The sequence below is a fragment of the Pieris brassicae genome, chromosome 2 (genome assembly GCF_905147105.1).
Source record: "Pieris brassicae chromosome 2, ilPieBrab1.1, whole genome shotgun sequence".
Taxonomy (NCBI): Eukaryota; Metazoa; Arthropoda; class Insecta; order Lepidoptera; family Pieridae; genus Pieris; species Pieris brassicae.
The window spans coordinates 1,342,076-1,461,418 of NC_059666.1; the positions used below are offsets into that span (position 1 = coordinate 1,342,076).

General features: G+C 33.3%; 1 protein-coding gene across 3 annotated transcripts; it reads left to right on the top strand.

The window, feature by feature from the left end:
* Nucleotides 1-607: 607 nt before the first annotated feature.
* LOC123719927 (sodium/calcium exchanger 3) lies at nucleotides 608-83,380 on the top strand. 3 transcript variants are annotated; one of them, XR_006756019.1, is made up of 9 exons: nucleotides 608-2,349; nucleotides 64,910-65,001; nucleotides 76,156-76,304; nucleotides 77,000-77,099; nucleotides 77,736-77,828; nucleotides 78,743-78,901; nucleotides 80,605-80,776; nucleotides 81,187-81,795; nucleotides 81,911-83,380. XR_006756019.1 is itself a non-coding variant. In XM_045676244.1 (8 exons), exons 1-8 carry the CDS (start codon nucleotides 695-697, stop codon nucleotides 81,389-81,391), a joined length of 2,625 nt encoding a protein of 874 aa, XP_045532200.1. In that variant the 5' UTR covers nucleotides 608-694; the 3' UTR covers nucleotides 81,392-83,380. The 3 variants fall into 3 exon arrangements, 2 of the variants coding, with proteins under 2 accessions (XP_045532200.1, XP_045532201.1); XM_045676244.1 differs by having other exon boundaries at nucleotides 81,187-83,380; XM_045676245.1 differs by having other exon boundaries at nucleotides 76,189-76,304; nucleotides 81,187-83,380.
* Nucleotides 83,381-119,343: the final 35,963 nt, after the last annotated feature.

The window sequence follows — 119,343 nt, forward strand, 5'->3', positions numbered from 1 at the left end:
ATATCGCGATATTAATTTCATTTTTTATAAGAGAAGTCCAGGTTTTTAATATAAAGAAAAGTTGGAAGAGAGCAACGAGAAATGGTTTATTATCGTTGACGTTGAAACGCTAACAAGTCATCGCTGCGAGCGTTATTTAGCTTCCTGTTTTACGTCTTAATAGGTAACTTTATTCACGGCCAGAAGTATATTAATTAAAAGGGAAGGTTTTGAAGCATTTTTGTGAGGTTTATAATAGAATTGCTATATTAAAAAGTATCGATTTTGAGTTTTAAAAGCGAGTAAAACAATTCGTTATAAGCCCAACTTACGGTTTACCGTATTTACGGCTCTAGAATTATACGAAGGGTTACAAAATTTCGTATCTGCTAAGCTAGTACAATGTCCTTGAACAGAAAAACTTATTATTTCCACAAACTTCACGCACGTAGTTACCGCTACAAACACCGAGCGCTCATAACGTTCGCATTAACCTAACTAGAAACTAACTTATAATAAGTCGGCGAGATATCTTCATCGCTAATAAGTTTTTTCCTCCCCACAGCGGTAATAAAACTTCATCAGTGCTACGTGAGGACGAACTCACAGTGGCTTTCGAAGCCTTCAGTGAGAGGGAGCGAATTGGCGCGAGCCTCAGTCAGGCGCCGGCCTCAGGCAGCGCCGGTCGTGTCATGGATTGTGTAAGGTAAAGGGCATGCGGGCCGCGCTCGCCGCGCTGGCGGCTTGCTGCGTGGTAGCGAGCGCCGAGGTACCCTCCGCGCGCCTCGCCCCGCGCAACACCACTGCCCATCACGTCCTTCAGTGCAGTGATGGGCTTGTCCTTCCCGTCTGGCAACCTCTTGAAGATGTCCCGACCCTCGAAATTGCTATCCGCGGGTCCGTCTACTTCCTGTCACTACTCTATCTATTTATCGGAGTATCTATCGTCTCCGACCGATTTATGGCCGCTATTGAAGTGATTACCTCCAGAGAGAAAGAGGTGCGCGTACGGCGAAATGGAAGTGATCAAATTATTGTCGTGCGTGTGTGGAATGAAACTGTAGCCAATTTAACTTTAATGGCTCTCGGTTCGAGTGCGCCGGAAATCTTATTGTCAGTCATCGAAATAGCTGGGAAAAATTTCGAAGCTGGTGATTTAGGCCCTGGCACAATTGTGGGATCAGCGGCCTATAATTTATTTGTTATCATCGCCATTTGCGTTTTTGTGATTCCGGACGGCGAAGTGAGAAAAATAAAACATCTGAGAGTGTTCTTGGTCACAGCGTCATGGTCCGTTTTTGCATATGTTTGGTTGTATTTAATTTTAGCGGTGATTTCACCAAGTGAAGTGGAAGTATGGGAAGGCTTAGTCACATTCCTTTTTTTCCCAGCCACAGTCTTAACAGCCTATATAGCTGACCGAAGGCTATTAGTTTACAAGTATTTGAAAAAGGGTTACCGTGTTAATGAACGTGGCGTGATCGTAGAAGTGGAAGGTGATGGCTCAGTGGAAATGGCCCTAAAACCATGTGATTTTGGTGACGATGAGGAAGGCCGGGAACTTGAAAAATCCAGAAAAGAATACGTACAAGTGCTGCGTGATTTAAGAAAACAACACCCTGAAGAGGATTTGGAAACGGTTGAGCGTATGGCACTAGAAACATTAATGGCAAAAGGGCCAAAATCTCGTGCATTTTACAGAGTAGCAGCTACGCGTAAAATGACTGGCGGGGGTGACTTTTCCAGAAAAATATCAGAAAGAGCGCAGAGTGATTTGAGCGAAGTAAAAGCTGAGCTGCAACGTCGTGAGTCAAGTTCAGTGACTGCGGAGCCCAGAGGACCACATGTTCGCTTTGACCCCGACCACTATACGGTTCTGGAAAATTGTGGTTCGTTTGAAGTACGTGTGGTTCGCGGCGGCGATTTAAGCGGCGAAGTCACCGTTCAGTATACCACAGAGGATGGGACGGCGGAGGCTGGTTCAGATTATGTAACAGCACAAGGATCACTCACATTCGGACATGGAGAAACTGAAAAGAAATTTTCTGTCCAAGTTATAGATGACGAAGTCTTTGAGGAAGATGAGCATTTCTTCGTTCGACTCAGCACTCCGAAGGGAGCTTGCTTAGCTTCGCCATCGATGGCGACTGTGGTGATCCTGGACGATGATCATTCGGGTGTGTTTTCGTTTTCGCAAAGAGACTATGAATTGACAGAGTCGGTTGGGACGTATGAGTTAAAAGTGGTAAGGACCGCTGGCGCCAGAGGTCGTGTGCGGGTCCCATATAACACAGAAGATGGTACCGCGAAGGGTGGTGCACAGTTCGAGGCATCAGAAGGACACCTTGTCTTTGAGAACAATGAAACTGAGTAAGTACACATTAAGTATCTTATGATATGCATCATTTAATTAGTAATGTAAGTGGAGTGCGTGATAACTACTCCGAGCAATGCTGTGGGACATTGCTTTTGACATAATTGTAAAATGTATTCAACTAATTTCATTGTTAAACCACGTCTGTAGCCTAATTGACATAAATTTTAGCCTGACAAGCTTTTAGAAAATAATTATATATGCAGTAGTGAAAAGTATGTTTTAGTTTCCACTTTAACATGTGCCTAGTAGTTTTAAAAGCGCTTATTAGTTAAGCCTGACATTTTTTTTATTATATTTTCTTAATCAATATTACAAATTTAGTACTTTTCGTTCTTTGTACTATCTCCAGTAAAAAATCGTATAAAACCTAAACTTATTAATCAAATCGAGAATTGTTTCACTCATAATGTCAATATGTATGAAAATTATTTACGATAAATAAAATAGGTATTTTTTTACGTGATTCCTGAGTCGTCAGCACTTCTTACTTATAAAACTTAATAATTATTGAATGTTACTATTAGTATGTTACTAAATATACCAGTAAAATGCATTCATAATTCCCGAACGATTCAGTCACGAGCTTCGAGACTACGTTTAACTTAAAATTACGACTTTCTGAGAAAGAATTTAAGTCATATTTCATATCTCGGCAATCAGCGCTAAAGCCGTGGTATTCGGGAAAATTCGTTGAGTCATACTTCCTTGGAAGTTAATTAAAGTACTCCAGTGTAAGTCTCATCTATCACTGCCCAAGTTACGGCGGTCTTCATTCGAAACTGATATTCTCTATGATTTCCACATATATTAGTTTCACATATGTATATGAAATCAGAAGGGTAAGCGTAAGTTACTCTGGATATTTTTATGTAGATAAATCTAATGTTTGTCTAATAAATAACAAAAAGCTTCTTGATGTCGTTGAATGCCGTAAGCTAAAAAAATGCTTCTAAATTTAAATTTACTGCTAGTTCTCAAATCAAGGGCGTAGAGCTTAGAGAAGAATGGCAATAAAATATCCGCCATTTTTGATTTACATACATTTTTACACTACATGACATTTGGAAGTAATTAATTATAGTATAAAATGTTGACGTAACTCCTAAATAGGACAGACATATTCCTAAATTTGTGTGAGATTTTCAAGTTCAAGTTTTGAGACTTTCTACTGCTGTGAAGTCATGGATTGATTACTGATTTATGAAAGCCATTTAATCACATAATCGCTTAACCCACGACTAAGGACATTATGATCCCATTTAGAACATTCTAATTACGTATGAATGGGCAATACTACGGTTTACTGTCTAGATTCAGTTTGATTTATTATTTTTAATATTTCTCTAAATACTAGTATAAATAAACTAGAAGTTCATGAACACCAAGGTAAGAAAATATACTTATTTGTGTATATGTAACAATACATATGTTCACATCATTGATAAATTACTTATCAAGTTAATTAACCTAAGTATATAACCAATAAATTTTCTTCGACTGTCTCCTTATTTGTTACATTAGATTTCCTTACTAAAACGTCCAAAGTTGAAAGAAACAAATGTATATATGATTAAAATCAAAATGTTTGAAATGAAAACCAAGATAAGAAAATTTACTTATTTGTGTATATGTAACATATGTATTGACATCATTGATAAATTACTTATCAAGTTAATTAAGCTAAGTATATAACCAATAAATTTTCTTCGACTGTCTCCTTATTTGTTACATTAGATTTCCTTACTAAAACGTCCATAGTTGAAAGAAACAAATGTATATATGATTAAAATCAAAATGTTTGAAATCTTTGGAATAATACTTTCGAAAGACAAAAATTTCGTTTAATACAATTATGATTTGTGGTGACTAAAGTCCTCTCACGGAGGAAATGTATGGGAAGCATGATTGATACACGAATACAATGTAATTAAATTATACCTAATATGAAATGATACAGTTGCGTTATTGGCTAATAATAATAATCCATGAGATTGTGTACGTTTTTATGTTATAGACAAGTAGGCAGGCCTTCTGTCGGACATGTCGATTTTTGGATATGGTACAAGCCGGTTTCCTCACGATGTTTTACTTCACCGAACGAGCGAGTGTTAACGTAGTTCATTAGTGTAAGTCTGGGGATCGAACCTTCGACTTTAGAGAGTCGCACGCCAACACACTGATTATATAACATAATCTTTTAATAGGTTTTTGAAAGATTATGTAAATTGATCACTTAGTCCAAAGTGTCGATAATTTGATCTTCGTCAAAATATGGATAATCCGCTGATATGTTACGTTCGGCCTCGGTATGGCTTCCAAGAAACCGTACCTATTTTTGGCATCTATTATAAGTGTAATTATAGTTCAGGCGACACATCGACGCTATTGTGCGAAGGTTAGAAAAGTGACAGTTTCTAATTAAGCTTTTCGACGTAAATTGGCAAGCCTTTTACAGTGTACTATGTACTTTTAAAGGTATTAACCCAGTATTGTAATATTACAATTTTAAATTTCAAATATCATCAAATTCAACACAATCAAAAATTCTTCACATAGACTACAAAATATGTCAAAAAATCTTTCTATATATGTCTATCTACATACACAGTTAGGTAAAATTTTAAATAACCGAACAAAATCCGGCAACACACTCCGCCCGCCCCGGCCCTCTTCATGGGTGGCGATTAGCATATAACTAATTCTAAGAGTGATCCGTAATAACATTAGTAAGACAAAGAAGAACTATTTGTTCATTTTTCCTTATCCCATAAAACATTTGAACACAAAATAATACAGTACACGTTAAATATAAGTCGTCTGCTAACCGAATCGAATGCAATAATACCAAATTTATCACAATTACTCTCACAGTTAGCGCAAATCGGGTTCATTACAATACTGGCCTCTTGTACAAACTAATGGAATACTTCCATTTGAATTTAAAGGTATTGAATGGCTATTCATGAAGTCCTAGATTCTACGGAAATAAAGTGGAGAGTTTTTCAAATACACTTTTGAAGCGAGTATATTTATGGCTGTGCTGATCCGCGAAGATTCTACTGATTTGTGTTAAGTGTTAAGCAAAGCGTAGACATTTTAATCTAGTTAAATAAGACCCACTTGGTTTTAAGCTTGCTTTTGACAAAAATAGGTCGCACATAACCCGTCAAAACTCTTTTGTCAATGTCCATGTAAATTGACTCATAAAAAATTCTCACAATGGCGATATATATTAGCTTAGTTATTATGTTGAAATTAGTTTGCTTCATTAGACATCTAAATTATTTAAGCAAATCAATTAATGTCTTAAAATGAACGGTGAGCTAGGACTTTACAGATATTTAGAGAGAAAAAAAAACGCTTCAGCATCTTACAATAACCTACAGTGTCGATACTACTCGTTTCATTGATGTTCCATTAATATACGGTAGTTGGTGATCAGCCATTTGTGACCGATCACTTATCGTCGATTTATAGATTTAATGATATATGAAAACATATATTGGACATAGTTTTTCTGCCCTGAACTCGAAAAAATCACAAATTATTTACTAAGACGAATAATGTCTGTGCAATGACGCTGGTACCAGCTACCATTGTCATTGTCCGGTCCTCGTAAATTAACAACCTTAAAGTTAAATCAGTTTATAGTATATACTCGTGTTTTTTTCGATTTGCAGATGTTACTAGATCTGTATCTGTAGTTATTATTACTAATGTCGGAGCAATGACGTTAGTATCAGCTGCCATTGTCATTACAATTTATAACATCAAAGTCAAATAAGTTCAAAACCATTAATACTACTGGTTAATTTGGTATGTCAATGTTACTATAAATTGACGACTATTCAATGGTCGATAATAATAGTGAATGCATGGTCATTATTATTATTATAGACTAGCGGACCCGACAGACGTTGTCCTGTATATATATGAATAAAATAACTATGAATATTAATTGCGAATTGTGTATAATAAACTAATAAAATATTTCAAACTTACCAAAACTCCGTATTAAGTTTAACTTTTAATTTTAGGCCTGATAGCGCTGATTAATGGTGATGTACACTAAGAAATTCAAATTTTGTTAGAAATCATAAATTAATTATTTCATATGTATTTTATCAATATAATTATTTTATATGTGTTTTAACAACATAATAACTCCGATCGAAGCATTTGTTTTAAACGATATTCAGTTTTCTTTCTCTTCTTTGACGATATTTGCAGCACGCATTTTGTCAATGTTATGTCAAACGCCATGAGCTTACATCAAAAAAGTTTGAATGGAATGAAAAAAGAAATTGCTATCGTAACAAAAGTCAGCATAACTTAATATGGTGATTAAGTATTCTCAAATTTGCTATTTTTCCGCGAAATTTTCTTAAGTTTTTCTTTCACCAAAAAACCTTCTCCTGATAGTAACAAACACAACTAAAAAATAATTCGCGAAATTGGTCCAGCCGTTCACGCGTGATGCCGTGACCAAGGTAAATAGGGATTTCATTTTTATATGTATAGATAACACTAATTTCTCAGAATTTAAAACCTTTGAAACTTAAATACAATCAATATTAAAGTAATCTTTAACCCTCTTGTCTATTGGCTGCCGTTTTAATCGATCGCGGAAAGAGTACACAAAATATCGCGATACTTGTTTATAACAAATTCAGGTTGTTATTAATACAGGCTTAGTGTGACCCTCAGCGGTCCAAGCAGAAAAGTTTAAAAAGTAGACACTAATATCGTTATTAAACGGCTGATGCAACAAACATATTTGAAGTGAAACTTCTTTATCGTCGTTGTAAAAATATACCGTCACATTATTCCGTTGCGTGTCACATTATTCCGTTACGCGTCACATTGTTCCGTTACGCGCCATGTTTTTATTGTCCCTACTACGGTTGTTTCGAAGAGATTCGAAGCCATTAATAACAAAAATATATAATAACAATTGTAATAATTCTATTACAATTAATGAAATTCTGTAATAATCTTAATAAGTAATAAGGTAAAATGAAACAGCTGTATTATTTGTATTCATGTCTATGATAATAAAAGTCATTTGTTAAACTTTATCTTATTTAACTTTATTTAACCAATTTCTGTAAAGTTGCATAAAGAAAATGAACGATTTTTCGTTCATTTCACACACACACGCTCTTTTTTTTAACGTCAGCAATGCTGGCATTATTTTCCGCAATGATTTATCTGCAGGTCCTGTTTTTGTTAAAATCCAGATTGAGCTTTCCAGTAATGTTTCAGGTTCACAAAGTAACAAAACTTTGTAAACTTTAATTTGACCTTCGTACTGTTAGACGACAATGTACCTAAAATTCATTATCAGCTCTGCCTACATTTCCCTAATTGTAATCCTCGATCTTCCTAAACCATTATGTTAGTGATGCCCATGTTTTTTTTAATACAGGTTACAAAAATACAGGTTGTTTAAATGTCTTAAATAATGATTATGGGGGTTAAACCAGGGTTGATATTCGTTCGCTTAACCACTGACTAACTCTGTAACCTTAGGATGCACTTAAATTTTAAAGTTCGTGTATTACGGGAGCTATTTTAAATATCCTCGGTAAATACCTATTTTACATATTATAGTTAGCGACATCCAAGCGAGTTTGTGGATAAACTTTCTCATATTTTGTCATACTTTAGTTTTTACTTGCATTTTATGCAAATTCACTTACGAAACATTTTGGTAGACGAAAATATTTTCGTGTTTCAGCTTATTAAGTACTTCATTTAATGTCGAGAACCTTGCAGTCGTTTGCATTTGTTTTTTATATTTGTATATCCATTTTGTTCTTACAAAAAGAAACCCTATACTTACTGTACTTATTAAAAAAAGCCATTGATACCTTCACGCACATACCCTTACACAACACAGCCAAATTAGGTATTAACAGCCAGTAGGATTTCAAAATAAATAAATTACTAAAACATTATAGAAGTGAAACTTCTTTAGGCGCATGAGAATAAAATGTTTACGGATGAAACGACAAAAGACAAGGGATTGAGACCGTTTGAGAGAGAGTGAGAAAGGGAGATCGAGAAAAAATACACACTATTGGTTGATGTATTCGTTTAGTAGTTATACTGACTTTAGATCACCATTCTGTCGCATAACGTCTTGTGCAGTAAACACAGATTTTTTTATTTATTTATAGTAACATTAGCACGTATGCAGTGTGTAAGCAGTGTGAATATACATATACATGAACGAATCATATAATGGTTTATGATCATCTATTGAGGCTTTCACTTTAGTAATAATTAATTTACAAAGAAGTTTCACTTCTGACATGTGTCCTTTGTACGCACGCCCTTTTTGTAATTACTTAGAAGGTACTCCTTTTTTGTACGTCAAGACATTGTAGGAGGTAAGCGGACAGGAAGCTATCCTGATGTTAAGTGATACCGCTCATATACACTCACAATCTATCTTACCAATGTCGTCTATTTAGTACTTGTATCTTCAGTTTACAATTTATTAGTTCTTATGAAGTAAATACAGCTGTGTAACTATTAATCGAATTTCAAATTAACAACCCCACCTTTAAACAGCCAAGAACTTTTCGAGGAACGCGTAGCGAATAACTTAACCGACCTACTTCGTTTAGAATTGGTGCTAGTCCTCTTTAGACTCTATAAAATGAGAGAAACGTCGGAAAATGTGAAAACAGGAATGTCTTAGGGTAAGATTATAAGTTGAAACTTAGTGTTAAGTATACTCGGACACCTTTTTCACAATGGGAGGAAAACTAACTTGCTTAAGCTTTCGACTTAAAGTCTTTTCACATAAATGAACCTTTTTCAGATCATGTACAATTCAATCAATCAAGGACAATTGGAGATTGTCGGAACTTGATATTTTAAAAGTGAATATGTCGATTAAGTCGATTTTCGTTTAGATTTCGTAATTTTAATTGTTTTGTTATATGTAATAATAAAAATTACTTTATTTGACTCAAAAACATTATATTTTGTACTTACATTCTCAAGGTTGTAAACATATATACGCGATACAGTATTAATTTTGGTTTACCTTATACATTATATACTTCTGTGAGCATTAGCGTCTAAACAAGGCCTAGCCTGTATCTTGAACGTTTTGTTTAATATTTGTATTATCTCTTCGTGTATGTCTTGTTTGCAGATAAGTGACACAAACTTATATGTGTATTTTGTGCTTCTTTAACCAATATATCAGTGTGCCGAGCGTTGGCAAGCTTTAATAAATAGAAAAAAAGTAATTAAAAATATTGAATTAACACGTGATTTGATTTTATTTAAATTGAGTTTGAATCTATGTTTTATTATAAGGTCGGCAACACACTCGCTATCCCCCCTGGTAGGTACCATGGACAGTAGTTACCAGCTTATTCAAACGTGGGCGTGGTCGTTTGCCTGTCAAAATGTGAATTACTGTTAGATTTATCACTATATTGTAAGCGCAAGATATTTGTATGAATTCTAACATTACTTGTCAAGAAAGTGACTTTAACGTGATTTTATAGCAAAGCTGCTCAACTAATCATTTATTTATTTATAAGTTCTAAATCAACATGTATGCATAAAATTATACAAGAAAATATGAAATCACAAATTTTACACACCTACACATCAATTATATTAGAACATAAGAAAACTAGCTAAAAAGGGAAAAATTAAACAAGCAACCACAAAATAAAAAAATGTGTGCATTTACTCGTGTACACACGTAAGAAGTGAAACATCTTTTTGACCCTATTTTTCGAAAATGACTTAAAATAAGCAACTTTACAGAGATTGGTTAAATAAAGTTAGATTAGATAAGGTTAAACAAAAGGCTTTTATTATCATAAACATGAATACAAATAATACAATTATTTAATTTTACCTTATTACTACTAAGATTATTATAGAATTTCATTAATTGTAATAGAATTATTACTATCATTGTTATCGTTTTGATATATTTTTGTTATTGGTATCTCTTCGAATGAACCTTGGTACACAACCGGACAAGAAAAAGATGGCGGGTAACGTTTTTCCAACGCCAATAAAGAAGTTTCACTTCAAAAAATAACAATGACGCTGGTCTGGAATAAGTATGGGTTCAATAGAACTATCTTTTTGTGTATATGCCACGTTCAAATACTTTAGCAAAAGTGTTTAGAATACAAATTAGCCTAAAGTTGCACACGTTTTGATTTAATTTGTTATTACAGTAAAATTATGTCATAACAGAGATTGATACTGAAATAGAAATTGAATTAATCTAGACAGAAGAAACAACTGATTTGCATGCCTCCATTAGTTAGTTAACTTTTATGTCTACAAAAAATCATAGACTCAATCGAGAATTAAATAAAGACTCTTAACCTACATTATTAGTAATCTTACAGCTAACATACATATTATAAAACAAAACACTTAGACAATATACAAAGCTAAAACAGATTATATAGATAAACAATATACATGTAACAGATAACATAAGTACGTACATTAATAAATAAAAATAAAAAAATACCGAAAACAGAAATTTAACATTAAACAAACGACAATTAAAATTTAATATTTAAAGAAAAAATAATTGTTACCATTAAACAAACTCAAAGTCTCTTCAATTATTTCCTCGCAGGATGCGATGAGGTGGTAAGTATCAATATTCTCATAATAAGTGTCATAGTTAGATTTAACCCGAAGCATTGGCGAATTATGCAGGTAATTTGTGTTCGTACGACGCACAACGACTGTGTCGCATACGGTGCACGGATTCTTTGATAAATTTACGATAGCAAATCGATGTCCATTAAGAATATTGTGCAAAAATATATATAATATCCGCCAACGATCCAATTATTGTTATTTAAAAAAATAAATGAATCTGCATAACTATCGAAACATACTGTTTAGAACAAAGTAACTAACTTTTTTTTGTATACTTTCGACAGCTTTTATATATTTTCTATAGTATGGAGACCAGATACTTGCATACTTTATTTAGCAGTGGTAACAATTTCTAATTTATTTAATGTTTTATTTCAGTTTTTTTGTTTTTATCCATTAATGTACTTAATTATTATGTTTTCTGTTTCCTCTACTTTTTAACAATTTTGGCTTTATATGTTATTAATCTAAGTGTTTTCTTCTATAATTTATAAATGTAAGATATCTTTAAAATAAATAATTCTAATTAATCGTACAAGATATAATAGTTAATCTAATCTTAATATATTATTTGTAAAATTAAACCACAGAGACGAAAGCCAGAATCTCTAATACTATCCTACTCTAAAACAGTTAAGGCTCGCTTAAGAATATAGTTTAGATGATGACGATCTATACAATTGTTTACAAAATCAGGCGGTAAAAATATACCACAGTTGAAAGGGAATTTGGCAGAAAGAGACAAATACAAGCTAATTATTTATCTTCATTGTATTCTTAGAAAACATGGTCTAATGGAAACCTAGGACCTAGTATGTAATATTTTTAAATGTAAAACTGAATTCTCGCACCGCCAATTTTCCTATCTATCAACTTAATGGGATCCTTAATATTCACTCTTAGTTATTAAAACACAGTCTTAACTATGGAGAAACTGAATTTGTAGTCCAAGAATGATCGAACCATTTTTAATTTTCACAATGGACTAACACTCTTTTACTCTACCGCCCATCCTGTTCATCCCTTCCCAAAGATTATCATATTATTATTCAACGAAGAGCGATTGGAATCGTCGACGACCAATTTATTTCCGTGCGGCTTCAGTACAGAAGAAAAGCCTACCGTATGTTGGGTTTCATAACGCGTGTCACCAAACCTTTCAAAGACAAAACCACATATATTTACCTCTATAAGACGCTTGTGCAGTCTCAGTTGGAATACGCTAGTCCAATCTGGAATCCCTACTACGCTATATATGTCACACAATTGGAGGCTGTACAAAAGAAATTTTTACGTATTTTAAATTGTCGCATGAACGGTGGTAGGGCTAAATACAACGAACTTTAAAAAAAATATAATTTACTTTCTTTGAGTACTAGGCGTAGTTTGATAGATTGTGTCATTATAAGAAAAATATGCGTACATGAATTAACTTGTTCAAATCTTCTCGAACTCATAAGATTCAATATTCCTGCCAGATCTCTACGCTCGTACAGAACCTTTAACCTTCCGACTCCCAGAACCAACATTGGGTTCCGTGAGCCTCTTCACAGGATGTGTTCTACTCTTGATTCTACTACTAATAACGATCTTTTTTCGCACTCCTCTACTGCTTCATTTAAGAATAGGTTAAAACAACTATTCGAGTAAACCTTGTATCTTTCTTCTTATTTTGGCTACTAGTATGTGTTTTGTTGTCGTTCTACCGATCTATAAACTTTATATTGTCTACTTAAATATTTTGTTCTGCTGTCATGTCACGTTTTGTTTTACTTTATATCCTTTTTTTTTTATCAGTGAAACTTTTTGTGGATATATCCAATGCTTTAATTCTTATGTTTATATTTCTTTTCTGACTTCTACTTTTAGAGATGTATCTGTTTGTTTCCCAAATGAATAAATAAATAAATAAGAGTTGTTCGATCTAATACCAGCAGCTAAATTTCATTATCGGACGTCAAGGCAAAATACAAAATACGACGTCCGTAGTTCCAACTGAGCGTTTTTTAAGGCAGTTTTTGCCGCGCACCACCACTATGTGGAACCAGCTGCCCACTGAAGTATTTCCGAACCAATTCGACTTAGGGTCCTTCAAGAAAAGAGCGTACCAATTCTTGAAAGGCCGGCAACGCACTTGTGAGCCCCTTGCCCGTTTGCCTGCTATTAAATAAAAGGAAAAACATACATTCTCTTCTAGTGTGTACAAACGTTCCAAGCTGTAATTATATTAGTAATAAGTCTCAGTCTATCTTTTATATAGTATTTTGGCAACGATTATGTTACAATTTTATTCAAACGTTGGAAAAGCGGAGTACGCGATGTAAAGGGAGGCGTAACTTGTAATAGTTAATAAGTTAATATTTTTTTAATTTTTTGAAGATTCTATGTAAATGGACGTACGTACTTTGTATTTGTGTACAAACTAAAGTACGCCTTTATTGGACATAGGGCATAAATTAATAAAATAAACCACAGTAATTGTATCCAGAATGCAGCAACCAACTCATAAGTTGCCGAAGACGTAACCGAGACGCGAATTCTTAACGAGTTTGACCTACTTCCGCTAACGTATTAGGGACAAACGAATCCTTATATTATGTAACTAGATAGTTGGCAAAAAAATCTAGGTGAATTATTGGCTGTTTAGATTTGTGTCATGTATTTATAATAAACTTTAGATCAACGGCTGTAATGTATGTAATTGCGTTTAAAATGTTTCCTATTATTTTATTTATTTATAAAATTGGGGACGCTGATTTCATTGAATTTGCCTACATTGGCACAAGATGTCACAAGCAGTATATGCAAACAAAACAAACATGAAGTAAGGGGAGCAACTTTGGATATTCATATCTAATAATGTTGATGTCTCAGACCAATATATCGTATTGTTAGTATAGGATATTTGTATAAATGATAAAAAATTACTTAATAGAATTTGTTAATAAACATCGATCAGTATAATTGCGCCGTCTTTTCATCACTATGTAAACATAATTTGTTAGAAAGTGACATTAATTAAAGAGTTACATAGTCAAAAGTTTGCAATGAAACTGTTACAGTTGTATCTGTTCACGTATCTCCGAATGAATATAAAAGCGTAATCTTATTTTTACTAAATTAAGTCTAACTTTAAAACACATAGAAACGAAAATGCAATTCATGGCGTTAATATAATATAAATTCTTTATATTACTCGAGATTAAGCGTAAATCAAAGAAGATATTTAGTAAAAATCCATATAATTAAACGATTCAATGATTTATCCGAATGAAATACGAATTGCTTTAGTTGAAATAATGTAAAAATAGTGGTTTAGTTATATTAATCCCTATGTCTCCCTTTGGTGGAGAGCTGCAACGCAGCCATTGTCGTAATATTTAAAAAATATTATGAAAAGCCGAAAAGGCGATTTTCATTAACGTTGTTTTATAATTATAACGGCTTAGCATTAAAATGTTTAGTAAAATTGGTAACCCACGAAATTAAAAAAAAAATGAACACTATTTCAGTACGATTCCTCAATATTCCTTGCAGTATTCAAATCTTAAAGCACAAAGTTTCTTATTATGTGAATAATAATAATAAAAACTTTATTCATGACATTTGTCAGGTTATGTCAAAATTCATACATCGCTAGTCCCCGCATCAGTCCCTGTGTTGTGCGTAACTAGATAACAATTAGTGGTGGATGTTTAACACACTTTTTTGTTTCACAATGTATGGTTAAACTACCAAATAGCTATGCATAGGAAATTGTTTGAAGACAAAAGTTCCGAATAAGAATCTTCGCGTTTCATCGGACTCATAGCTTATGACCGACTTTATGGCTATCTGACACTCGTCAAACGCAACAATACTGTTTATCTTACTACTATGTAATCAATAGCTTATTAGGAATTTATGTAGAACTTATCCATACATTGTGAAACAGACCCTTAGTGTTACAACTAATCAAACGCAAGTATTATAAGATATTAAGTATATGTGAATGTGTTAGTGCGTGAATGAGTGTGCGCATCTATTTGAGTGTGTAGTTAAGAGTTGTTATATAAACGATCAACGTCTATGTTAGTTTTTGGCACCGCGGAGTCATGCCAATATACGTATGTTGTAAGGCCTCCGTAGATTCTAAATCCAATTCAGTTAGCGTAATTTTTAAGCGATTTGTGAGTTTCTATCTCGATAGTTTGACTATCTCAGAATACGAATTGGGAAATTTTATTATAAAGGGACGGGCTAAATGCATAGAAGCGTTGGCCAAACACAGTCCTTAATAATTAGATAAGTTTGTGTCGAGATAGGAATATTTTCGAGACTTGTAACATAACATGAAGGTAAACTTTTATTTAATTCGAGAGTTATCTCTTTGTTTTTAGTTTAGGGATGGAGAAACTTTTTCCACTGCTCACAAAATTGCCAACTATTTTATATAAGCCGTGAAGTATTTATATGTCATATCAGCGTGAGTAAATGACATATAACATCAGATTACTTTTGCTTAAGTAAACGATATGAACAAGCCAATATCACATCTAGACGTTTCTCTGAATAACAAAATATATTTCATTTTCTCCGAATTTCTCTTGATATCCGTTGAAGCTCGCAAAATTTGAGCAAATTCTACATTCATAACCTTTGAGCCGTTTCATTACGCATCCGAAACATGTCTTATTTCGGAAATTCGCTATATCAATCCAATCTACAGTGACAATGGACCTTTTTGGTATAAAATACGAGGACACCTTATACAATGGTTTCGAAAGATATTGGAAGTCAATAGTTTTTATCGGATTCCAAAGGTTTATGAGTATGACATTGGTGATTTGCAAAATAATGATAACATTTCACGTGCTTAACAAAGCTATCTATTTAGGAAATAAATTGTCTAAGGATGGTTTGAAAGATCTTTTTGCAATTTTCAGTATATCGGTAAATTCAAAATTTAGTCGCGTCTCAAATTGTAATCAATACAATAAAACCCAAGAATTTCACATTCATAATCACACAGAAATTAATCCGTCAAAATATTAATAGTAAAAAATACTGAGATAATAGTGTCGAACAAATTAGAACAATATTTTAACAATCCCAACGGTGGTTTAACTGAGAGTACAACTGAGCTATGAATTGAATGAAATGCCCGATTAACGAATGTAAGAAAACGTATGACAGGAATGGGATTTGATAATTTTCTTTACGGGTTGGGAATCAGATTGCATCTGCTTTTTAGTATCTTTTCATTGAATACTTCTTATCAACTTTCTGTGCCTGGTAAACGTTCGTTTAGTTTAAATTTTAGAAGCGCGCCAATAGGCAAGGATGCTAATTAATGCAATCACAAAGATATCGTTTGCTGCAGCATTTAAAATATTCCGATAGAAAAATCCACTCCTGTCCAAAACCACTACACAAACGACACATCCATCAACTTTTCGGGTTTAAGGCTCCCTTGTTTCCTGACGATGTTTTCCTGTCATCCATAGAAGACAGAAAGTTCATTGGGCTGCCGTTCGTACCTACGATCTTAGTAATGAGAGTTGAACGCAGAAACCACTAGGCCAGTTTGCTTTGAATACATGTAACCGGATGGAAAATATTGACAAGTAATAATGTCAATGCCAAAGCAGCCTCACAAATGAGGTTCTATTAAAGCGACGAAGTTAATCCGTTTAGAAGATTGTCGTTGATCCAGTTACAGGGTCGTCTTGATCGTGTTAGTCATAACCTGATTATTGTAATATGCTATATAATGTGTGGTCTATAAAGAAATACTCTGTAAACGCCTACGTTCATGCAGCTGGGTTAAGTACTTTTTTTGTTTTGGAATATTTTTCGGGGAAAATGTGTAATTAATCACGTTGCTTATATTTTTATTATATGCTTTGATGTGTCCACCCAACATTTTTAATTTATCAAAACTAAAATAGTCTTTTCATAGATTACAAAATACTAATTTTATAAACAGTTTCCGCACTCAGGCGCCCATTTGGCGCGTTGTGCGTAAAGTCCTGAAAGTCCTGGCTAATTTAGCTAGCCCAGTTACTTCCACAAGCTCAGAAGTGTCCTGGGCTATTACGCTTGACGTAGGCTTCATCTGACTGCTCCGAGGGTGTATGTTTGTTCTCTAGTAACTTATATATCTTCTAGTAACTTTACCACAACATTTTTGTATGGAAATCGTGTTGTTTCTCTTAATCGTAGCCCGGATATCACATTGGGATTGAAGTACAAATGCTAGAGTCCCTACAGCGCCTTACCGTGCTGTAAAGCGTCCATCGCGTTTATAAGAGATCAATGTATACTCTTAAGGAATAAAATATTTTTGAAGTGAAACTTCTGTATCGGCGTTGGAAAAAAAAATACCATCACATTTTTCCGTTACGCGCCATCTTCTTTTTGCCACGGTTGATTCAAAGATATTCGAAGCCATTAATAATAAACATTATAATAGCGATAACAATGATATTAATAATTCTATTACAATTAATGAAATGCTGTAAAAATCTTAGTATTAATAAGGTAAAATGAAATAATGGTATTATTTGTATTCATGTCTATGACAATAAAAGCCTTTTGTTAAACTTTATCTATTTAAACTTATTTAACCAATATATGTAAAGCTGCATATAGTAGATCATTTTTCGAAAAATAAGGTCATAAAGAAGTTTTACTTATGTATGTACCAGTACACGCACACATATTTTTTATAGAACGGGGCAAAAATGGGCAGAAGGCTCACCTGAAGACATACCGCCGCCCATGGATACTCTCAATGCCTGATGGCTCGCGAGTGCATTGCCTACTGAATGTTCGACCGTAAGTCCTACGACCCTAACCTATGGTCCCCATTGGTTCGCGGCAGAAACTGCCTTTAAACTCTCTGTTTTAAAATGTAGGGTGTCGAGAGGACAATTGACTTTGAATATACTTAAGAGTGTCGCCACACAGACGATTCAAGTACAACCTGCAGAAAATTCTAATTGAAAGGATAAGTGTAATCAAACCGCAAAGGAAAACGTACCCTTTAAACTTCCTTAAAGAGATATATTTCTCAAGTTATAATGAAGAGACTGTCTAAGGAGCACAACTTCTAACTTAATCAAGGATCAAAGTTTCATAGTATCCTGAATTCGGTCGCTTAAGGGTAATTATACGGTTTGGATGTTATAGGTATGGATAATATGATCACAATATGTTATATTAGAAAATCGCTGTCGTTTGTGTAAATGTAACCAGCAGGTTTAGGAATGCGACAAATGCATATAAAAGTAGTGTTTAAACTTACTTTATGTTGGTTAACGTTTCGATGTCTAATAACTGACTGGGAAGTCCATTTATTAGCCGCGGCAGCAAATACCTCAACGTTCTCTCACCATATATGTTGTTAGCTTTCGATATACAGTCGAACTTGCGTTACCGTTCGGGGCTGTAAACCGGGTCTGTAACTGTACGGTTCCTGAGTCAACGGGATGCTTTAAATAATAGAGGTTTATTGGTTTCTATATTAACCACTCGCGCGTTACAATAGAATATGAGTGAAATAATGACGTGCTAATTGCTATGTACCGAATGAATACAATTTTAACAGTAAGAGAGTGCCTACGTCTGGCTATGCTCTCGAGGTGTAACTCCTATGATTTAGTTAATTGCTATGAAACGATTAGCTGTAATGTAGAAGAGAGTGTCTGCGTCGAGCTATACTCTCGGGACGTATCTCCGACGATTTGGGAAATTGTCACGCTTATAAGTGATCGATATGTACATCCATGGCACTTACATGGGAAATCGTCATGCTTATAAATGAGCAGAATGTGTGCGACTTGGCACGTACATAGGGATCATCACGCTTATAAAACTAAGAAAGCCTGAGTGAGCAAAATGTACAGCCTTGGCTCGTACATACTCCCCCAGGCAAAAAGTGCAAGATGAATATGTAGTGCTTTACAAGATGAATCCGTATGTCGGTAAAACATTAATAATAGTAATAATTAAATATCTTATTAAATTACGATTGTGTTACCCTCTTTCTATATATTTATAGGAGCTAATTTGTTTGTTTTTAACTTTTTGCCTGTTTTTTTAGTGATATATAAAATATCTAAATTCTACGAGCTTTCTTTAAAACAGTAACACACGGCACACACAAAAATAAAAACCTCTAGTATTGCTTCTGCTTGAACTACGACTGGTTAAGTATAGAACCCCGGTATTAAGGGCTACATAAATTTGTTGATCACAAAGAGCACACATCACAGTGCTTTTGATTTTGTGTTGTCCACTAACAAATACTGACTTAATTGGGCTTAATTGTTGCTAGCTCTTATCAGAATTTGTATTGTGATCTAAAATAAATATTATTATTAACTTGCTTTCAACTACATTATAGCCAAATGTGAAATTCACCTGTCAAATCTTGTTCATACCAAAAAAAGTTATGGAAAATAAAAATGATCTTATCCTTGATGTGTCTGAGATTCGTATAATAAACTAATGTTTGCGATATTAATGTTGGCTAAATAATTATGGTTGTATTAATAGTGTAGGTCGAATCAACACATCTCCGAGTCACAATGTTTGCTTTGGCAATATTACAGTTCATGCGTGAGACTATTCATATAAATATATAGTTGTATGAAGTGCCTCATTACTCTGTGTCTTTCAAATCATTTGTTTTTATAATATATAAAAAGAGACTGTGCGACTATTAAATTATCACAACAGGGAATCTTAACAGTGTAATGCAGATACGAAATTTAATGCATAATTATAACGTTTTATTTTCCGATTGTAACTATGGTCAACATATTTTAATATTTACTTTAGTAACTATTAACTAACAAAGACTTAAAGGTTAGAGCCAAAGTGTTGAACATTTAGCACTACTAAACTGTTATGTTTTAGAGTGGAGAAACTCAGACTGATTTTAACAAATAATAGAAGACATTCTACAGTTGTAAAAGCTTTCATAAATATAAAATTAAGCTAATAATAATTCATTAGGGAGATACGCTCAGGTATAATAACTCCAATCTATGGTATTTTTATTTATTTATACTTCATTATTATAATATACATAATTATATTAATAAAAAAATAAAAAGTAAGTAGGCTAAATAAGTTATATGGCAACAGGCGGCCTTATCGCTAACTAGCGATTTCTTCCAGGCAACCCTAATATGGAACAATAAATAAAAGAAACACCTACAGAGGATAAAGAACAAGAAGTGAATAATTAATTAACAAAAAAAAACTCAAAATAACTAAAATTAATAAAAAAATATAAATAATAATATATATAAACAGACATGTAAAATCTCTGCCAAAGGTTAATTGGCTCACAATTTATATTTATAAGTAGTAGCTAATTACGAGGCCGAAGAAAAATTATCAAAAAGAAGAATTTTAATTAAATTAAAGACTGAGCTCATCTGATATAAATTGGTAAGGAATTCTATAGTAGGATACTAAAGGAAGTTAGAATAAAAAGAATATATGTAACAAATCTAATGTCATATGTTATGTACACGACATTTGTAATGACTGGAAATAAACGGGGTTATTATTAACTTTGACAATAAAGATCTTGTCTTGTGATTTTCAAATTTGTGCAAATTTTTCCTCTGTGCGAAAATCGCCGACGCTTGTAAGGCAGACAAGGTTCTTCTCATATGTGCGTATATAATTATGTCATAATTAATAAAACTATACCTTTAAACATAAATATACGAGCCCAAGTTTTGTACTTGTTCCTATTAATCATTTCGATTTGATAGATTATTAATCAAAGAAAACAACTTGGCATGTTCAGATGATTAATAGTCTTACGTCAAATGTATTTTTTAGCTATCAAAGATAAGACTTTTGTAATAATAACTTTGATAAGAATATTTTTTACGAATGGTTGATGTCTAAAAACATTGGTGGTAAATATTTACAGTAGTGCATAGCGAGGAATCGAATGAACATACTCAAATGCCGGCAGCGCACTCGCGAGCCGTCTGGCATTGAGCGTGGAAGGCGGTATCACTCATCATCAGGTGAGCCTCCTGCTCGTTTGCCCCTTGTTCTTTAACAAAGAAAGGCTAAGGATTGCATGTCATACATATATTTTTCTTGTATTTATTAAAGTTACCAAAGTAGTGGAAGCCTGGTCTTCACTATGGTATTGTGCGTTCAAATCCCGGCTAAGCACGATTCACTATGTGCATAATTAATACCTGGCATTAAAGGCTGAAAACAAAAAAATACAAATCAACTTGTCTATAAAGAAAAAAACAATCAAGGAGCTATCGACACGACAATTTTAACTCTGTGAGTATTTTTCTATTATATTATTTAATTCATTCAAATTGGAACATATAAGTTTAGGCTGTGTTAGTACAGTCCCATAGTTTGCTAATCACATCCAAGCAATATTTATTAAATCAATGTATATATATTGGATAGTTTTCACAACACCTGGAGAGAATGACAAACTGAATTCATATAGGAGGTTAGCAGAGTTACCTGTGTATGTTAAATTATATTTGAGTATGATTAAGTTTTTTAGGCTCGTGTCCTAAATTTTGTTTGTATTCCATATATATCGGGAAATGAGTCATATGAAGATGATGTTTTACGTGATTTATATTACTCCCGAATTGCTTCAGTAGTATGTGAGGTATCCATATGTTTAGGTGTATAGGTCAATAATGGTGCTTAAAATCGTTTAATAAAATAATATCATTTAATTCAAATGATTTGATTTGAAAAGACATTTGTCTCGGAACATAGTTAAAAACTAAAGATGCTCTTATTAAAAGTTCTACACTTGTTAGCGAACCGCAATTCTAGTACAACGATGCTATTTTACAACATGAGCTACGAGGCTCTACGAAAGTGCTACAATTAAGTTCAATAAAGCTGTATGTTCGTAGCATGTGTTTATATTCACTTGCGCAAAACTACTAGAGTAAAAAGTTTTTGTGTACTGCAATATATAAGATCGTCTAATTAATTAATTGTTTAAAGTAAAGAATGTAGTTGCCGCTTTTATAGCTCAGTACCGCCTGGGTTGAACAATACATGAACAACACCCACTTATAGGGTATTAAGTCATAAACTCACTTGATCGATATAAAGATTTGAAAGGAAACACATTTCAGCGGTTTCAAATGCGTTTATTTACTCTACAATGCATCTGATTTATAATCCTGCTTTAAAAGAAATCCCGTTTCTTAAGAAAACGATCGTATTTCAGTAAAAAGTTTCTATCGAGAATCCGTACTATAAAAGAAATAAAGGCAATGGAGGTTTCCATTTGTTTAACAATGGCATTAGAGAATTTTCTAGAGCTTTTGTTAGTCTATTGTAAGTCGGTTCAATTAAAGATCTAAGTCAACCTATTAACCTAAAAAATACTGATTTTGAACTAACTGTCTGTCGAAAGACAAATAAAACATCATTTTTAATTATTATTATTACGATGTAGGTGCAGTTAGTAAAGAGTATATATTTGTGTGTTGGTTGTAATTTACTAAAGTTAATAGAAAAAAAAATGTTGAAAACCTGAGATGACAACCTAAAGTCACAAAAATTTACCTAAGTAGACCGAAAGATTGGCGATCACCATGACTCATTTGATTCCTGGATGTCGAAAGCTCTCCTTCGACCTGTCACTTTACTAGGAGCTTATACATTTTGACGTAAAGCGTCTTGCGAATATTAGTGTTCGAAATATTAATGCTTGCTTCTTCTTTGTTATTCTACTTTCCGTCCAGAACAGCTGTATTTCAAATAAGAGTGAATTCATTCTTTAAGCGTTAGCCACACATTTGCGAGCTTACCAGTGGATTCTGACATGTATATCAGACGAGCTTCATTATCCCTTGACATTTATATATACGTCAATATTAAAAAAAGAAGGAAAATATGACGCCAAGTTTTTGTATTTTGTACTACTGACACTATGTTTAATATTTTATAACCAACCTTACTATCACAGCCTTAATAGTACTGTATTATTGAACGGGTAATCAGGCGTTAAGGAACGCCATTGAAACCACAGTTTATTGATAATGAATAAAGCAAAATTTTATGATGAAAGCATCCGGCTATTTTGTAAGCCGCAACTCTAAAATAATTTACGGTAATTTGATTTTTATTACTTTGGTTTAAACAGTGTTTTTCTTTGTAACTTTATAGTTTTATGGATTATTAGGTCTCGGGTTTTATGAAAATATTAGTTTACCAACCACTATACATGCTACTTTCTATATACGTCTTTGAATTCTCAAAATCGATACCTGACTCTTCAAGAAAAAAATGTGGCGCCACTTGAAAGTAGAGCTCAGTTACATTGATGTATTTTCTTCAGATGCCGTCATCACAATATATATACTCAATAATCCAATCTTGGTATTCTTACGCTACACCTTGTCAGATGTTCCGGGAATGGACAGATGACTGTAAGGTTTGATTAATAAATATGATAAATAAATATCTTCCAAAAGAATACTAGATTAAAATTTCTCTAATGAGTAGTTACATCATAGTTAATTTCGTTAATAACACAGATATTGCATATAATTTCTCCCAAGATCATTATCCCGCGAACATTACGTGCAAGATCGCAATTTGATAGCAACCCCAACACTAATGTACATCGCAAAACCACTAATAAACAACACGCGATGTCAATTATTACGACAGCTGAAAATTTTCTTTAAGATAAAGAATTTATTAACAACTTATTACCTTTATATTTATGGAAGTGCATGTGCGAATCCCCTGCCCATAAAAGTTGCTTATGGCTCTCAACCCGCACCGATCTCTCCTATTCAGAGACTGGGTGAGGTATACCAAATAAACCACCTCGAGTAGTTCTTACAAAGCCGCTTTATTGAGGCTCCAGGGTCGCTCTTTCATTGGATCGGGACTTCTAGTTACGATCCAAAACCTCCTTATCAGGACACACTACATAAGCGTCAGGAGATGGGCATTACGTGCCCATAGAAGTATATCAGTGCAGTCGTCCCTGCCAACATTTTTTTAGGTATTTGTAACTCCCAACGATACGAGTTCATAATGAAGCTAAACCAAAAAGGATTGTACTATCAATTCGATTACCTTCTACATTCCAATCCGATGGAAAAATTTATAATCGAAACAGATCGTTCATTGATTCCAAGAATTTTTTTGTGCTGCATATTACTTGAATATCATAATTTGTCTACAGAAATTGGAATATTGTAGATTTGATTTAATTATTATATTTATGAACGAATTATTTATAAACGGAATTCGATTGATTCAGAATAAAAACTGTCGTTATTACTCTCCACATAAAGCCTTTTCTTCCCCAGATTTGAGGTCCACGTCATGTCATCATGTAGCAAAAATATGAACGAGTTAATAACAATTTTTTAGAGTGAATCTCAATCTACGGCAGTTAAAAAATTTGTAGTTTAGTCGTTATTTTCGATATTGAAATTCTGTCATTTTTTATACATGTTTTCGATACGAACGGGGCATGAACCAGACTCATTTTTAGAGCTGGAAAGTGATCTCAATGAAGTTACCTTTGGCAATATATCTAAGAATATTTGATACTAAAATTCAGTCAGTTTTTTACATTAACGTTTTAATATGAATGGGGCATGAAACAGACACATTTTCAGAGAAAGATAGTTAGGGCAATAAACCTTTCACACTTTTTGTCTTGCTGGAGAGCCCAAATCCCGCGGAGGGTACAAAAACCTTAAGAAGAGAGCCAGAAATTATCTATATAACTGTTATACTAAATTTTGAATTTATATATGTCCTTCGTAGCATTAAAAGTTCATTTCAATTTGGACAGTAATGCGGGCGTCAATATAGAGTGGTCACAAAAAATGTTTGTATTCTCAGAATCATGAAAGTATATCAGCCTCTGTATACTCCTGTGGGAAACGATCTTTGATTTTCCGGGGTCGGTACGTGACCATCGCCCACCGGAGAAATAACCTCGAGGTTCACAAGTTCAATCACTCAGTCCCTTTCATAGTGAAGGTGCCATGCTCTTGCTTTCGGGTTTCAGCCAAATGGGCAGGCACTGGGTACACCTATAACTCATAGCTGACGTCAAATAATAGTTCATCTTATTGTACTCCCGTACGCGGCGTAAGTCAATCCGTAAAGATTAAAACTAATTTTTATTATACCGTCAAAGGAATCCTTTTATTAATAATAATATTACACTTATGCTACAAGTCCTTACATTAAGATTGCTTAGCCTATCATAAAGCATATCTGTGGGCGTTTTTAATTCAAGAAGTGTATTCACAGCATATAAACGTTTAATGTAATCTCATACAAGTTGTAATAAACTCACGGGCACAGAATTCAGGTCAGTCGTAAAAAAATTAATATCTTCTATGTTGTTTTGAGATAAAAATCAACGACAAAATTTAGGTGACTTTAGTGCTAGTGATAAAAACTTTTAATATTTTAACTTTGAATATAAATATACACTTTGAATATAATTGATTTTAATTGAAATTATGCTTCTATTGGTTTAATCATGAGTGATATTTTAGTCAAAATTTTTAAATTTTCGTGATAGAACAGTTGTGAGCTTAATACTATAATATTATAAGACACGTACAGTTACTCTTGTTTATGAATACTTACAAAATTCTAAATATTGTAAATATTTTTTATATTCACACTTTGTTACCTTATACAAAAACATACATATAAAAAACAGGTTACATAAGTAATTTAGGCAACGGGCGGCCTTATCACTAACAAGCGATTTCTTCCAGGCAACCAATTAACAAATAGTTTATTTATTATCACATAATAGGTTAAGATCCTTAAATATCTTTATCTCTATCTATATGACGTCTTAGTGCTAAAGGGTAGGCCTCCTGATATAATTGTTATTCCACCACATAGGCCTAAATGACTTAGCGAATACTAAATGTCTTCAATTGATTTTAAGATCAGATGCTTTCAAGAAAGTAAGCTTGACACTAACATTCAATCATACGCTTAACCACTAAGCCAATAGTGAAATAAATAAAACAGCGAGAACATAAGCCGTAAGTATATAATAAATTTTACAGTTTCAACAATATTCTGCCCGTTTCACAGTTATTGTACGCGAGTGTATTTTAATAGTAAGGATTGTGCAAACAGAACGAATGACTCGTATTTCGCCCGCGCAAACAATGAGGCAATCCGTTTTATGTATTTTCTGCTTGCCAAATTTAATGTGTATTAAAATATACCTTGTGTGTATACATGTTGTTTAAATTAGCGTAGAAGGGAGTCGTGACCCTGAAGCTTCTCTTTCCTTGCCTGTATCTCAATTGCTGGTACAGCGAAAAACATAGTGCTTGTAACTTTCGTCCTATCTACATATAAACATATTTTTTTACGGTTTATATAGCAACGGCTTTATGGTACTTATCTATCCTTTAATGGTCACAACGAACTTTGTGTTATGGATGGCTGGATACACTAGAAAGCAGACGGGAGTTACAGCTTGCCACGTTATTACAGTTTTTCGGGGATTTATTTGTAAGCCGTTTGGCAAGAACTCAAGAAACGAAGGGTTTGCAGTTCCTAGAGCCAGAAGAAATTTGTGGCACCAGGCCCTCTTAACAAAGGCGTTGACAGTGCTTAATATAATATCAGTGAATTGCGAATTCACAAAAACGTCGTTAAATACATTACGGTAATAAGTTACACAACTATCTCATTGGATATTAGTTACTGTAGTTGAAAAAATATATATTCATTAAATTATTATAGTTATATATAGACCTCGACTCACTAAGCACACTCTGCTGAGATATATAGGGAGCTACATATTGCATTTAGCGGGTTTATACGCTGCAAGTATTGTCCATATTTGCGAGGGGCCTAAAATGGGACTAAAACAGTCCTGTGGTAACAGGTCACCAGCCGTCCATCACGGACAGAAAATAAACAAAAACATACTTGAAAAAAAGATATATTCATTAGATTATTGTAGATATATATAGACCCTAACTCACTAAAGACACTCTGCTGAGATATATAGGGAGCTTCATATTGCATTTAGCGGGTTTATACGCTGCAAGTATTGTCCATATTTTCGAGGGGCCTAAAATGGGACTAAAACAGTCCTGTGGTAACAGGTCACCAGCCGTCCATCACGGACAAAAAATAAACAAAAACATACTATAACAGTCTCTAACTACTAAACTAAACATACTATAACTATAATAGTCTCGGATAGTTAAAACAGACTATTATAAGAAAATAAAACCAAGACTAGCTAGTTTATACCGTGTATATATTTCACATTTAACTACAAATGTTTGTATTACAATAATCAGAACAATCTCGCTTTCGTACATTCGCTTAGATGAGCGCATTCTAATTTATTATGTTCGCTTGAAGATAAAGTGTATTGTTTCCGTTTTACTTAGTGAATAGTGAAAATAATAGATTTTCAGACAATGGGCAATAGTGTATATAATACTGTATGTTTACTCTGTGTACTACGTTAAAATATTTTCGTATATATGTATCGAGAATTTTTGAACATTTGCGTTTGATAAATGTGGACTCTGAAATAATTTTTAGCGTTATTAACTAGACTTTTTTCCCCTAGATAAAAATGTTTTGCAAAGGTGGACACGATTTCAGTTAATTTTCTGACGTAGTCTGTATACTTATAATCGTGTAAATTATTACGCGTGAAGTGAATTCTGGCTAATAATTCATTCTCTTCCACGTCGCCCATATAATGAAATCTTCCTCTAGAGCAGGCAATGCAGTTTTCTGCAAGTTACCAAGCCGTTGACCATCTAATGCAGTTCAACATTTGATGTGGTGTGTGACAGACAAATGTTTCTGTCAGTTTAACTAATATTTTTAATGCAGATTAGAAGTAGGTAAGATCCCTAACAATAATTAATTCACGAAGGTGTTATTATTGTGAAATAGCCTTGCACGGAGCGATAAATCATAATATTTCCAAGAGATTAATTATGATAATCTAGTGGCGCTATATTGGTCTTCGCCTCAGACTGCATTGGTTTATTTGACCTTAGTATTGTCTTTTGTTAAAATAGCTTTTACACATTAAAAAAATCAAATCTATGTATTATTATTAAAAACCTATAATTATTTACATAATTCTAAATTTTAATTTTTTCTTCTTTTTTTCCGACGTTTCGCGTGCTTTAGACGCTGTAAAGCTATGTAATAATACATAGCTTTAATCCGTTCAAAAGGTGTTTTTCTTATTTGATCTTTTTTATTTGTTAGACAAGTTAGTAGTCTGTCTGATACGTCATCGATTTTGGAAGTTCTACTTCTTTTTTCGCGTTAGGCAAAAATGATGAGAGTATATTTTTACCGTCACAAAAACCGACATTCTGAAGTTAGCATAATCAACATTTTAAAATTTAAAATAAATAAATATCCATTTGTTTAATTATGTAGAAATATTTTTTTGTGATATTTAAATACACTTTATTTAACTAGATAATAAAACTTTCAATGGATTAAATACCTTTTTCTATTGTTAGTGTCGTGTTTTCTACAAACGTAGAATAAGCCGAAAGATAAAAAAATTAAAAAGATTATTATCTTGTTAGAAAAAGTATAACTTTTTTGGCGTAACTTTTTTTTACACAGATATTTTTGTGTCCGTAAGTTATACTTTTTTTTATACAGTTATTTTTGTGTCCGTAAGTTATACTTTTTTTTATACAGATATTTTTGTGTCCGTAAGTTATACTTTTTTTTATACAGATATTTTTGTGTCCACGATGTTTTCTTCACCTACCACGAAGGGGTGCGAGTCGCACGCTGAAGCCCAGACCAACTTTACTTATTTATTATTATACAATATCACGTAAAGTGATATTTATGAAAACCTAAAGGAGCAAGTCGGCAATAACACTTGGAGTAATTCACTCAGAATTTGATGAAAATTGAAATTTGATGTTTAGGCACGACTGACACGGCAAGAGCCCTTCAATTTCTTCCGTTTTAATTGAGATTGTATTATAAGTGATTGCTTTTTCCTTACGAATTTCACCCTCGACCTTGAATCCGTTAAATTTCTCATTAAAGATCTCTGAGAGAGATGAGAGTTTCTCAAATATAAATCGATTATGAGAAGATACTATTTTACCTGTGAATTGTACTTTGATAGCTTATAGTTAATACACTAGTATAAAGTAGAGTTACAAGTGTAGAGTACACTTATTACTAGTACTAATAAAATATCCATCATTTGCTTTACAATCTTGCAATCTTTGGTGTAGGACCACCAATCTATAAGCCTGGAAGCACTCAGTAATTTTTCCTCGATGTTCATCTATGGGTTGTCTACAAGGGTGGATACTAGGGCCAAGAGGTTATGATCTCGTTGTATAAGATATTTTTATTGAACGAAATGCTTAGTGGAAAAGTTTAGTTCCAGTCAGGTTATTATTTCTACGTAATTTATCAAACAGTTACTTAAGGTTTAGACAAAATAATGAAGCGTTTAGTAGCTGCAATTAATCGTCTAATAATAGGTGATCTCAATATGCGAGTGCGCAAGACTGATCTACAAATAGACAATTTCCTACTTACCGCAAATAGCCACCTACAAAGTATTTAACAGGCGACAAATTATTTAACGCTGACTCACAGTTTATTCCTACTTGTATACAATAATACCTAAATATTAAAAAAAATCTAGGCTCGTATCACCAAGAAGTATTCTATTTTCTATGCTATTTGGGATGTGTTTCAATATTTAATTTTTAGCGCCAATATTTAATGTTTGCTCTTTAACATTACACATGTACAATATATATCAGATGTAACGGATACTTATAAAAATATCTTATAGAAATGATATAGTTATGTAAAAATAACAGAAATTAAGAATTCGCGACGATAGTCAGACGCTATGCAATTTCCTTACAATTTGGAAGCCCGCAATATCACAGCATACAACTCACGAGTGGACTCTTATTAGATTTTTTTATAGAGCAAACGGGCAGGTTTGATTTTAAGTGATACGGCCAGCCATGGACTCTCTCATTGACAGAGGGCTCGCGAGTACGTTGCCGGCCTTTTAAGTATTGGTACGCTTTCTTCCTGAAGGACTATTAATTAAATTGGTTCGAAAATACTTCAATGGTCAGCTGGTTCCACATAGAAGTCTTTAAAACTAGGTGACACTCATCTTTAGGTAGGATTTTAATAACAATAAATAGTTTCATAAATACAAAGTGTATTAACACTTTGTTCAAATTAACTTTGTCCCGTTTCAAGTTGTTTAGAAAAGAGCATTTTAGCAAATTAAGCAAAACAATAGTTTAAAACAAACAGCCAATTTGATAAACAAACAGCGGATGTTAACTTTCCAATCGGAAAATTGTTTACGCTTTTAATTACTTTGCAAAGTTCTTGCGTTTTAAGTAAATTGTGCTTAATGTAAGAAAGGAACGAAGAAAAAAAACTGTGTGTATACTTATTAACACGCGTCAGAAGTCTACGCGTTAGATTTTTTTTGTCTTTCGCCTTTTTCTACGTTTGTAGAAAAAACAACACTAACAACAGAAAAAAGGTATTTAATACATTGACAGTTTTATTAAAGCGCATTATCTAGTTAAATAAAGTTTATTTAAATATCACAAAATTAAATGTTCACTATAGCTTACTTCAGAGTGTCGGTTTTTTGTGACGGTGTGGGCGCATCTCAAAAATTTACTCTCATTATTCTTCAATAACGCGCCAAAACATGTATAATTTTAAAAAATACTTATAGTTAAAAGATACACTAGCCCCTACTCTAGGATTCCGTGTCGCTTCAACTTGACATATTAATTAGATATTTGATGTAACAAATTCTACATAACACAATATTATAAACTACTATTGAACAAGAAGAATAATTCATGGAGAATGTTTGTATAGAATAACTTTATATATTAACTTTAAAATTCAATAAAATTCTTAATAAATGTATGTTCCTCATACTCTACATAATAAGATGATTGACAGCGCTAATTGTGACATTTGACCACTAATGTTTTTCTACTAACTTGTGTGCAAGTCAAGCTAGTCAAGGAAAAAATGCCGTTCGAGTCACATTTAAAATCTAACATAAAAAGATTAGGGATAAAGCAATCAAGAAAATAGTTGTCTATCAAGACCAAATATACTGTACGACACAGATGTCTAACCGATATCGGATCTGTTTGGTTAATATAAAATTTTCATAACAAGTTTTATCCTCCTTAAAATATTTGTTTGTAAATTTATGATTATATTAGTCATTTACAGGAGACTCACGTGGAGGCTTCGTAACGAAAGTGGAACCCCGTAACTTCCAATAGCGAATCATGTAGTAATTTTTTGAAAACCTAACATTCAAGTTGGAATCGCAATCGCTATAGCAATTAGGTGAATATAAATATAAATTTTATCAGCGTTACCTCGATGGCTGGAACTCATCCACATTTCTGCTTCACAAGACATTTTGTGAACTAGAAAACTGTGGTATCGACTACCGGCAAGGGTCTGGGGAGAGATTTGACCTCCAATTGTTTAAAAAAATAGTATACTTCTCCCTCCAAGGCCGGCAACGCACCCAGTGGGGTGTCCATGGGTGACTGCCGTTTTGGGCGTCCCATAGGCCCCTCTAATCCATAAAAAATAGAGTATTGGCGCTTTTTAATATTATAAAACAACGCAAACAATTATTTGGCTGTGTTCCCTAAATGTTTATGCGTCCTTAAGAATATCCTCTCAATATTTTTCCCTGTGATATTTTCCCTTGTATAAAGCACTATCTTACAAAAAGCATGAAAACTATCTCGCCTTATATTATTCGGTAGTAATGTAGACATTTTCCTAGATCGTTTACTTTCCTTTAAAAAGATGAAAGCGTTCTTTGATATAAGCGTCGAGGCTTAAGGATATTCTGGGTCGTCTTGCCGCAAGCCAGTACTTTTCAGCTTTGATGCAGCACTTTGTGTTAAATATTTTTAAACGACTCGAAAAAAAGAGATTTGTTAATTGAATAATAGTGTGATGATAATCCATTTAGTCTTCCAGGCATGCGCTAATTTTTGTACGTATGTTTCTGTCTTTAAAATTTTCGATACGTAAACAGGTAATAAATGTTAACAGTGATTTGAAGTTATTTAATTTATAATAAAATAATGTATCTAATACTAGCGGACCCGACAGACGTTGTCCTGTCTTAACTATGAATATTGATTTCGAATTGGTATAATTAACTAAAAATGCTTTATGATATATAACATTCTTTGTTAGTTTTTCTAGCGCGTATATAAATAGTTTTGTTGGTATTCCGAAATAACTGGCCATGTGAAAAACATGAATCCATGTTTTTCACATTATCCAAGATTAACGCCACAAATAATTAGCGACTGTAATTATTTTATATGTTTATTATCAATATAATAACACTGATCGAAGCATTGATTTTAAACGATATTCATTTTTCTTACATCCACTTTTACGATATTTGCAGCACGCATTCTGTCATTGTTATGTCAAACGCCATAAGATTAAATCAAAAAAGTTTTAATGAAATGAAAACTATTTTTTTCCCATCGTAACAAAAGTATTCTTAAACTTTTTAATTTTCCGCGCTTTATTTTTTTCTTTCATAAGAACCTTCTCCTGACAATTACAGCGTTAAACTTTGTTTATACGGAATTTGAAAATCCATTGTTTAGTTTGTAAAGTTGTTTTATATATTTGTAATTTCAAGCCATTGCAGGTATACAATACTATAAACTGTTTTATTTGAACAATAGGCACGTATATTAACAGTAACTTGAAATTAATTATGTTTGAAGAACCTTACCCTAATAAAGAATTGAGCATTATTTTCGAATAGTCTTCAGTCCCAATCCAAATAATCATTATTTAGGAAAATGAAAGTAATTTAATTATGACGTTGAACATTTTGTAACCGTGCTAATATTAAGAACGATTGGTAAGAATTAAACATACCGCAATTTTGTTTAACATGTTCTTATTGAGTTTCTAGTTAATTTTAGTATTTCTTTCTATATTGTGGTTGCTTGTTTCATTTGTTCCCTTGCTAGATCTAATTTTATTGATGTTTACGTGTTTTTGATAAAATTTGTGATATCATATTCTTGTATAATGTTGTTGTTTTAGAACTTATAAATATATTGACGAAGATGAGTTTACCGCAAATAACATTTTTAAATTTAGATCCCCTTAGACTTGGGCATTTAGAATAAAATATTTAGCCATCACACATAACTAACTTCAACGAAATTTGTATTTACACATATAGCATGTTTCGTCTTTTGTGAAACCCAGCAAAACATTCTGCGCTCCTTTGAAAGTGACATGAAAGCGTGCAATCGATCAACGTACACAACAGTGCATCCATTAGGACATGTACTATAAAGTGCCTGTTACAAATATACCAAAACCTTATTTTATTTCTGTATTTTTAACAGATCAGCGTGTAACGTAGTATTGGCCTAGTGGCTTAACTGAAACCCTGAGGTGTTGTGTTTGAATCACGGCTGTACAAATATATTGTGTGATGCACACGTTTTTCCTTTTGCGGACGTGAAGGCAGAATTCGAAATTTCACCCGTATCACCTTGACGTCTATCATTTCAGAATTGAGTGTTTTTTACGGCAGTATTTGCTGGGCACCACCACTATTTTTTCACAGAATTTCCAAACCAATTCGATTTAGGGTCCTTCAAGAAAAGAGCGTACTAATTCTTAAAAGGTCGGCAACGTACATGCGAGCCCTCTGGGATTGAGAGTGGCCATGGGCTGCGGTATCACTTAACATCAGGTGACCCTCCTGCCCATTTGCCTCCCGTTCTGTAAAAAAAGGAAAAAAAAATATAGGAAGTAACTTATAATTATATTTTTACAATTAATCTTACAGGTGTATTCTAATAAAACTATAACTTACCAATTACATAGTATATATATAATGGCTAACAGAGCCAAAAAAGTACAGAACATTTCGACGTTTATAGACGATTTCAATTTTATTAACCTATGGACGTTAAACGTGTTTTTGCTTAATGAATATAATCCTGAATAATAATTGTTATAACTCGCTTTTTTATTATACCCCTCGATTTGTGTCTTTATTCGACCAAACACTGTTAGCAAATTAAATGTTATTATTATTTGGACGAACCTTGTTCGACGTTCGTTCGCACTCTTCTGATTAGTTTTTTGGATATGTCTCAATGTTTTGTAATACATCTCGATCAAATTTTTGAGTTTATTTATTTATATAAAATTCTCGTGTCACAATGTTCGTTCTCATACTCATCCGAAACCGATGCATATGAAGTTTTTTTTATGTACATTCAGTAAATCTGAGAATCAGCTATTCTCGTGTCACAATGTTCGTTCTCATACTCATCCGAAACCGATGCTTATGAAGTTTTTTTATGTACATTCAGTAAATCTGAGAATCAGCTATTCTCGTGTCACAATGTTCGTTCTCATACTCATCCGAAACCGATGCTTATGAAGTTTTTTTATGTACATTCAGTAAATCTGAGAATCAGCTATTCTCGTGTCACAATATTCGTTCTCATACTCATCCGAAACCGATGCTTATGAAGTTTTTTTATGTACATTCAGTAAATCTGAGAATCAGCTATTCTCGTGTCACAATATTCGTTCTCATACTCATCCGAAACCGATGCTTATGAAGTTTTTTTTATGTACATTCAGTAAATCTGAGAATCAGCTATTCTCGTGTCACAATGTTCGTTCTCATACTCATCCGAAACCGATGCTTATGAAGTTTTTTTATGTACATTCAGTAAATCTGAGAATCAGCTATTCTCGTGTCACAATGTTCGTTCTCATACTCATCCGAAACCGATGCTTATGAAGTTTTTTTATGTACATTCAGTAAATCTGAGAATCAGCTATTCTCGTGTCACAATGTTCGTTCTCATACTCATCCGAAACCGATGCTTATGAAGTTTTTTTTATGTACATTCAGTAAATCTGAGAATCAGCTATTCTCGTGTCACAATGTTCGTTCTCATACTCATCCGAAACCGATGCTTATGAAGTTTTTTTATGTACATTCAGTAAATCTGAGAATCAGCTATTCTCGTGTCACAATGTTCGTTCTCATACTCATCCGAAACCGATGCTTATGAAGTTTTTTTATGTACATTCAGTAAATCTGAGAATCAGCTATTCTCGTGTCACAATGTTCGTTCTCATACTCATCCGAAACCGATGCTTATGAAGTTTTTTTTATGTACATTCAGTAAATCTGAGAATCAGCTATTCTCGTGTCACAATGTTCGTTCTCATACTCATCCGAAACCGATGCTTATGAAGTTTTTTTATGTACATTCAGTAAATCTGAGAATCAGCTATTCTCGTGTCACAATGTTCGTTCTCATACTCATCCGAAACCGATGCTTATGAAGTTTTTTTATGTACATTCAGTAAATCTGAGAATCAGCTATTCTCGTGTCACAATGTTCGTTCTCATACTCATCCGAAACCGATGCTTATGAAGTTTTTTTATGTACATTCAGTAAATCTGAGAATCAGCTATTCTCGTGTCACAATGTTCGTTCTCATACTCATCCGAAACCGATGCTTATGAAGTTTTTTTATGTACATTCAGTAAATCTGAGAATCAGCTATTCTCGTGTCACAATGTTCGTTCTCATACTCATCCGAAACCGATGCTTATGAAGTTTTTTTATGTACATTCAGTAAATCTGAGAATCAGCTATTCTCGTGTCACAATGTTCGTTCTCATACTCATCCGAAACCGATGCTTATGAAGTTTTTTTATGTACATTCAGTAAATCTGAGAATCAGCTATTCTCGTGTCACAATGTTCGTTCTCATACTCATCCGAAACCGATGCTTATGAAGTTTTTTTATGTACATTCAGTAAATCTGAGAATCAGCTATTCTCGTGTCACAATGTTCGTTCTCATACTCATCCGAAACCGATGCTTATGAAGTTTTTTTATGTACATTCAGTAAATCTGAGAATCAGCTATTCTCGTGTCACAATGTTCGTTCTCATACTCATCCGAAACCGATGCTTATGAAGTTTTTTTATGTACATTCAGTAAATCTGAGAATCAGCTATTCTCGTGTCACAATGTTCGTTCTCATACTCATCCGAAACCGATGCTTATGAAGTTTTTTTATGTACATTCAGTAAATCTGAGAATCAGCTATTCTCGTGTCACAATGTTCGTTCTCATACTCATCCGAAACCGATGCTTATGAAGTTTTTTTATGTACATTCAGTAAATCTGAGAATCAGCTATTCTCGTGTCACAATGTTCGTTCTCATACTCATCCGAAACCGATGCTTATGAAGTTTTTTTATGTACATTCAGTAAATCTGAGAATCAGCTTTTCTCGTGTCACAATGTTCGTTCTCATACTCATCCGAAACCGATGCTTATGAAGTTTTTTTATGTACATTCAGTAAATCTGAGAATCAGCTATTCTCGTGTCACAATATTCGTTCTCATACTCATCCGAAACCGATGCTTATGAAGTTTTTTTATGTACATTCAGTAAATCTGAGAATCAGCTATTCTCGTGTCACAATGTTCGTTCTCATACTCATCCGAAACCGATGCTTATGAAGTTTTTTTATGTACATTCAGTAAATCTGAGAATCAGCTATTCTCGTGTCACAATGTTCGTTCTCATACTCATCCGAAACCGATGCTTATGAAGTTTTTTTATGTACATTCAGTAAATCTGAGAATCAGCTATTCTCGTGTCACAATATTCGTTCTCATACTCATCCGAAACCGATGCTTATGAAGTTTTTTTATGTACATTCAGTAAATCTGAGAATCAGCTATTCTCGTGTCACAATGTTCGTTCTCATACTCATCCGAAACCGATGCTTATGAAGTTTTTTTATGTACATTCAGTAAATCTGAGAATCAGCTATTCTCGTGTCACAATATTCGTTCTCATACTCATCCGAAACCGATGCTTATGAAGTTTTTTTTATGTACATTCAGTAAATCTGAGAATCAGCTATTCTCGTGTCACAATGTTCGTTCTCATACTCATCCGAAACCGATGCTTATGAAGTTTTTTTATGTACATTCAGTAAATCTGAGAATCAGCTATTCTCGTGTCACAATATTCGTTCTCATACTCATCCGAAACCGATGCTTATGAAGTTTTTTTATGTACATTCAGTAAATCTGAGAATCAGCTATTCTCGTGTCACAATGTTCGTTCTCATACTCATCCGAAACCGATGCTTATGAAGTTTTTTTATGTACATTCAGTAAATCTGAGAATCAGCTATTCTCGTGTCACAATATTCGTTCTCATACTCATCCGAAACCGATGCTTATGAAGTTTTTTTATGTACATTCAGTAAATCTGAGAATCAGCTATTCTCGTGTCACAATGTTCGTTCTCATACTCATCCGAAACCGATGCTTATGAAGTTTTTTTATGTACATTCAGTAAATCTGAGAATCAGCTATTCTCGTGTCACAATATTCGTTCTCATACTCATCCGAAACCGATGCTTATGAAGTTTTTTTATGTACATTCAGTAAATCTGAGAATCAGCTATTCTCGTGTCACAATGTTCGTTCTCATACTCATCCGAAACCGATGCTTATGAAGTTTTTTTATGTACATTCAGTAAATCTGAGAATCAGCTATTCTCGTGTCACAATGTTCGTTCTCATACTCATCCGAAACCGATGCTTATGAAGTTTTTTTATGTACATTCAGTAAATCTGAGAATCAGCTATTCTCGTGTCACAATATTCGTTCTCATACTCATCCGAAACCGATGCTTATGAAGTTTTTTTATGTACATTCAGTAAATCTGAGAATCAGCTATTCTCGTGTCACAATGTTCGTTCTCATACTCATCCGAAACCGATGCTTATGAAGTTTTTTTTATGTACATTCAGTAAATCTGAGAATCAGCTATTCTCGTGTCACAATGTTCGTTCTCATACTCATCCGAAACCGATGCTTATGAAGTTTTTTTATGTACATTCAGTAAATCTGAGAATCAGCTATTCTCGTGTCACAATATTCGTTTTCATACTCATCCGAAACCGATGCTTATGAAGTTTTTTTATGTACATTCAGTAAATCTGAGAATCAGCTATTCTCGTGTCACAATATTCGTTCTCATACTCATCCGAAACCGATGCTTATGAAGTTTTTTTATGTACATTCAGTAAATCTGAGAATCAGCTATTCTCGTGTCACAATATTCGTTCTCATACTCATCCGAAACCGATGCTTATGAAGTTTTTTTATGTACATTCAGTAAATCTGAGAATCAGCTATTCTCGTGTCACAATGTTCGTTCTCATACTCATCCGAAACCGATGCTTATGAAGTTTTTTTATGTACATTCAGTAAATCTGAGAATCAGCTATTCTCGTGTCACAATGTTCGTTCTCATACTCATCCGAAACCGATGCTTATGAAGTTTTTTTATGTACATTCAGTAAATCTGAGAATCAGCTATTCTCGTGTCACAATGTTCGTTCTCATACTCATCCGAAACCGATGCTTATGAAGTTTTTTTATGTACATTCAGTAAATCTGAGAATCAGCTATTCTCGTGTCACAATGTTCGTTCTCATACTCATCCGAAACCGATGCTTATGAAGTTTTTTTTATGTACATTCAGTAAATCTGAGAATCAGCTATTCTCGTGTCACAATGTTCGTTCTCATACTCATCCGAAACCGATGCTTATGAAGTTTTTTTATGTACATTCAGTAAATCTGAGAATCAGCTATTCTCGTGTCACAATATTCGTTCTCATACTCATCCGAAACCGATGCTTATGAAGTTTTTTTATGTACATTCAGTAAATCTGAGAATCAGCTATTCTCGTGTCACAATGTTCGTTCTCATACTCATCCGAAACCGATGCTTATGAAGTTTTTTTATGTACATTCAGTAAATCTGAGAATCAGCTATTCTCGTGTCACAATATTCGTTCTCATACTCATCCGAAACCGATGCTTATGAAGTTTTTTTATGTACATTCAGTAAATCTGAGAATCAGCTATTCTCGTGTCACAATGTTCGTTCTCATACTCATCCGAAACCGATGCTTATGAAGTTTTTTTATGTACATTCAGTAAATCTGAGAATCAGCTATTCTCGTGTCACAATATTCGTTCTCATACTCATCCGAAACCGATGCTTATGAAGTTTTTTTATGTACATTCAGTAAATCTGAGAATCAGCTATTCTCGTGTCACAATGTTCGTTCTCATACTCATCCGAAACCGATGCTTATGAAGTTTTTTTATGTACATTCAGTAAATCTGAGAATCAGCTATTCTCGTGTCACAATGTTCGTTCTCATACTCATCCGAAACCGATGCTTATGAAGTTTTTTTATGTACATTCAGTAAATCTGAGAATCAGCTATTCTCGTGTCACAATATTCGTTCTCATACTCATCCGAAACCGATGCTTATGAAGTTTTTTTATGTACATTCAGTAAATCTGAGAATCAGCTATTCTCGTGTCACAATATTCGTTCTCATACTCATCCGAAACCGATGCTTATGAAGTTTTTTTTATGTACATTCAGTAAATCTGAGAATCAGCTATTCTCGTGTCACAATGTTCGTTCTCATACTCATCCGAAACCGATGCTTATGAAGTTTTTTTATGTACATTCAGTAAATCTGAGAATCAGCTATTCTCGTGTCACAATATTCGTTTTCATACTCATCCGAAACCGATGCTTATGAAGTTTTTTTATGTACATTCAGTAAATCTGAGAATCAGCTATTCTCGTGTCACAATATTCGTTCTCATACTCATCCGAAACCGATGCTTATGAAGTTTTTTTATGTACATTCAGTAAATCTGAGAATCAGCTATTCTCGTGTCACAATATTCGTTCTCATACTCATCCGAAACCGATGCTTATGAAGTTTTTTTATGTACATTCAGTAAATCTGAGAATCAGCTATTCTCGTGTCACAATGTTCGTTCTCATACTCATCCGAAACCGATGCTTATGAAGTTTTTTTATGTACATTCAGTAAATCTGAGAATCAGCTATTCTCGTGTCACAATGTTCGTTCTCATACTCATCCGAAACCGATGCTTATGAAGTTTTTTTATGTACATTCAGTAAATCTGAGAATCAGCTATTCTCGTGTCACAATGTTCGTTCTCATACTCATCCGAAACCGATGCTTATGAAGTTTTTTTTATGTACATTCAGTAAATCTGAGAATCAGCTATTCTCGTGTCACAATGTTCGTTCTCATACTCATCCGAAACCGATGCTTATGAAGTTTTTTTATGTACATTCAGTAAATCTGAGAATCAGCTATTCTCGTGTCACAATATTCGTTCTCATACTCATCCGAAACCGATGCTTATGAAGTTTTTTTATGTACATTCAGTAAATCTGAGAATCAGCTATTCTCGTGTCACAATGTTCGTTCTCATACTCATCCGAAACCGATGCTTATGAAGTTTTTTTATGTACATTCAGTAAATCTGAGAATCAGCTATTCTCGTGTCACAATGTTCGTTCTCATACTCATCCGAAACCGATGCTTATGAAGTTTTTTTATGTACATTCAGTAAATCTGAGAATCAGCTATTCTCGTGTCACAATATTCGTTCTCATACTCATCTGAAACCGATGCTTATGAAGTTTTTTTATGTACATTCAGTAAATCTGAGAATCAGCTATTCTCGTGTCACAATGTTCGTTCTCATACTCATCCGAAACCGATGCTTATGAAGTTTTTTTATGTACATTCATTAAATCTGAGAATCAGCTATTCTCGTGTCACAATGTTCGTTCTCATACTCATCCGAAACCGATGCTTATGAAGTTTTTTTATGTACATTCAGTAAATCTGAGAATCAGCTATTCTCGTGTCACAATGTTCGTTCTCATACTCATCCGAAACCGATGCTTATGAAGTTTTTTTATGTACATTCAGTAAATCTGAGAATCAGCTATTCTCGTGTCACAATATTCGTTCTCATACTCATCCGAAACCGATGCTTATGAAGTTTTTTTATGTACATTCAGTAAATCTGAGAATCAGCTATTCTCGTGTCACAATATTCGTTCTCATACTCATCCGAAACCGATGCTTATGAAGTTTTTTTTATGTACATTCAGTAAATCTGAGAATCAGCTATTCTCGTGTCACAATGTTCGTTCTCATACTCATCCGAAACCGATGCTTATGAAGTTTTTTTATGTACATTCAGTAAATCTGAGAATCAGCTATTCTCGTGTCACAATGTTCGTTCTCATACTCATCCGAAACCGATGCTTATGAAGTTTTTTTATGTACATTCAGTAAATCTGAGAATCAGCTATTCTCGTGTCACAATGTTCGTTCTCATACTCATCCGAAACCGATGCTTATGAAGTTTTTTTATGTACATTCAGTAAATCTGAGAATCAGCTATTCTCGTGTCACAATATTCGTTCTCATACTCATCCGAAACCGATGCTTATGAAGTTTTTTTATGTACATTCAGTAAATCTGAGAATCAGCTATTCTCGTGTCACAATGTTCGTTCTCATACTCATCCGAAACCGATGCTTATGAAGTTTTTTTATGTACATTCAGTAAATCTGAGAATCAGCTATTCTCGTGTCACAATGTTCGTTCTCATACTCATCCGAAACCGATGCTTATGAAGTTTTTTTATGTACATTCAGTAAATCTGAGAATCAGCTATTCTCGTGTCACAATATTCGTTCTCATACTCATCCGAAACCGATGCTTATGAAGTTTTTTTATGTACATTCAGTAAATCTGAGAATCAGCTATTCTCGTGTCACAATGTTCGTTCTCATACTCATCCGAAACCGATGCTTATGAAGTTTTTTTATGTACATTCAGTAAATCTGAGAATCAGCTATTCTCGTGTCACAATATTCGTTCTCATACTCATCCGAAACCGATGCTTATGAAGTTTTTTTATGTACATTCAGTAAATCTGAGAATCAGCTATTCTCGTGTCACAATGTTCGTTCTCATACTCATCCGAAACCGATGCTTATGAAGTTTTTTTATGTACATTCAGTAAATCTGAGAATCAGCTATTCTCGTGTCACAATGTTCGTTCTCATACTCATCCGAAACCGATGCTTATGAAGTTTTTTTATGTACATTCAGTAAATCTGAGAATCAGCTATTCTCGTGTCACAATATTCGTTCTCATACTCATCTGAAACCGATGCTTATGAAGTTTTTTTATGTACATTCAGTAAATCTGAGAATCAGCTATTCTCGTGTCACAATGTTCGTTCTCATACTCATCCGAAACCGATGCTTATGAAGTTTTTTTATGTACATTCAGTAAATCTGAGAATCAGCTATTCTCGTGTCACAATATTCGTTCTCATACTCATCCGAAACCGATGCTTATGAAGTTTTTTTATGTACATTCAGTAAATCTGAGAATCAGCTATTCTCGTGTCACAATGTTCGTTCTCATACTCATCCGAAACCGATGCTTATGAAGTTTTTTTATGTACATTCAGTAAATCTGAGAATCAGCTATTCTCGTGTCACAATATTCGTTCTCATACTCATCCGAAACCGATGCTTATGAAGTTTTTTTATGTACATTCAGTAAATCTGAGAATCAGCTATTCTCGTGTCACAATGTTCGTTCTCATACTCATCCGAAACCGATGCTTATGAAGTTTTTTTATGTACATTCAGTAAATCTGAGAATCAGCTATTCTCGTGTCACAATGTTCGTTCTCATACTCATCCGAAACCGATGCTTATGAAGTTTTTTTATGTACATTCAGTAAATCTGAGAATCAGCTATTCTCGTGTCACAATGTTCGTTCTCATACTCATCCGAAACCGATGCTTATGAAGTTTTTTTATGTACATTCAGTAAATCTGAGAATCAGCTATTCTCGTGTCACAATGTTCGTTCTCATACTCATCCGAAACCGATGCTTATGAAGTTTTTTTATGTACATTCAGTAAATCTGAGAATCAGCTATTCTCGTGTCACAATGTTCGTTCTCATACTCATCCAAAACCGATGCTTATGAAGTTTTTTTATGTACATTCAGTAAATCTGAGAATCAGCTATTCTCGTGTCACAATGTTCGTTCTCATACTCATCCGAAACCGATGCTTATGAAGTTTTTTTATGTACATTCAGTAAATCTGAGAATCAGCTATTCTCGTGTCACAATGTTCGTTCTCATACTCATCCGAAACCGATGCTTATGAAGTTTTTTTATGTACATTCAGTAAATCTGAGAATCAGCTATTCTCGTGTCACAATGTTCGTTCTCATACTCATCCGAAACCGATGCTTATGAAGTTTTTTTATGTACATTCAGTAAATCTGAGAATCAGCTATTCTCGTGTCACAATATTCGTTCTCATACTCATCCGAAACCGATGCTTATGAAGTTTTTTTATGTACATTCAGTAAATCTGAGAATCAGCTATTCTCGTGTCACAATGTTCGTTCTCATACTCATCCGAAACCGATGCTTATGAAGTTTTTTTATGTACATTCAGTAAATCTGAGAATCAGCTATTCTCGTGTCACAATGTTCGTTCTCATACTCATCCGAAACCGATGCTTATGAAGTTTTTTTATGTACATTCAGTAAATCTGAGAATCAGCTATTCTCGTGTCACAATGTTCGTTCTCATACTCATCCGAAACCGATGCTTATGAAGTTTTTTTATGTACATTCAGTAAATCTGAGAATCAGCTATTCTCGTGTCATAATATTCGTTCTCATACTCATCCGAAACCGATGCTTATGAAGTTTTTTTATGTACATTCAGTAAATCTGAGAATCAGCTATTCTCGTGTCACAATGTTCGTTCTCATACTCATCCGAAACCGATACTTATGAAGTTTTTTTATGTACATTCAGTAAATCTGAGAATCAGCTATTCTCGTGTCACAATATTCGTTCTCATACTCATCCGAAACCGATGCTTATGAAGTTTTTTTATGTACATTCAGTAAATCTGAGAATCAGCTATTCTCGTGTCACAATGTTCGTTCTCATACTCATCCGAAACCGATGCTTATGAAGTTTTTTTATGTACATTCAGTAAATCTGAGAATCAGCTATTCTCGTGTCACAATGTTCGTTCTCATACTCATCCGAAACCGATGCTTATGAAGTTTTTTTATGTACATTCAGTAAATCTGAGAATCAGCTATTCTCGTGACACAATGTTCGTTCTCATACTCATCCGAAACCGATGCTTATGAAGTTTTTTTTATGTACATTCAGTAAATCTGAGAATCGGCTACTATCTTTCAAGCCCCTAACTTAGTGATAAGGGGTGTCCACCCCAAATTTTTTATATAAATTTTTTAGACAATTTTTTTCTGTTTTTGTTATTTTTGTGATACAGCATACAAAAATACATACAACTCTTAATTGTCACCCCTCTACGATTAACCCCTATTTCTTATAATTTTTAAAAAATATATATTTGTTTCGAAATAATATATATGGCAAAAAATTGCCGGGTCAGCTAGTTCATTTATATTTATTTAAAATACGATTCAATACGTCAGATAGTGTTCGTTCGTTTTTACGTCGAAGAAGTTTGAGCTAATTCTTTCATTTATTTACACTTGCACATAACATAAGCCTAAAAACAACCAAATTTTCCTATGTACAAGCTGCCTTAATCTATCAAGGCAGTGACGTAGAGTAGAACTTTAAGTACAAGAAGTGTGTAACTAAATAAATAAATCAATATGACTATGTTATTTTTAACTTTAAAATAAATATTTAAAACATACAATTGAACTTAGAATTTCCCGGAATTAAAGAGACTCTAACAGAATAACGTTTATTTTGAATGAGTGTTGTCTGTCTTAACTCGAAACCTTGTTTTTCGAAACCTTTTGACTCGAGACTTCACACAATTGTCTGACTTTCATTATTAAGAAAGGTCTTTCTCAGGTAATCTAACAAATTTGTTTTAGTATTTCTTATCTTTAAGATAAATATATTATCTGAGGTCGGGCAGGTAAACGTTTTATATATGTACTAGCTGACCCGGAAAACGTTGTTGCTATAATAAAAAAATATGTATTTTCATATCATAAAAAATAAAAACAAAAAAATGTCTATAAAAATCTATTTAGGGGTGGACCACCCTTAACATTAAGGCGGATCAAAAATAGATGTTGTCCGATTCGCAGACCTAACCAATATGAACACATAATTTCACTAAAATCCGTATATTATCTTTTATATAATTTTATATATTAGATGCTCGGTAATATGCTATGTAAATTAGACAACAAAATAATAGAGTACACAATATAATAGGCAGGCAAGGCATATCACCTCTCTAATGTTGGGGTCTACGAAATTTCCAGTTCAAAAAACAAAAACTAATTACATTGTTGCGTTTTATACGGAGGCTGGTTTCCACGGCAGGACATTCCTGTTTGTAACTCGTCAGACTTTTTTTTCTGAGGAACAAAATTGTTCGTATGCATGCCCGTGTATCTGTGTGAACAGTTGTATTTTAATGGCTCTAAACTCCGTAAAGTGTCTCAGCTCAAACCACAAGTAATAATGATCTATGAGATCATAGAATGAGGTAGTACACAGGTAGGTACAGGCTGTTATGTGTCTGGTCTATCTCTGTGTATCTATCTATGTTATGTAGTTCAGCTAGGATAAAATTTGTTATTAGTATGAAATTATAATCATTAAAAATATAACAATAAAACAAGCACGCCAATTAATTTATATCTAAATTATGTTCTCCGAACAAGTTTTCCAGTAATGGTGCTTATTTAGGTGAGTCTAAAAATTTAAAAAATATAAACTCCGTTGTATGAACTAAATGAAAGATTTTTTCCTGTTATTTTATTTTCAACGACAGTGTTCGCTTTTAATTTTTTATGTCTTATGAAATCGAGGTATTTATAAGAAATCTTACAGCTACATTTTATTCATATATACATACATTATAAAAAAAAAAAAAAACACTTAGACAATATACAAAGCCAAAACAGATTACATTGGTAAACAATATATACGAAATAGAAAACATAACTCAACGAAGCACATTAAGAAAATGAAACATTACACTCACTACAGCTTAATATTTAAAAAAAAAGAAATTCTTGCTTCTGCTAAACAAAGTCAAAGTATTCCCAGTTTCTCAAATATTTCCCTCCTACAATCATAAGTTGTATTGTACAACATTGACAAATTCGCATTAGATAATCAGCAGGTGTGCAAGCGCAAACAAGGTAGTGTTAAAATTCTTAAACAATTTAAGATGTTTATTTTTAGGAGCTGTCACTCAAAATACATAAAGTATGCTTACGACTTTTAAATCAGAATCGCTTTAAAAATACCTTATAAAACAAATATAGAATTTGCTTTAAAAGTTTTTTTTTGTACGCTGGGTTCACAAAAAAATAACCGCAATGTATGACTCGCGTATGTCAAATGTGTATGGCACTGTGCGGGAGTAATAGTTCGTTCATTTTGTTGTTGATGAGTTGATTTTTGTTCGACCAGTCTAAGGGTTTGGAACGATTCAATTTTATTTTTATACTGTATTTTATTATATATGACGGAGCGAAATAAGGATTGCACGTAAATAATGATGCAGAACGCTCCTCAAGGATTACGCGTGGAGACAGGAATGTAGAAAGTACAAGGCATGCAATGAAATTAAACATAGAAAGGCAAGACAGGGATGGGTCATTGACAAAGAAACAAATGAGAACATGAACAATTACTCAAAAGCACGACCTGAACAGCATATAAATCATTGAAGATGAATGAGAAGATGCCAGTATTGCTGACGTCAAAAATGAAATTGTTAGCAGCCGATAAATTTCGTCATTAGAGTGCACTTTTTAAAGGTTTACGTTTGATTTGACCCACCAGTTCCTGTATTTATATCAATCCGAATTTCTGATAAACAATTTCCGCGATCGAACCCGAAACAACGACAGAGTCAAACGGCAGCCACAAGAAACGATCGTTAAAGATTACTTTAATATTAAATATTGTAATTTAATTTTAAGAAGTTACTTAAAATAAAAATAATTTTAGTATTGTCTTTTGTTAACATAGCTCTTACAGATTGAAATAAAACTTTTTAACCGGATTGAAGCGGACATTCAACATCTTTTGTCTTAAGTCACCGTGACCAAGCATGCTGTAAAGCACGCGAAACGTCGGAAAAAATTAAATGTATAATTATAAGTTTATAATAATAATACATAGCTTACTATACATAATAGTAGATTATACACTATCGAGTTACTATTATTATCGAACGTGAATTCGGAGTTTTTCCGCTTCCGAACCTCGACATTCTAACTGTCATATCGACGTCCGTTGCGCATTTTTTAAGGCAGTTTCTGCCGCGCACCACAATGTGGAACCAGCCACTGAAGGATTTCATTAGTAGCAGTAGTAATTAAGTAACCAGCAATGTATTCGCGAGCCCTCTGGCAACGTGAGTGTCTATTGGCCGCTGTATGACGTCTTAACATCAGATGCGCCTGCACACCGATTGCGCTCTGATCTGTACGACAACTCAAATATTTTATTATATTGACACTTTTTAACACTATCTTGACTGCTGTGTTTTGTTTTTCTTTCCTTATTTAAAACGTTAAACTGCCTACCCATATATGTATGTACATTTTGTTACCACTCAATATGACTTTGCTGTGGATGAAAGCCTGGTTATCCATAACACATGTTACCTAGTTTGGAAACCAGTCTCCCAATACCTTCTCAACTGTAATCTTATTTAGTGTTGTAAATTTTATATGGGATAAATAAAAAAATATAATAATTATTATTATCTAATCTGATTAATAGGAGTTGTTGTATTGTTCTTGAGTACTGGTATGACATTATTTTAATATCTAATAAGGTAAGGAAATAAGTAATGAAAAAGTGTCATTTTTTCAGGCTTTTAACAAATCTTACGATCCGACCCTTCTAGTCGATTTACGTTTGCTGACGACACAGAATTCATTGAATCATGAAATGATAAACCATGGTTAGCGGTGGAAAGAAAAATTGATATCTAACTTCAATGTTGTGCATTCTACAGAAAAGGTCGTAGTTCTAGAACTTTTCCTCTGAACCTTTTAGTCTTCATATATTACGGTTTATCCGGCCATAGTTTTCGTTACACATATGTGCCTTATTTAGTACCGATTTTTAGTACTTATAAATATTAATAGCTGTGTTAATCTAGTGGCTTCAGCACACACAGCCTAGCAGTCTTATTAGGTGACTGCAATGCTTGGAGTATCCGGTAAAAGTTGGAGCGTTATTTGAAGATTTGAATTTCTTCTCAACCACCGAGTGCTTATCATGGGTCTAATTTTTAAGTAGTGAAAAGTTATCAATTCCTTACATTTTTAACCAAAACTCGACGAAATATGAAAGCCTTATTGTCGATAATGGAAAACGCAAAAGATTTTAGCTCGTCTGGATTATTATTAGCTGTCGGGGTTGGAACGTATGATGTCCGGATTGAGAGTCGTATAACAGACGATGACAGATGAAGTCATGTTTATATTGTTGAATGACATTGTTAATTCATTAATTATTCAGCATAAGATAACAATGTAGTAGTACTTGACTGGTAACCCAATAGCAATAATTCAATTTAGATGTTATGCGCTGAATCACACTTGTCACCAAACAGATTCGAATTTCAAATTCACTGAATGCAAATGTCTATACACTATATTTCCTTCACCATTCAAGCGAATGTTAAATTAAAAAAAGAATTTCCATTGGTGCACAGCCGGCGATCGAACCTGTGACCTCAGAGATGAGTGGCACACGCTGAAGCCAATAGGCCAACACTAAAGTGTTTGATTAAAATTAGTATACTAGTAATATAATAACAGGTCTTAACTGTCGCTTATTACAGACTGTTCGTAATACCTACTAATTCTTGTCAGATATATTACATTCCACCCTATGACGTGTTTAATATTAATATTTGGTTAACAATAAACTAATGAACACGAACAATAACAGATTAAAACCATCAATCATCTCAATATAACAATGAGTATAAATAATGGTATAATTTGATAGCAGCAGTAATCCGTTACATTTTTGATACCGGAGAATGATTCACAGTCAAACGTTATGAAAACCGTATTAGGGAGGTGGTAATATTGTAAGGGGATCGGAACTATTTATTTAGTTATAACGTTAAAAAAGTCCTAAACGACTTTGTCTCCTATAAGTTAAAAGACCTATAATAAGTTCCTAAAGACGCGTGTAAGCATTTCAAAATTGATACTTACGACGAAAAAAATACAATAATAATTTTTTGCTACTACATGACACCATCTTAAATAAAATTAATTGCAGCTTACTTCTAGAAAAAAACCAGGCTCCTAATCGTGCGTGCGTATTTCATGTTCTTCATATCAGCACTAATAATGCAAAAAAATCAGTTTTGTATCACGTATCCCGGACATACAACGACCAATATTTAAGCATTGACTTATGTGTTTAAAGGGAGTATAAAGAATATTCATAGCGCCACCTGCATCATGAGCACACCCCACATACATACCCTCACTTTTACACCATCACACAACACAGCCAAATTAAGTATTACTTAGTTAAATGTTTAAGTTTTCGTAGAAATCCTCGAAAATGCATTCGTTTTCAAGCAAAGACAATTCACAATGTGTGAATGTGTTTAAAAACGTAAATTATTACTGTTGACGTAATCACCAAATAAGAAAATCAAAACCTACCCTATACAAGTAGTATACGTTATACTCTAACGGACCCATAGACAAAATGATAGCCTTTGCAGATCAGATAAAACGAAGTAAAATCATTCAGCTATTCAAAACGGGCCAACCACACAAACTTTAAACGTAAAGGTAAAAAAATCTAAGAAAATCTATTGAAAAACTTATAATTGACCAATTATGTGTATGAATATGCATATGAGCAGTAAGGTTTCAGTAGGAGGCGATCGGCGGTATTAAATTAATTTCCGAGACCTAAAATGTATTGCACAATTCTATCAAAGGCTTCTTCGTGTCCATCTCGAAATTCTTGAATAAATCAACATGGGCAATAGCAAAAAAGCGTAAATATTAATACAATATTGGGCGGTTTAAAATGAATGCAAATGGGTACTAAGTTAAAAACAATAAAATGTGCTCAAATATGTGCAGTGTTGGCCTAGTGGCTTCAGCGTGCGACTCTCATCCCTGAGGTCGTACGTTCGATCCCCGCTTATGCACCAATCGACTATCTTTCTATGTGCACATTTAACATTCGCTCGAACGTTAAAGAAAAACATCGTTAGCTTGCACAGAAGGCTGATCACCTACTTGCCTATTAGTTTAACAAATGATGATGAAACAGATAAAGAAATCTGAGGCCAAGACCTAAAAAGGTTGTAGCGCCATTTATTTATTTCTTTAATTTTTTTAATACTCAAATAGCTATCTACCGGAAAGGTTATTTAAGGAAAATCTCTCAAATGGCTTAACCCTGCATTTGCACAGAAGGCAAAGCTATTTTAGTTATATTTTTATTTTGTCGGTTACTGCAGCTAATACTGAATCGATATTTGTAGTACTTTACCACAGGGAACACACAGCACGATTATTACGATATAAAATGAAATGTCTATAGGTGAAAACATCAAAACATACATTTCGATCAATCTCTCACTGAGTTGGTAACTCATGCGTGAAGTTCGTCATCAGCTGTATAATGAGGTCTGGTGCGAATAATTTTCCTCTACCAATATCGACCCAGAGCTTCTTATACAACTGTTTGACGAGTTTTTGACTTGATCAGTCCATCTCGTTGCCGAACGTCCACGCGATCTTTTGGCTTCGGTGTTGCAATCACAAAAAAGTTCCATAGTTTCTCGTCACACTTACGCATTGTGTGACCAATGTACGGAATGATGGGTTTCAATCAAACAAGCTTACTGTTATAATCCGTAGGAAGTCGAAAGCAAAATAGAAAACTATTTTCCAGAAAGTTATCTATAGGAGAATAAAAGCAGGTCTGAAATGTCATCGTAAGCCATCTTATATTTTTCTTATCACGCTATCGAGTCATTAGTATTGCAAACATTTCTTCCAGTTGACGTTGCCACATGAATACAAAACACAATACTTCATACAAATGACATTCCAATTGTTTGTGTGATACTAATATTATAAACAAGAATCTATTGCCATAAATAAAAAAAAAAGTTTTTCTACATTCGTAAATTCTAACAGGCGTACGTTCTTTTATACAATTCGAATTGGACCTTAGTTTATTAGTAATTATAACAATCCAATATACAGTATATACAAATGTAATAGTACCTAGACCTACATAGTAATAATAAAATGATTAAAAATTAACGAAAAGAAAATTAAAATAAATGTAAAAAGTTTGGTTCCTGTGGCAGTGTACCTGTCGATGGCGGCAATTACTCGCTGTATTGCGAAACTTATTCGTTGAGCGAGGAAAGCAGCCAGCTATGGTCACCGATACAGGCGCCAACTTAAGTCTTTTATTAGCGCCCCACTTGAACCCACGGCATAAGAGTCTGTACTCCAGAGGGAACAAAATCGATGTTGGTCTCTTATATTTGAGCCGGTATTATGCTATGGGGTGCTGCTGCATAGGTTCAATGTATATTTGTGCTGCAGAAGCGAGCTGTTCGGGGTATTTATCACTATCTGGTCAATATATTCTTCTATAAACGACTTTAAAACAAATGGTGACTTTCAACAGTATAATACTCGAAACAACCAATTTGAGTGTACGACCAACCAGGCTCTAGAAGATAAACCACTCCTGATATGGAAATTGTATTCGTTTTTAAAACAAACTCCCAAGCGAAATTAAAGAATTATCACTAAATAAATTCAAGCCCTCGTTGAACGTAAATTAATCAATAAAGCTTTTTATAAATTTGACGAATATTTAAATGATCCTAATAGTTGGGATTGTTTTGCTCCAGTTGCATAGCTTCAACTATTATTATTAATACTATTATAAACTTATAATTATTTACATTTAAATTTAAACTTTTCCGATGGCTCGCGTGCTTTACAGCGTGCGCTGTGAAAAAATTAAAATTAAAATTCAAAGTCAAACAAAACACAATACACTTTTGTATGACTCTAAACTAAGCAATTAAAGAGAGGCGGAAAGTTTCTTGCCATTTCTTCTTGCCCGCTCTACGCCCTTGACTTGCGAACTTACTTGTAAATGTAAATTTACAATTAATTTAGCTTTTCTGACGTTCATCAGTGTACTTGTTTAGATGATGATAGATGATGATGAGATGATATGAATAAAGTTATGTTGAGTTTGTTTATTATTTTCCGCCTATTTTGTGGCCGCCTCAGCTTTAAAGTTAATTATATTTCCTTAATAGATGTTAATACATACAACATTATTTTCATAACTTAATTTTACAAGTTGACAGTTAATTAAATTATTTTCTTTTGTCATTACTTCATCAATAGCTTTCCTTTTATAAATTTATGTATTTTAATATTCTGGTTACTTAGACACAACATTTTTTTGGCATAAATGACGGTTAACGGTTTAATAAGACAAAAGTAAAACGTACCTTGTTCGTTAAAAGAAGAAAATGTTATTTTTCATTCATACTTTTTTTATATTTTTTGATTATTGTTATTGCGTGTGTGTTTTGTTAGTATAAAAATAGTACCTATTTTTAATCAACAATATTTGATATTATATAAACACTAAACAATGTATAGTACTCCACCTGGGAGTGCCAACGTAAGAAAATTTGTTTCACTAAATTTCGTGTTTCTATTAAGTAATCTATTAAAGTAAATTGGTTGTTTGAACCAGGTCACGCAACTTGCGGTGTCAAGGTGATTTGTGTTGGAAGTGCGTCGCCTTGATTTTACCCTAAGCTTACGCATATACGTGTTCGCTTTACACTTGTGGTTATTAAAACCACATCTCGAGGCGGAATATGAAATTCCACCCATATGTCCTCGATGTCCGCCGTTATACAACTGTTTTTTTAAACTTTGTGCATCAAGCTGGCGACCAGAAGCCTAGTTGGGAAACCAAACCTAAATGCCTTAGAAATCTGAAACATGATGGAATGCCAAACTGATTGTTCGTTTTACGTTTTCTAAACCAAACTTTGTTAATTTTCAAACACATGGTAACAAAAAGATTGACGTTCGTACAAAGCGGTACCATCCCAACAACATGCTGAGACGATCAGGGTATTCAAGTACAAAGAACAATAAAAATGACAAACATTCTACGCTAGACTCTTCTAGAATAATTTACACATTATACTACAATTAAGATTGCGCGAATGAAGTAAATCAAATTATGTATTATTATGTTTTTTTTTTTTTTTTTTTTTTTATAAAATAGGGGGCAAACGGGCAGGAGGCTCACCTGATGTTAAGTGATACCGCCGCCCATGGACACTCTCAATGCCAGAGGGCTCGCGAGTGCGTTGCCGGCCTTTTAAGAATTTGTACGCTCTTTTCTTGAAGGACCCTAAGTTGAATTGGTTCGGAAATACTTCAGTGGGCAGCTGGTTCCACATAGCGGTGGTGCGCGGCAAAAATTGCCTTGAGAAACGCTCAGTCGTGGAACGAATGTATTATTATGTGTTTCAATTAATTCTAAAATTTTATTTTAAGGTATCTCAGTCTTGTAAGGGCTGGTTGATCTTATCTTAGGGTAGGAAATTAAACACTCCAATAATGACTTGATTCACTGTAATCCACTTAATTGACTTTTTGTATAACCTCAAGTTTAAACAAAGGAATTGCCCGTGCGCATGTGTCACAACCTGTTTTATAAACTATTCCTTACTCCGATTCAACCATCCCGCTTTGGGGAGATCTTAGTCAATTCGTAACAATTCGTAAACAACAGAAAGAGTCAGTTCAAAATCAAAAGTTTTTATTTCAAATAGGCCTTTGCAGGCTCTTATGAAACGTCTAGTTGCACGGTTCCAAAAAGTGGGTCTCATGGAGAAGAACCGGCAAGAAACTCTATGGACACTCTTTTCAACAATCAAGTTAAACAACAATTGCAAATGCGCACGTGTAGCAAGATTCTTGAGAACATGTTTTATAAAAATGTTTAGAATTTAATTAAGTAAATATTAAAAGCTGAGCAGTGTTGGCCGTGCAGCCGGCTGTCATCCCTTAGGTCGTAGATTCGAGCCCTGGTTGTGCACCAATGGACTTTCTTTCTATGTACGCATTTAACAATCACTCGAACGGTGAAGGAAAACATCGTGAGGAAACCGGCTTGCCTTACACCCAAAAAGTCGACGTGTGTCAGGCACAGAAAGCTGATCACCTACCTATTAGGTTAACAAATAAAACAGATACAGTAATCTGAGGCCCAGAGCTAAAAAGATTGTGGCGCCATTGATTATTATTATTAAATATTTAAATTCAACAGACTGTTCTCATGACGCGTGAACGGCTGAACCGATTTCGCTAATAAATTTTTTGTTGTGTTTCTTATTGTCAGTAGAGCGTTCTTATGAAAGAAAAAAATAAGAAAATTCCGCGGAAAATTGGAAAATATAAGAATACTTAGCCACCATATTAAGTAACCTTGTGGCGTTTGACATAACATTGCCAGAATGAGTGCAGCAAATATCGTCAAACAGATATCGTAAGAGAAATGAATATAGTTTAAAATAAATGCTTTAATCGGAGTTATTACATTGGTAATCAATATTTATAGTTAAGACAGGACAATGTCTGTCGGGTCCGCTAGTTGGATATAAAATGAAAGAGATCTATCAATGAAACTAAGAGATGTTTATTTCGTGAATTAAATACGAGAAATATAAAAATAGAACTGGCAACTACGCCTTAGGTAGAAATATAATGTCGGAAACGAGCGCTTAAGGGATCTAGCTCAATCGGCTGAGCCACAAGTTCTCGTGTTTCCTTGGACTTTATATTTCGAATTGTTCAAATGTGAAATCGAAAAACGTTCTAGAAAATTCCACATACATTTTTGTCTTTGAAAATTATTACATTCGAATTTTAACCTCATGTTAATAGCATTTTTAAATATATATAAATTTCGTCAAATTATGTCATTATTTGACGATTTTAAAACAGAAAGTATAGAATAGAATATAAAAAAGTAGAATATAATAAAAGTAAAAGTAGAATATAATAAATAATAAATAGAATATAAAGTATAGTATAGAATAGAATATATATTCTTGGTGACTTTTTAAACTATGTTACAATGGAAAAGTATACGAAAGGTTGGCCCCATAAGCGTGTGACTTCCGACTCTGCGAGGTCCTGTGCTTCAAACCTCGGCTAATTAATACTTGTATAGTGTAGGAAAATATTGTGCGGGAACCGGCATTGCTTAGCCTGGAAACGTCGACGTTGTGTCAGGCCTAAAGGCTGGCGTCACCTTGCCTATTAAAAATATAAAAAAAATATCATATACGCGCGTTAGAGGTTATACTTCTTTGGCGTAGCAAGTTAATTTTCTTTATATATTTGTCTTTTACCTTATTCTACGTTTGTAGAAAAAACTACACTAACAATAGAAAAATGGTGTTGAATACATTGAAAGATTATTACGCATTATCTAGTTAAATAAAGTTTATTTAAATATCACAGAATTGTGCATTTTCTTGACTAAGCTAACTTCAGGGTGTCGGTTATTTGTGTGCGCGCTTCGTTAAATTTACTCTGATAATTGTTCCCTAACGTGCTAAAAGGAGTATAACTTCAAAAATGATTGTAATATATTAAAAATATATAACATAAAGCCTTTCTCTTTGTTAAATCCCTCTCATTTAAATATCATCTGATTGCGGCGAGTTGAACAATAGAAATGATGATTAAAAGAAATAATTCAAAGAATATAAATTAAAACTCTTTGACCGAAACCTTCGTATTTTTATTAAAAGTCGGCCGTGTGGAATTTTTTTATTAAAAATAAATACCTCAATGGCGCTACAACCATTATAGGTCTGGGCCTCAAATTTCTGTATCTGTTTCATGATCATTTACAAATCTAATAGGCAAGTAGGTGATCAGCCTTCTGTGCCTGACGCACGCCGTCGAATTTATGGGTCAAAGACAAGCCAGTTTCCTCACAATGTTTTCCTTCACCGAGTGAGTGTTAAATGCGCACATAGAAATAAAGTCCATTGGTACAGCCGGGGATTGAACCTACAACTTTAGGGATGAGAGTTGTACGCTGAAGCCACTAGGCCAACACTGCTCTTCGATTTTATTTTATTACTAGCTTAAAAAAGAAAAAAAACTTTTTTTAATGATTTGGGGACTCGATTTCTATATATACAAAAATCTCATGAAGTATAGTTTTTAATCCGCTTAAAAATATTTATAATATTTATTTTATATCCCATACACTTAAACAAGACTTCATTACAGTCTAACTTTTAATAATATTATTATAATTATTTATTCTACTAAGTATTAGTATTATTACATTCTTATTCTTTTGTGTCTGTGGTCTCTGGTAGAATGATCAGCGCTGTGGAAGAGTCTGCTCCTCAGCATAATGCTGAGCCAGGTCCAATTACAACCACAGCACACTCGCATTACACACTTAAAAAGTTTTTTAAAAGAAAAAAATATCTCTCATTCTGTTTTGTTTTAAGTTTCTCCGTGTCTTTTGTTAGTAATAAATGTTATGTCTTTGTCTATAATTGTTTATGGAACTACTGTTAAACGAAGCAATTTTATTATAGATCTAATACGACATCTAATTTATCGACGCCACAAACACAGATATTTCCAAACGAATAAAACTTAGGGGGCTTAGAGTGACAAGTGTATGCCGCAATATACGCCTTAAAATTTTCCTTCTGGTTTTATCCCCGGGCGGCAGTTAGAACTTTATTCTCTTTGTGTCACTCGTTTGCCATACAAAAATATTTAGAATCCATATTCCATTTATGTCACTATCTTTACCACATTTTGTAGGTATATACAAACATATAAAGCTTTAAGAAAGATAACTCTATTTCTAATCCATCACAGAATTTATTGTAAAGATTTTAAAAGCCGAAGATTATATTAAGAAGATTACGTTTGAGGGATTAATTTGAGCAGCACTTGACTTGCAAATTAATCTAAGTTCAATCTTGAGGTCTCAAGCACTGGTGTGAGATGGGCTCGATGTTAAAAATAAGTAAATGACTCTTGAGTGAGAATTATTCAATGTGATATTGTTTCTGAGTTTAAAGGCCTAGGGAAAAATAGGTAGTTCCTTTCTTCAATGTATTTTTCTGTTGATTACTACAGTTACTTAAGACCTCTTATAAAACGAATCTAATACTTTTTCCATAGTTTAAAAAAAAACGGACTTAAAATTTTTTATTTTAGATAACTATAGTCTTATGTATTTTTATACTTCTTCCTCTCACCTTATCAATTGTTTTTCTCACAGTGATTGCCTGGAAGGGATCGCTCGTAAGCGATAAGGCCGCCCTCCTTAATTGTAGTAAAATAAACTTATTTAAATTAAAATATGTATACTTGCAACAAAGTGTTAATTAATTAAATTGGGTCGAAAGGACAACTTTAAAGTTGTTTTAAGTACTTTTCTGTTTATTTATTTTGCCCTATTGAACATTACGTATAAAACATTACTTAAAAGACGTTTTTTTGTATGATTTGTGAATCGAAATTTGGAATATTAAGCGTAATATTTCCAAAAATACCTTCGTAAATGGTGACACCTATTCCCAGTGATTAATAGTATTGCAATAATAAGACGTGTCTAGTAGATTTACAACCTAAGGCTGAATTCCATTTGTCAATTCCTTTTGGGTCACTCGTTAACTTATAACAAATGGTTACACGTCAACAATGGTTATGGGAACCCGATCCGTGTCGTGATGAATAGAAGGATTGTCTTCCTATTGATCAATGGTTGATGGGTCTTTCTTAATACTTTAGATTTGTCAGTGTCCAAATGTGTTTCTCGTATGCGCTACGTTACAAAGTTCGAGATTCCACTCGTAAAGTTGAACATCATTATACGAGATTTTGGAATTAGTTTCTATTAAAATAACATGTGGCGCCATCTATTAGCTTTATTAAAGACCTTTAATTTATCATACTACTAATTTTGAAACTTATACGTTCGTTTATTTGTTACGTTTGAAGCTAAATTGATTTTTACTTTGAGTTTTGTATATATTTGTACAAACCGGAAACCGGCTTGCCTTTGGTTTATAAGGCAAACTAAGATACAGTATATTAAAACAAGAAATAGACTTGTATACATAATATATAAAATATTTGAAATTATATAGGGATGGCCCTAAAATAAAAATAAATCAATGGCGCTAAAACCTTTTTAGATCTGGGCCTCAGATTTCTGTATCTGTTTCATGATTTGTTAATCTAATAGGCAAGTAGGTGAACAGCCTTCTCTGCCGACTGTTTGGGTCTAAGGCAAGCCGGTTTCTTCACGATGTTTTTCTTCACCGTTCAAGCAAACGTTAAATGTGAGCATAGAATGAAAGTCCATAGATCGAACCTACGACCTCAGTCATGAGAGTCTCACGCTAAAGCCAATAGCCAACACTGCTCGTATCGACAATGTCAATAATAATACAAGAAAGGGTAAATTAATACACGTTAATAAAATATCCTTATTATTGAAATAACTATATACTTTTATAATTCGCATTTATACACGTTAAAAAAAGTTCTGATTTAATACTAACACGCTATAACATGAATAATATATCAGTAATTCAATAATAGGATTGCTGAAGTTCGCGGAAGTTTCGCTTGCAGTCGTGTATAATGACGTAGCAAAGTTTAAGCTCACAAAACAGGCTTTCGTCTAATACAGTTTTAGTGGAATTTACAACAGTCTAAATATTAAAACATAAAGGTTGCATAGTGATTGCTAGGTATTTGGTTATGGTTTGGCCTGGTTTAATTATTTTACATTTTTATTTTATCTCATAAAAAAATTTAGGTATTTTTTTTAATTGGAGGCAAACGGGTAGGATAAGTTGTTAAGTGATACCACCGCCCACTTACACACTTACATTGCCGGAAGGCTCGCAAGTGCGCTGCCGGCCTTTTAAGAATTTGTACGCTCTTGAAGGACCCTAAATCGAATTGATTTGTTGTTAGTATATTTCTAATGTTACAGTAAGTGTAAATTATTTTTTAATAAATGATATAAAAATATCTATCTATATGCAACTTTATAGAAATTGGTTAAATATATATTTTTTTTTATAAAATGGGGGGCAAACGGGCAGGAGGCTCACCTAATGTTAAGTGTTACCGCCGCCCATGGAACCTCTCAATGCCAGAGGGCTCGCGAGTGCGTTGCCGGCCTTTTAAGAATTTGTACGCTCTTTTCTTGAAGGACCCTAAGTCGAATTGGTTCGGAAATACTTCAGTGGGCAGCTGGTTCCACATAGCGGTGGTGAGCGGCAAAAATTGCCTTGAAAAACGCTCAGTCGTGAAACGTCGGACGTCGAGGTGATACGGGTGGAATTTTGTATTAAAGTTAAATAAGATAAAGTTTAACAAAAGGCTTTTATTATCATAGACATGAATACAAATAATACAATTATTTCATTTTACCTTATTACTACTCAGATTATTACAGAATTTCATTAATTGTAATAGAATTATTACTATCATTGTTATCGTCATTATATATTATTGTTATAAGTGGCTTCGAATCTCTTCGGATCAACCGTGGTAGTGACAAGAAAAAGATGGCGTGTAACGGAAAAATGTGACGCGTAACAGATTAATGTGACGTACAACCGAAAAATGTGACCGTATTTTTTTAATATATATTTTTTTGTTCCCTTCGTTTTGTTCAGATCGCTCTTTTCGCGGCAGTTAAAACATTAATTACAACAAATACGATTTAATAAACAGTTTTATTTGCGCATTCGCTCAAATTTATTTACTTCATTATTGCAATTTCAATATTTGCGAATCGTTCAGGATTTCGGATTCGATTAACAAAGAGATAGCTCTATATTTAAATTGGTAAAGGATTTATATTATATAGGATATTTCATTTATATTTTGACGTAAAACACCTGTGGGGCTGTATCTTTTTTGTGCTAATTTTTATCACAATCAGATATTAGATAGCCTAACACTAACCATTATAAATTGTACATTAAAAAACTACTTTTATATGCAATTATCGCGCTCCTAAACAAGACTGCTATAGTTAAGAGTTACATTAATTCAAACCACAGCAGTTTTCTACTTTAACTTATTGTGATTTTATTGTATTATTTTGTAAAATAAAGAAAAAAATAGTAATCATGTCGGTATGTAACCTTTTGACTGACACACACCGTCGTTTTTCTTAAACAGGCATAGCGTACACAACTAACAGTCCATTCATGACCAGACGGGACTCGAACTTACGAATTCAGACCTCAGGTGGCTTGAGAAAGTTCTTACTCTTAGATATTAAAAATTAATTATAACCCCTTCATGCTAATCTTGGAAATGAATATTCTAATCAATTTGTTAACATCTACTAATTAATAACGTAGAGCTATATATATTTTAAATTTTAATTCAGTTTTGGAATATAAGAACTAGTCGCCCATGGTGTTTCATAATAAATTATGGTTATTGATTGGCACTAATAATAGAAATGTATTGGACGTACATTGACGTCATTTACTTTTTATACTGGTGCATACATAATGTCCCTATTTATAGTGATTTCGTAGTTGTTTTCTGAATTAGAACTAAGAATTGACTATTTAGAACCAACCGTTATTAAGAACAATTTCTGGGATATTCCAGTTTTCATGATTAATATTGTGAGAGTCTATGGCCGAATTAGTGCTTTATACTTTATATTCTTTTAAAATTTTACTAACAGAAAACATATCATAATGCTTTAATTATCTTTAATATTACCTTCCAGAAGGAACTATGCCAGGCTTTATTAAGCCGTAATTAACCAAAAACAAATGGTCGTCTAAGTGCGGAAACTGATTACACTCTACATACACACATACCCACAGTATAGTACATATATATATATATACTACATGGAATTCCTCTTTAAAAACCTACCAGTTTTATTTAAGTTTTGTTTGTCAAAAAATTATCAGCTTTAAAGCATAGTGAAATATGAATATTCTGTAAATAATTGCTCCGACCTTTGGTACATAGTGGTTTTTACGTGCAACCCTCATCCCTGAGGTTATGGGTAGACCCCGGACCTGTGCACCAATGGTCATTCTATCTATACGCATTTAACACTCGCTCGTACGGTGAAGGAAAACATCATGTGGCTCAGAAGACTTGTAACCTACTTGTCTATTAAGAAAATAAACGATCGAAACAGATACACCAATACTATAGCGCCAATATATATAAATAATGACGTGATTCTTGACTTGAACACGTATAGAAAAGTTTAAATTCAATTTAATTAATATAATACCATTTATTCTGTAATACGTAATAAAATATACAAATGTAATACAAAATAAGCCATTAATTCCAACGAAGCCTCTTGATAAATGGCGGTTATTAACTGCGCTGTCATTTTCACTTGTTCTTAACGATACTCTTCATGGCGGGAATAAAATATAATGATGTTATTAAGGATGATGTTTTGTTAATAAGAATGGAGGGTAGGTTTTATCATTAACTAGTCGTCGGTCAAGCGTGTTTTTTACATAGGTCAAATATGTTATTTACGAAAACTGCCCCATAAGGGAGGGACTAGCGATCTAGTTAATGCATTAAGTTTTGAAATGTACAGGTATGGTAAGAAAGGCAGGCCAAGCTTGCCACAAATAGGACGCAAGTTACATAATTAAATTAATCATAGAACATCGATTTTAGATATGTTAAAGCTACAACATTGACTCGTATCGTATTTGAGAAATCATAATTATAATAAATGTTTGATCTATTCTATCTATACTCCTGGAATATATTTAAGGAGGTAAAATGTATTAATTATTCTTTAAGATGAACTTCTCCCCTTTTCAGACCGGAGCGATTACTTGCATATCTAAACCTATTATCATGCATGTGTCAATCAGACATTATACATTCAAATTATATCTAGAATTTATTATTTTCTGTACCCCTTTCCGTTCTGGATACACCCAAAAATGTTTACCATACATAAAGATATTCCATAGCTTATCAGCATTATTCGATACGTTAGTAATATAATGAAACTCACGCTAAAGTACCAGTAATGTTCTCCCTATAAATCCTTTAAGCTGCCAATATTAACTGATATTACGAAAACGTCATACGCAAGGTTATTGGCAAGCTTATGACTTCGTGGCTGTTTAATTACATATACTTTGTGAACTAAGTAATCATAAACAGAGAGGGTGGTCTTTTAATATAATGATGCACTAATTAATGTCCATTTCTTATAATATATCAGGCTGTTAATCAGAAAACGAAGCGTGGAATGAAGACCCAACAAGAAGTGTGTGTTTAAATGTAGTGGTTCATTAAATGTCTTATATTATATTATCTTCTCCAGTTTATCCATGATTAGTTCACGATTGGATTAAGGAATTAAAGCACAAAATCATTTTTACAAACATTGTTATAATAGAAGCCTGCTTAGTCATGTTTTTATTAGATCAACATATCATATTGTATAATAATATATAATAATTCTGAGTGAATATTAAATAATAAACATTAATTAAATACTTATCTATCCTTTGGTATATAAACATATCTTAATTTTGTGGCGTAAATAATTTATAACTCTTAATTGACGACCTGTATGATGTAAGAAACAAGCCATTCTAGACTAACGGACGTATTAACCTAATTACCTGAAAACAAGGTCAACATTTCAATTGAGGAATTTAGAAAAATATTCGCTATATATAAGTTAGCTACGATTTACGTAGCATATTGCTACGACGTAGGCTATTACAGAACTAATTACATTAATAACGACACTAGGCCAAACTTGCGTTCCAATTAAGAAAAATTATAACATATTTACGTTCTATTGGTTAAATTATTAAGTGGCGTTAGTGGTTTGAGGTCGTGCATTCCATTCCTGGCCACCCAATGATTGTTCTTTCTATGTAAAAAAAAGGAAACGTATCCTAAAACATCATCAGGGAATTGAAATGTCTAGATAGTAAAAAAAATGTATCAGTATCTGATTTGGTAGTATAAACAATTATGGAATATAAGATACAGGTATCACTTATTTCACGTTATTAAATTTGTTTCGGTAGACATCCCTACTCAGTAGGCCAAGAGAAAAAGCCTGCGTAAACATTTCTCGGTACTCTTTTAAAATATTAAATAATGATACAAAATGACTATGGCAAACATAGATAGAAAACAGAAAGGATTCGGTCCGCTCTTTGACTTATACGATAACTTATATTTATATAAATTATCATATAAGTTGAGTTTACAAGTTCTGTTACCGATTATACAAGTATTAGTAACGATTATTTACTAAATTGTACTATATTCAATGGACTTATAAGTCTAAATTATAGAGCGTCATAATTTTCGTTATATACAGGAACTTGGTTAATTTTTAATTCCACCCAACATTGTAATCGAATTAAGTGTAATGAAGGAAAACAGGTCTAACGTTACGTAATTTGAGAGAGGTTTTTTTAAATTAATGTTAACGTTTCTCTGTAATTTGCTTGTTATGCTTAATTGACCTATATTATGCCGGATACCAATACATTATCAAGTATGTATTTAATGCTATAATTTGTTAAAAGTCTCGGTGTAACTAAGCCTAAGTCTTTTTCTCAAAAAAATATTTTTATCAGAGACTGTGCAAGTCTGATGTTTTTATATGTTGGACGCAGTTTTGCCCGTGGATCTTTTTTGGCGATATAATACATAAATATTATTCTTTTGTATTGTATCGCAATTCATGAATCCGTGAAATTAGACTTTTAGTTTTTATTGTGTTTTTTAAGATTAAGGAAATTTTTTATAAGATTTGGTCTGGCACTTTATTCATCACATTTCTTTTTTTATAGTTTATTCCTCACCAGGGTTGCCTGTCGTATCCTTTGTCAGCGATTAGGACGCCCGTTGTATCCCTTATCATTTATATGTACTATTTTATTTATTTTTTGTCGATGTAATGAAGTGTAAATAAATAATTAAATTAAATAAAAAATATTATTGCTTTCATAAGGACGTGGCCGGGGACGACGACGTTTTTACAATGCACGGGAAATATTTAAAATATTTGTTCGGACTAAGTGAATTATTCTTGTTGAAATTGCTGTTTCTGTTGCAGAGCGTACCCCATAATATTAACTTGATGAAGTCGAGGAAGTACTAAAACAATGGTTTTCATACATTGAGTATAAATTAATGTGAATAACACGAAAGCAATTGTTGTATGATCGATATGATAAGTTCATGAGTCATGTTCACGATTCTTGGCTTATGAATTAAGTTCCGAATATCACCTAGTTACAACTACTATTAACAAATGCACGAATGTGTGATTATTACTGCGTAAATACGCCCGCCCTTACGAAAAATAAAAAAAAAAAATTTGTAAATTTGTTTCCATGGTTACCATTTTTTCCAATGCATTGTTTATGTTAATTTAATATTTGTGATTATTCTTCAGTAAAATTCAATTCTTTTAAAATTTACTTAAGTATGTATTTGACTGCTTTAGTTGTATTTGATTAAGTCTGGCTTCGTCAATCATGATTATATATGAATAATAAAATCTACATTTTATTTAATCCATAATAATTGTTACAGAAAAGTAATCCCGCTGCACATAGTTGAAGAGGACAGCTATGAAAAGGACGTACTTTTCTACGTCAACATCGGTGACCCAGAGTTGCTTGATGGTATGCACCTTTATTCAATATACATAATAGTATCTATCTAATACATATCTCGAAATGAAGCACATAAGCACTCTGTAGGGTCCTTCTTCAAAATTGTATTCAACAGATTTCGTTGTAATAATTAAACAAAATATAAATAACTGTCTAAAAGTCCAGGCTAATTGATTTCTAAACATTTATAACGCAATTTTGAGAACAAATTATTTGTTACTGCTGCCTTGAAACTGACAAGATCTAGCAAGAAACTGTTTAGGTAGTTTAAAAAATACATATCATATTTAACGAAAGAACTTTAACTGTAGTTTATTTGGCTTAAATCATAAACAAAGTTTATATCGTGATGTTGAAAATGAAGTTTTTGCCTTTTAATTATGGACTGCAAATTTGAATAAGGACTCAATTATTGAAATCACTTTACAACTGACATTAATTATTCGTTAATTAAAAAACAAAATTAAAATGTTAATAATTACTGCAGGTTGTAGATTGGTAAAGCATGATTTTTATATATTTATATTAGATTGGTAGATCACATAGATTATTTCTGTAGGATGTTATATTTTATTTTATATCTAAATAAAAAAGTTAGTTTTCCTCAAAAGTTAATTTAACAATATTTTGTGTTATTTCGGAGCTTTCTGTACGACACCTGAGCTTCGGAAGTGGTTGTGTTAATATAACAAGGGAACATTATCCATTTCGATCTATAATATAATATAATAATAATATATTGAATATATAACACCAACACGAATACCGATACGGTATTGTGTAACTTCGTGGGAAGTTCCATTTACTTCCGTAAACCGGATGTGGCTAGATTAAGGATAAAATTGTTAATAATCATTTATTTTCGGCTTAGATAAAGTAAAGTATGGATCGATATATATTGTTTAATTATTGTATTTATTTTTTTATGTTTGTATCTTTACATCACGAAGAAATGCTTTTAGCAGTAAGGCCGCCCATTTACATCCCTTGTCCTCATTTTTCTGTTGTAATAGACGATTCAGCATTCAGGTATCACCCTGACTATGCACCAATTTACTTTTTTATGTGCGCATTTAAAAATCGCTCGTACGGTGATTGAAACATCGTGAGGAAATATGCCTAAGTCTTAAGAAATCAACGGTGCATGTCATGCACAGAAGGCTGATTATTTGCCTAGAAAAACAAATAATCACTAAACAGCAAATTACCGAAAAAAATTGTAACACGACTGGTTTTTTTTAAGTATTATGAATCAAAATTGTATATACCAGTATGGTCATTAATTGCAAGTATAATGTTTCATACAGATATCCAAATCGGATAATAGCGCAACCCAAAACGTTCTAAATTGTAGGATATTTTTTCAAACTAGATTGCTTCGAAGTCATTACGTCACTATAGGTTTCAGTGTAGGGATAACATAATGATTTATAATATAGCCCTCCTACTCGTTGTCGTGAGATTTGAACGCTTCTGTAAAGATAAAATAAATGCTATAAAACTGATTTTTGAGTATTATCTTTAAATGGGAAATTGTGTACCAATACAGTATGCAAACAACTTTCCCCCACAATGTGACAATAAAGTACTTACCGAAATAAACGACTTCGTAACAGATTTTTTTAAATGGAAATCTTTTTCGACATCGCCGAAGGGTAAATGATAAAATGGCGTCCTATATAAATTGACAAAGGACATGTTGTGTTTTGATTTGACAGTTTCTCACGTAACCTGCAGGATATTGGATTGATTTCTATTTTCAGATTTTCAGATTTTCTATTTATGTTTCTAAATATCTATTGCGACTTCAAACACCAATTATATATATTGGCTATTGAAGTCGTTATGAAGTATTGAAATTCAAATACAAATTTCACGAACTGTTTGCATATGCGCTGTCTATGCTTGTGTCATGCATATGCTATCATCCGTTTTAAACGGTAGCTGCAAGGGCCAGGCAACCGATGGTAATGTGTAAGCAATCTAGATTTTTATCAAATGGAAACTTTGGGAATTCGATTTGTCCAGATTTAGTTAAGTCAGAAGTGCACCGATAAAAATATGAAATAATATTTTTCGCCAGAAAATATTAGCGGATATATCGTGTTGCCAAAAACAGAGATTTTGCAATATCTTTACAAATCGTTTACTTTATTCGTACAAAATTCCAATAAAATTATTGAGGCGAAATTGGTAGAGAAGGAAGGGCCAAGGAAATCATTTACAAGGATAATGTAATAATCTTATAAATATTTGTATCGATTTCTATTATATTCGTGTAAATTTATTGTATTTGTATGTTATTTATATAACTAGGAAAGTAATTATATATAAGTAAAAGCACAAATTTCAAAAATCCATAATTCAATTGAGCTTTAGTCATCTTTAAGCTATCCTTGGCTTCAAAAGCATAAAGTCAGAGGTATAAAGGATAAATACAATTTATTTATTTACACGTGCTCACGTTCTAAGGTACTATGTAAGTACTATGAGAAGCTTTAGTCAGTCCGAAGTCAGCATCACTTTCCAAAGTAGAATGTTATTAGAGGTGCAAATGGGAGTATATATATTTATGTGATGGCGAGTCATTGCATTGGATACCACAGCTAGAATTAAAATATTTTATAAATCAGTGATCTCTGAATGTGTCTCATCATCATTTGTCAATCTAACAGTCAAGTACGCCGTCGAATATTTGTGTCTATACCAAGCCGGTTTCCTCACGATGTTTTCGTTCACCGTTCGAGCGAATGTTAAATGCGCAAATAGAAAAATGTACATTGGTGCTCAGCCTCGGATCGGACCTATAGCCTCAGGGATAATGGTCGCACCCACTAAGCCAATATTGCTCTTAATATAAACGTTATATAAGTTTTATGTTCTGTTTGAAAAAATGTTCAGACGCACCTTCTCCGGCTGCTATGTAAGTTTAAAGGCGATATACAACATTTATCGTTTTTTATATCGGTTTTTCTGAATTATTTATAAGACAGGCCCGAAAATGTTGGTAGTGAGGGATTACGGTATGTTTGATTTATGGCGGATGTGCGTTTTTCTTCTAACGTAAATACTACGATACGATCGGGGTTCATACCTTTAAACGAGCAACAGATTAAAGTAAATATTTTCCAAATAAAATTTTATTTACTTTTAAATCTTTATTATTAGTAAATCCGTTAAAGTAATTACTTTAACGGATTTACTAATAATAATTTTAAGTTTGCGCCTGGCAGATAGTACTCGTTCTTTTCTCAACGAATAAGTATCGCAATACGGCCGGTAAAGGTACACTGCGACAGGGACCGAACTTTTTAAATTTGTTTTAATTTTCTATTTATTACTATGTAGGTTACGAATATTGTAAATACTGTTTATTTTTGTATTTGAAAGTACATTTTACTAGAAAGGCCTTTTAATTCAGATACATTTCCATTTAAACACGTTTCTATTGTGATCCTCTTTGAGGTATGTGTGAGCCCTTTTTTGGCAAAGGCCTTCTCCATATGCTGCCATTTATCTCTGCACTGTGCCGCTCTCTGCCATGTAGCACCTGCTGTCTCTTTAATGTGGTTAAGTTCTTCTAAGTTGTCTTTCTCTTTTTCGTTTGCTGTTCCTTCGGCACCAATTTAGTACTTTTTGATCCACTTTTCTGTTCCGCTTGCCACTATATTAATAACAGCATAAAAAAACTAATCGACCACTCAGGAAGGCTAAGATCTAAATGTAAATGTATATAAATAAGTGTGTTTTTTCAGTATGCAAATATAACGAATCGTTAAAGCTGAAGGTGCAAAACCGACAAAGGTAGATATTTGTTATTCAGACCCTTGAATTATTTAGGAGGTCACTTTGTTTCGCAAAAGAAAAACATTACTCGCGGTAATATGATTGCGTTCGTGTTCCATACTGAACGTTTCAGTATGTTATGACTATTTATAAAGAACTTCGTATACAATTCACCTTAAAAATAATCCCATTTATTTATAAATTATATTGTAGCACACTCATGGAGTTGATACTTTATAAATTTGTATAAGATCCCAGAGTTTACAGAAATATTTTCGAAACAATTCGACTCAGGGTTCACTAAAAGCGTTCCTATCGGGCACGCATCTACAGTTAGCCTCTATCGCGTTCGTTCTTCAACTATAAATGACCTCTGCTGCATTCAGGGGTCAAAAGACTAGCAACGCACTTGCAAACGACATCTGAGCGTCCTGCCCATTTTCGTCCTGTTCTAAGAAAAAACTGTAAAATAAAATTTGAGGTTTGTTTCTGATAGTTTCTCTATCAACAAGACAACATTTTTGACGGCAATTGAACCTATAAAAATTGGGTTAAATACTACGTACATTTAACTATATATGTATGTAGTATTTAACCCAAATTTATATATATATACCTTGGCATTAGAATTCATATCTGGATTTTGTATTATTTTTGCGTTTATTTACACATAAAACATATACACGGTTGATGGGCATATTTAGTTTGTATGTCGATTGAGAATGAAAATACATGATCGATTTTACTTTCCGTGAATCGTTTCGTACCCTGTAATTTAGTCACAACCGTATTTAGCCAACCACGTAGGGGTCCAAATTATGTTTGTCCTTTCCTTTGAACTTTCAACCCTTAAAGTAGCTCAGGTGTTGGGTATAGTCATGACTTCGAGGTTTTCGCTTCACGTGTTCAATAAGAGACACTCTGTACACATGTAAAAGTCTAAATTATACATATCAACTTGACGGCAATAGACTGTTGAAAACTATTAACAAATAAAACCAAATAACTAAATTGTAGCTGAAAAAAAATTTTTTTTAAGTTATTCTTCTTATGGTGCGTTAGGGAAAAATGATGAGAGTAAATGTATACGATGCGCTCGCACACCGTCACAAAAAACCGACACCCTGAAGTTAGCATAGCAGGGAAATGGGTATTTTTATTTAAAACGGTTACCAAATCTAAAAAATAATGCATGAAACAATGAAGTAGTTCTATGTCAACTGAGTTGTGATAACTGTTATTCATAAATAGAACCTGTTAGTTAAAATGTTCAAATCTCTTTCAGTCAGTATGGATAATATATGTTTTCGTTAATTAATGTACATTTATATTGCCACACCACCACATATACGGGACATCGTATTTGATTAACCTGGTTTATACAGGTCTAAAATTTACGGCTGAGCGGTAAATAAGGTTAATTTGATTGTGTTGATTTGCACGATGCCAACGTGAATTGGCACATTTGTGTAAGTAGCAATTCTTAAGATGACTTTTTACATAAAATATTACCTATCTCGCCTGAATAAATAATCAGCTTTTTATATTGGCAGCGTTTTTTAGATTCTGCGAGAATTTTGTTCATACAATTTTCGCTTGTCGATGTAGCATGATATAAATTAAGAATGGATTTATATTCTTCATGCTACATGGTTCTTGGGCATCAGACCTCCACCCCTTATATAAATATTTATGAGTACCATTTAATATATCGTCTACATAGGTACTGATACATAATAAAGGCGATAAAGTACTGAATATAAATATAAAGAAAACGAGATATAATAAGTAGAAGATTTATAATTCAAAATATATCTTGTTTTTTTTTCCTTACTATGGTTTCCTAGAAGAGATTGCTTGTTAGCGATAAGGCAGTCCGTTGCCTCTTTAATTAATGTTATCTATATATCTATCACAACAAAGTGTTAATAAAAAAAGCGTTGTAAATTTACTTGCGTAAACTTATACACTATGTATCTATGTATGGGTACGCCAAGCCCAGTCCCACACTAACCGTATACAAATAATCGAATACACATACATGCACGACGGGGTTCTAATATATCCTTACGTACGCTTGTGGAGTTCCAAGGCCGACCCAATATATTTTGTGTTCACACTTTACCGTATATTATTCCGTTTAATTACAATATTATATTTTTGATAAAGAAGTTATCGTTATAGTGATGCGATATCTATTTAAGTAGCTCATTTGGAAAATGAAAATTTTATGTTTTATTTAAAAAACAACAATGACCTTTTTTCTATTTTAATTTGTACGTTTATTTATTGCTTTATTTAATGTTAAAGGCGATTTTTCATGAGAATAAATTGTATAATATGTATGTATGTTTTTCCTGTTGTTTTTTTGTTTATCAGCCATCCTTGCCTTGTAAACTAGATAATCTTGTTTCTATGTATAAGCAAATTTTGGAAATGCAATTTAGAATGATTTTTGAAAAATGGCCTTATTATTTTATATGCATGATTATATCAGTATATTTATCTAATATATCTTTCTCTTCGCACCTTCTGCACTCTTCACTGGTGGACCGTCTCTGTGTTAAGTAAGATTTTGTTTATTTTTATTTCTCGAGATATGTATGAGTGTTAATGTTTTATACATATCTCGCGGTAGTGTTATTAGTTAGCGTTTAGAAATAGTGTAGTGTTGTAGTGTAGTGTTAGTGAAAATTTGATTATAAATCAATAAGTAGAAACACAATATACAAGCAAGAAATACAAAACTTTTGTATTGCCTGCTAATAAGTTAGGAACAAGATGACAATGCAATTAAAGACGACATTCAAAAGTATACAATTACTATTTTAACTTACAACAAGAAAATTTTAATATAAATGTAATATTTATAATACGATACATTTTTATCATTCTACTATCGTTTACATTTTCACTAAGTATTGCTTTGCCACTTCTCTCCCCTCGTCCATTACCTTGATATATTTTTACGAGAAACCGGCTTGATAAGGTTTTCTTTTCAATAGCTATATATCTAGTAGTGAACCGCTATTTGTTTCATATTAGTATCTGTTTGTAGTATATTTATTTTATGCTAAGTACTTAAACCCACATTTTATAAATTTGTTTATTTATAAAGACCATTTATAGTTGAATACTTTGCGCGTGTCTTTACTAATATAATTACACCATAAGAACAGCAGTATAAAGCAGCTTCGGTCTTTAGTTTGATTCCCGGAATAGAGATTTACTTAGAAAAATAAAATGTTAATACAAAGTCGGGAAATTGGCTACTGAAACACACCTGGCTCTCGGAATTGCGCTTGCGTCGGTCTTCTAAAGTCCAATTGTGATACCTTCCAATATCGATCACGTGGCTTTTATTTATATTGGGAAATCGGTGCTGATTGCTGATTCCATATTCCGGTCACATGAAGTTTCTTTTTTGGGTATGAGAGACTGGAAATTGAATTTGCACCAATATTTGCGCATCTTTTGTATATTGACCACATTCAATACAAATATGCGGCCTTAGTTAAAGCTGGAGGATATTTAAATGTCAGAGTGAATTTTTATTTAGTATTTGTCAGGATTCATTTTACTGTTACCGTAATTAGTTTCATTCATTATCTCAACACTTGAATCCAGTTATCCACACAATTCTCTATAACAACGTAAATAAGTTTATGTACAGTTGATTCTGTAGAAAAGTTCCAATGCTACAAGGCCGGGCCTCTACGAGCTACGAATAAAAGTTTTAATTCACAAAGAAAAGTTGAATGCCACTGGAACCATTATGTTTTAAATTTGCAAGGTCAGAGTAATAGTGAGAAAATTTATAAAGTTTTTGTATAATTAACTATGTTTTAAATTTTTATCATACTCTGAGTTCGTGAAGTCGAATAAATATAATCAGCTTAAAAATACTTATCTACACTCAATAACTAATCTATATCTACACTCAAGTTGATTGTTTCTTTTAAAATACTTAATAAAAGGGTTAAAATTAAAATGTATATATTCTATGTATTTATTTCAATTAGGCATATATAAAGTAACAAAAAAAAGAACTGACCGTAAAATATAACTAAAATATATTATATATCCCTTTAGGCAAGGTTCCGAAGATACCTGCAGCGTTCCCCCTTCAAATAGCTAAACTAATTCTTTATCCGAGGTAGCTGCCAGCTCTTCGGTCTCCTGTGATGTCGACTAACGTTTTTGATATTTCTCTAAAAAGCGGTAAAAGACTAGGACTCCACAGACCAAGGGTCTCGACACCGAATGGGACAAAATCATAATCGGAGCCTCGACTCCTGTATTTGCATTTTTTAGCTGCTTCAAAAGCATCAGCTCTGCTGTGGGTTCCATGGAAGGGGCCAGCGGGAACAAGTTGCATCCCCTACCAGTCCATATTCCATGGAATCAGACTCAAACCGTCCGGTCTCTTGCCATCGTCTCTTGCAATACCAGTCGGCTCAAGTATACTTGGCACGTTCACGGTGGCAAGGGACCGGCGTATAATATCGTTACGTGCGGCATGTCTTGAGAAGCGATTTCAAAACTATGGTATGGTCTGTAGACTCATTTTCCGCACTAAGACGCTCAATAGGTCCGTTATACGTAAAGTCCTGGCTGACTAAGCCAACCTAACTCTTTCCAAAAGCACAGAAGCCTCCTGGGCACTTTGCAGGCATCACGGAGCGATCTCACTGTTCCGAGGATTTCTACACGTTGTTTAGCCACAGCCTCTCATTACAGGACTACATGGGTTACTGATTTATCTTCGCTGAAACAGACAGATATCAAGACTATTAAATTAAATGATTTTAAAGAGGGCGTACTAATTACGCTGCCTACTATTGTAAAACCCTATTCTAAGCAGGCTCTACTGTCTTTGGGAAAAAGTTCTTGGGGAAATCGGTGTTTCAGATTTGTATTGTACATATTGAACAGATATCAAAACTTGTATAGTATGGCATATTGACACAGAGTTTTATAAACTACATTAATAATTTGTAGTGTGAAGTTAATTTTTTTGAATCTCAAAGTCATAAACTACAAATAACTCTCCTTCTTTATCTTTTTTTCATTCACCAGAGTGTTTGAGTGTGAAATAATTCCTCAAAGCTTTAATCTTTATAAAACCGCCGTATAATTATCGAAGATTCGAAATCTATTCAATTCCTAAACGGCAGTTATCACGAACAAAAGACGTCTGGGAATTATTAATTAATTTTTGCTCAATCGAATGTGAAATTGAACTTTATGTCTATAAAATAGAGTTTATTATTCCATTTGTTTTGGAACAATGTCGCGGTTTGAAAGCAATTAGACTGATGGTTACGCTTTTATTATTCTCATGTTTCCATTTGTGCGAATAGAGATGTAGATTAGTTTTATATTCTGTGGACGGTATTAGGTATACACAGTTCTGATTGAGCATTGGGAAATATGTGTAACTACAAATAGAAAACTCGTCCGACGGCTCCTAAAACGTGACGTTCAAGAATAGGTCCCTTAATGTTTGAATGTATATTGTGATAATTATTATTAGCAATAAAATGAATTTACGCGGTGGCACAAATTATTATTTAAGTTTATTTATTTTTTAATTGGCAAAGGTAAATTGGCAAATCGTTTCGTGCAACTTATATTCATTAGCCATATCTAAAATAAAAAAGTTATCTTTGAACTCTAATAATAATAAAGATCGGTTATTTTCTATCTTTACAAATGTTGTATTTAGATTTAATATATATATATATATATATATTGTTAGCCTAATATCCTAACTTCCTTCAGTTCAACTTCAACCCCTTTACGGGTATAGGCCACCTCTAGCTTTTTCGAAATATCTCTAAGACTTTCTTTCTCCATTCGCTTCCTGATGCTTCTATATCTCCACCTTTTGAAGATCCTCTTCTTCTTCTTACTCTTGATCTTTTCCATCTTTGAACCATAAACAAACCTTATTATATAGAAAACAATTGCAAATAAATTGTAAACAAAAATATTATTTTTTATACTTTTTCACTAATATTCAAACAAATACGTGACCCTTGATATTGATAAAATATTACATGTATTGAAATATATACTTTAATACATACAAATAAGGAAGGTATTGCAAAAATTTTCTGTAAAAGTTTTAATACTTTCAGTATAGATCAAAAATATCCGCTAATAAAGATTGTTGAATCCGAAATTCGGATCAGTCGAGAGTCTTAAAGCAGTTTTTGTAGCATTTGTAGGTCCTTGTATCGAACAACTGTCATCCGAATTCGACCTAGTTAAATGGAGATTCATTGTTGTGTTGTTCAATTTTATTTGCAAAAAGCAAACATAAATAATCTCACAAATAAAATAAATGTATAGACTTCATAATGTTAAAAATTGTACGAAAAGAACTGGTAAGAATCAGTCCGCCATTCTTTACAATCGCCAATTTAATACAGGTAGTAAGGAACTGCGATAATTACGTCTACGAATTATTGAAAAATTCTTTACTCTGCCTTATCACCTTAGATTTTTTCGTTTTTATAGCAGTGCCAGTAAAAACGTACGTTTACAACGACATCGTTTAGAACAACATACCGGTTATATTGACCAAAATTAAACGTCCCGGCGGGTAAAAGTATTAGGTACTTAATAACCACGTCATAGGCTATTCGGTATATCGGTTTTTACCAAATATGAGTAGTCCTTTCGATGTCGTTATAATACATTTTGACTGTATTATCAAAAAAATATTAATATTGTTATGATATTTTAAAGTTGTATTCTATATCTATATTATCCGCGTAAAAAGTAAAGCGCAATTTAAGAATTGAGACCAGATATTTTATTATATAAACATAATTAAACAAAGTTATATCAAAGTCATTCATCCAAATAACCTTAAATCAAATAATGTTTTAAATTGTGTGATAACGTCAAACTGTCTAACAGTATAAGCTTTGAATATAAACAATATTAACTTGTATTGACGCGTAATAATTTTTAAGATTCCATCATTTTACATCCTTGTATATAAAATAACTTTTATAGTTATTGGCTTCTCTACGCATAAAGCAAGCTTACTAAATTTTAAAGAATTCACTCTATAATTTGCATCCTAACAAATGTAATAACGTCATCCATCATACCCTATTTCGTTGTATGCCATTGTTGCGTTGTTGTCAAAGACTTGATGTGGTACACAAACCTAACATTTAAACCGAATTAGGATCTCATTGTTTACGTGATAAGCTTGCATATATTTAGACGACTAAAGAAGAGAACAGAACAACGTTAGTTAACGTATCAGCTTATAGTTTTAACCAAAAACTCGAAGGAGGCTTTTGCGTGTAAATCTGTAAAATAATAATTGCCCTAACATAATATTTTGTGTTTTAGACCGCAACAAACCTGTACCATCTAACCGTAAAGTGAACAAGTTAACAACGTTGGCGGAGGACGAGTGTGTCGTCGCCATGATGGGGCTGCCTCGAGCCGGCGAGATAACCAGAGCTCAGCTTAGAATTAAAGAAAGCAAGGAGTTCAAGGTATGTAGTATTAGCTGCTAAAACTACTGTTTGGATTGGGTAGAATTCCACACTTATCGGTGACGTAACCTCATGCTAGGAACCAGTTCATAATTTCACATTGGCACTTTTATGGTTCTTCTACTCGTCTGTTCCTTTTTCTCAGCGTACCGACAAACTTCTTGAGAATTAAACAAGGGAGTAGGGTAAAGTTTGCGCGTCGTACACAGCGCGGGACACAAACGTCAACTGATTTACCGATCACGCGATCGAAACGTCACTCTCCCGCCGTCTCGCACACCCAAGTGATACCTAAAAATCGCTTCTACACAGGCAAGGTCATTTGTTCAAGATGTTTGCCGGTATCTATAAGCCGAAAGTGTAGTGTTTTGGCTAAGGCCTTCGACCGATTTACTTTCTTTGAAATCTTTACAAACTGAGCATGTTTGGATAAAAATATTCAAATTAAATAACTGAATACAATCATAAAAACGTTTTGTTATATACGGCTGCATAAAACAATAACCCTGTCATCCTCCAAGGTTCCATCTATCTCCTGGAGCGTAATAACCAAAGCCATTTATAAAATTACTTTCGGAATGATATTTATTTAGTAATTTTCAAAATACTGCTTTTTATTAGGCCCTCTGGTTCAGACGCCATGTCAATGTGTAAATGCCACTGTGGTTAATGGCTAATAAATGTCTTTTTCACAGAATACAGTGGACAAACTGGTCCAAAGAGCAAATGCCTCGATCATTATAGGGACTTCTTCCTGGAAGGAACAGTTCACAGAAGCCTTGACGGCCAGCTCAGGTAATCCTAACGCAGAAATGAGATACTAAAATTATTTGTATGGAATATGGCTTGATTTTCTATATGTATATGATTATTTAGGATATCATTTGGATGTATTGTGTTTTGAAAAATATTATACGTTGTTTCTGTTGTCGAAAAGTAGCAATTTTAATTAGGATGTTTTCCATTTATTTAACCGTTACTTATTAAATTTAATGTAGTATGAGAAAATCTTAAGTCGCCAAATATTTTTTTTATTTTCAAGCTGTTTCTCCATCATGATCAACCCTTTTTATTTATATTAGGTTGTAAAACAACGTGTATGCATAAATTTATGTAAGAAAATGTGACATCACAAATTTTATACACATCAATTATATTAGAATATAAGTAAGTTAGGAAGCTAGTAAACTATAGCTTGGCCTTTAGTTGCAAAAGTTAGATTTGTCTCCAGATTTATGTACTGGTATTACATATGATATTAATAAAGAAGATGAATTTGAAACTAAAAGACAAAGTCAAAAACGATGTGATACGAAGCCAAACAAAACTAAAAGACGCTGTAACATATACAAAAAAGTTAAAATGGAAATATCACTCACATAGAAAGCCACTACAATTTTAATATGTATTTATTAATTATACGTTTTTTAGATAATCCTGATGAGCCGCCGTCATGTTTAGACTATGTAATGCACATATTAACGATATTCTGGAAGATTATATTTGCATTCGTACCACCGACTGGTAAGTATAATTCTTAGTTATTACAACTTGGTTTTTTATATATTTGCACACAAAACACTTATCTGTTTCGTAAAATGTCTGTCATCTAGTTACTGAAATGAAACGTTTTGCGGCAAGCATTTAATAAATATTTTACTAGAATAATACAGCGTATATATTTAAATTCGTGTCCATATATAGGACAAATAAGATGCGTAAATGCGTAGCAAAAATTATTCATTTATAAAAATAATTAAGGACATTTATGAATGTCTATATAGGCCATATAAATCTCGTGTTACCAATAGAATCATGAAAAAATATATTTTGAGCTTTGTCAAATATTTCAAAGCGAAGAATTATTTGACCGGAGCTAAGGGCCTTTGTTTGGTGTCTAGATTTAGTCCGGCGTACGGCGGAGGCTAGATGACGTACATGTTATTTCAACATATCGCAATTTCGCGACATTTTGAAGCAATTATTGGAGTTTTTTTATCACTAGCTAACCCAGCAAACGTTCTGCCATATAAATAACTATTTCTACAGAATAATTTTATAGTATTAATATCGTTATTGATGTGGTAGGAGGTATAAAATTATGAGTTATTTACAAATAATTAAACAAAATGGGATTGCCCACCCTTATCACTTAGTAGTATAACATTCGTCAAATCTTTTCGGAGGAGTTTTGACACACGAAACACATTACATTTTCATATAATAATAAGCTTATAACAAATACAAAAGTTGGTTAGTACAAAATAACTGCAAGGCTATTCTGTAAAACGATACCCAATTTCAATGATTCAATGACAATAACGCCTCACTTTGAAATTTTAATTTACATATTGCTGAATGAGATTGACGTAGTATCTCGCAATCGTATTTAACTTACAGGGTAAACATACAGTACCTAATACTCTAACTGTTTACAGATATCGGTGGTGGCTACGTCTGTTTTGTCGTGTCTATAGTGTGTATTGGCCTGGTAACTGCTGTAATTGGCGATGTGGCATCACACTTTGGCTGCACGCTGGGCATCAAAGACTCCGTTACTGCGATAATATTCGTTGCTCTCGGGACTAGTATACCCGGTAAGTTTGTTTTTATTCCAGGAATAGAACCAACTATCAAAATTATACATAAAAACAAACAATTACACTAATAATATAGCCAATGATGGAATAATATTTACAAAAAGATTCAAACATTTACAATAGTAAAAATACAATAAACATTATTCAATGCATTTAACTAACTGGTATCTAATTTGGCTGTGTTGTGTGCTGGTGTGAAAGGAGGATATATACGTAAAGGTGTGTATGTGGGGTAAGCTCATGATGCAGGTGATTTTGGACTATGGATATTCTTAATACTCATTTTAACCATATTCCGCAATAGCTTAAATAAGTCAAGGTAAATTGTGGTCGACGTATGGCCGGGCTGCGCGATACATAACTGAGTGTTTTGCATTAACGAGTATCGTTGATGTGACACGAAACAATCGAAACAAAGCAAGACGAGTCTTGAAGACAAAAGAACATAGAACTGCAATTAATTTTATCCGAGATGATGTCATATAGTAGTAATAATGGTAATATTCTAATGGTTAGGTAAGTTTGTAATCTGTAAATAAATATATCTAGGGATCCTAAAATAATCCCGGACTGCTCGCGCTAGTTTTCCTAAGAAAAGATAAATCAAATATTTACATTTACATATAAGTAACTAGTGACCGTCAATATTAAAAAAAAGGTCCTTAATTAGCATTTACTACTAGTTCTCAAAGACCGTAAAGCGGGAGACAAGACTTGATAAACATCTCTCCGCAACTTGTTATTTCTCTAACTATTAAGAACAAAAAAAAGTTGAAAATAAATGAATTTTAATGAACATTATGTTAATATACCATATCGTAATTTAATACATATTCGAATATAGGAACTCATCCTGTATGTGAATGAGAATTCTCGACAAGAACAAGTTTCTTACATCGGCTATCTATGGTGCGTCAATGTTTCAATTGGTTTATGACGTTTTGCGTGCAATTTTAATGCTTTGATTGTTATAATGTTATAGTTTATGTCATAATGATTATAATTATTTAAATATGTTCGACGTCGACACAGAAAAACTGTGTACAGTTTGTGTTTCCACCACACCAACTTCCTTTATACTAAGATCATTTATACAATAAAAAAATCGTTAAATTCGATTATAATTTCAATACCACTTGTAAAAAGTACCTTATCGAAAAATTTGCCTTGACGTTTACGGAGACCCCATTTATATTTCGACTAATGTGGGAAGGCTTTTAGGCGGAAAGGCTGTAGCGCTTTAGTAGTGGACACGTGAGACCAAAACAGCAATACAGTATAGTTTTGTGATGTTTTTAAATGTGAATTATTATATACATCTTCTCGGCTTTCTTGGACAATATGTTTAATTCACTTTTATTACATTTAAATAATTTAATAAATGTCTTTTGTTAAAATAGCTTATACACATTAAGAAAAACACTTTTTGAACGGATTAAAGCTATGTATTATTATTAAAACTTATAGTTCAAAAATTGTTTTTCTTAATTTAATAATTTTTATTTACTTTTCCTCGTAAATGTTTCAACCGTTTTATATATATTATGTATACTATCTTAGGCTATATGTTAAGAAGAATTACGAAATAAGAAAAAATACAGCATTTACACGTATACAAGTAAAATCTGTAACTATTTTAATTGAATATTAATTATATTTTTATGTTCCTATAAATATTTACACCTTATTATAAATTTTAGATACATTCGCAAGTAAAGTGGCCGCTATACAGGATAAGCACGCAGATGCGTCAGTGGGAAATGTGACTGGTTCGAACGCAGTGAACGTCTTCCTTGGTATCGGCGTAGCATGGACCCTGGCCGCCGTGGTGCATTGGACACGGAACGAGAAATTCCACGTGGATCCGGGAAAGTAAGACATAATCATAAAAATACAACAATAACAAAAGAAGTGCGTAGGCTAATGTGCACCAGGATTATGAATCTAGATTCTGATCTAAACCAGTCTTTTTGACCTGTGAAGGATGTTAATTGGTCTTAGTGCTAAAAGCAGTTTCTTCCAGGCAATCTAGACGTAAATTATCTAAAAATGTAATAATACAAATAGGTTACAAAACTTAAACCTACATTTAATATAATACAGACATAATATTTAATTCAAAAATATAACATATATTTATTCTTAAAATAAGAAGAAAGACGCCTGATACGGAAGTATATATAAAATTTCAGATATAATAAAGGTTCTATGTTAATCAATATTCTTTAAATCATTATAATGGTCATGTGTGTCAAGATTACTCAGACAACATTTTTTTTCAGCCTTGCCTTCAGCGTGACGATGTTCTGTTCTGAAGCGGCACTGGTGGTGATAGTTCTCATGCTGCGCAGGCGAAAGTCAGTGGGTGGTGAGCTGGGCGGGCCGCGCGGTGTCAAAATAATCACATCTATATTCTTCTTTTCTTTATGGTTAACTTACCTCACTTTATCTAGTTTAGAAGCCTACGGTGTTATTAAGGGATTCTAAAATACGACCATCTTGAATACTTGTAATACGTCAAAATTAAAGAGTACAATATCATATTCTGGCCAATCAGATTATCGCGTGCGAGGAGCAGATTGACCAATCATGCGACGCCAAATTAATAAGTATTACAATGTATTGGATTGAACTTAATTATCAACTATTAGTTAAATTTATAATGAATTTGTATGCTGGACCGATAAAAACTTTTTGGTTGGACAATAGTTCGTTTTGTTTCACAACAATTATTATTAATGAAGCGATACACTGGTTACCATAGCAACGCTATTAAAAGTATGCGCGCGTCAATAATTTTATGAATATTTTGTATAACTTTATAGAATTTTATACAATTAATTTCAATCCAATAATTAGAAAGTTTAAAGCGGTGATTGTCCAGTCATTAGGTAGTTATTTATAAAAATAATTTATTTAGATTAAACGCTTTAATATGCATATTTATTTCGTAGTTAGGTATATAAAATTAATAATTTTGTTACTAATATTTATTGTTTTTTATAGAAAAATTTTATACGGACTTCTATATTTTACGAATAACGAATTGATTTGACATCAAATCAAAATCTTTAAAGAAACATCCTAAATAACTTTCTCGTTGCTTCCAATGTTGGCAGTATAATAACAGTTTCGGTTGATGGATCTATGATTAAGATGAAGTATTATCTAACAAGGTCAAATATTTGTAAAAAAAAACTTGTTGCGGGCACCGGGACAGCTCTATTCGGAAGGTATTGTATCCATTTCTGACTATTGTTCTACCCCTTTGTCACGCGAAATATCATATATTTGTTTCCAACTTTACTATACAGCTCATAGTATTTAAAATAATTTGTTATTCATAAACATATAGACAGAGCAGTAGTTAGTTCCTTTTTTGTTAACTGGACGGGTGTGAATTTTAAACATACGTCATACTCAAGTAGTTCTTTGCAAATTGAGGCATTGTGCTCAAAATATGTACAGGTAGCGTGTCTCTTCTTCCTTAGAATGTGCTTTTCTCTATTAATGGCACTTTTATGTATTGGAATGGCAACACATAGCTGGTTTTAATGCACCTTAAAAATCTAAGATTTGTTACAAATTCTCCGAAAATAGTGTTGTGTGATTGAAATTCAAATCTAAACCAATTATATTTTATGTGTACAGTAGCTCCTACAGTGAATATATTTTAAGATATCGGCTAGTCTTTACAAAATTTACTACGTCAATAAGATAGAGAAGGAAAAGGCCTATAAAAGTTATCAAAGATGTAGGGATTCGGTTATAGCAGAACTTTATTATTAGTAAAAGTATACGGTTGGGATTACGTCATTATCAAAAGCAAAGAATAACGTAACTTTTTTATTCGCTTAATTTAATTAATTAATTTCTGTTATAACCTTTTTATGAATTTAACTTCTTTAGGCTCTATACAATACGAAATATAACGTAAACATAGGTCCGACCTGACTCATATTTTCACCTGGTTCATTACATAGAACCACAACATCCTTAAAATTCTTTCTTTTTAAAAGTTTGTACTCAACCCTGCTTTACGAATACATAGGGCCATATCCCTAATATTACATGAGCATCTTGGATCTTTCCTCATCAAAATGTGCAATAAACAGCTATGTGAATTCGTCATTCCAATCAGCGTGGAATGCTTAAAAGCCTTGAGGGCTGTGGTTAAAGGTCTAATTAGAAAATAAATAGAAAAAATATCTGTATAGAGATTTGTGTCGTAGTAGTTGAGCGATTACATATAATAAGTCACTCTCATTGAGGCGAGAGGATTTCAGATCTAGTCGTAGATATGTGTTTGATAGTTTTATTCAATATGCCGTTTTATGTATATGTATTAAACCGTGTGTTCAGTGCCATAGTGAGCTGCGAATTTGTGGTTTCTATATTTAGTTCAGCTGCACTTTTAAATTGCGCAAGAGTTTTGTGTACTACACTTACTAGCAATTTTTAGTCGAGTATTATATGTATGAATGATGATGATGTCTTATAAAATTTCTAAACAAATGAATGAAAAACAAAGATCTATAAACGTATATATATATTTTTTATGTTATATAAGTATTTATCTAAAACTCTTATTAATTATGATTGTTTCGCATCTACTTAGATCATTTTGATGATGTACTAAAAGTTAAGGTGAACCCGGCGTTTGGGAAGCGTCACTCGCTAACCATGATGTTTTCATTCAGGAAGTGGAATGTTTTCAAAAGTGCATTCACGCCTCTGGGGTGTGGTACCGACAAATAGTAGTTTATTTTATTTGATTTTGATTGGTCTTGTTGATACACGAAATGCTCTCATCGCTCTAGTATAATTGATAGACGGTTTAGTTTTTCGTTTACACTTACGTATAATATACTATAATAAAAACCAGGCACTTTAATCATAAATTTCAATCATATACTTAGTTATTTTAATATAATGAGACCACAAAATCGCTATGCTCCTTAATTAACAATCTAACAGTCTAATTGACGAGAGAGCTGTCATTTTGTAAGACATATCTCTATAATGTAGATAACACTGCTAGATAGCTTTATGTATTACATATATAAGACTTGTATTTATCTTAATAATTTTATTTAAACACGATGAATATTTATTAAACTAGAAATCACGTAAGGTTCTGCCTCTCTCAAATTGCTTAGATATATGCCAGTTATTATAAAATGCGGCGTAAGATAAAGTTTGCTACTATGGTTAACTACTATGGATTCTTATATGAAAAAGAAACCGTTACCGTGCTAACAAATACGATATTCTATCTATAGTCCTTGTTTTATAATAAGGTATGTTTAAAACACAATATGATATAGCCCTGAATAGTAAGTATATTCCACTCTTTCAAAAAATATTATTACACCTTGATGTACCTTTATTATTAAAAATGATTTTAGATTTATTGAACTTTACATTACAATATTTATTTGTATTACATTTACAACGAACAATTTTAACAACTTTTTGGGAGGTATTAGCTTTTCTAACTTTGTCATTTACGAGTTTGGACCAAGTTCGTTTCGAATTTATTTAACTTAGAAACTTTTTACATTTTCGCAGTCTTAAGATTTAGTCTTTGAAATTGTAATTTTCATTTCATATAAAAAATTGTTATGTTATACGCTACCGCCAAACAAGCTATAGATATTTAAAAAAAGCATCAGTTTAGGGAAACACGTTATTAAATTAATATAAATCATAACCCTGCTTAGCTTCACAGTCTTTATGGAGGTGTGAAAGTTGTCGTTTAAGTCAAAATTGACTAATATTCGTTAAAGGTTCCCACGCCATTGAAAGCTGTCATGCAATAAACAATATAGGTTTCTACCTAACGGCGATTAGTCGAGGTATTGTTCAGCTTAAAATATAGTGTGTGAGAACAAACTTATACAAAATTATAAAAGTAAACGTAAGATGCGGAAATGTACCAGAAAGTATAAAATGGCTTCATTTTTCTTTTTCGTCACAAAATATGCAATGTCAAAAGATATTAATATATAGTCAAAGTTTGTGAATAAGTCCGGCACGTTTGGGTAAGATAGTAATGTGACTGATTAGGATTGTTTTTTAGATAATCAGTGAGAATTTAATAACAAAAGCTATTTCGTAACAATCCCATTAAAACATTTGTGATATAGTTGATTGAGCCCCAGAAGGGTCCTTTATACTACACTTCGAAGTACTGACTTCAATGTTTTAAAGTCAAGACGAGAAAACGAGCCAGCCATTAAAATGACAAGTTCCAGGTAATACCACCTGAGTCTCACGTTTGCGAGCTGTGCATTTCCCCATTTTATTGGATAATTGGCTTACGGAATCGACTTTCAATTTGAACTGACCGATCTATCTGACTGGTATTTCTGGACCGAGGCAAAGACAGGAGCTTGAATGAGTTAATCGTAAATTTTGCGTTTAACGTAATTGTAAACACGATACAGTTTGTAAAGTAATACAGTAACTTTCTTATATAATTTAGTTATATATATATATATAATGTATGATGTTAAAGTTGGCGTATTTTCGAGTTGGTTTAATAGAATACTTGTCTTCGTTAAAAAATAAGTTTTTTTTCTTAAAAGAATATCTAAATGTAGTCAGTTAAATGCCAGAAATAAACGTCCATTAATTTTAAAATATTTTGTTTCACGAGCCGAATATATTTTTAGATAACATAAAATTACAATGAAATTCAAAGCACTATAAAAAATATTATAAAGAATTAAATTAAACTTCAAACGTTGAAGTATTTTTAAGTAGAGCGTGATATATAGATACATTATTTATGCATCGTTTTGTTTATGTTTAAAATTCAGATGTATTTAAAGATTATTTTAATATATTAAGTATAAGATTTTCCACAGATTACCCAAGGAAAACAGGGTTGTTTTGATATATGGGTATTAATTTAAAATCTTGCCCAATTGGAGTTTGTTGTCAAAATATTTTGATCACTTTTATAAACAGCAATGTAACCTTATTTTATTGACGATTTTATGGATATTTTAAAAGAGATAAATGTATGTTTTATATCCTTGGGGAATCTGTATCTAAATTAAACGACTCTTATAAATGCTTTATTTAAAATCTAATGTATGAAAATTGCAATTTATCTAGATATCTAGTAATACTAAATCTTATCCTAAAATTTCCTATTGTAACGTTTCTCTCTCTAGAAAATTTACTAAATCTTAAATCCTACTTCGTTCACTATTAAATAGATTTATGATATATATGTAACAGACTTACTATGTTCAAAACAACCATACATATGACATATACGTTTGTTAAACATCACTTGTGTTTCTTACGCAATCCCTAAACACTACATACTCAAGGAGTAAAACCTTTTCGTATTCACTATTAAATGTAGCACAGTTTTTCAAAAAGTCATAATAGATGATATAAAAACAGTAGAAAGTGTTATATAACTACGAAGTTATCTATCGATAAAACAATATGTGAAAATAAATCTTTAATAATATGCAAAGGCATATAAAATAAGAGATTGAGAAAAGAAAAAGCCACTTAAACCATTTATTGACAAAGTGTAAGTAACCACTAAATTTAACTGCGTCTGTCGTGAAGATTATCCATATAAAAACCAGTTTGCACACAGTGTTCATTATTAATTATTTGAAAAGAGCTGGATCATCATTTAAGTTACTATATTGTTTATACATTTCGTGTGAAGTCTAGTCACCTACAAAAGTTTTATAGTATATCAATTGATGACTATCAGAAATGATTGACTTACTTCCGGGAAACAGGCTTAAGCAGACACTATATAGATAGTGTTACACTATCTACACTAATTACACTATCTACACTAATTACACTATTTTAATATTAGTACTGTTAGTCTCTTTCTGTCAAATTAGGTCTACGTCATAGTGTAAGACACATGAGCACTGTTAAAAGGCGAAATCAAACTGATTTATTTTTGATGCATAGAGGAATTTTTTTAGTATTTATTCGGAGCTGTACAAGCCATGTCTTTTAGATGGAACGTAGAAGAATTACAGTAAGTCTGTTACATATTCCTATTGTATGGCAAAATAGCTTGCTTATACTTGATGTTGTATGTATGGTAAATGATAGTGATGGCACGACAATGTTGTAGTTATTTTGATAACTATTATTGTTATATAATTAAAGTGTTTGTTAAGTACAACATTTTTGCGTTTTATTTTTCCCCTAACCCGTTGGAAAGATTCGTTAATAAGTAATCTTACTATGTGCTGATAATCTTATTACATTTAGATAATGAGAGAGTGTTGGTCTAGTGGCTTCAGCGACTCTCATCCCTGAGGTCGTAGGTTCGATCTCCGGCGGTGCCAATGGACTTTAGAATACATTAGAATTATAGAAGGCAATGTAGTTAAATTTTTGTGTCCATGTGGCAAACATTTCTGTCTCACTAAGACGTTTCTTTAAAAGCTAATTTACATTTTATGTCCGAAATAATGATTGATCAAGACTTGAATCCATTAGAGATATTATAATTTGTATCTGGTGATTGTAAACAGTATTTATTTTTAAAGAATCTGCTTTTAAATGAAATTCAGTACCAAAAAAATCTCAAATTCCACAAAGCTTTAATAAAACTAGCCGCAGGGACAATTAAATATACATTTTGGTACACGCAACTCGTCAGTCAAACTTTATCCACGAATTGATTTTAGAGTTTTTTTAAAGAGGTTTGTGATATAGAAGTTAACATAAAAATTCTCGTTAATAACTTATTATTGAAGTGATCATCAATTGAGTAAGTTGATTGTTTATGATATTCTATAGATAGTCCCTACTCCAGACCAGCTTTGAACGGTCGTGTCCCCTTACCATGCCTAGGTGGGGGAGTAGACATAACTGGTGGTGCCCCGAACTGGAGAGACACCGAAAGAAGGTCAGGAAGCTGTTCAATAGAGCAGGAAATACCCGTTTACCTGCCGACTGGGACAAGTACACAATCGCGAGAAGACGATTCAAAAAACTTTTACGTTCTAGGAAGCAAGAGTGCTGGAGACACTTCTGCACCAGCATTGAAAGCAACAACCAGGCAACCAGAGTGAAATCATGCCTCTCTAGTGAGCCTTATCACTCAATCGGTTGTCTTAAAAAACCTGATAAATCATTTACAAAAACCGATGCAGAAACATGTGAACTACTGATGGAAACACACTTTCCAGGCTGCATAATTGCCAACGACCAAGCATGGCAACCCTACTCAGAAAGAGCCACCACCGACTCAGACTGGAATGTAGCTCACAAAATAATCACAAATGAAAAAGTAACATGGGCAATCAACTCCTTCCTACCTTTCAAAGCGGCTGGCCTGGAAGGCATCTTCCCAGGCCTACTAAGATGGAGTGGAAACCTTTTGGTGGACTATCTTGTCTCAATCTTCCGAGCATGTATAGCCCACCGCTACATACCTTTGAAATGGAGGGAAGTGAAAATAATATTCATCCCAAAACCAGGCAGAGAGGATTATACCCAGGCGAAATCCTTCAGACCCATAAGCCTCACATCTTTCCTTTCCATTAAAAACAATGGAGAGGCTTGGAGATCTGGAAATACGTAGCCAGGTATCGCTATCCAAATTCCTGCACCCAAATCAGCATGCCTACAGCCCAGGCAAGTCAACGGATTCATCACTCCACAACGTTGTGTCTCGCATTGGCGACTCCCTGAAGTTAAAACAGTCAACCCTTGGTGCATTTATTGACATCGAAGGCACTTTTGACAAAACAAACTTCACGAGAATTACCAGAGCACTCGTTACATGTGGAGTATCATCAACCCTGATAGGGTGGATAAACAACATGCTAAAACAACGAGCTATACAGTTCACTGTTAATTCCACGACACGGGGCATTGTCAGCAGAGGCTGTCCGCAAGGTGGTGTCTTATCGCCGCTACTGTGGAACCTCGTAGTTAACGAGCTCATCACAGAACTCAACGCTGGCAACCTCTACACAGTGGGTTATGCGGACGACATTGCTATCTTGATATCGGGAAGCTTTGAAAGTACCCTATGCGATCTCATGGGAAGGGCTTTCAAAGTAATTGAGAGATGGTGCAACAAGCACGAGCTATCTGTCAACCCATTAAAAACAGAGTTAATACTCTTTACAAACCGGAGGGTTCTGGAACCACACAGGCTTCCAAAACTCTTCAACACACAACTCAAACTCAAAAATGAAATAAAGTACTTGGGTGTGATTCTGGACAGTAAACTGCTCTGGAACAAACACCTAGAACACAAACTGAGCAAAGCAACGATCGCCTTCTATCAATGCAAAATGATGCTAGGCGTGAAATGGGGCTTATCGCCTAAAATAACATTATGGCTATACACTGCCATAATCAGGCCAATGCTGGCCTATGGAGCCCTGGTTTGGTGGCCAAGATCTGAACTTCAAATGGCGATCACGAAACTGGGACGCTTCCAAAGGCTTGCCTTGTCCGCTGCTAGCGGTTGTATGAGAACAACTCCGACCGCAGCAATGGAGATAGCCCTGCAAATCTTACCTCTAGACCTACACATACAGCAGGAGGCGGCACTAGCGGCCATCAGGCTTATGGTATTGGACCTATGGGGAAAAAACCACTACAGTTCACACACAGTGATTCTCAATAGGGCAATAGAGTACCAACCTCTTATAGCTGCGCCATGTGACAGAATCACTAATCAATTAATATTCAACAAGAAATATCTTATACAACTGAGAGAAGAGGAGCAAGATCAGTCGCCCCTGAATGAGCTACGTATATACACTGATGGTTCAAAAACAGGGTGTGGCTCAGGCGCTGGTATTTTCTCCTTTGATCTCAACATCAACATACACCTACCTCTGGGCACACAAAGCACAATCTTCCAATGTGAATGTGTCGCTCTAACCGAAGCAGCCAGAGCCGTACAGCGGATGGGAGTCAATGACTTTTACATTAAGCTCATATCGGACAGTGCATCCGTGCTGATGGCGCTCGGTAACGAAAACACAAACAGCAAATTAATACTGGAGTGTCACGAAGCACTGGAGGCAATAGCTCTAACAAATAGAGTTACCTTACAGTGGATTAAGGGACACAGTGGCTCTCTCGGCAACGATGCAGCCGACGAGCTTGCGAGAAGAGGCTCTGGTATGATACCTGCTGGCCCGCATCCGCTCCTCCCCTTGCCCTTCTAGCTGGTTCGAACCTGGATCCGCCAGAGATCCACTGTACTCCAGAATCAACGATGGTCGCAAAGTGTAGATTGCAAACAGTCCAAAATGGCTCTGCCGGCTGTGAACCCGCAACTTACTAAGCGACTTCTAAACCTGAACAGAACCAATCTCAAAACAATCATAGGGACAATCACGGGCCATTGTCTCCTTAACAAACATCTTTTCGTCCTAGGCGCAACAGACAGCCCCTTGTGCAGAGGCTGTTTCAGCGCAGAGGAATCAGTCACCCACGTAGTCCTGGAATGCGAGGCTGTGGCTAATCAACGTACAAAAATCCTCGGAACAGTGAGGTCGCTCCGCGAAGCCTGTGAAGTGCCCGGGAAACTTCTGTGCTTCTGGAAGGAGTTGGGCTGGCTAAATTAGCCAGGGCTTCTACGCACAACGGACCGACTTCGTGTCTAAGTGCGGAAATTGAGTCCACCTACCTACCTACCTTGTTTATGATATTTAAATATTTTTTTAAAATAAAATATGATTTATTTGTATGACACAAGTATACAGTATTTACAATATATTTAGACTATATAGAAAAATAGCAAGCGCAAAAGTTGTCGCGGCCGCAGTACAGGCGGAAAATTATAAACTGCTCAAATATAAGAGTCTTTCCTGCAACTTTGATTTTGTCAAACGCCAGTGATCTGGGTTATACTGCGAGGAATTGCTACGAGCTTTAAAGGTACAGTGCGGGAACTTTTTAAATTTATTTTAATTACCGTTAGTTACCATTTATTTGTGTAATGTAATTTAATTTCAAAACTTAAAATGCGTAAAATAATTTCCCAAATTCTTTATAATTAATTTAACAAGAACAAAACACGTTAGGATTTATAATCAAATTATTAATCAAGACAATATATTCTCGTTACGTGGGTACGAAAAATAAGTTTTAAATATGCGGAATATAAACTCGTTTTCGGAGATATTTGAAATACTTTGTAATATTAATTTATGATGAGAATGTTTAAAGCGTGTGACTCTCCTCAACCCGGAGGTCGTGTGTTCAAGTTCCATTTGAATAATTGAGCTTTCTAACTAAATTAACTCACGTACGGTTAAGGCATTACGTAAGTGAATGTAGTAAAGTTTGTTTAGTTAATTTATTGACAGATATGTCACATAAGAGATACACCTAAGAGACCTAAACTATGAAGCCGGTGTAGGTAGTTTACGGAAAGTGTTTATACACGCTTGAACTGGATAATTTAAGATGATGCGATTAATGGGATGATTATTACAAACACAAGAAAATGTATTCCTGTTTATTGGTTTGAAATTTCTCCTTACTGCAGCATAGTAATGTACCTTGCCATATTCTGACAGATTACAATACTTACTTCTGTCTGATCTGCAGCTTGGTGAATGTTAGAGACTGAAGTGATACTGGGTCAGTCCATTGTAATGGGCTGACTTTCTCCTGGCCTTTCATTCCATTTTTCCGTAGTAGATTTGTAATTAATCTAATTTAATTTTAGTGTGAAAACTCGCGCACCGTAAAGGCCACCTTGGAGACTTACTCAACGGAGACTTTTTTCTTTCGACCGTGCCCTCCATGTATGGTTTGAGCACTCGCCCGGTACCGTACAACCCCACCAAAGGCCGATAACAAATTTAAATCAAACTCAACCAAATTGAACTCAAACCGGAAATCGAACCCAGTAGTACAACCCATAGCAGTCACATACAAAGACCGCTAGGCTATGAGGCCCTTTACGATAAACATACCCAACGTATCTCAACCTATATAAATTCCAAAAGAGAATTCTCAAACACTTTTTCTCCTTTCACTTAATACTACACATAACAGAAAAATTATATAAATGTCTTTTAGCCGCGAGCTTTTTTCGAGGTGACAAGAATAAGTTGAGCATGACGTACCGACCCGAGCGGTAACTTAAGTTTTTCTCGAGAGCAAACAACGTCTTGATGATGTGTTTGCTACCGCGGTTAATAAATGGGCTACCCATTGAGTTATTAGACAGTATCAAAAATAAGTAAATAGAAACTTATACAAACCACATCGGTTACCTAATGTAACATAATATCGTTTTATTATATTATTCTATTAAATAAATAAATTAAAAAATATATACATAAATGAGGTAGTAAATACACGATAAATATATAGATAATAAAGTAGATAGTACACAGTTTCTAATAATTTGTTTGCTAGAGTAATCTACTAATGTAGCTTTCACGATATTATTAAACAAATAAATGGACTGAATCGCCTGACAAGTAATGTAATATTCTCCGCTGTCATCAAGATTAAAATTTAATATTAAGAAATTCGTAAAAATAGTTCTTTTCTACAAATATACAAAACGTATTACTTTAAAGCGCATTCTACATTGTCTGAAATCTCGAGGGAAAACACATTCCATATAAACTTTTATTTCGATTTTAAATTGGATTTGGTTTACAAGTAAGTTTCACGTTGATAAATGTTAAAATTAAATAAATATAACCAAACTCATGGAGTACATCTAAGTTCTATTTTAAATAATAATGTCAAAATCAAATAATTTATTTCAATTAGGCCTTTTATTAAGGCACTTTTGGAAGTCAAAATTATAAGTTAAAATTATTAAAAAAAATGACTAACTACCAATGTAGTTTCAAGGATGGGCAAGAAACTTCATATTTACTCTTTTAAAATAGTTTTACAATGTTTGATTTAATTTTATATCAACGTTATATATAAATACATTTTATGGCAGATTTGTGACCCTACCACAGGTATTTTAAACAAATTCTAATTCATATGTACTTATGAATTAACTCATTTTTATTTTATATGGAAAACCCTATCTGTAGCCAAGGTCTTGTAACATAGTAACATTACTTCACTAATAAATTTATTTTTAGTGCATTGTGCTTCTTTTCAAAACAATCATTAATATAACTGGAAATCAACCCGGAAGTCATAAAAATCGCAGAGACCACATTCTTCATTTTGTATATATTTCGGCTCAATTTTTGACTCAAATTAGAAATGTCTTATCAGTGATATTATTTATAGCCATGATCTTATAACTAATTGATACATTTCACTAATAATTTAATAAACTGTAGTATGTGATCAGATACTTGCGATTTTTCTAAAATTTTTATCACCGGAAATCAAATCCGAAGTAACCAGTCAGAGAGCACTATCCCATATCACCCTGAATTTTGCCTTAATTCACATAAACATAGATAGTTTATGGTAGACGGTAGTACATAAGTTTGTATGATATTATAATTACTGTTTGATAGCTGAAAATAAATAACTGTTTCTATACGAGACAAGATAAAATGATTTTAACAAAAAAGGAAAATGAAAAATGTCTATCGCTAGAAGCAATATGTTTGTTTTAGAAGTTTCCCGAACAAACGACGACTTTGATGTATGACGCTCAACGTTTGTTTTCATTTTAATTAAGAGTTCAATATTGCCCAATACTTTAAAATCAATTTAGACTAATAAATTCAATAAGATCAAAGATTGCCGTAGTGGCATAAGCGTGAGACTCTTAACCTTGAGGTTCATTAAATCCTGTTAACACTGCTGGCCATGGTCTCTCCGATAATTTCCAGTATGATACTTTTATCCAACCAATTAGTCAACCCTCCTCACTCACCAGGTGATCTGTCAAAGTCAAAGTCAAAAATCATTTATTCATATAGGTAACACAGTGTACACTTATGAATGTCAAAAAAAGAAATGTATGCTTCTAATTGTACATTTACTGCCAGTTCTCAAATCAAGAACGTAGAACGGAAGAGAAGAACTGGCAATAAACTCTCCGCCACTCTTTTTCATCGCCTAGTTTTTTTGTTATACACAACGTTTGTAAGGCTGCAACCATTACACCATGTTCACATGACAATACTAATAAAATAAATTAAAAACGAAGATTGTCAAAGATCCTCTATCAGCAGGAGGCATGTTGAAATAGGATCACGCATTTACATTCTCGTGGGGACAACACGCAAATACATCAAATTAAAAGCAAAGAAGAAGATTAAAAAGGATAGTCGACATCACAGGAGATCAAAGAGAAGAGAGACCCACCTCGGACAAAGGCCAGTATCTTCGGAACCTTGCCTAAAGGGACTCTTTTTAATAATATATTTTAGTTATTATATTTAAAGGTTAAATATTGTGTTTTTGTTATATTAATTTTAATTTATAAACGTATAATTGAAATAAATCATGTTTTGATTGAGAATTTAAAATGTTATGACCATTTTAATTTTAAACCTTTTATTAAGTTAAAAGAAACTTCAATTTGAGTTTAGATATAGATTGTACCTTCTTAATAAGTATTTTTGAGCTAATTATATTTATTCACGAACTTAGGGTATGATAAAAATTTAAAACTTAGTTAATATTACCAAAACTTTATAAATTTTCTATCTTTTACTTTACTGACCTTGTAAATTGAAAACTTAATGGTTCCAATTGCATTTAACTTTTTCTTTGTGAATTAAAACTTTTATTCGTAGCTCGTTGAGATTCGTAGAGGCCCGTAGCCTCGTAGCATCGTAGCATAGGTACTTTTCTAGTAAACTGTACATAAACTTATTAACCTTGTTATAAAGAATTGTGTAGAATCCTAACTGGATTCTAAACGTTGAGTGAATTTTGTAATAAAGAATAGTTAGTAGTAAACATGAAACTAATTACGGTAACAGTAAAATTAATCCTGACAAATATTAGTATTTGTATTTTTATTTAGATAAAAATTCACTCCGACATTTAACATAATTCTCCAGCATCAACAAAGGCCGCATATTTGTATCGAATGTGGTCAGTACGCAAATACAGGTGCAAATTCAATTTCCAGTCTCTCAAAACCAAAAAGACTGGAATATCGCATCAGCAATCAGCACCGATTCTTCGTATCTTCCAATAGAAATAAAATCGTCGGGATTGATATTGGAAGTTATAATTTGACTATAGAATACCGACGCAAGCGCAATCCCGATAGCCAAGCGTGTTTCAGTTGTCAATTTCCCGACTAGAATAAACATTTTAGTTTTCTTACTAAATTTCTATTCCGAGAATCAAACTCGAGACCGGTGCCCGTTTATACTGCTAACTGCGATGTTAAAGCATTACTTAATTTCGTTCGTTCTTATTACTAACTTTGCAGATACAAAACCAATGCACGTTGTGATAGCTAAACATTTGATACACGTGTAATGATTTAAACATGTTGTAAGTACTTCGTTTATGTTGAAACGGAAAATCAATAAATTCATATATTTATAAGTTGGGGTTGGGTTGGGGGGCACAATGGAACCATTTTCATTGTATTTATTATATATTATTGTATTATTCAATGATTTGTTGTATTTGTCTCCTAAGAGCAGAATACTTTAAAAAAAAATTCCATACAATTGTTCTTTGATTTTATAACTTTCAAATATTTAATTCTGTTGGTACCATAATCTCTCCCTTAAAATTAAAAAAAAAAACGTATTGAAATAAAGGTTTCGAATCGACAAGACAATTTGGATGTAGAAGTAAACAATTTAGTATAATTTTAGTAATAAAAATTGATTGATATTGACTGACTCAAACATTTTATGTTGTCTTTCAAAATATTATGTTATTTAAGAAGAGTTATTATATTTGTCCAGTCTCTTGATTGGCATCAAAATAAGGTGTGTTAATTATAAGTTTATAAAAATAATACCATAGCTTCAATCCGTTCAAAAAGTGATTTTTAAAGGCGTGTTTTTTTCACATTTGAGTCGGTTTGATTACCAAAGTAATTTTTAGAAAATCATTGCATGCAGTAATACATAATTTTAAAATAAAATAAAGTTTTCTTTTAGCATACATTCTATGATATTTAAGATACTTTCGCTTGATGTCCCATAGTTTTGCGACGTCCTTGTATATTGGTTGCTATTATTATCTTTTTAAAGTAATGAAAATAATATTTATTTTGTATTCATTGTATTACTTTTATAAAATCATAAATTAAGTTCAGCTAATCATTTCACATTGTCACATTGTCACAACACGACATTTATTACGCGGTACGAAGTTCGCCGGGACTGTATAATGATTATTTTCTCAGAGTTACAATTATAGCTTTTTCTTACGTTATATATATGAAAAAATGCATTGATTCAATAAAAAATAAATTACTCTTATTGTACCGTTTTAACAAAATGTATATTCCGTCTCTCTTCATCACAATATGACAGAAAGAAACGAAATGCTAGTTCAGTTTAAAGACTGCAATTAGACTTTTCAGTTGACTTTGCTGAAACAAAACCAAGGCACGTCATGTTCTGTCGTGTCTCGTAATAAAAAAAGCTAAACGTTTGCACGAAGCATTAAAATTAAATAAAATAAAATTCATTCGTCCACGTTGATATTTCTGAATATTTCATGGTATCTGTGTCAACATCGCTTTAATGCGCTTTGCGGTTGGAGTTCGCGGCGTGAAATTTCATTTTACCTAAAGAAATATTTTAGCTTTGCAGTTAAGATGGAAAGTACAAAGTACTTGGTCGTGTGATAAAGGAAAACCATTCTAGGAAAGCCGCAATGTAGTATTTTCTCGTAAATTTACATACGTTTAGATTGTTTTATAGAACATGACGCAATTTTTGGAGATTCTTGACCCCCCCCCCCCCTCCATGAAACGCGCCATAATGTTTTCTGTATCCAATAGTAAAAGGTTTTGTGGCTACACCCAGTGACTCTTTGTACCTAAAACTTAGCATTATGTCGTGTAAAGTACTGGAAAGATGAAAATAATATTAACAATAACGCATAATTTACACGAGGATCCCCCCCCCCCCAAAATTCGTTACGTAATTCTTGAACGCTCCCTTACCTAATGTTATGTGATGAACATTCAACAATGCTAGAGGCCAAATTCGTACTCTCTTTTCTTGACCCTAACTCGAAATGGTTCGGATATACTTCATTGGGTAGCTAAACCAGCGACACGTATTACTGGTGCGCGAAATAATAATAATTTACTCATTTTAACGGCTTCCAACATACCAATGTGGTTTACAGGTTGACTTATACAGATATAAGTGAAGCTTTCATTCCAATATTGTATGGGTAAACTTTAAATCAGTGTTACTGTTGTCGGCATCGTTAACGCTGAGGGCATATTTTTGGTTTAAGTATGTTTTGATTTTTTGTCTTCTTTCTAATTATAGCCAAGCAAACGCTCCATACACATACAATATTGAGTGACTCTGAACATTATTAAAAATTGATTTATTTTATATTTCCTACAGAAGTTGTCGGCATTGAGTTTTAAGAGCAAAAAAATTATTTAGTTTGTAAAGATTTTTCATCTCCTCATAAATAACCACACGAAAGTTTCCTGAGAAAGTGTGAAGATTAAAAAACTTTTTCTTAACTCTGAGGTGGATATTTTGAAAGTTTTCTTATGTACTACATTTTGTATGTGATACCTTCTCCAGGTATTTATCGCTAATTAGACTTAATAAAGTTGTTATAGTTATATCACGGGATCGGTGAAACCGTAATTAATAATTAAAAGAAATATTAAATAATTGTTAAAAAATCTAAAGAAAACACTTTTTTAGCGGATTGAAACTATGTATTATTATAAACTAATAATTATTTTGCATAAATATTTTATTTTATAAAATAGAGGACACCGTGAGTCATTTCTGCAAAAACCCGTCATCTTTTAGTCGATACCAACTCCGGGGAAATAAATACAGATAATACAACATTCTCTACAGCTGTGATACTTTTGACAATCAACACCTTTCGCTTCAGTCGCCGTGACCATGCACGCTGTAAAGCACGCGAAACGTCGCGATAAATTTAAAATAATTATAAGTTTATAATAATACATAGCATCAATCCGGTCAAAAACTGTTTTCTCTAAATGTGTAAAAGATATGTTAACAAAAGACAATACTATGTTATAAAATAATCATTAATAACGCGATTAACCTTATTTAAATTCTAACATTATTAAGAGTTAATAAGGATTTGAATAAAGTAATAAACAGTGGCGACGTTAGAATTCGTTTCATAAATCTTGTCCTTTTTTCGTAACTACATAATAAATCTCTTGCGCCTGACATATGGTAGTTTTTGAGTCTTGATATATAAATATATTGTAAATTATAATATATGTTTATCATAAATGTGGTTGGTATAAGTTGCATAAATAATTGAATCGTTTAAAAACGTTTAACAATTCATTTAATCCATGTTTACGCGAAGTTAATGTAATAAATAATAATGATAATCACATCATGGTTTAATTCAAATGAAACGCAAACTGTGTAATGACGTTTTGCATCAATACATTAGACAAAAGAAAAATATTTTTCCATTAAAACATCTTGAGTAAACCAGCTTCGGACCCAAAGTCGACGGCGTGTATCAAGCACTGAAGGCTGATCACCTACTTGCCTATTATATTGACAAATAATCATGAGACGGATACAGAAATCTGAGGCCCAGAACTAAAAAGCACTGATATATTTAACAAGCGTAAACTTTACGTAAAAGCTGGCAGGAAATTTCTTAATAAAGTCACAAATCTAGTTATTATACTGGAAAATGCTTGGTATTCCGGAGTTCAGCTTTCGATTCGAATATGGCCAGCCTCCGTTATGAGATGCCAATATCGAAGAATTTCGGCTATAATGTAAATAGAAGTCATTCCTATTTAGGTTAACATTAGAATAATGATGAAAAAATGTATATTTTTTCCAATATGAATAAAAAAGCGACAATACAAATAATGCTTTTTTGTATGGTATTTAATTGAACTGTGTTGAAATAATTCTGTGATAACATTTTTATTTTATTGAAACTTCTTTGAATTTAGATTAAAAAAAACAAAGGTAACTTAATTAGGAGAACGACAAGTGGCTTTATCATTTCCGTTTTATCAATAAAAATACTATGGAAATGCACACCATCACATAATACAGCCGAATAAGGTACTATTTAGTATAATGTATTGAATAATTTTTATGAATTTTTCCTCATGTACCTAAATTGTTTGAACTTCTTCACTATCTTTGACTATATCTTGAGTATAATTGTTGGTATATATTATTCATATTAGCTATCGAATAACGAAAATAAATAAATAAAAGTAATTGGAATACATCTTAGCGACACACGAATGTTTTGATCTGACGTACAGCGTCAGCTCTCTAATAATTGTTATACAAATTTATATAACACGGCGTTTACAATGTAATCTCCTGGGTTTCCGTTGAACATTGACCAACTGCTGACTCAGTTATTCTATACTTTAATCTCTGAAGATGCGGTACACCAACAGCTCACAAAAATAATGTCATGTATGTGTGAATATTTGTAAGTTTTTAAGATGTTGTTTTATAATAATAAATCAAATTTGAATATTGCTCTGTCTAATTAATTTCTCCTCTCAAAGTGGCGATGACTACTTCAAGCCCTTAATTATAGTCGTGAGCCTGCCCGATAGCTTTGAGATAATGCCACCACCTTGAACCTTTGATCCTACCCTTAGGGCTCCGTCTATTACCTTAGGTCTCTTGGTGCAGACATGCCGTACTTATTTATGTCTTAGGGTACATCTGTAGGAAGGGCATAGGGATCTATATGGTTGTTAGGTTCCTACATCTCACCCTCTCATATATTTAGTTATCTAGTGCAGCTTGTTAATACAATCACTACACTCCCGACTCCACTACCTCCTTTATTACATACAACATTAACACACACATTTAACAGTCCACTGGCTGCCAAGCTGTACAGTTGGTTTGCCTTGTTGTTCATAATAGAATTTTACGTTTGTTTCTGTAACGACAAAACGAAAAATCTATTTCATTGTATTTTAACTAAGCGCTTTGAAACGTAGCAACGTAGCCTAGCATTCTCGGTATTCATTTACTACAACGTAAACTTGTAGACATATGATGATAAGTAACATTCAGCGGGCAATATATAATATACTTTTTTTTATATAATATATCACCTATTTATAACTACTTCGTATTTTAAGTTAATTATTAAAATTAAATTAAACTGAGCCGCTACAATGACTTTTAGTCCTGGGCCTCAGAGTTATGTATATTTTTTGATCTTTCGTCAATCTTCTAGGCAAGTAGGTGATCAGCCTTCTGTCCCTAACACATGCCGTCGACTTTTTGCTTTTCTGGATTTTTTTTGGATTTTCTTTCTATGTGCGCATTTAACATTAGCTCGAACGGTAAAGGAAAACATCGTGAGGAAACCGGCTTGCCTTAGACCCAAAAAAAGTCGACGGTGTGTGTCAGGCACAGAAGGCTGATCAACTACTTGCCTATTCAATTCACAAACAATCATGAAACAGATACAGACATCTGAGGCCCAGACCTAAAAGATTGTAGCGCCTTTGATTATTTTATTTTAACATTACTCATTAGATATACATAAAATCTCTCAATTATTTGGAAACTGAACATGTAAAATTTAAAGATAAGGCTACCATGCCACATGATTTAACAGTTTATATTGATTTTGTTATACAGACTAAGTATTTCATGATATAAAAACCTAGTCGTTAGGTATATTAAGTGTGAATCTGCTCTGTTCCGGAGCGAACAGATGGACAGCGGCGCGCCGGGTGTCATTTCCGTTCTTCTATTGAAATGCGACACGGTATGTAACATATTCAGAGAGTTTAGTATTGGTATTGGATGTGTTTTAAGAGAAATAGACTTTGAGTATGGATAGTAAAGTCTGAATTTGAGTAACAAGACGTTTAATCAGATAACTAATGAATATCTTCGATGAGTAAATTATTTAACTGGACTACTCTGAAGTTTGGACTTGTTATGGCTCTTGTTACAGAGGTGATCAAAATTATAATTTTTTTTCAATCTAATAGTTTAAACATATGACAAATTCCGTTTACTGTCACGAAATCTTTGGATATATCAGTATACCATTGTATCAACCTTTTTACTATTTCGATACAGACTGATAATTAACTGTATAAGATGATTATGAAAAAATCATAACAATATTTTACTATACTTATAAATTCATTAGGTATTTTTGTGCTCTGTAGTCAAAATTAAGATAAGTTAAGCCAGCTTCATACCAAGACGCGACCACCTCCATTCCTAAGATGTCTGTGATTTACGAGCGATGTGGTGAAATCCCTGCATTAGGTCACTATGTACTTTGTTCACGCTCTGATAGACAGATTACAAGTGTAATCTTCATGTTTCCATGTGAACGTTACGATATTTTGTGGCTTATTATTTTCAGAATAAATTAAGTCGTAAAGTTTCTTTTAATACATACCAGTTGCTGCGTCTGTTGCCTCACACTCATAAGAGAATATATTGTAAGTATAATTTTATCAATCTTATTAATTCATGTGTTAGTTAGATTAATAATGTTTGACACGTCTTAGCTCTGAATATAAAAAAAAATAGTTCCAACACACAAATAATAGTATTTACAGTCTTAACCTACATAGTAAAAATAATAATTAAAAATGAATAAATAGAAAACTAAAACAAATGTAAAAAGTTGTCTCCGTGGCAACTTTTCCTCGGAACCCCACAGGCTAGGAGTTATACACTACAAATAAAGACTCTGAGCATCTTTTCAAAGGCGTCCACATGCATTTTGATATTGTGAATTCTAAATATGTATCTAAAGCTAGGATAACTAAAGAATTTAAATATTTAGATTATCTCCAAAACTGTATAAAGCAATAAAGTATATAATGCAGCGCAAATGACATCTCCGGTAAAATTTTCTAAAAGAATCGTAAACCAAACTTCAGTGCATATAGAACCGAGAAATGCACTTTGACATCGTACAGCATAAAAGAATATTGATGTTAAAATATATTTGAACTTCTAGATATTAGATCCATAGGGATCAGAAACCTTCAATTGTTTATAGAGTTAAAAGCTTGGTTCTGACTTATGGGGATACAGGAGCTTGTAACTTTAAATTTGAGAGTAGTTTTAAAAAATACTTTTATTATAGTATTGTCTTTTGTTAACATACAAAACACTTTAATCGGATTGAAGCTATGTATTATTATTATAAACTTATAATTATTTACATAATTTTAATTTTTTTTCCGAGGTTTCGCGTGCTTTACAGCGTGCGTGGTGACGGTGACCATTATATAATAAGTTTATTGTAACTATAAGATTCTACGTTAATTTTTCGTGGTAAGTGCGTTCTATAAATCGAATCTTCCACAAATTCTAAACAGAATAAAAAAATGCGTTTAATTTATTGACATCTTTTTAAAGTAAGGTAGTAGATAGTCATTTGATTGGAACAATCTCTCTGCCAACAATTTTTGTATCTGCTTCATATTCGGTCTAAGAAACTGCGTATGTCGTCACCATTTCATATTTAGCTCTCTTAAATCCTTAAACTCCTTCTTAACGTTTTTCGTTTTTTCGAGCGTTTTTCAAGGCAATTTTTGCCGCGCACCAACACTATGTGGAACCAGCTGCCCACTGAGGTATTTCCGAACCAATTCGACTTAGGGTCCCTCAAGAAAAGAGCGTACCAATTCTTAAAAGGCCGGCAACGCACTCGCGTGCCCTCTGGCATTGAGAGTGTCCATGGGCGGCGGACTTAACATCAGGTGAGCCTTCTGCCTGCTTGCCCCCTGTTTTATAAAAAAAATCTTAAGAATGGTTCAATTTTTGGAGGTTCTTCCGGTTATCCAAAAACTACATACATAACATATAGATAGTGGTTTAATTTAAATTTTAAATACAGCATATTAAAAGTTTAAATATATATTGTTATATAAAAAGTACTCTATACTTTCTTCGCTAATATTTTATGTTTAATTGAACAACAAATATTTTATCATTAGGTTTCAAAAACTTTATGGAAATTTATGATTAAATTTGCTCACTAAAATATTTAATTTGTTACATTTTCTGAAAACAATATAATCCATACAAATGACAACACTGACATTTTAAAATATAAAAAAGTGCAATCGATAATTAAGTACATTACAATAAAATTCTTAAAAAAGTTTACACAACCTAATTATTAAAATTAAAACATGGCACATTTAAATATAGGGGGAATATGTATAGTTAAAGTAATTTTACAACATTTATTAATATTGCAGTAATGAAGAGTGCCAAATAGTACAAGCCTATTTTGGCCTGCTAAAAATATTTCACTTCGTCTTATATGCAATATTTTTTATTATTGCTTATTATTAATTGGGATTAAAATTAAAATTACTTTATTCAATATCAAGTTACATTATTTTAGCAGGTGTTGGAGCCCCTGAACTAAGTCTAGGGAGACCTGTACATCAGGGTACTCCGCTCATCCAATGGTTTAATTGAATTGTAACTAAAACAATCGCTTATAAAATATTTTATAAAGAAAAAGACCTATTCTAAAATTAAGATACAGGTTTACATGTTTTAATCTTTTTTCACGCCAGAAGTGAATAATGTTCGGGAAGGGTGGGATGGGATGTGTGGGGTGTAGTGGCGAGTGCTAGTGTAAAAATAGAATGAATGCTTGTGAAAATAAAAATGATTAGATTATTCTTGTACTAGTAGTTCAGTTTCTTCATAGTTCAGTGCACAAAGAAACTTGGTAATTAAAGTTTTAATTTCGTTTAGAAACTTAGGGTAAATATTAAGTTTCCTGTTAAGTTTATTGTATAGTTGACTTGATAGATAGGAAAATTGGCGGTGCGAGAATTTAGTTTTACTTACACCTTTTCTATATTTCCTTAAATCTCTATTGTACAAGCATTACCGGTCCACCTTATATCCGTAAGTGAAATTCGTAGTTCATGTGACCATTTTTATTGTACACATATGGTTTAGTTGCTGTTTTGTTGTGTTTGGTGGACCTTCAGTCGCTTGATGAGCTCGCTCGAAACCGATGAAACTGTTCGATCCCTTTCCCATTATTTAATTGTTTATTTTTCTTAATAAATAAATAAAAATATCTACTCAATAAGCCTTACTCGCGTAGAATAAACAGCGTTTAGTAGGAGCAATATAAAAGACTTTAGTCAAACAATGGCAGTTAACCCCCAATAAAGTAGAACGAGTGGCGAACTTAGTCTTTCGCTGTAATTGAAAACTCGATTCGTATAAGTAGGTACTACTAGTTTGTGGGAATTTCGTTCGTAATTATAAAACTTTTCACATTGTTCGCGCGGCAATTGTGGTTAGAGCTGTGTAACTTTGATTTATTTATTTGCTTAGATCGCATATTGAAGCTGTTTGTATGGCGTTAATGATGGGGATCAAATATATAATGGTTTATTAACGTGTGGTTGAACGTTATTTACTTAAGTGGTCATGAAATAGGTATTGTAATCAAAATATCATTTATGGATCTTTTTTTTTCATTTAAAATTTCCTATTCGTCTCACGAGTCCAGCCCCTACGCTTTGTTGCAGTGTGTGATATATTTTAAAATCCTATTGCAGAAATCTTCTAGTTAGTAAAGCTTCCTGTACATGACATCAATAAGGAAATAAATTTATAAATTGAATGTTTCTAAATTTAAATTTACTTCCTGTTCTCAAATCAAAGCAATGTCGAAAACAGACGAAAGGAAACTGGCTTTTTCGTCACTCTTTCAGGTTTACAACGACGTAACTCAATAGACATTTAGCCAAGCAAAGCGAGCATGTGAGTTTAATTGGCAATTTGATTTGGCGGTACACCTTCGCATCGTTATGGACACTGAGTTAAAAAGGATGTGATGATTTTTTTTGAAGTAAAACTTCTTTAGGCGCATGAGGGTAAAATCTTAAACAAACAACTTCGACTTAAACGCGTCACGAAGATGTCCAGCGTTTTTGTCGAAGAAAAGGGAGAGAGTGATTGAGACCGTTTGAGAGAGAGTGAGAAAGGGAGATCGTGAAAAAATACACGCGATTGGTTGATGTATTCGTTTAGTAGTTACATATTAGAACTTTAGATGGCAATTCTGTCGCAAAGTCTTGTGCAGTAAACGCAGATTTTTTTATTTATCTATATTATCATTAGCACGTATACACTGTGAATATAGATATACAAATACATGGAGTGATTATGTACTGGTACATAATCATCTATTGGTATTTTTACTTTAGTAATAATTAATTTACAAAGAAGTTTCACTTCTGACATGTGTACTTTGTACGCACGCACTTTTTTATGTTTCAGGAGTCAGACGGGCAGGAGGCTCACCTGATGTTAAGTGATACCGTCGGCCATTGAAATCGCACTGAAAAGGCTCACAAATGCGTCGCCGACATTTTAAGAATTGGTACGCTCTTTTCTTGAAAGACCCCAAGTGGAATTGGTTCGGAAATACTTCAGTGGTCACTGGTTCTACATTAAGAATCATTAGATAGATTAGACTGCATAGCCGCCAGTTTTTATCCTTCATGTGATTAATTGAGAGCTATCAAAACCACATCTGAGGTAGCGATAGTTAGCGGTTTTTGCTACATGTGTCGGATGCGTAATGTTATAACAAAAAATAAAACTTTTCCTTTATATTTTATTAGGAGTATCTTACTCTCTGGAACCAATTTTCATAATTGGGCATTTTCAAACACTGGTTCCCTCAATAAGATATTCTTTAGCTATTAAAAGTGAATGAACCTTGCTGATCTGATGTGAAGTGAAGATATGATTCTATAATAGATTTAATATTTATTATTTGTCATGTCACGCATTAATTGCTATAAAAGTTCAGCCTTGTAGTTTTACGGGCAATTCAACACAATAAGCCAACTACCTGACTTATAAATATAAATCAAGCACTGCTAAGTGTTTATTGTTAGATAGTTCGTGAAGGGCATTCTAAGATCTCTTTCTAAATAGAGAAAACAGTTTTTAAAAAGATTTCACGATTCGGAGAAGTGAGCGTCTTGCGTAAAGAATTCCCCAAATATAACAATGTCATATTAGGACTTATTCAAAATAACGAAATTCAGAGGCAAAATTAACAAACCGTAAGTCTACAAAGGAAAAGTAATGGGAACACATCAACGACGCCATTTACGCAAATGGGCGATGTTTGCAAAAATTAACAATTTATTGTGTGAGCTTTTAGGCTTATCATATAACTTTTGTTGGGTTTCTTTGAGATACAGACACAAATATACGCAGTTTTAAGTCATGAAATAATGTATATTGTTTTATAAATACAACAAAATTAACTGAAAAATAATAAGTTCAAATCGTCTTAACTGTTTGGAATTAAGGCACGTTCTTAAACAAATAATATTGACTTCATGGGGGAAATTTAAATATATTAAAATTTAAACACATTCAGTGTTGCGTTTAAACATAAAAACAGAACAAAACTTTATGAAAAAGCCTTTCAGTCTTCTATAGATTGCACTCCGGAGAATTCTCCTTGTAACTACACAACCTGATTCCCCTTTCAAACAACGTTCATCTAGAAGCACACTAGAGTTCCTGCTTCGTTGTTAACATCCCCAGCTGTACTGTACGATTTCAATCGTCGTTTCTTGTAGAAGCAGCATAAGAGCGCAACTAATAAACTATATAGGGAAGGTGGCCACCTGCCATCAGGCAGTTTAATATGGGTTCACTTAAGCGGCTGTTAAATAGGCATCTCCTAGCGTGGACCCCAATAGGCCGCATCTTACTTAACGTCCGGTGGGGTTGAGCCCAAACGTATGACTAGTTCTAAATAAAAAAGAGATTAAAACAGTTAAATCGATGGATATAAGATTTTCAATTAAAATAATGTAATGTAAATATGGAAATTTCAAACAATTTCTATATTTACAGCTGTTGAAATGTCTGCTATACACACGACAAATTGCGAGGTTTAAGCTGGGCGAAGAATCTGTAAAGCCATAAAAATCATAATATCATTTTCTCAATAGAGGTACCTAACACAACGTTATATTATCCTTGATGTTGTTGTGTGTAAAGTATAAAGACTTTTAATTCTAAAACCTTTAAATTTTATTTACCACTTAAACCCCTCCGCCACGCCTTATAATTAGCTTTTTGTTTTACAAAATGTTGGTTAGGAACTACAACCACACATCTTTTATAGTTGTCAACCTTAAGATAGGTTTAATAAACATTTGTACCATCGTCGAGGCAGAATACGAAATTCCACAAGTATCAACTCGACGTCCGTTGTTCCACAAACCAACATTTCTGCCGAAAACCACCATTATGTGGAGCTAGCTGCCCACTGAAGTATTTCATTTGACTAAGGGTTCTTCAAGAAACTAATTATTAAAAGAAGACGCAATCGCGAGCCATCTGCCATTGACTGTGTCCAAGGGCGGCGGTGTCACTTATCAGGTATGTCTCGTGTTTGATTAAAAAATGCATTTTACTCAATTAAATAAAGGTAAGATAATAAATAAAGTGTTTATTTCCTTTACCCGTACTGAGTTTTTAAGTTTGAGGATTAATTTCGATGAGGTTTCTCTCATATTTACTTGTAATATAAGACTCATAGGCTCGGTCAAAAATAGAACTTGTAACTTGTAATGATGTATATGTCACTATAAAATTGTAAATTTCGTTAGATTATAATCTCGCAAGATTGTGAACTGTCGAATGATTGTGAACCTCAGCGTACTGCTTACAATTTAACGTATTATTATTTGGTAGATTGTAATTTATCGAAGTGAAACCGTCAAATTACAATCTTAAATTTGACAAATTGTCAACTGTCCGAAGGCCTGTCCCTGATTAGTCGGCTTTGTAGTAGACCTTATAAATAAAAACAAACACCTATAATTGATAACATTGAAATCATGGCTTCGCAACGTTAGGGAGTGGACGGGCACCTAGCACAGGACAAGACACGGTTCAAGAGACTGAGAGCCAACCTATAGTCATGGAACTAAAGGTAGATGATTCTAAAGGTTGTAAATGTACGAGTACAACAGCCAATGAATCATTGAGACACCGGTTGGCACATTTTGGTCAGTTTGGTTTCCCCTAGACATTTACTTTTACTAAGGGTAAATCTTACTAAAATGACATCTCGGCTATAAGTAACAGCCTTCGTAGACGGGAAATGTGTTAATGTTCTATACGAATTATGAACGAGCGAAAGTTATTAAATCTAACATTATTCTAACATGAATTTTCGCAGGTCACAGCACATTCGAAAAACATTTTTGGTTCACTTCTAATTTTATTTCACCCTACAAAGGGCGGAATCGTATCTTCTAGGTAAATGGTTCGGAAGCTCGTTTTGGGTCAAGTTCAGAGTTAGTGTGGAATCCCTTGGGCATAGTGTGAAAATTTGAGTATAACAAGGGATTGTTACTAGCGTAGGAAGCAGTATAAAGTTCTATTAACATAATTAAATTTATACGTAATTGAATAATGTTACAAAGACGGGTTGGAAGAATTTTTTTCTGTAACTAAAAAAGTTTTAGGCTTACTTACGTAGTAGTACGTTGCAAACATTAAAAAAAAATATTTGGCGGCTTAAGTGACGTAGAGTTTATTGCCGGTTTTCGTACGCCCTTGATTTGAGAACTTTTTCAGATAAATTTTCGTATTTGTGTATATTAAGTAACCTACATGAACAATGTATATTTTTAAGTAACTAAAATTTTAATACTATTGTTTACTTATACTACGTCATATCCAATCCATTTAGACAAGTTACAAGAGGAGATTTATTGATTTAGTTTAGAATGATGTGAAAACGCAAACAGATACGGGGTACAACGGTTTTAATTTATATAAAATTAATTTATAAAAAAAATAGTCTAATTGAACCGCTTTAACTAAAGTACTGTTCAGAGCAAACATAGTAAGAGAAACAGAAAAGAATGAGAACTTTACTTAAAGAAAGCTTTTATAAATAAAGAGCTTAGGGTTCAAGACTAAAGCGCTAAAACGATTAAAAACTGTGGATAACCGTTTTTACGAACACCAAGCGGTGGAACACACAGCAAATACTGATAAAAAGAAAATACTTTAATTATAAGTAAAATAACATAAACATTTAGAATATCGATTCACTCCCTTGGTATATTATCTTGGAAACTTTTCCGTGAATCAATAATTAATCTAACTGAATTGTACATTAATTAATTAATAAACTTCATAAATAATGCCACAGGTTGTTAACACAAAACTAACTCGAGCTTACGAACTTTCACAGAAGGCTTTTGCTAATAGGCTAAGAGTTGGAAATATTAATTAATTAACAATTCAAATTTCTGATCGTACTTTCGAATTCTGGCCATGCGTTAATGTTTTCTTACAATAGTTTTTGTATTATGGAATCGGTGAGGAATTGGGCTTAAATTTATTAAAGCTTTTTTTCTACGCTTTAGGAAAAATTATCAATGAAATATATGCAGCAGCGTGTCTGCCTCGTGCCTCATATCTTGGTGCGTGCATGTCCTAGAAGCGTCTAGGCGTTTGTTGAATACTGCTTAATGGGAAAAAGTCGATGAAATTCTAGTACGTTCAGTTAGAGACTTTTTTCTCTAGCTTAACACACCCTTTTTGAGACCCTGCCTGTCAGCCCCTACACTCGAACCACTTTTATATTTATTTATTACAAAAGTTCGTCCAACAGGGTACAAAGTTATAATGATTTGTTGAAAGAGCGAGATATTGTTTAATAGTCACCCTGAGACACATTTGTATGGAGAATGAAAGCAAGAATTGCGTTAATAAACAAACCTAGTCCAGCCATAATATGTAATAAATGAAAATGTTTTCATTCATAAAGTAATGTAATATTATCAATATCTACATATTTATTAAGTTCTCAGCAAAAATAAAGTTGGAAATGGCTTTGGCTTCTATACAGGCCTTTAATCTGTTTGGGCACGAATATAGATTCGTATCCATAGGGATTTACGCACTGCTGCCAAGGGAAATTTCGCCACTGCTTGCTCCAAAGATTTTTTAAGAGACAATGTCGGCGTGTCTATTAAAGCAGGCCATTTCCTCTTAAACTGACTATAATTTGATGTCTAAAGGGTTGAGGTCTGGGCTAGATGAGGGTCAGTCTTCAGCTTTTATAAAGTCCGGAACGTTGGTTTCAAGCCAGGCTTGGGTAGTTCGTGCTTTGTCCACGGTTTAACAGGTTTTACAACATAGTCCAAGAATGTATATACACTTTGGCTGAAGTTTTCACTCCTTTTTCACAGAAATGTAGTTTTGTGACTCCGTGATAAGTCACGCCCTACCAAACCATCACTGACACAGGATGATGATCACGTACCTTTCCAAACACTTCAGCAGCTTCTTTAGAACTGTGAGCGGACACTTTAGAATTTTGCTTATTGTATTCTTGAATTGTGAATTTTTTTGCGCAGTGCTTTCCACCTGTGTATCACGACAGAAGGCTTTTCGATGGATCCACTCTCGTTTAAAGATTGATTTAGGGCACTTCCTCTTCAGGTCAGCTTCAGGAGCTTCAGGTCTTGTTTTATAATACGCAACAGTGTCCTAGCGGGAATCTTCATTTCTCGCGATAAGATTTTTTGCTTTTGCTTCCTAATGAGGTATCGACGAATTCTGGCTTTGACAGCAATATCAGCCTTTATAGTTCTAACGGCACGCAGCCGCCCAAATAATACCGCTGATACCAAAGCTTATGAAGTGTCTGGAATATGCACAAACGCTCCATATCAACTTTGTTCAAGGTGATCACTGCAATCCTATTTTCTTTAACGTCCTATCCCATATTATAGTTTGATAATTAACACGAAAAAGTGAGTGAAATGGCGCAAAATCGATATTAAGTTTAAAAAAAATATACGTGTTCCAAATTGAAAATAAATAAAAAGTTGTCTATAATACTAGTCTGGCCATAGATACTGTTACATAGACTAGTTATATTGCAACACTTTATTATTCATGGTTGGCCGTCAGTCTCGTGAAACGTGTCTTGTCCTCAGATGCAGAAACTCTTCCGCAGTCGCAATACCTGTACACTCCCTCACGTTTCCAAGCCCGTTTACGCTGGTTTTTAACCGTTGTAGGAAGTGTCATGGCACAACACATGGTACGATTAATTTCAATGTGTCTTTTGTTTCTTTAAGAATTATCATCAGTTTAAATTGTTGAGCTCCTGGTACCGTGCTCGTTGACCCGAGCAACGAAGCCGATACACTCCGTTCCTATGAAAACTTTTTATCGCTCTCACCGTGAAATCCCTTACCTCGCTTGTTAGTCTCACATTAATTTCTAATTACGTTTAATATGCAATTCAAAATAGTTTTGCTTCGAATTTTGCAATATATTATTTAGGTATTACGAGTGTTTATAGAGTTTTTAACGTTTGATCTAATTTTATTTATGTTATAATAATTTATCTTGAGCAATGTTGGCCTAGTTGCTTCAGCGTGCGACTCTCATCCCTGAAGTCGTTAGTTCGATCCCCGGACCAATGGACTTTCTTTCTATCTGCGCATTTAACATTCGCTCGAATGGTGAAGGATGACATCGTAAGGAAACCGGCTTGCGTTAGACCCATAAAGTCGACGGTATACGTTAGGCACAGAAGGCTGATCACCTACTTGCCTATTGGATTAACAAATGATCATGAAACAGATACATAAATCTGGGGCCCAGACCTAAATCGCCGTCATTATTTTTTTATTAATTGATCACTTTATAATGTACATATTTCTTATATCATCTTTTTTCAGAGCCTATACAATAACCACTACTAACAAGATTACTATTATTTTTAGACGAAGGTCTTCTTATCTTAAGTTTTATTTTAAAATAAACTTGTTCAAAAATTAACGCCTGGAGAATTTATCACATCAAATACAATAAACAACATAACCTTTTGTTTTTATAGGCGCTTCCTCACCGGAAGCATTCGCGTGTAATGTAACGGTATAGATTCGGGCTACATCAGTGAGAAACAAAAATCGAGGAGAAATCAGAGAGGTAGTATTTTAATGTAATGTTCAAAGTTGAATCTCTAATGTAGTATAGTGTAAATTTAAGCGTTTTCTTATCGCCATACTTAACAAGTACATTTTCTTCTTCGAATCAATCAAATCGATGTATATTTAATAAGGCAATAATTAAATTCATATTAATTAATATTAGGTCCTTACATATGAAATTGGCGTTTTGTATGGGAGAAGCAAAAAGTCGAATATTTTTAAATATAATATATTTCATTAATCAAAGTATGAACCATTGTTTTCTATGCACTTTTACCATCTCATAGGTAGTTCATTGATCCATTTACTAAAAAAACCAGTCGGACGGGAATCAATAAAATCTGTGAAGGCGATTTGGACTGCCCCATCAGAGTTAAATTTTTTCCCTTGCAAGTCGTCCAAATTTCGAAAAAAAAATGGTAATCTGTTGGAGCAAGATCCGGGGAGTACGGATCCTCCGTCTTAGACATTCCAATTGAAGCTCTTCTAATTTGGTAGCCGTCTGTTGTGCAGTGTGTGGTCTAGCGTTGTCGTGAAGTAGCAGTGGCGTGGAGCGATTGACCAGCCTAGGTTGTTTAGCCGCTAGCTTTTCCATCATGGTTTGCAATTGCTGACAATAGACATCAGCCGTAATAGTCTAGCCAGATTTGAGAAAACTGCAATGAACAATACCGGCACTAGTCCACCAAACGCTTACAAGTAACTTTTTGGGGTTAATTTTCGCTTGGGGCAGGATTTGGCTGGTTGGCCGGGATCCAACCATTGCGCTGAGCGCTTCCGATTATCCTAAAGAATCCATTTTTCATCACAGGTAATGATTCAGTTTAAAATACCTTCATTATTGTGCCGGTTCAGTGATGTACTGCCGGTTTGCTTCAGTCAATTCGTGAGGTACCCACCTTTCAAGCTTTTTGATCTTCCCAATTTGCTTCAAGTGAATTAAAACAGTTTTATCACTAACACCGCAGCCTGCAGCTAACTTGGACGTGGTTTGCGATGGATCCGCTTCCACAATAGCCTTCAATACTTCATTATCAACTTGGGTCTCAGACCGTCCATGGGGTTTGTTCTGCAGGTCGAAATTTCCAGAACGAAAACGTTGGAACCAAAAACGAACTGTGTTTTCTTTTGCAAAATGACCGCCATACACATCATTCAGTTCATCATTTAAGTTTTCCATTTTGTAAAATGAGTGACGCAAATAGAAAAAAACAAATGAATGACGGTTATCGAAGCACAAATACATGAGTAAATAGCTGTACAAATTTGAATTTGGAATTCCTTACCAAAGAGGAGAACATCGTGATTAAAGTGGCCAGTACGAAATACACCAATTTCATATGTAAGGACCTAATATTTGGAACATAGACAACCTTCATTTAAGCTGCCAAATTATTCCAGTAAAAAAAACTACTAGGGCGGCGTCATATTCTTTGGAAGATATCTTATTGGGTATGTTAAATACCTGCTCTGTAAGTACGTAATTCTGTAACACATAATATAATTAAGTAAACTATTTTAATTCGCCCGATTTCACAAATCACCCAGTACCTGTATTACTTCTAACGTTAAGTTTAAGTTGTATGAACTTCTCAAGCTCCTTAATTACATCGTTAGTTTCTGTAGGAATTTAATTTAAGCAAGTATACTTATACAGACATCCGTCTCATTTACAGCCAACATTTGTTCGGACTCCCATATATATATATATATATATCTTCGACTCTCAAGGTAAATTAATTATATAAAAGACTTCTATTCGATCTAATATCGGACTGGACCTCACATGCCTTTTCATGTCATCAAGTATTCTATTGTATTAGCTGATTATCTTAAACACAATGCCTTCCGACCAAAATATGATTCGTAAGACATCCATAATTTTCTGCTACCAATATCGATGTTTTTTCGCACTCCTCTACTGCTTCATTTAATAATAGGTTAAAACAACTATTAAAGTCCTAAACCTTGTATATTTCTTCTTTATTACGGCTACTAGTATGTTTGTCGTTCTCCTGATTTATAAACGTTGTCTTGTATTGTTTACTTAAATATTTTGTATTGTATTGTCTACTTAAATAAAATTCTGCTGTCATGTTTTGTTTTGTTTTATATCTTATTTTTTATCAGTGAAACTTTTTGTGGATAAATCCAATGTGTTAATTTTATGTTTGTTTTATACTTTTAGAGATGAATCAGTTTTGTTTCCTAAATGAATAAATAAATAAATAAATTGAGGTATATTCCATAATTAGAATCTAGAAACAACAAAGGTCAGTAATAAATATGAATGACATTCGATATATAACATTGTATCGAAGCGTTGTTTCCAAGTTATCTTAGGTCGGAGTCAGTCACCTTACGCGCCAAGACGACACTGCACTTTAATTAATAATTTTCCAAGACTAATAATGGACCCGGAAAGACAGCCATTGCTGCAGCAGGCAAGGAGACTGAGGTAAATTTAATGTAATAAAATGTTTTGTTCAAATCCTCGTCTATTAATGTCATAAATAATATTTGTTTGTATTAAGTATGTAAGCAGGACATTATTACTAGATTACAAAGTTTAAATAAATCATTACTAATAATAATTTATATTGTATTAAGTGCCAATAATAATTCTGCAGTTCATACCATATGATATTACAATCATTGCGCACACATCCACACGACAGATTTACAGGTTGAAATATAAACTATCAACTTTTTTGAGGTCGGTTGAAAATAAAACTCGTCTGCAGATTTGAATGGGTAAGTAAAACGGAACTTTGACATTGCAATGTGCATTCAAAAACTGGTTGTGAATTAAAATTGATGGCAGCTTTGCATATTTATATTTCATTGACGTCAAATAAGATTTTTTTTTTTTTGTTTTGAACTCGCCGCTGTTTTAAAGCCGGCAAATGTCATGATTAGCTTTTTGGTTGACGTATGTATTTAAATGCATTTTTTATATTGGTTTCTTCTATAAAACATCAACATGCCTAGTTATATAAATCGCTAAAAAAAACTAATTTTCTTTTATCAATTTAGGAAAGTCCAACAGTCTTTCGAAATTACCAATGTGCACTTGGACCATGACAATCTTAATATATAAATCTCCTGTCACGATGTTTGTCCGCGATGGACTCGTGAACTACTTAACCGATTTTAAATTAAATTGGCACACCGTGAGCAGTCTGGTCCAACGTAAGAGATTTTATTAGTCGCAATTTTATTTTATTGCAAATTATTTGTCTATAATTCATTGGCAGTCACAATTATCTGACTCTAACTCCAAAAGATTCTAACAGATGTCGATACTTTTCGACTGGATTGAGTAAGTAATCAATAGATGGCACTGCTATGGTAAACCGACAAACGTGTCATATAAGCTACAATTCAATATCATGATTACCACGTGTTATTGAGGCTAAAGTATAAATTAAATTTATTTTGTAATAAACGAAATACCGTGAAATTCAATTATTTCTACTTTTTTAATTTTTTGGTGTTAGCATAGCCAACCACGTGTTACGTAGACCGAAGTGTAAATCAAATTCAAATTATAGGGACGATAATACAGTGAAATTATTCTTTCGTGTCACAATATTAAGGCTAACTAAAACCACATTAAGGAGAAACGAAGTTCGCGGGAGCAGCAAGTATTTCAATATTGGGCACGCAGACCCAATGTCGCCATAATGATAACTTTAAAGGCGATTTACTTTAATTATATACACCTATAGCCATAGTATACGTAAATTTTTATTACTTTTCAAAAGTTTTAATAATAAAAAGATAAAACATGAAGACGGCCGAACCGCCGAATCGGAGCGCGAAGTACGCAATGCTTACGTATGTTCCGAGGGCGAGCAAAAATATAGTGACTGAACGTATATATACCATATTGAAGCGCATTTCTCTACGTCACTGAGTTTTTTGATCAAATTGTCATGTTATAAAAAAATTATTGTTAATATATAAACGTCAAGTAATGTCATAGAATTCTTCTGATCCGTTGGCGTAATAATTCAGCATGGGTAAATTGACTTCTGCACGTGAATAGTTACCAGCGTTTCAAAACCGAAATTATTTAGTAATCAACCCCAGACGCGTCAACGGATGATATATTATACGGTATCTTTCCAGACCGCTGAGCTACGAAGATGTCCTACGTACGAGTTCCCAGCTACCCTGGCGAAGTGCCAGGTTCCTCATCATCATCCTATTCTGGGGAACAATGGCTATGTTCCTGTCAATCATTGTTTGCATACTCCTCACCAGCGCCTGCTCCATTTCCGGAAATGGACCTTCAGTCCCACCCGTACATTTGACCTTTGCACCTCTTATATCGAGAACTATGCACTAGATTGTTTAAACATATCTTTAGGGATTTTACAATAAAAACTTTTTCCGCGGAAATGAAAGACGATAAAAAAAGGCTTTAAAGTACTAGTACTTAAAGTTAGGCATTCTTCGTACATGGCGTCTCATCACCATTAATTAAACCATTAAAAGATGTATGGAATATAAAATGTCTGTCTTATGTAATCGAAAAATACTTAATGGTATTAGGAACTTAAATTATAAATTAACTATAGAATCGTATCGATTTCCATTGATCTATAAATTAAGGGAAGAGCAAGAATTTGCGTTGTAAATAAAAATACTTTTAATATAAGATTTATTGTTCACAAATATAAAATTATTAAGGATAACAATTTCTTTCAATATGTTCACATAATACAGGATAACTTAAAAAAAAATATTATGTTTTATTTTAGTTTATTAATTTTTATTGTAAAGTCAATATTTTTAAAGTTAACCTGTTCAATGTATTCTGTACAAAATTCAAATTGTCTTGTCTAACTATATATTAGTGTAATACTGGCACTATATGTATTAGATAATAATTACGAAATAGTTAAATAAGGATATCTGGATTGGACAATTCTATTTGACAGTTAATGGCATGGATCAGACATCAAGGAACGCGGCAGAAATATTTAGCATTTTGACATAAAATCTAGATTTATGTGATCCATCTGTCACAGTAAAGTAGTTATATCAGAGAGTTAATTGAATCTCTAGACAGTCAATTAAAAGTCGATATTCAATCAAATCTCCGAAGAATGATCTGACGATATTGAAGTCAATATTTGTTGGAAGTGTAGTACGACCAGTTCAATATACATTAAGTCCGATATCGTGATATTTATTGACCATACGGTCACCTGTCTAAGGCGTTGATAAGAGTATATGGAGTAGAGTAACTTGTAAATAATTAAACATGACAGATAATGTCTAATCCTCCTACTATTTTTGGAGTTTTATCGAGGATTGTATTTGATAATGTTTGTGTAATTTAATAATAATACATAGTGATTTACGTTTTTACAAGCATCGTACGACGCCCTGTTTAGGATGGCATTTTCAATGTTTGATATGAATTTTTAAAGCCGTACGTAACATAATTAAACATAACAATTAAGTATATAGTCACTAAGACAAGCTGAATATCGTCAAATAGCCTACTAAGAAAAGGCACTGGGCTGGTATTTTGTAACATTTTTTTTTAATTTATTATTTTATTTATTAACACTACACACTATAGAAAATAAAAAAATTGAACATAATTAAATCAAAAGGAGGACAACTGGCGGCCTTATCGCTTTCGAGCGATCTCTTCCAGGCAACCACTGTGAGTAAACAAAAAAAATGTATTAAATTACATAAGATAGGCAGTAGTGCAAAAATACATGATATACACAGTTATTAAGACAAAAACTAAACAGAAAAAAATCAAACTAAACTATATATACATTAAAAATAGAAAGTAAAATTTTTACTAAATAAAAAGTTTGATTTGAAATGGGATACGTTTTCTGAGTATTGTTATTTGTGCCAATAACTGTTGCAGCTCATTGCAGACGTATTCCATATGTTGATTCCAATGCATTTTTTGTCTTTAATTAATCCCAGATATATTTGTTTATCAAGTATTTCTATAGAAGGGCACTTGTACACGGTTGATTTGTGGAGACTTGCGTGTTGAGCCAGCAATGCTATACCAGTGGCTTCCTCGATGGAATTGGATTGTGTAATAAGCAGTTTTGTATAAGTAGTGATAGCCAGTAATTTCGATACAGAACTATCGAATTTGGGAACAAAAACTCGACAATAGTTTTGTTTCTAGAACAGAAATCGACCAAGCCTTCCATTTATATTTATTACGTAAGGATTACAGTAATTTCCCACCGGCTGCGCGCAGCGAGTAGAGAACGCGTCTCCATGAGCGCTGCAGCCCCCATCAAGGCCGCCCCCGTCGCTCTATCAGCGAACCTTTACACCACCCGAAGGGGGCATACGCCCCGAACGGGACAAGACATCCCCCTCGCGAGGAAGGGTGTATCATTAACCTCGTACAGTAATTTCGCAATTATTTTAATATAAAATATTGATGAGAAAATTATGAAAAGATCTTTTTCGCTTCCATACGCATACGTCAGGTTCAGACGTGCAACGTGTGACGAGTAAATGCCATTGTACCGGTTCGATTCCCGGGTGTAAGAGAGTTTAAAATTGTAGACAATGGCATCATTGGGACAGTTGTATGAAGTCAATATATTTGTTTTGTACTAATCGCGTACTTTAGAACTACTCGTGCCATCTGTTTTCTATCTTTGGCACTAAAACTTCAAAACATCACCAATAGATGTCGTACTACTCGTGCCATCTGTTTTCTATCTTTGGCACTAAAACTTCAAAACATCACCAATAGATGTCGTAGCCAAGCCCAACTTTTTAAATAATCCACCATCTTTAATCTGTCATTTCGTTTGGACACTTCCTGGTTAGTGACAGTGAATCCATGTGAATCTTAGTTTCTTTAAAAGTATCTATGTGTCTTTACTGTAAGTATTGTTTTTGTTTTATTGCTTTACATATTGTTTTGATTATTTTGCGGAATTAGCATAAGATTCGGAGACAATATGCAATTAAAAAATTATAGGTTATGTTTTTCTTTTGGGGCTATTGCGTCTATCCTGTCGGGGTTATTGCGTCTATTGTAACGCAATAGCCCCATTGCCAGAGGTTCTCAACTTTTTTATTTTAGGGTAATAGTGGTAATTATAATAGATGAATTGTTTGTTCGTATTTCATCATCATCATTAGACTTTCTCCGTCTACTGCTGGGTATTTTATAACATCGTATTTTTATTAACTATTTCATTTATTTTTAGGTCTTCCAAGATGGTTCGACACTATACACGAAAAACAACCACTACATATGATCTAGAAA

Coding starts and splice junctions, on each gene's coding strand:
- LOC123719927 (XM_045676244.1), top strand. CDS start 695: ATGCGGGCCGCGCTCGCCGCGCTGGCGGCTTGCTGCGTGGTAGCGAGC. Junction 76,305..76,999: donor AAGAAAGCAAGGAGTTCAAG/GTATGTAGTATT, acceptor TCTTTTTCACAG/AATACAGTGGACAAACTGGT. Junction 78,902..80,604: donor TCTCGGGACTAGTATACCCG/GTAAGTTTGTTT, acceptor TATAAATTTTAG/ATACATTCGCAAGTAAAGTG.